General features: G+C 44.9%; 2 protein-coding genes across 3 annotated transcripts in view; one reads left to right on the forward strand and one right to left on the reverse strand.

Moving 5' to 3' along the window:
* The first annotated feature begins 13,888 nt into the window (after nt 1-13,888).
* Nucleotides 13,889-114,244, forward strand: MMP21 (matrix metallopeptidase 21). The gene is made up of 7 exons (XM_078641150.1): nt 13,889-14,044; nt 33,900-34,578; nt 56,123-56,262; nt 60,635-60,776; nt 80,988-81,245; nt 85,478-85,650; nt 112,362-114,244. The coding sequence occupies exons 1-7, from the start codon at nt 13,889-13,891 to the stop codon at nt 112,662-112,664; spliced, it is 1,851 nt and encodes a 616-aa protein (XP_078497276.1). The 3' UTR covers nt 112,665-114,244.
* A 12,560-nt stretch (nt 114,245-126,804) lies between these two features.
* Nucleotides 126,805-144,179, reverse strand: part of EDRF1 (erythroid differentiation regulatory factor 1) — a 411,894-nt gene continuing 394,519 nt past the window's right edge. For both annotated transcript variants that reach the window (XM_078643521.1, XM_078643520.1), the window contains one exon: nt 126,805-129,747. In XM_078643521.1, coding sequence (XP_078499647.1) covers nt 129,585-129,747 — 163 coding nt within the window. In that variant the 3' untranslated portion in view covers nt 126,805-129,584. The remainder of the gene's footprint in view (nt 129,748-144,179) is intronic.

The following is a 144,179-nucleotide window of genomic DNA, read 5'->3' on the forward strand; positions in this document are numbered from 1 at the left end:
ACTAAAAACGCAAAGACATGTTGGCTTGTTTATTCTAAGGAGTACAATGTGAGAACGTGCATGTACCATGGAGTGGGCACAGTGCGGTGGTTATCAGAATCATCATTTTAAACCAACAACAAAGCACTGTATATATCTTTTTCACAAGCAGCACTTCTATGCAAATTGTCACCTTATCACTTGCGCAGTTTTGTTTGTTCAATTCTTGTGACAGCCCGGGAATGTCATTTATACACTACAAATTGTAAAAAGAAAAAAAATGATTTTTTCCTTTAATATAATCCTTTGAATTGTTCATGATTGATTTGTTTGTTTCTTTCTTCTCCATTTATTGCTATGACGCAAATGTTTGAATAATTGTTTATTTACGCAAAATGTTCTTTATTCTGTAAAGAAAAAAGCAATTTTGTACCCGACAGAACCAACATTACTACATATCTTCACACCCAGGTTCTGAGGGGCACTGGGTAACCCCATTATACTAGATGGATATAGAAACCGAGTCAAGGATACAATTTTAAAAATTGCTGACCTACCAGTCGGGGACAAGGGCAGGACTGAGTAAACCTTAACATCCTCCCTCAAGTGAGTCCCTACAGGGTCTAGGTTAAGAGACTATACCAGCGCCTCATCAGGGAACACGAAGACACCTAAGTACTTGGACCCTCCCGTAAGCAATCATTAGCCCTGTCGCCCAGCCAAAGTCCTGCATGCAGCCTACCAAAGGAAACACTATAGTTTCAACCTGTTACTGTAGAGGCCCGGAGTTTCCTTGAAGATTCACCTCATTTGTAGAATTCACAGTCCTGAAATATTTGGGGCAGTCAGAAAGAATAGAATGTTGCCTGAATATAAGGCAATTCTGTTAGGCAGTCCCTTTTTCCACTCAACGCCACATACCTCCGCATCCATCCTCGCCGCCAGGGGCTCCATTGCAAGAGCAAACAATAGGGAGGACGGGGGCAACCCTGCCTCATCCCCTGCTATATTGAAAACGGAGCAGATTGGGCCCCAGCTACTCACACTGTCGCTGTCAAGTCCATGTAAAGGAGCTTAACATAGGATAGAAATTTGGTGCTGAAATTCAACCTGCGGAGTAAAAGGAACAGATATACCCAACTCACCGAGTCAAATGCCTTGTCGATATCCACAAGGAGAATTACCCTAGGTCCCTCCAATCTATCTGCAAGGGATAGGGCATTGTAAATCCCAGATGTTATGGTGAGTGGCTCAGTGAGGCATAAAGACAGCCTGATTAGGATAAACCAGCTCATGGATGAGGCACACCAGTTTATCCGCCAGCGCTTTTGCTAAAATCTTTTTTTTTTACATTTTTTTTTTTTTCATCCAACCAGTAGTTACATTCGCTTCAGAATCATCACATTTCTGTACATAGTAGTCCAAGTACAATTTACATCGAATACTGTACATTTGTCACTGTACACTTCCATTATTTTGGCTGATGGCAAACTGATGCGCTGTAAAAAGAAAAAAATCTTCCCCTCAATCTAGTTTACATACATTGGACCCTATATATGTGCCTGCTGCTTTTTCCCTTTTTGACTGCCACATTTGTGTGTACATAGTGTGTTCGTGCAGATCAATCTGTGGTATCGGGTTCTGCGGTCGTCTGCAGGTATTGGACAAGTGGTTCCCAGAAATCTCTGGGCCTCGAGGCTTGTAGAATGTCTTCTGCATAGGTCTCCAACATTGCTTTGCGGTATATCATGACTTTATGAATGAAACATAACAATCTGCTTTTTGAATTGCACCATTTAATGGTTTATTCAACTTTTTTTGAATTTATACATTTTGCAACTAACATCATTTTTAGTGCAAACAGGTTATTTACAAGTCGACAAACCAACAGTATATACACTAGGTACAAATACAATCAATCCATATATACACGACTAACACATCACACATCTTCACTACTTTGGCCAAGACAAACACTCCTCATTCATACACCATCCCAAAGTCATCCATACACAACACAGGTGTGGATCAAAGGTCCCAATGTCAACACAAAAAGAGAATTAAACTCTTATTTCAGAAAATTTCTTCAGTTTTGTATGTTTCACAAAATACTCAAAATCTATGCTCAAAGGCTCAGTACATCATAATTTGACGTGACATAATGTGTGACGTGGGACCAGGTCGACGCGTTTCGAACCCAAATGAATGAAGGGTTCGCCTCAGGACCAAACAAGACTCTACAATAGAAAAAACAAAATATACAAAGTTTAACCTTTCCCTATCAAAACCAATAAAAGCACCCACCAGCGCCCTTTAATACCACCTTTCCTACCTTAATCTTCACGGTGTGTAACCCTCTTGCGTCACTGTGATGTATCAGTATCTGAAATCATACAGACGACAAAAAAGACACAGGACATATAGATGACATCATTGACGAACCATCATTTCTGTTCAAACAACTACAATACCATAACGTGGAGTCAACTTACCTCCAGCTTAAATGCATCATATCTGGGCAGGCCGCAGCGAATCCTATAAAGAGATGAGTGGGTCAGTCTACGTGCCCCGAGTCCGTGTAAGAACTACCAGTGTTAACCGGCAGAATGGCTTACCTGACTTGATGCTGCCGCATCAAGCGCCTGCAGCCACGCTGTTGGTTGTCTTATTTTCAACCCTCGTAAGCTGTGAGAGGTGTAAAACACAGCTTATGGTCCCCATTCAATTGTCTGCAAGTATTCCGCTGTTAGAGTACATCAGTAGGGGACATCAACCGATACAAGAGGGAAGTGATGCGCCAGCTTAATGACACAAGGTGTTACAGACGGATTGGAAAGAATCCTACGAGTGAACTACAAGGTGAACTATTCAGTATTATCCAGAAAGGTTTTGATTTGGGGATCCTAGGTTCAAAAGAACAAATTTTCCTACAAAATAAGAACCCTAGGATACCGGTCATTTAAGTTTTGCCTAAGATGCATAAAAGCGAAATAGATCCCCCAGGCCGACCGATCGTGTCGGGGTGTGATTCTTTGATTGAACCAGTGGCAAAATATATTGATTTCTTCTTAAAACCATTTATTCAGGAAGTCCCGGCTCATTTAAAGGATACCACAGCTTTTTTGAACAGAATAGCATCGGTACAATTTGATGAGACTAAACAGCTAATGGTGACGATGGACGTCGTCTCTCTATATACACAAATTTCACAAGAACAGGCATTGGAAACGCTATCATTTTTTCTGGAAACAAGGGATCAACCGATGAGAGTACCTACAAATTTCATTATGGAACTAGCAAAATTTGGTTTGCAAAGGAATTATTTTTCATTTGATTCAGAATTTTTCTATCAGGTAAAGGGGGTGGCTATGGGCTGTCCCTTCGCTCCAGAGCTGGCGGTTCTTTTCATGGGTCTATACGAAGACAAATTTGTGTATAATGACAACCCTTATATCAACTGTATCACTAATTACATGCGTTACATCGATGATGTGTTCTTAATTTGGTCAGGGTCAGAAGAACAATTGAAGGAGTGGTTCTGGAAACTTGAGGGACACTGTTAAAAGGTGGTGGGGAGAGAATCCGTGGTGTTGGTGGTCCACCATGGATGGGGGGGATGGGGGCGCCAACAAACATTGTCGCACTCGCACCACCAATGCTAAATCCGGCCCTGATCATGCCAAATCATGAGTGACTGCGTACACTACTAAACTAAAACAATAAAATACATAAATGTCAACGAAGCCATCAGGCGCATGGGCATCCACAGGGGGGCAAGGAGGGGCGCTTGCCCCCTCGGAGCACCCCTCCTTGCCCTCCCTGCAGACACCCATGACCATCACCACGCTGCGTCTTCAATCCCTCGTTCACCCCTCTTTTAAACTTCACGCTAACTCATCTCACTCCTACCTCGTCTTTAAACAGAGGCACAACTAGAGCCACATTTAAAGGGGGGGGCTAATTCATCCAGCCTTATGCAGAGTGGAGATGCAGGGGCTCTAAGAAGGGGTGAAAACACAACAAAGCCTCATTACCAAGTAAATGGTCTTTTAAAGACCTATGTGAAGTACTCGGTGCGGCTGTGTGTGTGCCCGGGAAGCTGTCTCAGCAGGGACGACACACGGGGGGGGCTGCAATGGGCGTTGTGCGCCTGACTTTAAACACTCTAGGTGCTAAAATCTGTGAATTTGTTTGTTGCTACTGTAGTCTCCGATGGCAGCTTTGCTGGTGATAATAATTCAGGCACAAACTCCCTTTTGCACCGGATACAGCATTATTATTTGGGTACCGACAATGCGGTATGTATTTGCACCCAATTACATGTGCCCTGAAATAAGGAATAACATGAGTAAATGTTTCCTGTGGTAAGTTTTGAATGTTATTACTCCTAGCGTACAGATTTGTACATCAAATATTCTCCAGGTAGGACCCTTTGACAATTGCATGAGCAAACACAAGAGAAAACGACATGTATGATCAGCTCATAACAGGAGTAAGAACAAAAAATATAACTTTTTGCCTTTGTTCTCTCCACCCACCTCAGAATTAGGCCTGTAAGGAGCGGGTTCCTCTTTAACCCTCGGCATAAGATCCAGAGCAAACTAATGTAACTGTTTGTATTATTGCGTATTTGTTGGGCAGCCTGTCCTGGCACACATTGTTAATAGAGACTAGAAAGCATTTACCACTTGCTTGTGAGCGTTATTATTTATTTGAGGTAAACCCACGCCCTTCAGAGATTGGTGTATTTTAAAACGTGTGATTTACCACACACCTTTACAGTATATTGAGAATTACCTCATGTGGGGCTTATACATGTGCTCAGTACAGTGCAGAACATGAGGGTGCTCCTGCCAGATCCCGGGTCTGCTGTTAAGCATGGTCCAGGATCCAGGGTGCCCTCTCTGAGGTAATGCTGATTTTAGCCTGGCGTAATTTGCCAACACCATGACACATTCAGCAGCACCCGCCATTGACAGCTCTTTATTCTGAGCATCAACCTGAAGGCGGTGAAGGAGCTTTTTTTATTTTCACTTTTAGGTGGACCCAATACAATGGACTACTTTAAATGTCCATCAGCCCTCCTTTTGTTCGAGTATCACCTGGTAGAACCCCCAAACAAGGGCCTAATTTAAAGGGCCATCAGCACTCCTTTTGTTTGAGTATCACCATGGTGGGAACTACCTGGAGCCTAACACCTAAATGCTAATGCAATAGAGGGAAACTAAGACCCAAAGCTTGTGATCTGTACAAGGAAAATATGAATTAGAGGCAGGTTTTTGACGTTTTTCAACCTATGTGTATAAGAGATGATCACACCCCGTAAATATGTCAGATCTGGGTAATTACAAGAATTATGATTTTAAAAATGTTCTCATTTTTTTAATTTAATTGTTTCATAGCATTTCTCATGCCAGTGTAGGGTGTCAGAGTATGTTACATTACACGCACACGTTAAAAAAAGACAATAAGGGGGCGTGGCCAAGATGGCAGCGGAGTAGGATGTCATTGAGAGTCCCTCCGGCACCGTTACTTACATAGCTTTGTATTCTGCCCTGTGAGTCGCCCTTCTTTGCCCCAGCAGCGGTGTCCGAAGCCCTGAAGACGGTCGGCGGTGGTTTGCAACCCTGGCAAGTGCCTTGGGGCTGACAACGGAGCTCCGGTGCGGGGCAGCCTGGAGGAGAGGTGCGCTGGGGAGGCCTTGTGGCAGACAGGGGAGACATCCTCTGAGGCCTCACGGAGCGAGCGACCCGGCGGTGACAGCGGGACCAGGGAAGACACAGCCAGTGCTCCTGGTGCAGCGGTTGGGCGTCACGAGCCCAGAACGGAGGGGGCAGCACTAGCGCCTACGGGAGGCGAGGAGGCCCTGCTGAGCCGCCGCGGCAGGCGCGGCGGGAAAGAAGAAGTCGGAACCCGCCAGAAATCGAGCCTGGTCGCGGGGGCTGTCTGCTGCACATCGGAGGCCTCACAGGCCGCTTTCTATGAGGTAAGGAGGGGAGCAGAGATCGACGGCCTACACATCGGTCCGCGGACCGATGGACAGCAGCGGACTGGTGGCGGGCCGGCACTGCAGGGTGGGGCGGAGCATCTAGCCCCGAGAGGCGCCACGCGGCCTGATCTGAAGAGTAGGCCCGCGCTTGTATCCGGAGATCCCCGATGGCCCCGCGTCCTGAGGAGCGTTGGGAAGGCCAGAGGGGACGGCGGGCCCCTGTCCTTGACCCCAGCCCTGCACATCACGCAACATAGAGCCGGAGTAGAGGCGGCAGGCCGCCTCCCGATTTGTGATCCCCACTGCGGCCCCCCCACCTAGAACTTTGGTGTCCACCTCTACAGACACAGGGACGAGGGTGCTGGCACAGGGAGAGGACTGCGGCTGAGGGGGCCCGATAGCAAGGTGGTGAGGCCCCACTCAGTGTCCTCCATATCTACAGCGGCCTGGAAGACGGCGGAGAGCTTTGGTTGGGCCTTATTGCCTAGAGGAGCTGACTGCCCCGGTGAACCTCGGCATATCGTCTGCTGGGGACGCACTGCTACTTGGGGCGGTGAGACGGGCCACCCCGGCCTTTCCTTGCGCCTATCACTGTTCACCTTCCACGCCGGCGGATTTGACAGAAGGGGATTGGGCGCTGGCTGGAGCTCCCTCCAGTCTAACTTTGTCTGTGAGCTCCCGTGGGTGACAAAAGGCGGCGAACAGACCCAAGAAAGACAAACTGCCGAAGGAGGGCGCCCAGAAAGCGGCCCTACAGCCTGCCTCACCGGCCGCTACCAAGTCTCCACAGCGGGATGACGCTGATGCCCCGGCGACCAAAGCCTTCATGGTGGACTTATTCAATGCTATTAAGGAGGACACCCCGGAACTGCGCTCCCAGCTGGCATCGGACCTGAGGGAGATGCGGCGAGACATAGGCGGCGTGGGGGAGCGAGTTGCGACGTTGGAGGAGCATGATCTGGAGACGGCGGGAGACATACCTGTGCTCCAGCAGGACGTCTTACGCCTTACGGAGCAGAATCTAGATCTGCAGGCACACACCGAAGATTTAGAGAACAGATCTCGTCGGAATAACATCCGGATCAGGGCAATTCCATGGAAGGGCGAGGGTGCGGACCTGCAGGAATATGTGGAGGCTCTCTTTCTCCACATCCTAAATGAGGAAGACCTGCAAAATCTTCAAATGGACCGGGTGCACCGTGTTGGTTACCGCGAGGTCCCAGGGCCCCTCCACCCGATATTTTGATGTGTGTACACGGTTTCCAGCTTAAGGAGCGGATCCTCAGAAAGGCACGCGACCTTGCTCCACTTCAGTTTCGTGAACACCGCCCATGTTGTTCCAGGACCTTGCGGCCTCTACCCTAATAAAGCGGAGGGATTTTAAGCTTGTCACTAACTTTCTACGAGAACAGGGGGTCCCCTACTCGCGGGGGCACCCTTTCAGGCTTATTTTCAAATGGAAGGCCAAGCTGATCCAAGTCCGGTCCCTAAAGGTGGCCCTTGACATGCTGGGTCTGGAGCGGCCCACTACCCCGGCTGAGCCCACTGGCTCCCCCAACAGACGGCGGAGGAACTCCACTGAGTGGCGAAAGGTCGGCAAGTTCACACCAGCGACGAAACCTGACCCATCACTCAGTCTACGGGAGAGAGGAGCAGCGGTGGCCTCCGTGGCTTTGGTGACTGATTCTCCAGGGGGCACGTGAGAAGCGGTCCATTTCCTCGGCCCTTACAGGGCCTATGGCTGGCGCCGGAGGGGACTGCTCTCAGAATCTGGATAATTAGTGCTTTTTTGTCCTTCTGTAAGGGAGTGTCCTGTATCGGGACTAGGGAGGGAAAATGGATGGAGCCACGTTCCCCTGCTGCTGGGGACTGTTTAATAGACTAACGTTTCTTCTTTTTACTTGCACTGTTGAGTTTTGGGAGTTTGGGGTTTCATTGGTTTGGAGTGGGGGATATGGGGGGCGTAGGGTTGGGGGATGGGGGGGCCTCGCTTCCAGGTGGGGTTTGGGGGCGGGTGGGTGGGTGGGAGGGTGTGGAGTCATGGTGGCGGCTTTTCGATTTAGTGAATTTTTTTTCTGTATGCTTCGGGTTATATTCTAGTTTCACTGTCCATACACGCATAGTGGCTGGACACGGGTCAGTAGGGTCCCTTTTAGCCTTGATGAGATTGTCGCTTCTCCGTTGAGACCATGACACCTATTTCAATAGCCACGTGGAATGTCAAGGGCCTCAACTCGCCGTAGAAGCGGCTCAAAGTGTGGAAGTATATTGTTGACCATCATCTAGACGTGATCGCCCTTCAAGAAACTCATTTAACCAGGGCAGACGAAGCCCGCCTCAAGCACAAAATGTTCCTGCTTATTTATCGGTCCTCAGCAGCCACGAAACACCGGGGGTGGCCCTGCTCTTCCGCGCTGCGCTCCAGTTTCAGCCACTAGGGGTTCAGGGTGATAAGGAAGGCCGCTGGATCATGGTGAAGGGAGTTCTGAGAGGAAGGGTCTGCACATTTGTAGCACTTTATGCTCCCAAAACTGGCCAAACCCCTTTCTATCTGGATTGTTGGGGAAAATAGCGGATTTTGTAGAGGGGCCCCTCCTCCTCCTAGGCGACTTCAATCTCATTTGGCAAAAAGAGCTTGACAGCACACATACACAGAGATCGGATGCGGGAACCTTCATGGGAGAGACACAACAACACTTTCGGTACCTGGGACTTCTGGATACGTGGCGGGCACTTTACCCACAGACACGGGATTTCACATTCTTTTCCCACGTCCACAGGACATACTCCCGCCTAGATTACCTTTTCATTAGCCAATCTCTGCGGGGCACTCTCCAGGAGGCAAAAATGTTTCCTCTCTCAGTTTCTGACCACAGCCTTTACTCAATTTGCCTGCAATGGCGAGGACCTGTGCCGGCTGCCCCTAGATGGTACTTCCCGCCTTCCCTCACCCGTGACAAAGAGTCATGCAATAAGCTTCGCACCGCCATTACTAATTTCTTTGAGAATAACTCCCCAGAGGACACGTCAGAATTCACTGACTGGGATACCCTTAAAGCGGTGATTCGAGGCGAGTGCATTGCCCTTAATTCCGCTCTGAATAAGCAGCGCACCTGTGAACGCGAGGCGCTCGAGGCTGAGCTTGCTGCAGAGGAGCTCTCGCACAAGGAAGGTCCCACTCGACAAAAACAACAACACCTTAAGGCTCTCAGAGGCAAGCTCCGGGCTATCTATTCCAATAGGGCAGAACTTACCCTCCTTAAGCTACGGCAGCTCTCGTACACTCTAGGCAATAAAATAGGCAAACACTTAGCGCGCCAACTAAGAGACAAAAGGGAGAAAGAATATAATGGGGGGATCCTTGACCCATCTGGCCTGATCGTCCACAGAGACGAAGAGAAGGCGGCTCTGTTCGGTTCCTTCTATGAGAACCTTTATGCATGGGACTCCCTAGATGGCGACGCCCAACAAGCGTTCCTCGACTCCCTCACCCTTCCGCAGGTCTCGGAGGCATGGAATGACCTACTTACAGCCCCCATCACTCTTGCTGAGGTCACCCTGGCAATTTCCTCACTGAAATCCAACAAGGCCCCCGGTCCCGACGGTTATATGGCGCTCTTTTATAAAACATTTACTCCTGAGCTTTCTCCACGTTTGGTCTCTCTTTTCAATGCAATGGCCGACGAGAGTAGGACGACTAGCACCATGGCAGAGGCAGTGATCTCAGTCATACCCAAGCCAGGGAAGGACCCCCAGTGCTGCGCCTCTTACAGGCCGATTGCACTGCTCAACTTGGATGCCAAACTTTATTATTCCATCATCGCCAAAAGGCTGAATGATCTCATGCCGCTTCTCATTCACCCGGACCAGTCCGGTTTTATTAAAGGGAGGCAGACACATGACAACACCCGACGTCTTGTACACCTCATAGAAAAAGCTAACAAACTCCGCATTCCAGCGATCCTGGTGGGCCTAGACGCAGAGAAGGCCTTCGACCGGGTCAACTGGTCATTCCTGTTCCGGGCACTGACCCTGTGCGGCAGAATCCGGGTATCAAAGGCATTCCTTTTACCGGCGACCCCCATACAATCTCCCTCTTTGCCGATTACATCATTTTGTCCCTAACAGAGCCGGAGTCCTCCCTTCCTAGCCTCCATGCAGAACTAACCAGTTTCAAGTCCCTGTCAGGCTTTAAGGTGAATTCTGGGAAGTCCTTCATTCTTAACCTCTCCCTCCCTCCTGAGAGAGCGGTTCAGCTCCGCTCCTCGACACTGCTCGCATGGGCCTCCAAAACACTCCAGTATCTCGGGGTGTCCCTGACCCCGACGCTCCAGGGGCTCTTTAAAGCCAATTTCCCCCCCCTACTCGCTCAAATCCAGGCAGATCTTGCGAAATGGAAGCTTCTCTTCCTCTTCTGGCTGGGCCGGATCCACGCAATCAAAATGACTCTTTTGCCTAAACTCCTCTACCTTTTCCAAGCACTACCTATTGGCCTGGACCCTGATTTTTTTCAGAGACTCAAAACCATGATTTTACCATTTATCTGGCAAGGCGGCCGGGCGCGCTTTTCCTTCTCCCTCCTTCGGCGTCCCCGCACGGAGGGTGGGATGGGACTGCCGGACGTTCAGATGTATTATAAGGCGGCCCAATTGCGAGTGCTGGTCGAGTGGTCCCAGAGAGACTCTGAGAAACATTGGCTCCATATGGATTGAAGCGTGACGGGTCGGACCATATGGGATCTGGTCTGGCGTCCCCACAGAGATAGGCCTCCGAACACATACTTGAGCACACCTACACACACTACTCTAAAGGCATGGGACATGGTTTCAGGCGACGATCTGTGGACCACCTTCCCCTCTCCATACACCCCGATCCATCACACGCACTCCTTTCCTCCGGCTCTCCATGAGGGCCCCTTTGACTCATGAAAACGGGGCGGCTGTCTAGCACTGATCCACCTTTTCCGGGATGGCGAACCTCTCACTTTCAAAGAATGCAGGGATGAATTTAATTTACCTGACACAGAATCCTACCATTACACTCAACTCATGCATTGGGCGCTTCACCCCCACGTCGGGGAAGCTGCTACATGGCCTCTGACCAAATTTAAAGCTTCAATGAAGGGAGTAATCTCCTTCATATACACCCTGCTGCTCAAAACTGCCACCTCTCCGAGGCCCAGATATATGGGTATGTGGGAAGACCTACTGCAACGCCCCATCCCAGACGAGGAATGGGCTCACCTTTGGGTGGGCACCCAGCACTTCAACCACTCCATTGCCCTCAGGGAGGCCCACCTCAAAACTATGATGGACTGGTATCTACACCCCTCCAAACTAAGGAAGATCTTCCCCACCACCTCAGACAGATGTTGGAGGGGGTGCGGACAGCTAGGTGATTTCCGACACATATGTTGGGATTGTCCCTCTATTAGACCTTATTGGGAGGAGATCTTAGCGCACATTAAGGAGATGCTAGGTTACCCTATCCCTACGGACATAGCGGGGATTCTACTGGGGTTGCGTGACCCGTCCCTAATACATCAAACGTGGGCGGACAAAATGATCATGTGGTTGTGCATCGGGGCAGCCAAAGTCACCTTGGCGGTGGCTTGGTAGAAGAAGGAGGAGCCAGCTATCTCCCTGTGGCATGCCCGCCTTTGGCAACTCCTGAGCCTGGAACGCATGGCGGATATTTTCAGAGATGATTTTAAAAACTGTGAATTTAAATGGGGTCCGCTGGTTGCTTTCCTTTCCCGAGGCCTCCCGTCAGCGGTTTGCACCCCCACCATTAGGGCTCTACATCTATTCCAAATGTGAGAAGTACCTCAACGCCCGTTCCTATAACCCATGTTAGCTGTGTTTCGCCTTTTTCTATTTTTTCTGTCTCTTGCCTGCTGCCCTTTGTTATAGTCGCTGCCGCCACCATGAGGAGAGGGGGATCGGGGGGGAAGGATATGGGTGGGGTTTCGTTTTCATATTCAGGGTGCAACGCTCGCCTCCTGTTGAGGCTATTTAGTCACTGCCAGTTCCTTCATGCATCGCCTATCAGTCCAGGGGATTTTTCAATTGTTGCTTCCACTGGGATGGCGTCATGCTAGTTTATGAGCAAAGGCTCCTCGTGGAGTGGCCTCCCCCGCTGTTTAAGCTTCTGAGATGCTTCATTAACTAACGTCCTGCGGCGGGGACCCCTCCCTTTAGGATGTCTCATTGCTGCTGCCAACTGTTGCCCCCCCTGCCTGACGTACCATCATCTTGCATGCATATTCCCCTGCGAGGGATCTATGGCTCTGACTATGTTTTTCGATCCATTGTTTGTCCCTGTATACTTCAATAAAAATATTTTTGACAAAAAATAAAAGACAATAAATCATAAGTGTTCAAATCAACCTACTAGTATGTTACATAAAACAATGAGGATTACAAATTGTCAAGAGTGCCTGGTCGGGAGAAACACAAAGTCATGATTTAAAAACCTGTTAGACTTTCTTACTTCTGAATGACCTCTTTTAGCAATCTTGCTAACAGACAGATTTTGAAAATAACAATAAGGTTCTAAACCCATGCCTTGACACTTGCATGTAGCTTCTTGGTGCCAATCCATAGCTCTCTGTGATATATTACAATTATTGCAAGTTATGAACAGCAAGTAACAAGAGGATGTCAAAAGCAGTAACCTGCTTACCTTGATACATAAAATACAAATTTTAAATCTGCATGTTAAACTTTATGATCCTTAACTGGGTGTAGTCAAAACACAGATCTTTGCATTAACCACCAGAGAAATCTTACTTTATTAATCACTTGCGTGCTCGTGAAGGAACATTCCATCAGGAGTCACGGTGGAACTGTGCTGGTGACGGAATGGTTCCGTCACGGTCCGGCCGCCGCGCCTGCGCGGCGCGGGTTCCGCGCCTGCACTGGGCTTTCCATTGAGCGGGCGGGGCAGTAACGGAACCATTCCGTCACAAGCACAGCGCCACCGCGGCTCAGCATGGCGGCGCCGCGCGGCCCCCCCTCCCTCTGCAGCAGAATTACCGCCGTGGCCAAGGCGTTAAAGAAAGACAACCCTATGGTGTATGAGATCATATGCAGCCTGCTTCCTGTCCTCCATGGCTCCTCCTGCGCCCAGTGTTTCTTGTGCCCCACCTGGCACACATCATGTTGGAGGATGGAGAGATGACGTTAACATTTGCCGCCCCCCCCCGGAAGATTTTCTGCGGACGCACATGATCAGGCGGTGCAGTGACTGCGCCACAGTGGCCGAGTATCCGTGTACCAGTGTCTGGGTTTCCGCGTCCAAGTTTCCAGGCCTCCCTGTTGGGGTGTGCATCATGTCTTCTCCTCCCTTTCCCAGCCTGCTCTTGGTGTCTGACGCTCCTGTCTGTGGTGGCAACGCTCTTGGGTATTATTTTCAGCCTCTCAATAAAATGTTAACTTATAACTACTACAGACCTGTAAAAAGCCCGGCGTGGTATACGAACCATTTTGCTACATTTCTGCGGTTTTTGTGGCCATTCTGAGATATTTACAGGGGATGAGTGAATCACATGACATTTATTCAGGCTATTCATTTTAAGTGTCGCTGCAAAGTTACTTTATGAAAAGCCATGATCTTGCTGCGGGGAGATAAAACCCTGTCAGTCTCAGCTGAACTATTTCCATTAAGAGGACACTAGTAAAAGGTTCAAAGGCACACAGCGCGACACCACAACACACTGGATGTTTGTTTGCTCGGGGTTGAAAGACTTCAGGCACACTTTCGTGTTTGTTTATTTGTTTACTCCGTGTCGGAAGCCCTTCGCGAAGAGCTCGTGAGGGAGGGGGTTCTGGAGGCCAGAGGCTGGTGCCGATATAAAGCCGCCCACCTTGCTCACCTTCAAGTGAACATTCAAAGGTTGGCCCGGCCTGACCTGACGCCATGACGCCTGCGCCTGCACTGGGCACGCTGCTGCTCCTGCTCGGGGCTCTTAGACCGGGACACCAAGAGAAGCTCTTCCACAGCCGGGACCACTCGGACCTGCAGCCCTCGCCACAGCACCAGGCGGAACTCGTCACGGACCTCCAGTCGGCCCAGGTAGGAAACAGCACTACATCCCCTCAGCTGGAAGCCCCAACGTCTCTCACTAGCGCCACAAGCGAGGAGAGGGCTGAGCAGAGGGCTGATATCAAATTAATTAAATGAAAGTCAGCGGCTGGCCATCAGTAGTACAGCAGGTGCAATGACAGTCACAGGGCCCAGAGGCGTGGCCCTGCACCCTAATTATAGCTGCTTTTACCACCCAAGAAAAGGGTAAGGGCATTTTCATTACTTGCATTAGGGCCATGGCAACCTTGCTACCCACTCCTCAGGTTGTAAATGCCAGCTGGAGGTATCTGGGAGTGGTTCATGTCCTGTCCATGAATGGGTGGTGGTCTGTGGGCCTCCATGCCTGCCTGCCTGCCTTCGGAAGGATTCGAAAAATGGAATCCTGCCTCATTAAAGGATATGAGACCGGATTCTCTGAATCCTATTGGACGCTCACTTTCCGCTGCAATGGATTTGCACATACATTGCAGCGCAAAACGTAGGGCGGGCCCCCAAAGCATTCAAGTTTAAAAATATTGACAGCTTTGCGAACTGACCAATGGTGCATCAGGCTTATTATTACTTTCAATGTCTTCAGGGCGAGTGCACGATGTGCTTTTACAGTGCATTTTGTGAACTTGCTATTACTCAGAGAAAATGAGACAGATGCTTAAATTGACCAGCGAATGCACATCTTGCCACCATGGATATTTTGCATTCGTGGGTTCCCCAGGAGGTATCAGTACAGCCCTCATTCATAGAGAGCAAGGCTACTGGAATCCTGTTGCAGGGGAGGGCCAAATTATTTAGCAACGTTGACTACATTAGGCGCCAATAAAAGCCAGATTGTGCAGCATATTGTTACATATTTTATAGCAGAATTACTTGATTTGTCACTTTTATTTCTGTTAATACTGTCTGAGCAAAGGTTTCACCTAATTTGCACCAGTTTAACACCCAGATACAGCAATAAGCAACAGCCAACTTTTGGGAACTGCTTTCCACTATGCAGAAACATGTAGTACCACCATTTTAGTTACTTCTGATCTGTTTGATCTACAAAAAATCTTTTCTTAAAATATGCAGATTATGCAGCAGATAATGAATTATATGGTACATGCTGCAGATCTATAAGTATGCAAAAAACACAGCAGCTGCAAAATCACATTATTTCTCTTGCCCTGATTGAGAAATATCTGTTTCTGGTGAATCTCCCCTTCCCCTGGGGCAGTCCTGAACAGTTGCAGAGTTGCTGCAGGCACAGCTGCAATACATGCTGGGCTCAGAAATGTTACTTAATGGTTTGGATATGGTATCCTGCAAACATCTGAAGACCTCTATCCTCATGCCCACGTGGCTCAAGGAATTCAATACAAAACAGCTCATGCTACACTGCTATGCGAGGAGGGCTGTAGCAACGAAGGAGCCTCCAAGCTCAGGGCCCTTCGCTCCTCCATCTTTTAGACTATGTTTGTAATTGCGGACCTACTGGTGCTGAAATTCCAGCTGCTCATTTGTAAATACGATTTAATCATTGTAAATGTGACATTATGGTATCCTGAATTGGGCTATGAGTATTATTGATTAGAAAAAAGCAAACAAATATACTTCACGCCATAGTCCAGATATATGTTTTCCCCACTTCAGTCTCAGAGGAGCTGCAATGGCGCGGCATACATTTTACTCTTTCTCTAGACTGTTTACATTGCCATTATGACTTCACCAACAGCAAAGGTTCTAGAAGTATCACAATAATAATTCTTATTCAGTGATATCAAGTAGGGATTCTAGCTGTTAGTTGATAGTGTAGAAGGCATCACCACAGGGCTGTGGAAGCTGTGGATGGGTCTTTGTGTCGACATGTGATTGACAGAGCAGTGAATCCTTTCTCTACCTATTCTTAGCAACTAAAAATAATATCTTAGACGAGAATAAAAAATATATTTGAGAACATTAAGTTTGTGAATTTTATGACAACAAAAACAGAAACGATTTTATGGGATTATCCTGCTTGTATGTGGATTTTAGAATCAGAATCCATTAGCGTGGTCACATAACAGGCTTAAAGTAAGCACATATATATATATATATATATATATATATATATACATATCTATATAAGCTTCCTCACACAGTCGTCCTTCTCAACTCAATGGTGGCACAGGTACATATCCGTCCACAGCCAAAAAGATGGTGTAAGAAAATTAATATTTATTGGGAAACACAAATTTTTCAGTGTAAAGTGTGAACAAAAATGATTCCAAAACTTTAAACTGCTGACGCGTATCGGCTCAACGCCTTCAACTGGGCCTCGCCTACTGTCATAGTGGACACCATTATATTCCATGATCCCTCTTCAATTTCATTTGCCCTTAAGCACTAGAGGGATCAACATCACATATGCAACTCATTCTGTCCTCAAATTTGGCTCACACTAACAATTCATTTTAGATAGTTTTCTGCATTCAAATGGTACCGTAGTATTGTACTAACATCGCAAAACAATTGTATCAAATTTTCACAGTTAATCCGTTTTTCAAAATACATTGTCTGCAATCAGTTCCCAATTTAAATTAGGTAACTTCCTACAGGTCGATTATGATACATGGTGCACATGTTACAAAATGATGTATATCTTTTGGCTCTGAGTCAACATGTTATTGCACAATCTTAGTAATAAGGATAAGTGTACTTTTCTCATAAGGAATTCTATTGGAAAGTGCTCATGCTTGCGTCTAATATATTGCTTAAAGTGGCAAGTGCGGCTGCTTAAGTCGTTAAATAGACCATCCCTGCCATACAATGGATATAGAGGATTCATGCTGGGTTACAGTGATCGGAGTCAGCTGCCATAGCTCTGGGTAGGAACTTCTACACTATCACATAGGAACTATTCCTGCTCAGATATTACAGGCGGGGACCACAAATATGTCTATGTATATGTGTGTATAAATATATATATATATATATATATATATATATATATATATATATATATTCACTGAAAAAAACCATAGGTTTCAGGCACGTTATAGTTAGAAATTAGCATTTAAAAACCTTAGAAATTCACTGAAAAAACCCAAAGGTTTCAGGGACATTATAGTTAGTTGGACATTTCACTCGTACAAAACCATAGCAATTCCCCCGTTTTAGTTAGTTTGGCTAACTATAACTCGTTCCCTTGCGATGCACTGCTGCTGCTGATGATGCCACATATTACATCATTCATGACATAGACATCTCAAATGACATCACTGATGACATCATCCAGTGAATGTGTGTTTCTATAAAGTTTAAATATGTATTATATATATGCCAAGGTGTATTGAAGAATGAGTGGGTGTATAAGTGTCTAGATAGAGGATTTAGTAGGTGCGTCACTGACTGTTTAAGAGAGTTATTACATGTGTCTTATTGAATGCATGGGTTAGTGACTAAACTATGTGAATGTCTGTATCAGTCTGTCTGCTGTTGTATAAGCTGCTCCATGGGTTGGTTAGTAGCTAGATGCGTGTCTATATGGGTTATTGATTGGTTGCCAGAGTATTTGTATGGGTGCCTGAGTGTGTGTGTGGGTGCGTGGGAGGTATGTGACCGTACATACATGTTTGAGTGATTGATTCACTGGCTGTATGGGTTCAATAGTGCATGTGGAAACAGCTGTATGGATGGGTCAGTCTGTGTATGGGTGTGTTACTGAGTGAATGGATGTCTCAGTGGTACATGTCCAAGTAACTACATATGTAAAAGGCAGTGTATGTGAGAGTTGGATTATATAAATGACGATATGTGAGAGTCAGTGATTGGGAGAGTGGCTGTATAGATGTGTGTGTACTTGTATCAGTGATTGTATAAGAGAGTAATTATGTGTTTTTATTCTGTTTGAATAAGTGATCTGTTCTGTGTATAACTCTATAGGTCAGTAAAGAGAAGTGTGATTGATTCTTTGCATGACTGACTAGGTGTGTGAGTAACTCTGGTTGAGTGCTGGTGTGTGAATGTCTGTGTAGGTGTATGAGTGTACATGATAGTGTTGTATTGATGAGTGACTGCATGTATGAGTGATTGTATGGGTGAATGAGTAGATGTGTGTAGTCTTAGGAACCAGTGAGTAGACATGTAGTAAGTGGTATTGGTGTGTCTATGGTTTCAAAAATGGTATTTTGCGTTTTGGAGTGGGTGTATCAATGGTTATATTAGGGTGTGAGGACGTGCATCAGATTATCACATGGATGAAGTCATCAGTAATGTCATTTGAGATGTCATCAGTGATGTGACTGACCATGTCATGAATGATGTAATATGTGACATCATCAGCAGTGCATTGCGGGCGCGCAAGTTATAGTTAGCCGAACTAACTAACTATAACGGGGGAATTTCTATGGTTTTGTACGAGTGAAATGTCCAACTAACTATAACGTCCCTGAAACCTATGGTTTATTCAGTGAATTTCAATATTTTTTTAAATGCTAATTTCTAACTATAACGTGCCTGAAACCTATGGTTTTTTCGGTGAACTTCAATGGTTTTTTAAATGCTAATTTCTAACTGTAACGTGCTTGAAACTTTTGTTTTTTTCAGTGAATTTCAATGGTTTTTTAAATGCTAATTTCTAACTATGCCTGCAAAGGTAGGACATGTGAAGAAAGAGGAAGAAAAGTGTAGAAAGAAGCAAGACAAATACTGAAAGAGTCAAAAGAAGTCCATAAAGACGAACAAAAGTGCAGGAAGAAGCAAGAGATGTGCAGAAAGAACCAACAGAGGAGCAGAAATTCCTCCTGTGTCCCCAACTTTTTACTGACCGGTACTGGTGGTAACTGACTCTGACTAACCAGTACCGGAGCTAGTGCTATGCTAAAAAACACTTAGAATACATTGAATACATACACTAGGGAACACTATGCGTTGGGGTACCCCTGTGATTAGCATAGCATCCTCTGTATTTGCCATGAGTTAGTGCCTGAGTACATGGGTACTGAGTGGCTGATTAAAGTACTGCAAGGAGAGTGCATGGTGAATGTATAAGTGCTTGGGTTTTGGCGAGTGATTGGTTAAGTACATGGTGCAGGCTGGGTGATTGGAGGAGTGCATGGGTTGTGACAAGGAGATGGCTGGACTGCATCAGTGGTGCTCAGGGGATTGTAGCAGTGAATGTGTTAGTGCCTGGGTCATTGCCTGAGTACATGGGTAGTGACTGGATGATTAGACAGTGCATGGTGATTTTATAACCGCTTGGGTTTTGGTGCAGTGATTGGATAAGTACATGATGCTGAATGGGTGATTTGAGGAGTGCATGGGTAGTGACAGAGGGATTTCTGGACTGCTTGGGTACAACCTGGGTAATTGGAGGAGTGAATCAGTACTGTGTAGGTGGTTAGAGGTCTGCATGGGTGATGCACAGGGGATTGTAGCAGTGCATGTGTTAGTGCCTGGGTCATTCCATGAGAACATGGGTACTGACTGGAAGATTAGAGTACTGCAAGGAGAGTGCATGGTGAATTTATAAGTGCTTGGGTTTTGATGGAGTGATTGGATAAGTATATGGTGCTGGCTGCATGTGAAAGAGTGCATGGGTACTGACAGGGTGATGGCTGGACTGCATGGGTAGTGCTCAGAGGATTATAGCAGTGCATGTGTTAGTACCTGGGTTATTGCATAAGTACATGGGTACTGATTGGATGATTAGAGTACTGCAAGGACAGTGCATGGTGAATTTATAAGTGCCTGGGTTTTGGCAGAGTGATTAGATAAGTACATGGTGCTCACTGGGTGATTGGAGGAGTGCATGGGTAGTGACAGGGCGATGGCTGGACTGCATGGGCACTGCTCAGGGTATTATAGCAGTGCATGAGTTAGTGCATGGGTCATTGCATGAGTACATGGGTAGTGACTGGATGATTAGAGTGCTGCAAGGACAGTGCATGGTGATTTTATAACTGCTTGGGTTTTGCCGGAGTGATTGGATAAGTACATAGTGCTGGCTGGGTGATTGGAGGAGTGCATGGGTAGTGACAGAGGGATTTCTGGAGTGCATGGGTACTACCTGGGTAATTGGAAGAGTGAATCAGTAGTGTGTAGGTGGTTAGAGGTCTACATGGGACGTGGTTAGGGGATTGTAGCAGTGCATGTGTTAGTGCCTGGGCCATTCCATGAGTACATGGGTACTGACTGGAAGATTAGAGTACTGCAAGGAGAGGGCATGGTGAATTTATAAGTGCCTGGGTTTTGGCAGAGTGATTAGATAAGTACATGGTGCTCACTGGGTGATTGGAGGAGTGCATGGGTAGTGACAGGGCGATGGCTGGACTGCATGGGCACTGCTCAGGGTATTATAGCAGTGCATGAGTTAGTGCATGGGTCATTGCATGAGTACATGGGTAGTGACTGGATGATTAGAGTGCTGCAAGGACAGTGCATGGTGATTTTATAACTGCTTGGGTTTTGCCGGAGTGATTGGATAAGTACATAGTGCTGGCTGGGTGATTGGAGGAGTGCATGGGTAGTGACAGAGGGATTTCTGGAGTGCATGGGTACTACCTGGGTAATTGGAAGAGTGAATCAGTAGTGTGTAGGTGGTTAGAGGTCTACATGGGACGTGGTTAGGGGATTGTAGCAGTGCATGTGTTAGTGCCTGGGCCATTCCATGAGTACATGGGTACTGACTGGAAGATTAGAGTACTGCAAGGAGAGGGCATGGTGAATTTATAAGTGCTTGGGTTTTGGTGGCGTGATTGGATAAGTACATGGTGCTGGCTGGGTGATTGAAGGAGTGCATGGGTACTGACAGGACGATGGCTGGACTGCATGGGTAGTGCTCAGGGTATTGTAGCAGTGCATGTGTTAGTGCCTGGGTCATTGCATGAGTGCATGGGTAATGACTGGATGATTAGAGTACTGCAAGGAGAGTGCATGGTGAATTTATAAGTGCTTGGGTTTTTGCTTGCTGCCCAAGAACTCACGCTCGCAGACAAAGAGGATCCCCTGCACATGTTTGGAACATGCATTAAAATCCCTTAGGGTGCGCATTACATGCGCAATTCAAAGCATAACCAATATTAACATAGATGGATCTCTGAAGTTGTTTCTGAAGGGTTCCAACCAACACAAATACGAGAACAGGTGGTTGACCTTGTGCTTACACTGGCCAAAAGACTGCTAGTTCAGACGTGGAAGGCAGTTGATCCCCCTACATGGGAGCTAAGGAATGGGGAGCTACACAGATGGGATTGATGTAGAAGGGTACGCAATTCAAATCAACAGAGACTAAACACCAACCGTTTTCAAGTAACTCGTTGAGATACAATAGTTTGAAACCTATCTAAAAAGAACAGTGATAACCCTCTTAGACCTAAAAACTCCAACAGGCAGACATGTAAAGGGAACTGTCCCTTGCTCCTAACTGATGAAGGTGTTGTGACAATACCACTGACCCAGAAATCGAACAAAGTGTGGCAGGGGGCAGGTGGAACATTAAACCTCAAAAGAGAGAATAGAACCAGAGGCAAAATGGGAAGACAGAGCAGGGTGACTGCCCACAAAAATGAATAATCTGGGTCAGTGGTATTGTCACAACACTCCCATCAGTTAGAAGCAAGGGACAGTTCCCTTTACATGTCTGCCTGTTGGAGTTTTTAGGTCTAAGAGGGTTATCACTGTTCTTTTTAGATTGGCTTCAAGCTATTGTATCTCAACGAGTTACTTGAAAACTGTTGGTTTTTAGTCTCTGTTGATTTGAATTGCGTACCCTTCTACATCAATCCCATCTGTGTAGCTCCCCATTCCTTAGCTCCCATGTAGGGGGATCAACTGCCTTCCACGTCTGAACTAGCAGTCTTTTGGCCAGTGTAAGCACAAGGTCAACCACCTGTTCTCGTATTTGTGTTGGTTGGAACCCTTCAGAAACAACTTCAGAGATCCATCTATGTTAATATTGGTTATGCTTTGAATTGTGCATGTAATGCGCTCCCTAAGGGATTTTAACGCATGTTACAAACACGTGCAGGGGATCCTCTTTGTCTGCGTGTGTGACATCTTGGGCAGCAAGCAAGCATAATGCAAAGAATTCTATTTAATCGGACAGGACCGAGGTATGTGTGGTGGATGATATTGTGTTGGATTCATTTCTTGATACCGTTTTGGTGTAAGCTTAAGCTTGACCCCATTCCTGCTCTGATATGTCAGTGTTTAAAACTAACTCCAAGTTGCAAAACTCTGGTTTGGTCACTGGTGTCAAATGTTGTATGGGCTTCACAATTTTGGGTGAAGTGGGGTTCTACAGCGCACCAGAATTCACAGATCATACACTGGGGGAATGCAGGACAAAGTTTATGCTTCTCTGTGCTATCTCCATGTCAATTAGGCAGCTCTACCTTTTCCCTCTTTTTAAGAAATATGTTAAAGTTTGTATATTTATATAGCGCAGCATTATCATCCCTGAGGGTATCCAGGCACTGTCTCTGGGCAAGGAGACATGAAATGATTTGCCCAGAATCACAGAATGCTGCACTGACAGCGAAACTCGAACCTGGATCCCCAGATCCAGAAACGGCAGCCCTGGCGGCTGCGCCACATCCTCTCCTCTATATCTAGTGGGCTCTTGACACAGCTAATTACCAAAGCCCAGGCACAGTACCTGGTACCCAGACACGTACTCTGTGGGCATGGCCAGCAGCTGTTGCCAATGGACTCCGGACATAAGATGTGGTCTGCATCCATGCTCTACGACAGTACTCATCATTCCTAATGAGCAAATTCCTCCATTAAATCCGCACCTTCCTCATCGTATGGGGCTCTACTTTCTCACCAGCTATCTCTCTGACTTGCAAAGTTCTGTTACACTCCCCTTAATCACACCTACGCCTCTATGACTTATTCGTACTCGAACTAGTGTCCCACTACTCTGAACAAATCATCTCTAGTACCATCTCTGTTGTATGCCGAAATTTGTTAAAAATGCTTTTGTTTACTATCTCTGCTTTGTTTTGCAAATGTTTTACACATACTCTTTTTTTTTTTTGTAAAACGCTCTGATACCCTAATCTGGGTCTTCTTCGCGCTATAGAAAACTCTAGTAAAAAAAAAAGTACTCCTGCTTACAGTACAAACTATGCACTGGGCACATGGCACAACCCGTTGAGGCTGCTCTAAATTTGGGGGGGTGGGGCAATGTGGGGAGTGGGATGTTGGGGAAAATAATAAAGAAAACACTTGACTGCCCCTGCGGCCATTGCCCCAGTGCTCCTCTCCTGACGCTGGTCATGCTGCACAGGCTCCCAGCTGGCAATCACGGCCCTGCTCTCATGTTGGGAATTCTATTTACCAGCATGAGAGCAGCGCCGTACTTCGCCTGAGCAGGCTGATTTTATGCTCGCTAAGGCACAGGGAGTCTATGGCTTTTCTCCGTCTGGCTGTTCAACGCAGCTGGATTGGAGGAACATAAGTGTGCATGTCTGTTTGGCCGGCCTAAGATGGCGGGCCAAACTGACATATGCACTTACAAGTGCCCAACACTCCTCTCTACTGTGATGTGCCGCTCGTCAGGATGGCCCGCCTCCCGCCCTAACCTTGGATAGCAGTAAGAAAAATAAAATGATTACAAAATGGTTTTATTATCATTTTATTTTTCAGTGAGGCGACACTCCTTCGCTATAACGGAGAAGCCACCCCTGGGCATAACTAATGATCCTCTCTATTACACCCATTACTAAGATATGCAACTTCTTGTACATGAAAATTAACAAAATATCAGAGACTGAGACACCAGTTCTTCCACAACGCCCTGCTTCCCACGTATTTTTAAGGCCCAGCCATGATTTTTATGCTCCACCCAGATTCAGAATTCTGGAGCTGGACCTGTGTGCCCTGCCTCTTGGAAAGCATTTCTAAGTATTTTTCTTTAGCCACGCCCATTTAAAGACCCCACCCACACCTTTGGCATTCTTCTTAAAGCACTGAGTTGAATCCCTTACGTTTCCACGTATCCTTTAAATTGTTCAGTACTTCACTAGCCCACATGGCTTCATACAACTTCTAAAACTGCCTCTATGAAGGGTCTTAGAATTGCTCTTTTTAGCTGCACTTTATCTTAGAACCACGTAATTATTTCTTTCGTTCAATACCTTTCAGCAGGAAGCCTGAAATGTTTTTCTTTTATGAATCAAAATCTCCCACTTTTAAATATTTAAATGTGAGGAGGTTATTGTTTGGTGTAGATTTGTATTTCCTTTTTTACTTTTTTCACCAATGCCTTCTACGTATTATTATATTTTTATAGGTTACTTCGAATGATTGCTGATTTGAGCAAACTGTGGTTTATTCACTGGTGAAGATATTTTTTTTTAAAACAGTGGCGCCCAAGGGAGGATTTAGCAGCAACATTTTTCAAATTTTTCAATTTTTTAAAATTGATTAAATTGGCATATCATTGAAACAAAGTATTGTGAGCGATCTAATAAAATATTGAAATACTTCAGTGTCTTTCACTGTACACAACTGTACACTCCACTGTATTCAACTGTGCTGGGGACCCTGACAATGCTTAGACCACCACATCGGGCAACCATGACCTTCATTTTGTAATCTAGGATTGCTTGTGGCTCAGTCCGTGGCTCCAGGGCGCATGCGCCCCATTCCATGGCATTCTTCTTAACAACCACTGTATCCTGGAAATTGGAATTCATTTGTTTACATTATCAGTCATGTGATGGCTTTGTAGAAAGCCTGGCAGAAGAAACATGTTGTCTTGAAAATACTGATTGAGTGAGATGATCCGATCTACATTGAATTATATTGCAACAAAAACCAGAACACAGAATTGTGTATATTATTTTTGTGCTATCAAGAGGTACACGAGGTATAACTGCCCTCCTAATCCGAAATGTGTGTAAAGAACAGGAGCACAACCCATCAACCGCGTTGGGATTGGGGTAAGAATATGTGTTTAAACAAACAGTATCCCAACAGGTATCATTCATTTAGACAATTACAAAGATATGCAAAAACATTATCATTGACAGACAAAAGAGACTCAGTATATCCGTTTATATATGCCGGTGGTATCAAAAAATGAACAAACAATTTAGCAAAGATAGTATTATCAGCACTGGAAGTTAAAATTACACAACCCAAGTTGTACTTGGTGCAAACATGGTGCAAGTGATGTGCACGACAGCGACGCAAGTGACAAACATGCTCGCATTGGAGTTCTGGTTTGCTGTGTTTCTGCCTGCTGTTTGGAGCCCCAGAATTGAAAGCCGTGAGGGAGAGAGACCTGCTGTTGGTCAGGAGGACGGGACTGCGAGGCCCACCAGGCTGTGCATGAGTGATCTAGCACACCTGCCGCCTCTTCCGAGTCTCCGCCCCTAATCCAGGCCCGGTATAAGATCAGGAAGCACTACGCGTTAGCGGGACGCGTGTGCGGGACGCCGGACAAAGCCCGGACAAAGGGCGGACAGTCTAAGACAGTCCAAGACTGGCCACGACTGGACTGGGCAGGGACTCTAACATCTGCTGTGCCGTGAGTTACTTGCCTCCCAGGAAAGTTGTTATTAACTGTTTAAGTGCCTAAATCCTATAATCTTGCCCACGGTAATATTTTTACATCTTGCCATCTTGTATTAGGCTTGAGAGGCCCCTTATGTCGAAACAGAAGACCCCCGTCACTCCTGCCAACACCATGGACAATTATTTAGTCCAAGTGGTGACTAAAATTAACAATGTGCGGAGGTCTTCCTTGGGGCTTAATGACTCTCCTCCATGTGCTCAACTGGAAAACCCTGGCCCAACCCAACTGGACCCTGATGAAATAAATTTCATAGATCTACATGCGGACGAGACGAATGATTGCTTAGTGCTAAATGTTTCTACGACATCAAATGTTGTACAATCAGACTCAAATGTTGACCTATTAATTGGGGATGAGTTAAACATGTCTTGTAATGAATCAGGGATAGATAAGCAGAGTATTTCCCCCCAAGCGCCTGTACCTGCACCAAGAGTAACAAGAGGGTCCACAAAAGTTCCCCCTAAAAGAGAAGGTCTCCGGTCTAGTAGGAACAAAACAACTAATCTCCCTAGAAACAAACACAAGAGTGTCTCAGAAGAAATAAGGGAGGAAGGGATTGGCAATACAGGATGGGATGACATGTTACAAAGTAAGTTTCTGGGCATGTTAGAAGCTAAGATATCCCGGCTAATTAAACCCCTTATATCTAAATTAGATCATCTAACCGACAAAGTTAATAAACTAGAGACCCTTCTAAAAACAACAAATGATAGTGTGGGTGAGATACCGAACCTGGTTATAAGTAAAATTGATGAAAAACAGGTGACGGAAAAGGCAATAGGGGGAAACATTTTAGAGGGAATAGAAAATATTCCAGCACTTATCCACCCAATTGGTACTAGATCTAGTAATGACCTAAGCAACCATATAGTCCCAGATCCTTCGATAATTCAGGAGAATAGTACATCCCCTGACTTTAATTCTGAAACGAGTCCCATGGAGCTAATTGTAGAAGCTTCACCATTGATATTAGTACTCGCCAACGTCCCTCCACTGAAAATAGGCCAGAGTGAGTCGCCAGATTCCCTACTAAATAAAGCCTCGCAGTGGCTGAGTAATAACATGCACATATCTCCTTGGGGAAAAGAAAAGCTACTAGAAGATCTTCAATCAGCGAGACGGGTAAAGTGGATAGGGACTAAACCGAAGAAATTTGCAGGTGACTGTGTGGTATTAAATCTTAAGGGCCCTGAGGTACTACCGGATATTCTGAATAACATTTTTCCCCCACAACGTAGAACGGCAGAAATAATTCCACTTATGTTGGATTTTTTCTACACCAGAAGAGGACTCGTAGCTAAGCCAAGCATTTTGAGAACTAAGTGGGCAGTAGTGGGAAATAGAAGGGCAAGGGGTGGCCCTACCTGCGATTGGGGACTACACTTGGCAAATCGTTACTCGGCTCTATCCGATCTAAACGAGTGCGACTGACTTGGAAGTCGTGAATCTGACTCTCTCAAAAAGAAGTTAATCCAAACTAATGGAAGGGCAGGAAAAAAGACATGCGTACAACTGTGCAATTGGGAGTTAAGCCCTAGGGAACCCCAAATCTCTGTCCAAGGAGTGTTAGAGGCAGATTTAGAGGGTTTAAACAGACCCAGAGAGGTAAAAGAAAGTAAAACAATACTGACGGATGGAGAAGTAATAACTACAGATCGCGAAGTATTCGCAAATAATATTGAGAAGTGCCAGGTGTTGCCATATCAAGTGACTACATTATTGTCTTTTGTTTCATGGAACATAGCAGGGATAGCAAATAAAATATCCATACCAGAGTGGGGGGACTTCATTGATCAATTTGATATAATCATGTTCCAAGAAACCTGGTCAGTGACTCCAACCTTTCGACTGGGGTATCTAAACTTCCATATGTCAGCAATTAGAAACCGCTTGGGACGTCCCTCAGGAGGCTTGCTAATTTGGGTTCGCCAGTCACTGAATTGTTCCATAAAACAAAGACCCGTACCATCTAATGATATCATAGCTCTCGATATCAGTTGGGAAAACGGCCATGAACTTGTCTTGTATAATGCCTATGCCAGGGGAGTTGGCAGTGGCAAATCCTCAGAGGTCGTAACAATCTTGGAGGAGAATATTGAAGCGACAATAGCAAAATCTCATGTAATAGTAGGCGGAGATTTTAATGCCACCTTTGAACCTTTGGGCGAAGAGGACAGGATTTTATCTGAAGAGGAGGATGTTAAGTGGGGTATACCCCAACTAGAGGTGCCTGTTATTAAAAAATGGAGCACAGTGGCAATCCAGCTAAAGAGCCTCTGTCTAGCAAAGGGTTTAAGAGCAGTAAACGGGCGTTCGCCCTCTGACCTAGAAGGGAACAACACGTTTGATAACGGACGAGCAGGTAGTAGAATTGACTATTTACTACTGGATGTAAGGGCCTGGATTAAAATGGTAGACATGGTCGTGGAAAAGAGATTGGAAAGTGACCATAACCCTCTATGCCTGACCCTTCATCCCTACAATGAGAGTATAGAATCTACTAATAAAATCGAAATGGTCACGCAAGATGTTGTGTGTTCAAATAACCAACGACATCTGAAATGGAGAATGTTATTAGAAGATGTAGTTAACCTTGAGACTCTCAAAAAAATTAGTAGCTGATGAAGTAAACAATATCAAGTCCCATTGTGGAAAGCCCAACTTCCAAGATCATATGATGGAGGCTCATAAAAACCTCTTTTGTAACATCCAAAGCTTTTTTGTTAAAACAGTAAATTCTAATAAAACTAAAAAAGAACAATCTAAGCATGGATGGTATGATAAGAGTTGCAGGTTGGCACGATTCAACCTAAGTATAGAATTGAGAACAGGCAATGCCATAGCAGTTAGGAGGGCCAGGGATATTTATAGGCAGACTCAGAAACAGGCTAGGAAACGTTGGGATGAAGAATGCTGGCAGGACCTGAAGGAGGCTTGTGCTGCCAAGGACTCTAAGCGATTTTGGTCCCTGGTAAAATGGGAAAGGGGCGGGATAGCTGCTCAGCCACAAAACCACGTAGCTAAACATAAATGGACTGAGTTTTTCCAACCACAGTATGCTCGAAATCCAGCCTACATCTCCATTGAACCCCCACCACCTGTCTATTTCAAACACCAAATATTTAATGAAATGGATGTTAGTAAAGCATTGGATTGTATAGCGGGGGGAAAAGCCCCTGGTATGGATGGAATTCCGGCTGATATATTTTTATCGGACCGGAAATCCTGGTGTACCTATTTTGAAATGCTGGCCAATGCTGTGGCGATGGGAGGGGAGGTACCTGCATCTTGGAAAGGAGCAGAAATTATCCCCATATTTAAAAAAGGGGATAAAACCCTAGCTAAAAATTATAGACCCATTAGTTTAATCGACACAGCCCAAAAACTAATGGGGCGCCTAGTCCAAAACAAACTGCAGCAATGGATTGAAGAAAAGGACATACTGTCACCCTATCAGGCTGGGTTTCGCCCCCTGACTAGTAGTGTTGACCAAGTACTATACTTCATAACAATCTATTGGTGAAATGTCACACTAAAAAAGGGGTCATTGTATGCCGTTTTTGTGGATCTAAAAGCAGCGTTTGACCTGGTCCCTAGAGAAAAATTATGGCAGACCCTGGCTGACATAGGACTAAGCCAGGAACTCCTTACCCTCCTAGTTCGCCTTCATGAAAATAATTTTGCTAAAATTAGATGCGGCAAGCAGGGAGAAGCAACAGACCCGTTTCCAGTAGAACGAGGGGTGAGACAAGGATGTGTCTTAGCTCCAACACTATTTTCAATTTATATAAATGGCATAGTTGACCACCTAAAGGGATTCTCAAGTGATGCCCCAATCATAGCAGGCTCCCGTGTCCCCGTCGTTATGTTTGCGGACGACACGCTTTTGCTTTCACGTACACCGAGCGGTCTTCAAAAAGTGGTAGATGCCTTTGGAGAATTTTGTGACAATAAGGGCCTTGAATTGAATACCACGAAAACTAAATTTATGTGCCTAAATCAACACTCCACTTTTAAAGGTGTAATAAAATATAAAGGTATTCCCTTAGAGAAAGTGGACGCTTTTTCTTACTTAGGCATCATCTTACAGGGAAACATGAAGTGGAAGTCGCACATAAATACGACAGTTTTGAAGTTTAACCAGCTCGCAGGCGCAGTTGCTCTAAAACATCGAGCCTCGTTAACCAAGCCGGTAAATTGTGCACTTGAAATTTATAATATGAAAGTATTGGGCGCCTGTCTATATGGTTCTGAATTATGGGGGTTCTCAAATTTGGGAGAGCTGGGACGAGCAGAAAACAGATTCTTGCGAGGGCTTGTAATGGTCCCCCAAAGCACACCCACAATTCCATTGAAATTGGACCTTGGCAGGAAAAACATTGAGGATATTGCCAGGCTACGGCCACTCTTATATTGGAGACGACTGATGGTGACTCCAGAGCTGAATCATTATGCTTCAGCTCTGGCAGATGTTGTTGAGTTTGATCGTTTTCATTGCATTGAATGGCTAAAAGAATTACGGGGACTTCTTGCAAAGCTAAAACTGGATTATTTATGGGGCTGTAATGATGTGGCTTGCTTTCCTACAAAAGCAAAATTGAAAGAACTATATTGGGAAATGGTGTATACAACAATGTTCTGTAGTGGATCCCAATCAAAATTGTCATCTTGTTTTTTGGACATAAAAATGTATCCATCATGTGAATTATATTGGGATATAATTGAACGACCATATGACAGGAAGCTGTATTTCCAGTTCCGCATAGGCACACTACCTGTGAATGCGTTCAAGAAACACTGGTCCCCATTGTGGGATGAACACTGTCATTTTTGAAAGAATCAAGTAGAGCACATTTCCCATGTGTTATTCTGTTGCCCATTGTATACCAGCCCTAGTCGCGAATGGTTAAAAACAGTGTGCTTAAACATCGGTACCCGTAGCCAATCGATAGCTCGTAGAATATTAGAAACCGATTGTTCAGCCCCATTTGTAGTTGCCGTAGCAAAATTTCTTGCTTGGGAGTGGGTAATCCGCACCCGTACTCTATGTCAAACGTAGTAAATTGAATCTGGCTGCTACCATTTATCTTTTTTGTTATATGAATTCCCAAGAACTTTTATGAACTATGAAAATGTAATTGTACTTTTATATGTATAGCATTCGACTGTCATTGTTTAATATGTGTTTTAGGAAATATTTTTAGATATAGTATTTATTGTATTAGGGTTAGGAGGATGCTTTTATGACAAATGTCGAATAAAGCTTTGAAATTTGAAATTTGACAAACATGCTCAGCGTGAACGGCGCAAGAGATACAAGTGTACAATATTTACAGTGATACAGTGTGACTAGATCCTAAATAGGAACACATTATTTTTGATATTCGAAGGTGGTCACGTTGTAGGTAGCGCCTTTTGAATGGGCTGGGGAGTCGATGACGTTTCGATCCAATCAAGTTTGGATCATCCTCAGGACAGGGTTGTAGAATGGAACAGTGCTGTCAAATGTAAAGGGGTGTTGCGGGGTGTCGACTCAATCAGAAGATGGAATCCGGTTGTGACCTGTAGGGCGTCTGTAGTCCCGTGTAAAAGTAGAATCACAGACCAGGAATCGGCGGTCAGGGGCAATGCCGAGAGTTGCGATAACCAGGGGTTAAGTCTCTAGTATCTTCAAGGGTACTTCCGGGTCAGTCGGGAAGCCTCGGGACGTAGTGGACTTGAGTCGACACCCCGCAACACCCCTTTACATTTGACAGCAACGTCGTCGACTCCCCAGCCCATTCAAAAGGCGCTACCTACAACGTGACCACCTTCGAATATCAAAAATAATGTGTTCCTATTTAGGGTCTAGTCACACTGTATCACTGTAAATATTGTACACTTGTATCTCTTGCGCCGTTCACGCTGAGCATGTTTGTCACTTGCGTCGCTGTCGTGCACATCACTTGCACCATGTTTGCACCAAGTACAACTTGGGTTGTGTAATTTTAACTTCCAGTGCTGATACTATCTTTGCTAAATTGTTTGTTCATTTTTTTATACCACCGGCATATGTAAACGGATATACTGAGTCTTTTTTGTCTGTCAATGATAATGTTTTTGCATATCTTTGTAATTGTCTAAATGAATGACTCATAATCCGAAAGGCAGCTGGGCAATGGCATTACCATTCAACCATTCATTTATTCTTGAAGTTTTGCTCAATCCCATTCTACTTCCATTTTTTTGTAAAATAAATCTTTGCACATACCAAGTGGTACCCCAACTAGAATCACAAACTTTATCCTGGGAATGGAGCTCATTTTGCCTCAAAATCAGACCCATATTTTACATATGAACGAAGAAGAACTGTATTTAATCTACTTTTTTAAAGGAAGATAGCAAAAAACTGTTTTAAACCAGTTGGCTCCAAATTGTCCCCTTTTGATACCACCATTGGTTCTGTGCACTAGCATTCAAGCCACAAAAACGTTGCAAATAGACGTTCACTTGTTATTTTGAATCAATGTAAGGTTTCTATAATGTGGACCTGGGGGCATATTTATGTGGGATTGCGTCGCGCTTGCATCACGCAATGTGGTGCATGAGCGACACAGGCCCAAAATGGGATTTATGAAGCCACGCAAGGTTATGTTGCGTGGCCCTGAGTGGCTTCATAAATCCAGAATAACTCAACACAGATCCCTTCAGTGCGTCTCACAGCCCTGGGAAGGCAATCCATGGGCGTTGTGTGGGTCTTCCAATACAACTCTCATACAACGCATTCTCAGATTTACCAAAAGTGGTAGACCTGAGAATGCACCAAAATGCTAAAACTTCCCAGGTGAAGCGTAATGTGGAGAAGTATCTTTATTTTTTCTCATTACTTCCTCTTCCTATGTATGCTGCTTTCTGCAGCACACATAGGAAGAAAAATATGCCTCTCAGGATTGTTTTTGTGCAGGAAGGTGTGCCTTCCTGCACAAAAACAATACTCCGTACCACGCAGGCACCCTTGCACCATGGTGCTATAGTGCCTTCTTTGGCACTAGGTAGCCAAAATGGCACCAGTGCAGGGACAAAGGTAAGAATGTGCTGCATTCTTTTACATACGGTGAATTTCTGCCCTTTTCCTGTTAGGCAGCGCAGCAAGGTGACTTGCTACGCTGCGAGACTTTGCCATAAATATGACCCCTGGTGTATTAAGTGGCATTCCACGCCATGAGCGCTCTGCCAAAGAGCATGACTTGTGTCCAACTCTGGGCAACAATGAAGTCAAGGAAGAGAACGATTACGCTTGTGTTGACAATGTTCAGGAAGCAGATACTTATTTAAATTATTGTTAAAACAACCAAGCTCTAAGTCCACCACTATGCAGATGAGAGATGCTAAGTCTGAGGAACGTTTGTGAACCATATTGTCCTTTTTTTTGCCTAAGGGATTTTTGGACTTGGCCCTTTTTGCAGGGTCATCCCAGAATTTTTTGCCTTCTTCCTGATTTTTTCTGACCCGTTGTTGGTGGGTTTAGGACTCTGGGCACTGTATCACTGCTGATCAGTGCTAAAGTGCATGTGCTCTCTATGACGAACTTGGTAAGATTGGACTACACCTGTTTGGCATATTTAATTTACCTATCAGTCCCTTGTACAGTGGTATCCCATATACCCAGGGCAGTAAATTAAATGCTACTGGTGAGTTTGCAGCACTGCTTGCGCCACCCACCAAAAGTAGCCTTTCAAACCTGTCTCAGGCTCTGCCACTGCAGGGCCTGCACATGCAGTTTACTGTCGCTGTGACATGGCACATAAAGTGGTTGCCATGTTTGTAACTACCCTTTTACTACATATCAGTCACCTCTAAGTGTTGCGCAAACGCTTTACACATTGCCTCTGGATAAGCCTGACTGCTCTGCCAAGCTACCAAGAGGGTGAGCAGAGGTTATCTTAGTTGTATCACTCCCTTGCCCTGACTCGAGTGGTGGGTTCTGTCGGGCGTAGGTGCATACCCTTCCCAACCAGAAACCGCAGTGGCATTGTCTGAGAAGCAAATCAACTCAATGTTTTAGTGTAGCCCATTGAGGTCGACTCTAATGACAAATTCGATTGATTTACTGAAAGGTAGATGCCTTTGAAAGACGCATAGGCCTGAGACACTGACAGATGACTGACAGCCTTGCTGCTGTGCTAGCCTGACAGAAAGTCACCAAATGCACCTATTGGCAAAGCATGGTTGCCTCTACAGTGCTACAATTCTGCTGTTTTTAATTGTATAAAATATACATGAGGCACAACCTGTCATAACTCCTTTTTTGTTTATATTCAGCAATTCCTATCAAAATATGGATGGACAGAGCCTGTGAAATGGGAGGGCGCATCATCGAAGAATGCTGCAGAATTGCCCCGCTATGGAGATGCAGGCCTGATGCAGGAGGGCGCATCCATTTCAAGATACGGCCAGGAATTCCCACTTGAACCGACACAGGCCCCAGCTTTTGTAGAGGCGCTTAAAAAGTTTCAAACACTGAATGGCTTACCAATCACAGGAAAACTTGATGATTCCACTATTGCGGCCATGAACAAACCACGTTGCGGTGTCCCTGACAACCAGTTAGACAAGGAATCCGCCACTCTCAAAAATAACCCCAACAATGTGACTGAGCAGGCGAGTGGCACTTCACTGAATACAACAACCAAGCAAAATCCAGAAAATGGAACTTCTACCTCGAAAATACGAAAAAAGCGCTTCTTACAAATGTTAGCCGCACCAGTCAGGTATAAAGACCAGGATAACCAAGGAAGCACAGGAAGAGGAGCATTTTCTAAACAGCTTCTAAAATGGAGACTGATCGGTGAAGGGTACAGCAGCCAGCTATCCATCGATGAGCAGAGGTATGTCTTCAAGACGGCTTTCAGGATGTGGAGCGAGGTCATGCCGCTGGATTTTGAAGAGGATCTCACATCTCCCATGTCACTGATAGATGTGAAGTTGGGCTTTGGAAAAGGTAAGTTGAAAAGATAGTCACAGGTTTTTCTAGAATCTGGGCAACAGAAAAATGTGGTGTCATCCTGTTATCACCTCCACCAGTGTTGTCGGAAGGATGCCAGGGAACAAGCAGCTAACTAGTAATATTACCCCCTATGGCACTATTTTTGAGGAACTGAAATACTGCAATGAATTGAATATGGCTGTATATAGTTAACATGTAACTCTTTCTCCATCTATTAATGTGTGGATTATTGAAATACTCTGCTTCCAGTAGTATTTCCATTTGCCAAGACTGATGGCAGATGTGGGCCATTGTGGAGAAATATAACCTCATATCAGGAGGCGGAGACAAGAACCTCCCATTGACATAATATAAATAAATACATTTTCCTGCAGAGCACAAATTCCCACTTTTTTGCAGATAATAGGAGTAAGGTAAAGTAACATATAGTGAATTGTCCAACATCACAAAATGTAATGATGTGTGGAGGCTGGGATTTAAATCTAGACTCTTTCAGCTCCAAGGGCTATAACTTTCCATTAGACAAAGCGGTTTATCAAATAATCTTACTCAGGAATCTTAAGTACCAACCAATAGTCTTCATCATTTACTGTACCTATTGAGAACTGAACTTTGCCTGAATGATAGCTACAAATCATTTCATTGTAAGTTTTTCTCTTTTGCATTCAACTTGATAACATTTTCAAAACTTCTTCAAATGTTCGCACCAAATGTTCATCTCAAATGCATTTCTTCTAATGTTTATCTGTTGGTAAGTATTACTGCTTCCTTGAAAGGTGAACAACATGTTTTGGGCAAAGCAAAGAAATGTGATAGCGCTGAAGGAATTAGTTTTAGTCAACTCATATGGATTTTTTTTCACACCTAGAGTTTGCTTTATTTGTTCTTTAATAATGATAGTGCTTTTATCATTCTAGTGAATAATGCTACCTGCAGCTTATTTTCAATAGCATTCTTAGCAGGCAATTTCTTATAAGTCCAAGTAACTGACTTTATTCAAACAAGTGTCAGTCAGGAAGAATATAACAAAAAATCACTTGTTAGAATCTTTCAAAAAATGCAAAGCATTCTAGTGTTTGTTTGTTTTTAAAGAATATTGGCATCAGCATGAATCATTGCCCCCCATCCCCCCCGCTTCCCCCCCCCCTCCTTAGCACACACACTTGTAAACATAGCCTACCAGGCTGGGGTGAAATGCAGAGTTTATTTATATGTCATCTTTGTTACTCCTCTTCCCAGGTTTCACCGTCACAGTGCTTATTTACAAGGTGGTCTCACATCTTTGAAAGTAGCTTTCTTGCTGCTAATCGGAGCCCGATAGAGTCAATTTTAGCCAGGCGGCATATCTGCCTTGATAGTGTACAGACTTTGCACTATTTGTCCAAGTTCTGAAGCCAGCCAAAGCCAAGATTACACTGGGAGGATGAATAGTACTGTGATGAAGAAAAGTAGTGCTTAGAGTCATGGCAATTACTGGTAAGTAATCAGGTTATTGCCTAATAGCTCTCTTTTTCATCTAAGGCCTTGTTCATGAGATGCGGTCAAGAAATATCAGACTACGACGGGCTCAACTGCAGTCCCTACCAGACCTTACTATGCTTACCAACAAGACAGTGCGAAATACAGTTCACCTTCTCGCAGTTCTAAGGGCCAGAGTTTCAATCTCGGAGGAGAGAGCTTCTTCCGAAGAACAGAAATCTGCAGTAGGTATCCAGACTCCCCTCGGTTACTGACAGACAGACAACCGACCCTAGAAGGGGCCTCCGACCCCAGCACTGGTTGGCAGCTTTCCTCTCGTGGATTACCCTTAGATACCGTCTGGCAGGGGAGAGCTAGGCCAGAGCCTCACACGTATGACTGCAGACGCCTTTGCCCTAAACTTGAAACCGCAAGCGTAACAAAGTGGCCTTCTGTCTGTCTGAACGAGGGCAGAACGTTCAAGACAGTTAGACAATCCTGAAAAGAGACACACTAGGAAATGAGAAGGTGAGGTAAAATCCCGATGCTTGTGAAAGGATGGCAGCATCTTTGACCTTGAAAACAGAATTTGTTCTATAAATCAAAGGGTTGACCCAGACCATCAAGAAAATGTCCTTACAAAACAGGAAGTGTAACTCTACCAGTCTTCTAGCAAAAGTAATGACTACCAAAACGTTTGCTGTACTAAATAGAACTTCTAATTTCAAACCAGGGAAGAATCATGAGCAAGGACTGCCTGGGAATACAAAAACCACAGAGCAGCTGGCCTACCCCCACCTTTCTGTTTGAGAAGCCTCCTCGGGTAGGCCTTATTATCTGAATAGCTACTCAATTCGGACTCTTAGTCGCCTGGAATAATCCCAGAAAACCCCACCTCGAAAGCATTGCGGGACAGAGCAAGCCAAGAGAGAGATTGGATCCACCTAACTTGAGGAGCACCGCCCGTGAAAGGCATTTCAACACTTACCATAAGAGTTTAAATTGCGAGAGCGCTGGTGCTGCTTCAGAATCAAAGAGAATTTTCTGGTTAATCCATGTCACTGGATAACTTCACTCTCCACCTACTACAGCGGCAGTTTCAACCTGCTCTCAGCCACCGCTATCTCTTAAAACACACCTTTTAACCACTTTCTCCCCTTCCTTCTGACCGCTCCATTTTTACAAACTACTTAGATCCGCATTTTCAACTATTCTTGTAAATCCCGAAAAATTCAAACATTTGACAAGCAGAAAGCAAGAAAACTACAGTGGTTTCCTGAGAAATTGGCCCAGTCCTCTAAAAGAGTGGAACATGGTTAATTTGTTAGGCAATTTGTGGTAATCTGGTGCCCTCTCTCGACAATTTGTGGTGACGTTGGAAATCGAGTCCGCTCCAGTGGCTTTAATGCGGAACTGGCCGTGGTTGCTGGGCCGCTAGGTATAATACTGGAGTGGAGTAGGGGAGTCAGGGTCAAGATTTCATGAGCAACAGAAAGTTTCCTTTATGGGAAGTTGGGCCACTTCATACATAAAGGGCGGGATGAGGCAGAAGGGCATGGACCATGGAACAATTACCCTTCTGTATTTTCTTATAGAGAAATCACAATTTCTGGAGAACCAAACAACATTCTCTGGATACTCCATGTCCCTGAATAACTTCCCCCTCCATCTACACCTCCATGGCCACCGTGACAACCCTCTTTCCTTTATTCCCTTTTCTTCTTCCTCCTCCCTCCTTCCGACCAGCCCATACCCACAAACGACTTAGATCCACATTTTCAGGTGTTCTTGCACGTGTAAATCTCAGAAAATGCAAACATTTGGCAAGCAGAAAACAAGTAAACCAGAACGGTTATCTGAGATTTTGATATTGCCCTCTCAAAGGGTGCGACGAGGTTATGCAAGGCCTTTTGTTCTGATCTAGTGCCCTCTTGTGGCCATTTGTGGTGACGCGGTAAAGCCGCTAGCCAGTGACTTTAGTACAGAACTGGGCCTGGATGTTGGGGAGCTGAGGGCGTTATACAACTGGAGTAGGGTAGTCGAGGTCACGAGTTCATTAGCAACAGCAAGTTCCCGCTCTGAGAAGTTGCGTCACCTCATACATAAGGACTGGAATAAAAAAGAGGAACGTGGACCCCGACCATGGGACAATCCTTGCTGTGGGGTTAAAAGTCCCTGGCGCAGTCTCCTCATTTTCTTATTTTGACTGACTCGGTACATTTTGTGCTGGACATTCATACCACGAGTCCCACGTCAGGCGCTCTACGTGCGTGTGTCTGCTGCTCACCAACGTAGCATTAGGCTCTGTTGGCCAATGTGAGTTTACAAAGAGTAGAACTGTTGCTAACTCAGGTGACCACGAATGCCATGATGTGACTAGTGCGTGGGACACAGGCCTTTTACCTGTACCCCAGTAGGAAGAGTGTTTACCAGTTTTCTCTGTGTAGTGTGGCATCTTGGAACCCCATGATTCCCCCTAATTGTAGTTGGTGTGGGCAGGAGTATTGTTTGGCTACATAATAGATGGGGTAACCATAAGTTGTGACCCTGCATCTTTGTAAGCCCGAGGTTTGTAGGGTACCTACAGGGCTTAGCATTAGTGAGAACTGCTCTCTCCCCTTGCTCTGTCCGCTCTTTGCCTTTCCTTTTCCCCTCGCCGCAGAAACCATTGTAAGCCCCCACGCGCATGCGCCTGGCTCTGCACCAAGTATGCTTTTTGCAGCAGGCCAGTCTATAGAAAAAGAGAAACAACACTCGAGCAAAGAGTGCGACAAAATGCCTGGACGAAGCAAAGAGATGAGCTGCCGCCCATCCTGGGTCCTGTCCTTCTGAGCAAGCGAGGACTCGGCAACAGCACAATGATTGGACAGAGCTGATCTGATGTATAATCCACAACATGACAGCGACAGATCCCTTGCTGGCTGAATACCATGGAGCCGTAGTGGACATGAAGGAAGTGCACTTTTGACTGATTGGCAAGTTTCAAATCTGAATGGCCAATTGGCAATAGCCCAAATGCCACTGTGATGGCCTATGCAACGTATTTGGCGTACATATTTTATTTGGGAGAGCACTGCACACTTGTGAGGGGGGAACTAAGATGAGCAGCGGCCTAGGGCCATTGTCCAGCCAACCTGCAACACTTCTGGAACAATGCCAGCCACAGAGTGACGTCCCTTGAGCGTCAGCACCGTTGCTGCCCCCGTTATCGCTCTGCAAGAGATGCCAAAACCACTGTGATGGCCCATGTGCAGGGCCACTGCAATTATGCGGCAGTGGATGACAAAATTATGAGGCAGGCTTGACTATAAATTATGCAGCAAGATAATGCAAATTATGCGACCTAATGCTGCACATTTTGTAAGAGTATTTCTTCATTTACATAATTTAGCCACTTTGTTCATATATTAATACTGTTTGGGTTACGGTTTAACCTTATTAGTACCGGTTTAGCATCCAAATATAGTAATAAGCAACTGAAAGATGAGCAGTCAAATTTTGACTAGGGCTTTCAACTGTACAGCCACACAGGTTGTTGCGAATTTTGTAACTTTTAACCGGTTTGAGCTAGAAACATTTTTTGGGCTCCTGCTCAACTGGAGGTTTTCTTTGATCCTCAAACCCAAAATGTGACTGTGGCTTCTGCCTGCCACTTACACTCTAACCTAATGCACCAAAGATGAAAGAAGAAAATTAACGTTTGATGTAAAACAGAAGAGGGAAATAGATAACCCATCTAGTAGCTAAATGGCACGGGGTGAAATCCGAAAATCTGACAAGTTACCGGGCTTCCCTGCTTGACCAAACTGTGTTATTTTAGGCAATTATTTTATTTCGCCATGCTTAGTTTTTTTAGGTCGAGCATGGCCAGCGCATGTGCTGCTCTTTGAAGCATGCTGTATTGAGGTAGGGACTTGAAGCTCCGCCCACGTTTTTCATTGGCTTGTGTCACTGTCCATTGTAAACTGGCTGTTCATTGGTCAAAAGGCTTAGCAGTCCCTCCTTCGTACTGCCTTTTCTCATTTTGTAACCTCTCATTCAACACCCCCTGTCATGTGTGTTGTTGCTCAGTAGGCTTTAATTGCAGCCTCCGAGCACTATTTTCTCAAATAGCGTTGTCCTGCCTGCTGTTGCAGGCAGAACACGCTCTCTCCTAACATTTCTTTTTTATAGCACACATTTGCAATGCAATAGGTCTCACATTTGCAAGAGTTTAAGATATTGCCATTGTAAATGACAATGCCTTTTATTTATCTGACGGGACCTGCAGTGGTGGACTAAATTAAGGTGGTCAGGGGTGTGTGACAGATCTCTTCAGTTAATCCACGCCTGTTCAGATGCTCATGGGAGGCTGTGGATAAAAATGGAAATTAGGTGCTTTTTGAGTGATTCTAAATACATTTTGCCTTGACTGCCAGGCCAAGAACTGTGTGGATTGATAGGTAAGGGGGTTAAAAAAGAAAGGAATTTTAGTAAAGAAGCTTAAACAGCAGTAGATATGCACAAGACTGATACTGAAATGTGCATATTTTCATATAAGGGCATTGATTTATTTTCTGCAGGTGTTCATATCACTGAAACCTGGAAGACATTCAAGCATGACTGCAGATTTATTGGTTTAATAAATGCAGAAATATACTAGTTTCAGCTTTATTTTTTTCACAAAGCCCATAATAAGTATGGATAAATACAGATAAAGTTGACAAAAAATAAATATGGATAAATACAGACGGAAATGTCAAATAAAATAAATACCATAAAACCGGGAGCACTAATTATATAGCACTCACTACCACTGACGAGGCATTGTTATGCTTCACCCTAGGCAGCACGCTGCTCCAGGTCAGGGAGAGTGTTTATGTAGTTATTGTTGGTTATTGGGATTAGTCTTGTGCTCGATTAGAGCCAGCCCATGCCTTTAATACAGTTTCTATGTGGTTGATTACATCAGTAGGAATTTAGGTGTGGTATTTAGTAGGAAAGGGGGATAAAGGAATTTCATGAAGGGGTTGGTGATATTAATAAACGAGCTACAGGGGATTAGGTATTGTTAGGGTGCTCAGGTATGACGTTTTAAAGAGGTCCTGATCTTTGAAATAAGGTGTGGGCAATCTGCAGAGGCACAATAACAGGGATGAGGGCTAACATGCATGTGACAAAGAGTAGGCTGTGCTCAAAGAAAAGGGGCAAGCAGAGGATAGCAAGGTTGGAGAGAGTCATTTGAAGAAAAAGGCAGTGTCGACAATCGGAAATTTTAAGTTTAGGTCGGTGTTTCACACAGGGTTTTTAGGAATATTGTGGGGGCGCTCTGAGATAGCATGCAAAAACTGAAACAGGAAACACCATTATTTGCTTGTTTTACAATACCACAGCATGCCATGAGCACCCCAGTGATCACACACTCCATTATCACCCACCGGGTAAATACAGTTAAATAAATATTATTTCATTCATTGCCATGGAGGGGTATGGGCGGACAGGAATATTTTTACGTTTGTGGCTAAAAATGGTCATCTTTAACAAAATGTCTCAGTGGAGTGATATAATTTGATGTACTAAGTTGAAACGATTCTGTACGTTAAAGAAATCATTTTTGGAGAGACTTTATCATATTGGTATATGGCGTTTGTTGCACAATTTACGTCCCAAACAGTTTCAGGGTTAGGACCATGCATGGGCTCTTGGAGCCCGACCCTTGGCTCTCTTTTAATTTTTTTGCTGGTGCTCCTCTCCCGACAGAGACAGTGCACAGGGGAGGACTAAGGGACTACAGAGACAAAAGAAATTACTTGCAGGAGGCAGTCGTCCTAAGAATAGGCAAGAGGTCATCCTAGTAGAAGATAATGCCCACACAGACACAAATCCTCCAGGATGGATTGAGGTAGTCCTAGGAAATCTCAAAAAACATCTAGAATCATTTATAATTGCGCAGTTAAAACCCATCATAAGCAAGGTGGACAAAATAGCATGTGAGTTGTCTAAACAAACTAAGGTAATAGAACACACTTTTAAGAAACCCCCTACTGGCTCTAACCAACCAAATGATGTGGTCACTAATGACAACATTGACACAAATATACCGTCAAACAACAACTGTGTTAGTTGTACCCAACACACAATTGCCCAGATTCATGAGGTGCCGAAAATTCCCCAAGACCCGAGAGGGGGACCCAATAACGAACAGAGAGGGGGACACACTCATAAAACGAGCTCTAAAAATATGGACAAAGCCCCTTTACAACCACTAATGCAATGGAGACAGGAAGATTACTATCAAAGAAATGGGAATCACAGTCCATCCTATATGGATTTTGACCCTTTTTCCATCACAGACAGCCCCCCCACATATAAATCTTCCCCCAGAGGCCAGCCCATTTGTAATAATTTTTGCAGGGGTCCCAGAAACTAGGGCTACAGACAAAGAATCACACTCCCAATTACACGGGAAAATCTCCAAGTGGCTGAACATACATAGACCTTTAAATAAGGGGGACAGAGGAGAGATAGTGCATGTAAGAAGAGTTAATTGGCTTGGCGGGAGGAAAAAGGACATAAGAGGGGACTGCATAGTTGCAATTTTCAGAGACACTAGACTGGTTGATTATATCCTGAAGAACCCCAACAGGAATCAAACTAGCACAATCTGTGCACTCCCACTTGGGTATTTTTACCCAAGGAGTTGGAATACCAATTGTGCTGATGATGGAGGGTGGAACTCTGGGAGATCTCAATGCACACAAAGAGCAAGACCCACATGCTACCCTGACCAGTTTCTATCTCCACGAGGTTATTCTCAGTGGAGAAACAGATTTGCCCCTTTGCAGTCGCTTGAGGATAATGACTGACTCACCCTGACGGAAAATAACCCTGTAACATCCTTAGCTACCAGTGAATGCCCATGTCTTGTAATAGAGAGTAGTCGTCTGAGTGCCGTGAACGAGCAAATCTTGAGGCTAGAAGAATCCCATAAACACCGGGAGGAGATTGAAAATGCCACAGAGCCAATAGAAGCGGGTGAGGGTAGAACAAAGGAACTCAGCACAGAGAGTAGGAAAGAGAACAGGGCCGAGTTGACCGTGTTATCCTGGAATATAGCAGGCCTGGAAGCTAAACTTATGAACAAGGAGTGGAAAGAATTTATAAGGGGCTTTCACATCATAGCTCTCCAAGAAACATGGGCGCGAGATTCTGACTCCTGCCAACTGGAGGGTTATAAATGTTTTTTTAGACCTGCCAAAGAGGCGAAATCTGGAAGAGCAAAAGGAGGCCTAGCGATATATGTAGATTTAGACCTAAAGGGCACCTGGTCACACTCAGAATGGGCTTCTGATACATTACAAGCCGTCTCACTCCAGGGGCAGGGGCAGAGACTATTATTTCTAAACTTTTATAACTCGGGCCCAATTGACGGGAACTTTCCTATATTACTAGAGCTCGAGAGCAGGATAAATGAGGAAATAGATCTAAGGAAGAGAGGGCCTGAACCAACTGTCCTGTTGATGAGGGACTTCAATTGTCATCTATGCCCCAAGCTATTCCCCATCTCTCCTGATTGGTCTACTTGTCCTATAGAAAAGGGTCCCCACTTTGAACACAATAAAGAGGGCACAATGTTGATGAAGCTTCTAGACAACTTTGCGCTCACCCATATATTGGATTTGGTGGCATTGAAAGCAGGGGAGACTCCGATACCCACATTTAAAGGGAGAGGCTGCGGGTCTATAATAGACTTTATAATGATCTCTGCTTATGCTAAAGATCAGATCATAAGAACAAGAACGGAGTGGAGTCCCTTCAGCGATCATAATCCCCTTTCCCTGGAAATTAAATATAATGACCTACCGGGGAATAACCTAGGGGGTGGTACCGAAATTCGACCAACGGAGGCGCATAAGGTGGACAATGATCAACCCGCAAGATTTTTACATCAAGTTAGTGGGTGAAGGGAAAGGGCATATAGAGACTTGTCTAGACCTCACAATAGAGGGCAGAGGAGTGGTTGTGGCTTTTGAATCTCTAACCAAAATAGTGGAAGGGTTATTGAACACTAAGAGGCCTGTTAAGGAACTGCCTTCCCCAAGATGGTTCAACACGAACTGCTCAAGGGCATTAAGAGAATTAAAGCAGAGTCTAAAGAAGGCCCCGAGAGACAAGATTGAAATTGCCCGCTGTAGACAGAACTATAAAATGCAGGTTAAGAGAAGAAAGAGTGCTCTCCAAAAAGAAGTTTGGGCAGACCTCAGAGAGGCAGGAGAAAATAGGGACTATGCCCAGTTTTGGATAATTATAAACAGACCCTGTTACCAAGACTCAAGCTCCCCAGTAATCAGCACCAATATACTACCAGATCAATGGATTAACCATTTTAAATCATTGTATAATCAACAGGAGGTAGATATTGGAGATGGGACCTGGGAGGGACCCAGGGCAGACAAACTAGAATTCTCTCTGGAGGAAGTCCTAAAAGCAATACTAGGTCTGACGCGAAATAAGGCTCCAGGCCCGGATGGTACCCCACCAGACCTATTTTTAAGTAATACTGATCTATGGGCACCAATCATGACTAGAGTACTTAATGCAGCAATTAAATCTGGTCTTCCGCGATCTTGGTCAACTGCAGTGATTGTCCCTATATACAAGAAAGGCTGCAGGGACAATCCACAGTGTTACAGACCAATCTCGCTGATTGATATCTCAGCCAAAGTACTGGGGAGGGCAATTCTTAACCGCTTAATAGAGTGGACTGATACCCATAACATCTTGGTGGATACCCAGTACGGGTTTCGAACTGGCAAGTCAACTAGTGACTAATGTCTCAATTTATACCTTCTTGCGGCTAAATACATCAAGACGGATGATGGGACCATGTATATGGGATTTATGGACCTAGCAGCGGCATTTGATAATGTTAATAGAGCTAAACTCTGGACACTTATGTCTAGATTGGGAATTAATCCAGACCTGATCAATGTACTTAAGGAGTTGCATTGGAACACCACTGCCAAGGTCCGCTACAGCGCGGGGGGGTGAGTACTGATCCCTTCCCGTGTTCTGGCGGGGTGAGGCAGGAGTGTATCCTGGCTCCGTTTTTATTTTCCTTCTACATAAATGATCTAGAGAGTGCCCTTGCTAGCACTGGGGACTGACTGCCCAAGGGTGGGATCGCGCCATATTCCGGTACTTTTGTACGCAGATGACGCGGTCCTCCTCGCTCGAACAGCAGTCAGTCTCCAGCTCCTAATCAGAGGTTTTGCTGAATTCATGAAGAATCTGGACCTTGCTGTAAATTTGACAAAGTCTTTCATCATGGTGGCAGGGAAAAAAACACACAAGAGATTTGTGTTCAAAATAGGGGAACATGTTTTGGACACTGTGACCACTTTCCCTTATCTGGGTCTCCTATTTGATGAAAAGATTAAGTTTGCCCCATTGATCGAGAAAAGGTCCAGGAAACTTGTTTCAGCAAATGGGGCCATATTAAATTTTGCGCGAAGGATGGGTCGTTGGTCTCCCGAGCAGGTGATGACACTGTACAGAGCGGTCAGCACCTCTAAGGCCACTTATGGAGCAGAGGTGTGGGGTTTTAGGGATGCACATCAGATACAAGAAGAGGAAGACACATTTCTAAAAAAAACTGTTAAAACTTCCCCAGAACATCTCAGCAGCAATTACACACAAAGAGCTTGGTACCCCATATATATCTGACCTGATCAGAATGAGACCAATTTTGACCTGGTTTAAAATTTGGCTAAACCCTAACGCTGAATTAACCAGACAGATCATTAGGGATTGTCTTCGGAGAGATAGATGGCTCCAAATCCCCTGGTTAAAATACATCAAAGAAACCCTAGGGTCCATCAACCAGGAAACGTTATTCTCTGACCCCTCAAATGTGGATACCTCCTGCAGACACTATGTACAAAAGCAGCTAATGGAAAAATATGATTGCAGGAGGATGGAACGTAACTCTAATAAATCCTCGGTAGTAGCCCACTCACTTGTATGCAATGAAATGGGCATGGAACCGTATCTCTTTTTAATGTACAGTCAACATGAGAGATTTTTAATGACCCGTTTTAGGCTCAATTTGTTGCATAATATTTTAGCCTATCCGTCCGGTTTAACGCTAACAATTGAGCAGAAGGGTGCCTGCGGCTGTGACAATAGGTCTCCGCAGGACACCCTTCATTTTGTATTACTTTGTCCTTTTTATAAAATTCCGCGTCGAAGATTTCTGGTGAACATTTTAAAGGAATCAAAAATTAACCATGCCAAACCTGCTTTACTATTCTTGCAAAGAGCAACTGAGATGCGTACCTTGTGTGCTATTATGAGTTTTTTTTTAAATTGTGGTCAAATTAAGAAATACAAGGGGTTGATGGAGGATGAAAATGAATTTACTGCTCCCTTTTATGGTTAAAGTCTGTATATAACAATAACAAAAAAATTTTAATTCGAATTTTTTAACTGTTATGTTCAGTATGATTATATGTGGTTATGTAATGATATGCATTTGTATGATGGTTTTTAACCACCGAAATAAATAAAGAACTGAACTGAACAATACCACAGCATGCCATGAGCACCCCAGTGATCACACACTCCATTATCACCCACCGGGTAAATACAGTTAAATAAATATTATTTCATTCATTGCCATGGAGGGGTATGGGCGGACAGGAATATTTTTACGTTTGTGGCTAAAAATGGTCATCTTTAACAAAATGTCTCAGTGGAGTGATATAATTTGATGAACTAAGTTGAAACGATTCTGTACGTGAAAGAAATCATTTTTGGAGAGACTTTATCATATTGGTATATGGCGTTTGTTGCACAATTTACGTCCCAAACAGTTTCAGGGTTAGGACCATGCATGGGCTCTTGGAGCCCGACCCTTGGCTTTCTTAATTTTTTTGCTGGTGCTCCTCTCCCGACAGAGACAGTGCACAGGCAGCCAGATCCCCTCCAGCATTACCCACGAGCACTCAACCCCTAAATGCAGTAATCTAGCGCCGCCCGGTGGCTGCAGTAGGTAGAGTAACTCTTGTCAGTTCGATCCTTGCAGTGAATGTGTGCACGTCCAGGGAGATATATGCACACTTACAGGATAAAAAGGGGCACTTACAAGCATAGTGTGCCGCTCGTGTGAGGAGTTTCCCTTGTCTTCTGGCCTGAGTCACGCTACAGGAGTAGCTCGCCTTGAATTTGTTTCCAGGACCTTTGCCATCGTGAGGAGGGAGGCGTGAGGCCGCAGAGGAGGTGAGAGGCGCGGCCCCGGGACTGCGAGGAACAGCCTTCATCATCTACAGCTGTGTCCTCTTCCCGGGGGAGCCGCGCCCCCTCCCAGTGCCCGCCCCCATCTGAGAGCTCTTTACTCCTCGCGGCCCCCGCTTCGCGGGTGCCGCTCGTGTGAGGAGTTTCCCTTGTCTTCTGGCCTGAGTCACGCTACAGGAGTAGCTCGCCTTGAATTTGTTTCCAGGACCTTTGCCATTGTGAGGAGGGAGGCGTGAGGCCGCAGAGGAGGTGAGAGGCGCGGCCCCGGGACTGCGAGGAACAGCCTTCATCATCTACAGCTGTGTCCTCTTCCCGGGGGAGCCGCGCCCCCTCCCAGTGTCACGCCCCCTTGGAAGCTTTTCCCATATCAGTAGGCCTAGGACCGCGTACCGCGGGACGCACGCGGGACGCAGCCCGGGCAAAGGGCGGGCCCGTTGTTGCCCGTTAGTGCCCAATAGAGACCGGACCGGGCCACCCCCCCTTCACCGTCGAAGCTGCAGCAAGCTAACATCATGCCACCAAAAACTAGGAGCAACACCAAGACTAAATCCAAACACGCGCAGGAGGTAGCTCAAATAACGGGTCCCATTGACCTGTTCATCACCCGGACTCACGAGGCAATAAATCAGAGTATTGCCCTGATGGAAAAGAGAGTGTCGTTAGATCTCATGAACGCGAACGCAAAACGTTCCTCTTTAGGCGCCATTGCAAACGCCACCTCTCCTATTCATCCCAACTCTCGCAATTGTTCCCTCCCCGTGACCTTGTTAACACCAGACATAAACACAGTACCTTCCATAGTAAACCTCTCTGTAACACAGTCCGAGTCGGACCCTTCATTTAACTCGGACGATTTGGAAGCAACCCCTGACCTGGCGATCTGCCAAATCCACGAGGACTCCCAGATAAACACCAACCTGCTCCAGCAAGGCGAAAGGGAAGGAGCCATCCCAAAACGAAATATCCCAGCTGTCGAACAGGCAGTAACCATGACCCAGACTTCTGCCTATGTTATCACCCACCCGAACACCACAATGCCGCAAAGCATCCGACCTCCCAGTGAAACCAATATACCCCACCTGGTAATCTCAAATGAGACCTCTGACAACTTATGCAGAACATGCAAAGTTACTTCGCAAGTCCTCACCACTATTAAGGATCTCTTATTTCAACATTTGAAACCCATTCAACTTAGCATTAGGAACCTAGAAGCACAGCAAAATATAATTTCTGCCACCCTTCTTGACACTAACACGCGCATCGAAACAAGGGGACAACGGAACCCACCGCAGCAACCAAAAAAACAACCCCAAGCTCAATCCCATAAAGTAGTTGACCTTTCTAATACAGTACCTCTAGCCCAAAAAAACCTCAAACAAAATGTTTCAATCCAGAAGCCACCAACCAAAATGCCCCAAACCCAGCAGAATAAAAACTCTGTTGCACCTAATCAACAACCAGATAACACCGCAACGACCATTGTAGTCACCCCAGGTCCAGTGGTAAATAAAGACACCAGCAGAGCCCACCCGGACAAAAAGCTAATATCTTCTCCACCCAAACCTGCGGCATCACAGCCTACTCCTAAGAACACTATTAAAAAAGCATCAGCAAACAGACGCCCTGCTCATCTGCCGCCTGAGGCTACTCCCTACACGATAGTTCTCACTGGTGTACCAGAACTTACTGATGATACTTCTGAAACGGCATGGTCACTTAAAAACAAGGTCATGCAGTGGCTAAGCATCAACAGACCCCTCGAATCCCATCTTTCTGGAGGGATCTCCACAGCTCGTAGGGTAGCCTGGGTAGGTAAAACAACAAAACTAATTTGCGGTGATTGCATCGTAGTAACATGCAAAGATCCCTCTGCAGTGGACTTTATCTGCGCCTGGCCCTCACTGGAAAAGAAAGGGGGGATTGATGCCCGACATCTTTCTTATTTCTATCCCCCAATGAGACAGAATCGCAATACTGCACCTTGGTCATGGCACCAGTTTCCCGCAGAATCATGGAATCAAGACCCATGGAACCATACGGAGTATTCACATGACTACTCAGGTAGGAATGCGCCGAGAGAACGGCCGAGGCACCACTGGCAAGAAAGACCCTGTCAAATCTACGAAGGCTGGCAGGGACTTTCATTGCAAAACCGTTTTGATTGTCTTGAGATGGTCGATTGACCACTCAGGGACGAACCCGGTCATATAAGATCTGTCAGTATACTCCAACCTGTCAACCTCATACAACGTCTGGTACCCCCAGACCCCTCTCCTGACAGCCATAAAAACCTATTCCAGCAACTGTCCACCGCTCCCTTCAACACTCCGAAAAAAGTCATTTACACCACTCTTCAACCTGAAGGCGAGAGCGCTTCTGGACTGTATTGCAAACCAACTGCAGCCATCAAAAACTCAGTTGGACCCCTGCGGGTTAGTTCACGACAACTACCAGTAGTAGCTGAAGTAGACAACAATCAGTCTAATCCTTCCCATGTCTTGAAAGAATCCACAAACCTGAGCGTTTCGGTCGCATTCTGGAACATTGCAGGTTTAACCACAAAAATAACATCCTCCACGTGGCTTGACGCAGCAAAGCAACAACAAATTCTGTGCCTGCAAGAAACCTGGTGCACAACTCCACTGCATCTGGTGGGTTATAAAACCTTTTTCACCAAAGCAATACCAGGAAACATGGGTAGACCAAAGGGGGGGCTCACGACCTATATTGCCAACACCCTCCCTTTCAGAGCAAAACTATTAAAAGAGTCACCCACTTTCCAAATCATTCAAATTACGCAACTAATAGCATTCAAAGGGAACAACCACATAATTATCAATTACTACAATAACTCAGGCACCCTGGAATGCTGTCGTTATCTAGAAGAAATAGTCGCATTCCTGACTGCGCCAGAATATGTCAATAACAAAACTCCATCTTACTTTATCTGGGGTGGCGACTTCAATCTTACACTGTGCTCAAAACATAAAAATGGGATCTGCGGGCTCCTAAATGATCTAGGGAATCCAATACCACATTTTGCACATTCGCCATGCGGCAATAAACTAAATGAAATCCTGTTTTCCCTAGACTTGGACTTCGTCAACGAATTAGTTGATCCGCAGCAGGATTATTCACCCACTTTTCACGGGCGAGGCTGTTCCACAATCATTGACTATATAATGGCCTCGAATTCTTACAAAGTGCAACTAACCAACTACGAGATTGGGACAAACCCAATAAGCGATCACTATCCGCTCAGTGTGGTAATTAACATGAAACAAGCTGGGCCACACCCTGCCAAGTCCGCATCCCTTGATCAACACTTGATCTCTATGAATAAACTGAATGGGTATTCAATTAAATGGGCAAAAATAGACCCAGAAGAGTTGACAGAGAGGATTCTCGAGAAAACACACCACTGGCTATCGCAATGTATGTCTCCGGAGACTCCACCCGAAATAATTGTTACCTCCTTCCAAAGCATACAAAAAGCCGTCAGGGATGAGCTATTTGTCAAATTAAAAAACAAGCCCAAGCTCCCCGCTGAGAGATGGTTTGACACCTCCTGCCGGAAGGCTCTCACATCTCTTAAAGAAGCCTTACGCAAGCAGCCGAGAGATCCCCAGGAAGTTTCCCAGCTGAGGAAATATTACAACACCGTCCGACAAGACCGCAAGAAACAGATCAAACGAGACCTCTGGCTACGCCTTCATGATAGTGCCCAAAGGAAAGATAGCACCGCTTTTTGGCAGACAATAAGATCACCTTTCTTGGCCAATAACAACGATCCAGACCATCTTGATGTGGCAATAACTGAGGAGGACTGGGTTTCCCATTTTTCAAAAATCTTTGGAACACCAGCAGATGCCACACCAAACAATCATATCCAAAAAGCTGAATTGGAGGAAAACACCATCTATCCTATTAATATACATTTCTCCCTTAATGAAACCTTAAAGGCAATTAAGGCCTCAAAAATCGGCAAGGCTCCCGGCCCAGACGGAGTTCCAATGGATCTGTTCTTACATGACGTAGACTTCTGGTCAAAAATAATTACACGGGTCATGTCAGCTGCAGCATCCTCAGGCCTTTTCCACTCATGGTCAACCTCAACATTACTACCTATTTTCAAAAAAGGTGACCGCAACGATCCCACCTGTTATAGACCTATCTCCCTTCTGGACTCCACGGGAAAAATTGCAGGCCGCTTACTCCTGGACCGACTACAATCTTGGGCCCAGGTGAACAACATCATAACTGACCTGCAATATGGCTTCCAGAAGGGGCTTGGGACCGTGGAACAGGCCCTCAATCTTGCCCTCCTGGTTGACAAATATGTCCGTGCAAAAGGAGGTAACATCTTCCTAGTCTACGTAGACTTAAGCGCGGCGTTTGACTGTGTCCAGCACGCGAAGCTTTGGCAAATCCTAGCGGATCTTGGCGTGGATCCCCCATTACTAACTTTCTTAAGAGAACTCTACACCAACGCAGAAGGCCGCATACGATTTGGCACTAGTGGCGAACTGTCGCGCCCTTTCCAGATAACGAGAGGAGTCAGACAAGGTTGTGTACTGGCTCCCTTCCTGTTCAACCTCTACACAAATGGGCTTGAACAGGCGTTGCTGGGAGGGAGCCAGGACCTACCACAGATTAACCATCGATCGATACCAACCCTCTTATATGCTGATGACTCAGTTATCCTAGCACGGACCTCAAACGAACTTCAGCTGCAGCTTAACAAATATGTAACATTCATGGACTCTCTTGGCCTAAAAATTAATATCAAAAAGACATTCACAATGAATATTGGCCCCAGGACAAAAGTTTCTAAACCCATTCTGATTAACAAAAACAGACTAGATAAAACTGCGGTGTATCCATATCTGGGCATCTTAGTGGATGACAAAATGAACTGGCACAAGGCAGTGGAAGCCAGAAACCTCCACTTCCGCCGAGCAACCTCAGCACTAACATCTTTTTCGAGGAAACTGGGCAAACCTGCTCCATCTGAATTGTTAGCCATATATTACGCTAAATGCCACAGTGTGGCCACCTATGGAGCTGGAATTTGGGGGCATGGTCGCATTGACCAGCTCCAGACCACCGAAAACGCCTTTATCAAGTACATTCTTGCACTTCCCCAAAGTTCTCCGATACTAGCCTCACACCGGGAGCTTGGTATGGAATACATCGTCGATACCATCCGATGCCAGCCCATCTTACTGTGGCATCGAATATGGTGTAACCCTAATAGTCACCTAACTCGCTCCCTTATTACTGATTGTTTAGGCTTAACAAATTGGCGGAAGATCCCGTGGCTAAAGTACATACACAACTTCTTGAAAGATCTGGATTGTGAGCAATACTTCCTCGAACCACCTTCAGTCGAAGATATCTCAAGAAAGCAACTAAAGCAAATGGCTATGGCCCATCTGAGAGACCTTCGAAACCAGGCAGAGATTATTAAACCAAAAAACGAAAAGATCTGCTTACTACAGGCAGGAAAAGTAATCCAGCCTTACTTGACATATTTTTTATCGAACTATGAAAAGTTTTTACTCACGAGACTACGTTTCGACGTTTTCTTTCGTTTGGTCACATTTCCGGAAACAAAGAACTGGTCCTGTAACCTGATGAGATGCCCCTGTGACGGAGTTTCTTTACAATCCACGATTCACGTTATCCTATTCTGTAAATATTATAAATCAGCAAGGAAAACGTGGATCATTCCTACTCTCAGGTCCAGTGGTCTCAGACAATCCTACCCAGCTCTTTCCTATCTACAATCTCCGAAATCTCCTCATGAAGCCAAACTTACAGTGACTTTTCTTAAGGCAGTTATTATTGCACGCCGTAATATCCTTAGTTAAACAAATATTTTTGCAAAAAGCAAATTGACTTTACTGTCTCAAAAAGTTCCTTTGTACAGTGATTTCATTCTCTTTGACTTTACTTATTTAAATTTCTTCTGTGTGTAATACTCTTTTAAATGTACTTTTTATGATTATTCAAATTCTATAATCGAATAAAAGTTGATGAAACTGAGCATAGTGATTTATGCCACAAGAGTTCCTGAAATGACCCTCTATAGAGCTCAAGATCATGGCTCTTCGACCAAGGACGTCAGGACCTAGTACCAGGAGCCCTCCCCGAGTGAAAATTCGCGCATTACAAGAACTCCTTGATTGATTGATTGATATTTCCATAATGTAAATAATGCCTTCTCTCTTTTTCAAGAAGAACATTGCTTGGACAGTGTATTTATTGCGAGGGAAATATTTGCTGGATGAACGAGGCGCTCTACCCCCAACACTCTCCCAGAGCACTTGTTCACTATTTGCCCTCCCTACCTAGTGGACGTCGAAGTCCAAAGAGGATGTATTTAGCAATTATTGTAGGTGGTAGTAATACCGGGCTCCTGTAGTGCTAACGACAGCAAAATTCTCTACATTATTGTATATACAGTTTTACTTTTTCTGTCATAATTGCAGTTACGTTTCTTTGCTGGCAAGAGGCCCGTGTCATGGTAGTGAATTTCAGTCAGTCTTCACTTTTCAGCCAAAAGAAATTGGACTGCTAGAAACTGTCATTCCCTTTTCACGTAAACAGGTGCCTACAAATACCAGCATGCTTAGCGTTATTGGCTGGAAAGCCAGGAATGCGTGAGCGTCACCCCTGACGTCAGCCCAGTTGATAGCTATGATAAGAGTCATAGAACAGGACTGGATGAATGGCTCAGGTCTGACATGAGAGCCGCACATGCGACCTCTGGCGTGCCACCCGGGCCCCGGAGCGTTTTCACACACTGCGGCACATCAGTCTAATCGTGCCCTGTCGTGCCATCACTCAGCCTGCCACACAAACATCTGCGCCACAGAAAGGCACAGATGGCAGCACAATCGCTGCTAAAATCAAGCCCGGCTCCGAGACAGGTGAAGACTGTTTACAGCACCTGCGCGATGAGCAATTACCGTCATAAAGGAGTTGCGGCCTCCGACGGCATGCAAAGCACACCTCGGCAGGCGAGGCGGCCTCGCGATGATGGAACGAGCGGCCTCCTAATGACATCAAATCAGGCAGACCGAGGGAACAGGTGGCACGTTCAAACGAGATTATCGCCCGCGCATGAAATGGCCTCGCGCGCCACCGTGCGTAGAGCGCCAAGACAATCCAAAGCAGGCAGAGGCGCGTGCGTCGGTAAACACCGCAGCGGGGGGGGGGCGCATAGTGCACAAACCATTTCCATCTCTGTCTTAGTTGGTTTATGCGCCTTTTGATTAAATGTGCATTTTAAATTCTTCCCAGCGATCCATCGTCCTTATTAAAAACCTATAGAAACAATATATGCGTATAGTATTGTGGTCTGAAATACAATTGGCTAGATTCCTTGTGTCAGAATGTCAGAGCAGGTACAATTTTAAAATACATGGAATACATACCGCGAGAACCACAAGGCACAGTTAAAATTACGAATGCATGTGTTACCCATACCTTACTTGGCCTCTTAATAGCACGGTGCTACGTCATGGGAGATTTGCGTACATCAAATAACTGGCAACTGGTCCATTGTGTGAAGGTGATTTTCAGCCCGTACTGTGTTTTCAACCAGCAGCATTAACTATTGGGGACTTGTATTTTTCCTTTCCCTTGTAAACATGGGCCTACAGGCCCCGGAATGCACACGGGGGTTCTGCCTTAAAAATAAGGATTGGCTGAAACCTATCCTTACACGAGGAATAATTGACAGCATCAAGACACCGCCCTACTACTTCCAATCTTCCACACTCGAGCAAGATCTTCAAAAATGTGACATTTCTGAATACATGAATGGGTGCTCTAGATAACTTCTTTCGCCCACAGAAAGTCCATACATTCAGGAAGTAAATTCGTACTCGATAACATAAGGCAAGCATTGCGCAGTCATTAAAACAATATGAAAACGAATCAACGCTTTATATTCCGATTATGGTTGATTAGGATATTTATCGCGGCCAATATATTCTGACACCGCAGGGAGTGGAACTTATCGAGTGGGTGGGATAATAGCACACAATAGCACCCAACACATGATTATTGCCCGAAAAATGGGGCAGGTGCCTGGCTCTGCCTCAGATCATCTTGAAACTTCGAGCTCAAAGCAAGCCGACCTTGTGTGTGGCTTCTGGTTTCACCAATGCTCGAACCTTCATGCTCCAAGAATACCGGACAAAGCAGTATGAAGACCGTAAGACTAGTGAAAGAGGCTCGCTGCTGGTGACTGTATAGCTTTTAAAATAATAATAGGAGATCCTCCTTTATCAGTTTGGATTGAGTGAATGCTTCAATCCAGCAGGCATAACTTATTTCCCACACATTGCCACACCATGGAAGGAGTACTATTGTTAGCTCAGTCAGTGTCGGTCCTCAGAATACTGGCATTAACTGCTGCCCTTTTCTTTTATTCTACGTGCAGCGAGTGTGTGAATGACGGACACGCAGCTGACAGTCAGCAGACGTCTGTCTGTGGTAGATAACATTAAGGAGGCAGTTTCCTAAAAGCCTTATTGCAAACATGCTGTTGGGCATCAGAAGCTCTTAATGACCCTTTCCTTTCAGCATTCTCTCAGTACTATAAGTGCAGGGCAGGCCATTAACAATGGTTAATGCCGCTGACAGAGTCCAGTAACAAATAAAGATTTTTCTGTATTAGAACAGATCTCGTAAGCATAAGAATGGCAATGCATTCTCTTCATTGTGAAATAGAGTGTGAAGATGGCTCGTCTTCACCATGTTTGACTGCGCTACCTTGTCTTTCCTTCATCAGGTCGCCACTTGGGCTGCACGCGCTCCTTCGATGGCTCGGGCCAGGAGTTTGCACACGCCTGGTTTCTTGGAGACATTCACTTCGATGATGATGAACATTTTACAGCTCCTAGCAGTGACAGCGGGATCAGTCTTCTGAAAGTAAGTAATATGGTATTAATTACATGGCAATGGTCATATTTAAGACGTATCTCTTGTCCTCAGACATAGGAATCTGTTCTCAGTGGAGCAGGACACTTTGTGAGAGTCGCCCATCCCATTATGTATTGCACTTTATACTGTGTAGCTCCCTGTGAAACACAGAGACCATCCTGGAGTAAGGTTTCTCAAACTTCCCAAAAGAATGACTTAGTTTGTCTTCAGCACTATGTATAAATCTCCTTGACTACTTTTTTTGTGTCCAGTTCTTTACAAAAAAGCACTTTGTATCTCATAGGGAAGGGCTAATTCATCCGCAAAATGTATCTTCTGTTGAAATTTGTACCACTGTCCTTAATTACATTGTTGCTGCACTCAAATCAAGAAAAAAGTATGCACTTTAACCTCTGGGTAGACAATAACTATTCATTCAAGTATTACTGTCGCTAGTTAATTGCAGTCATATTAAACGCTTTAATGCATTTTTTATCTTATTGGATTGGTTCATGGTGATGATGGTTTGTCTTTAAAGGAATTTTGAAATAACTTATTCATTTGATATGTTTTTGTTTTATTGCATGAACTGTATAAATGCGGAATGGTTTTACTTTGTGCTTTTATGCTCATAAGTATTTGCCGAATGAAGATATTCAGACTTAGTTTGCCTTCAGTGACCTCAATATCGTAACACTCGTCATGGTTTATAATTGATTGACTTCGCCCTATAAGTAGCCCCACTATAGCCGTCTGCTAACCACACTCCAGTCCTTACCATTAGGTTTGAGACACCTCCCACTAGAGCACATAGGCAGGTATGGGCAGCATAAAGGGAGCAATTTTCCCCAGCCTCGTGCTCTTCGAGGCTCCACACTTCTGATGCAAAATCTGATTTTTGAAGCAAGGTCTTTTATTAACCATGAGTCTGTTATTGACTAAGACCTACCTGGCACCTCATTTTGGATTCAGCCAAGAGCAAATCATTATTGACCCTGCTCCTATGGGAGCAGTTTATCCGAACTGCCATCCATGCCCACTCTGAACCGGAAAATAAGCAACCCAGGACCGGTTTCGCCCTTTTTATGACTCATCAGCAAGGTATAGTTTGGTTCCAGTGGCACAGTGTTCACGTGACCCAAATCTAGGAATACTAATCCCACTTGGATGGAATGCTTAAATTAATCTCAGCCACTAAGGATTACTCGGGCCGCATCCCAGTGGCCATATGTGAGCGTTTGAAAAGTAGTGAAGAGGTGACTAGCTCTGAGTGGGTGATATGGTAATTTATTTATTAACAATATTTTTCAGCAATTATGTCATCACAAGGGCACTTTGGATCAATCAAGGGCTTATGTAGAGTTCGGTAGATTTGTGGCAACAGCCAAAAAGTGGTGTATGTCCTGTTTTGTGCACTGAGTGCTATTGACGTTGATGCACTCTTAGTACAGGAATGGGACTTCCGCCATGTCCCTCATTCGCCTAACTATAAATAAGCAAACACGGCTCTGCATGTGAAAACCCGTAACTGCACAATAGGACAGGTAACTGTTCTGCAGGTCTAGTAAGAAGAGGAATGATATAGGTTGGGCAGGATAGAACGTAATGGGATCATTAAACAGGTAGAAGCCTGTTGAGTCTTAACAAATTTACAGAACCTTTAAAGTTTGGGAACTAGGTGGATTTACTTAGGAATGAGATCTCATGTTCTCTGGATGAAGCCTGTGAGAATCGGTTTGAGAATGATGGTCCTGATGTTGTGTAGAATTTCCAGGGCGAGTCAACACGTGTTCCTTATATTGCAGGCTCCACCAGAGATGGTGGGAATTTCCCTAAGGTAGTATAGCCGTTTGAGGTACAAAGCATTGTAGGCAGCAGATCTTAACGGTTATCCGAGCATGAAGTGGGAATGGACATGACTCAACAGAACGGTGCTGTGATCTGATTTCTTTATACAAGTGTCTACATGGGCAGTTATGAGTCATGATTGTATTGGAAATATATTGTGACATTACCTCTGCGTCTGTATGACACAACTGCACCAGGAATAACCCTGCTAACGTTCATGTCAGTTGGCTGGTTTATGCAATACAAAATGGTAGAGCTGCTTTTAAATGGTTGTTATGAAAAGATAGCTTGAAGTCTGAGCATGCTGTCGGATCCGTGACACTTAAATCCTCAGGCAAACACTAGAATGTACTGTGTGGGACAAATGCTCCACATCGATAATACTATTGCCACATTAAAAATGTATGATAATACCCCTATATTTAACGATCTGCACGAGAGCAGTGCTAGTATAACCGTGTATCTACTGACTAGTATAGGAAACTCTGGCCAGTCAAACTGTGAACGCCCCTGCTGATCCTTTGAAAACACAGCACTTTGAAACTTCAGCAGTTCTTCCATTAAGAGATCATCCAAGCCCAAGATAATCTCACAGATTAACTAAAATTGGGTCCGTCCAAAGGTTGCACTTAATATAAAGGAACTTGCCTACTCCAGACCCATCATGAACCTCTTCTTCCAAACAAAATTCCTGAAACATATGTAGCTATCACAAAAGCTTTCTAGGCACAAACTTGCTTGCCTCGGTTTGTTTGATTTCCTCTGCATTCCTGGCTCCCTTGTTACTCCTTCCACAATGGAACCCCAGGTAAAATAACTTTGTAACCTAAACATTACACTTCAAATGCACTTCAGCTTCTCCCTAGACGATGCCCAACTGTACTAAAATCCGGTCTGTGCTGCTTCCCACTCATGGCTGACCGCCACCTAGTCTTCTGCGGCCTCGGACCCTGAATTCCCAACCAACACTCTTTATAAACAGCCTCCTGTTGTGCACATGAAACACCAAGTATGTTAATTCTTGCTGCCTTTGCTGAATTTTCAAGTTCACATCATTTTGAAGGTTGTCGGCATGAAAGCACAGTCCTTAGATGTGCCATGCTTTCGAGTTTCTTCATCCTCTTTCTTCTATGCGTTTCCTCATTATCCACCTTCTGATCGAATAGGTAGACCTCTATTTACTCCGCTTTAAAAAGGTACCTTTTCTATTTGGCTTTCTGCAGCTGAAATATTATAATTAATGCAATTTCTCATGTTTAGGAATAGGAGCTCACTCTGGTTTAAGCAGGCCAGGCTAGGATAGTCCCGCTGTCCAATTTAGTTGCCCAGTTGTGATTCTACGCCTGTGGAGAATGATTTGACCCCCCCATTACCGTTTATGCTTGTTTTCGCTATGAGGCATGGTGTAGATGTTCCTCATTGGCGTAATGTGGTACCTCCTTCAGAGACCTCTCTTTCCATGTACTAGAGAAAATAAATGTAAGGCTTTGAGGCGCCAACCCATGAAGTCTGCAATTATGGCAGCTGATCCTGCTGAAGATTCATAAAGTCCTTACACACCTGATGAGAGAACCAGGGTTGTAATCCTTAGGTGTTGGCAGTATACTTGTCAGTTTGGGGGACCCTCAGTTCGAGATGCTCTCGTTCACACAGAAACAAGGAGTTGATACTTGACATTGCAACCCTCTTGGACCTTGACTTTTCTTGCCCTGGGTAAATAAAATTAAAAATAATAATAATAAAAATATGATAAATCTGTATGTACCAGTAACAAAGACGTTTTGGTTTTTGCACATATTGTAGCATATACCCTCCCCGGCACCCACTGAGTTGCATTAAGTCAGTGCTTTATGACCGAATATTGTCCAAAAGTAGTGCAGTCACGTGCAATCTGCAATCACCGCTCACGTCATTATTTGAAGATTAAAAATGCCCTGAGGCTGTACGAGCGACATTAGTCGTTGCTGACAACAGCACAGCTCAAGTGTTTTGAGCCTGGACTGGTGGTTTTTATTTTGAGTCGCAAGTTTTTAACCCCTGTTTTTCGGTGGTGTTAATTGTGTTATTTCTGGCAGTTTCAGGTGTTATTAATCAACCTTAAACATGGTGGAATTATCACAGCGCATACCACTCACTGGGGGGATGCTACTCAGGCCTAACTATACCGATGCTGGGTTACTATTGCTCATCATAACTATACCGAGGCAGTCATTTTCACCTTGTAATTTCGATTCTGCTGAATTTTAGAAGTTACCATCCTATTTTAAGTAAAGGCCAAAGGCTTCAGCCTAGCTGCTACACAACATTGCAGACAAGGAAACAAACCAGGGCCGGGGTTAGGAAGATTTCCTATTTACAACCTGATCACCCTTTCGTAGTTTGAGGAAAGGTCCCTCGTGAGTGCAGGTACAGATGGAGCCATACACTGTTTTTTACAAGTTATTGACGCCTAGATGTTTCTGGTGAGTGAAAAAAGTCAACTTAAATTCTTGATCACTAAAAATCAATTATTGTGTTGTCTGTCTCTTCGCAGGTGGCGGTCCATGAAATTGGGCATGTGCTTGGCCTGTCCCACATCTACCAGACAGGATCAATAATGCAGCCCAACTACATCCCCCAAGAAGCCAGCTTTGAACTGGACTGGACCGACAGAAAAGCAATTCAGACTCTATACGGTAAGGAGAGTGCTGAAGGGCCAGGTCAGAATAGCTCGTTCAAAGGTCTTCAATTCTCACAGGATTTACAGTCAAGCATGGACATGCCATCCTTCAGGGCCCATAAGGGGAATTGCAAGATGGCTCAGTGCCAGGGCCGGCTCTAGGGTGGTGCGACCATTGACCTTGTGAGACACAGTGTTTAGAAATAACCTGCATGGGTTTGTAAGTACTCGCTGCAGAGTTCCTTGATTATCAGACAGTTTTCAGGCAACAATAAAAATGTCAAGGTAACGCCTGTGATTAATGTTCCTGCTGGAGAGAGATCGAGTTATGTCTAGTGGCAGTTTGACCAATCATAAAGTACCACAGACACTAAATATGCTTGCTGCAAAGAATGTGTACCATGCAAATCACAGAACTGTATTTTATGTGGATAGCTCAGTGAGTTACTGCTTTTGTCACAGAGATCCTTTTGTTACTTGCAGTTCATAAACTACAATCTTTATATAGCATAGTAACCTAGGAACACTCATTAAAGAGCTCCATGCTAACTACAAGGAATAGTGTTGGAACCTTATGTTTTGCCCAGTCTTTCATTATCCTAATGTTGCTAAAAAGGGTTAGTTTGGGTAGAAATACATTCATTTTAGTAAAACTAACCCCCAACCACTGTGGTACGTTTTAAATCCTGGATTCTGTGCTTCTACAGACAAAACACTCTTTAAAATGTACTGCCTGCTCCTATGGATGACATGATTACTACACGTTTTAACCCTCATTGTCTTATGTAACAATTCCTGTAGACAGATTTACACACATATGATTCGTTGTCTCTATATAATGTGTGTGTGTGATGTTAAGTGCTCTGACACCCAACACTGGTGTGAGTAGCACTATAAAATAATTGAAATGCATGCGAGAGTGGGGTTATGGAAAGATGAGGGGCTCTGTTGGAGGGTGATAGTGAGGGAATCAGTGGAGAAAGTCATTGGGGGTTTCTAGAGGAAGTTATTCGAACTCTATAAAATCGCCATTTTGGATAACAGAAATAACTCATCTGTCTTATATTAGATACTTCCTTCCATTACATGGAGAAGTTCATAATCCTTCCCCCAAACTCCAAACACTCATCGTCTTGCTTTTTGAGGCTGCAGTGGAACTGGGATTTTGTGGTCAGCCAGCACACCACCACCAGTCTCGGGTTTGGCCTTCAAAGGAACATGCTTGCTGTACTCCCTGCAATTCATGTTTTTGTATAAATATTTATTTCAGAGATGTTCATCTGCATAGTTGGTGATTTTTTCACCTTTGCTGATTCCTGCACCAGTTCATTTAATTCCGACCCAAAAAATGTTAGGTAATGAATGCAAGCCCTTTGACCTTCATCAATCTTCTATAGCTTTTGTCACTTCAATCTTGATTCTGCTATTGAAGCTCCAGCAGTCATAGCAGAGGGTACTCAAAGGTTGTATGTGACAGGATGTTTGGCTAGCAATTCATATTTCTCGCAAAAGAACTGAAATCACCACCTTACTAGTGATATTCGTAAAAAGCCTGGACATTTTTTAGTAAGGTTCCAGCCTCCAATGCTTATATAAGACCCTGTTATAATGGTCAAATTAGATGAAGCATAAGAACTCTTTAGAGAACTTTTATTTCATTTTATGTTTGTCAACAGGGTCTAATGATAATGCTTCTACTGAGGCTAAAGAAGAAGCAGATGCCATGCTGGATGGTAAAGAATTCACTTTTGGAATTTGCTGAAATTCCTCTTCAAATATCTCTAATGAGTATCTTTTATCCAAATATACCGGAAATGTAGACTTGTCAATGTCTTGGAATTCTTTTAACAATATATTTTTTCGAAACCTCATGGAATGACAACTGTGTTAGTTGCATATTATATTTTACATAAAATCCTCCATCTGAAACGTGAAGCATTGATTCAAGCCAATTGACTTCTGTTATGTGCTTAAGCATGTCTTGAAATTGTTCACCTTGCTCATAAGTATATATGGTTGCCATAGAAACTGAATCTCATCGCGTGAGATTGAGAAACAGATTACAGCAGCCCCGGCGTGTCTACCTTTGTTCCCTGTACACCCTCTAACAAGAGCACTGAGAGAGACTCGTCCTACCCCGCAGAAGACGAGTTACTGTCCTACGCACTTCCGGTTACCCTGCCATCCTGCTCTCCACCCACGCCTGCACCTGAGCAGGAAGAACAAAACTTGCCACAGCTGTACCAAAATCTCACTCTTGCTGAAGTGCTTTTGAGTTGACTAAGTACAAATACAATATTATATATTTTAAATAAAACAAAAGAACCTTACCTCATGCAAGAGAGCGAATGGAAATGCTCGCGTGCTTCCATTCATATATGGGAGATCGGGTAGAAAAGACCTTCTGATGGCGTCCCAAACTGTACTCTGAATGGTACAGGGAAAGAAAAGAGTCCGGTGAAAAGCAAAGATCATAAAAAAACTCCACTGTGGAGTGGGAGTTACTGTAAGAACTAGGGGCCCGATGTAGGTAATCTCGATTTACCTACTCTTAAATACCGAATCATACCGATTCGGTATTTAAGAGTAGGTAAATTTGAAGTAGGCAGATGTAGGTAATTTTTCTTTTTCAATTACCGAATCTGTAAGATTCGGTATTTACCGATTCAGTAAATACCGAATCGGTATTTGCCATTGATTCCAATGGGCCTTGAAGCCCATAGGAATCAATGGCAAATACCGATTCGGTAATTACCGAATCGGTAAATACCGAATCCTGCCGGGGGAACGGGGTGTCACTTTGACACCCTGTAGCACCCCAATGTCAGGCTTGTGTGCCATGTGGCACACAGACATGCCCTAAGGGCATGTCTGTGTGCCACATGGCACAGGTGTACATGCACAGATGTGCATGTACACCTGAATTCGTTATTTACCATGGAATAGTATACATGGTAAATAACAAATTCTTAGGGGCCTGTGGCACTGTTTAAAGCGCCACCTACATCTGCATTTACAGATTCGGTATTTTTACCGAGTCTGTATTTACCAATTCGGTAATTTTACCGATTCGGTAAATACAGATTCGGTAAAAATACCGAATCTGTAAATACATGCCCCCTACATTGGAAAAGGCATTTACCGACCGGGAAATGCCTACCTACATCGGGCCCTAGGTGCTGTCAACATTGGGATCTTTTCGGAATATCCAAGGTGGGCCACTTACTTGATAGAGACGGGATCAAACCATTCTCATAGTTTCAAGAAGGATTCGAATGACCACAAACTAAATTATACAAATACATGTAACTCCGGGGCTGGAAGGACATAGCAGACCATGTTGAGAAGTAGGATATTATTCCAGGAACTAAATAGAAAAAACAATATTGCTAATATACAAAACTATAATTAAGAACAAATTGGACTGCCTCGAGAAGTTAAAGACTGGGAGAGGGACTTAGGCCGATGGAAGACATAGAGTGGGAGGTGGCGCTTATGCATCATGGAGATATGGCCATAAAAGTGAGATTGAGACTAATTTAATGTAAAATTCTGCATACAGTCTATTGTATCGAGGGCAGGTTACACAAAATGGGAGGGACCAAACCCCCTTATGTCTAAAATGTGACTTAAAAGAGTGCACATACTTACACACAATATGGGGATGTGACAAGATCCAAAGTAACTAGAGAGAAATGACTTCTAAATTAGCAATGATCCTAGATTATGAAATTCCATACACCCCACAATTTGCCCTACTGTAAATCCCTAATGCCGTAGATTTTCCTAAGGCTAAACTGACGTTCTGTGTGTTAGGTTTTGTTGTAGCCAAGAGAGATATTGCCAGGGAATGGGTAGCCAAGCAAGTACTGATAAAATAAAAATGGCTGATGGGCATGGATATGTGATATGGAAGTTGAGAGAGTGGTGTATGAAGGGAAAGGGTGCCCAAGAAAATTCGAAAAAACCTGGGGTAGCTGGAAGAATGACTATGAGTTGGGAGAGATAGAAGGGGCCTCCCTTGGAAATGGAGAGAGTTGGGATTATATAGTGAAGGTCTGGGTTTTGTGATAAAAATAAAAGAAATACTCTGTGTTTTACTTTTACCTATCTTTGAAAGGGTTGCTTTTTCTGGGCAGGGCTACTTCATGTTGTTAGGAGTGGGACGGGGAAGTCGAGCGAAGGGGTACTGTGGTCCTGTGCTTAGATGTTTTTAGAAAAACTTGCCAGCAGCATGTAAAACTGCTCTGAGTGAGATGGGTCTATTTTTTGGTAGGCCCTTGAAGAGGGAAAGTTACCTTGACCTCTAGTACCAGTTTCAAATTATGGGAGAAGACAATATGTTTTAAGTATTGAGTTTGTGGAAGTGAAATCTGGCAGACTTAGCCATAGATGGAATGTAACCTTTGAATTTAGGATCTGGTCTAAGGAGGTGAGGTGTGGTTACCGTCCACACAAGATAGCGGCTCACTGCTCAAGCACAAGCCGAGCCCACTGCTACACAAGCTGTTATTTTCAGCCCTGTGCAACTTCCTGACCATCTGTGGCAGGAATCGGGGCTGAATTATGTTGGGGCAACCCTACTGAGGAGCATTGTGCAGCCGGGACCTAATAGGGTCCACTAACCCGACTCGCCTTACAACACTGACATGCCCGCTAAAATGGCAGGGTTGACCTCACAGGTGCTCCAATTCGACTGATAAAGGATAACAGATACTCAATGTAGACGGACCTTCAACAATTACCCGATTTCATGTGGCCTGGCATTTCCAGTGGACACTTCGAAGGCTTCCACAGACACAACTCATGCACCTTCATCCTGCACCTGCTTGATGAGCCCCTCTCCCTGCACTGTGTCTCAGCACACTCCTGATTGGCCAATCTACCTGGCGGCCTTGCAGCCCATGCGGACTAACTTACAGTCCATCTGCATGTGAACCTCAGCAGACCGAAGCCTCAATGAGCATATTGTGCACACCAGAATACTGAACTGATCCAGTGAGCCTTTCTCACTTCATACCTCAACTATCTCTTCCTCCGGTCCCTGCGGCCCATTCCTGAGACTGGCCCTCGTGCCCCATCCCAAGTGGCATAGTCGTCTCTCTAACACGCTTGAGGTGCATGAGGATCTGCAAAATTCCACTTGCTTACAGTGCCTGAGGTAGTGGAAGATATCTTTGATGCGGACATTAACAGTATTATTCTAAGCATGTTTTAAACACTCTGCTTCTGAGGCTGGATCTGAGGTCCCCACCTGGCACTCTCTGGCCCCGCAACCTTCTGTGGGTTTCCTCCACTGATTAGATTTGGCCTCTGACCCCATTTTTTCAGTAATCTGCCTCTGAAGTTAGGGTTGCTTCTGAGATCCCCACCTGGCGCGATCTAACCCCTCATTTTGCTGGGAGCTTATTTGTGACTGATTCTTTGCACCCCAACTTCATACAGCCTTTCACCAGCAGGTACAAATCACACCACCGAAGGGCCTTAACCACTTCCTCTTTCCCCAACGAGAATCGACAAACGCTCTGTAAGCATAGCGGTTCACAGATCACTCTAAGACAAGAAACCTAAACCCGGACTTATGCAGTCAAACCAAGAAGCTCTGAACCCTGACTCTCCCATCAAAGAGGAACACAAGATCCAGTCCACCCTCGAAATGATACTCAAGAAACTGAACAACGTCCAGGACATTGCCCAGACCACAAAGCCCAACACTGATATGTTGCAAACTGAAGCCGCTGCATTTAGGAGGGACCCTGAAGGATTTAACTTGGGAGTATCGAGCTCTGAAAATCATATAAGCATGGCCAAATACCGCCTGACAGCCCATACTAACCATCTCCTCAAGAACGACTATTTCATCCCTGCACTGAAGTGCAAACTAACCAAATTGGGGGATCGCAATAGGAGGGGTAACCTCAGAATCTTTGGCCTTACAGATGATCTGGTAGACAAAGCACCCTCAGCGATCGCCTTTCTTGAAACATGGAATCTGTCGACCAGGCTATTACTTTCAGCAAAGATCTTGAAATTGAATGTGCCCATAGAGTGCCCTCCCAAACACCTAAAAACATGTCCACCCAATGAGCTCTGATTTTTCGACCCTTGCACTACCAGCAGACAGAACTCATCCTGTCACATATGCAAAAGACCAAGTCAATCCTTTGGTACGGCGCAAAGATTAACATTTCTCAGGATTATTCCAGAGATACGGTTATCAGGAGGAAAGGGTTTCTAGCCCTCAAACAACCACTTTTAGACAGAGCGATCCAATGTTCCTTCATTGGCCCACCCAAGTTCAAGATAGTTTATCAAGGCAAGACCCACATGTTCTCTGGCCCCATCAATCTACGGGCATTCCTGGACAGCACTATAGAGACTCACATGGAAGGCACTCTTAAGTGGCCCTGGGTGAGGCCATTTGATGCTCTTTCCATTTGCTCAATCCTTTGCAGTTTTTCTACGATATTTTGTGTCTCCACATACTATTCTATGTGATCACATAATCTGACCTATCGCCCTAAAACACCTTAATGTTTATATCGCCTATAATGCTTTGACTGTTTTGCCTTGCAGGTTTCACCTTTCTCACAGACCCCTAACATACTACACATGACCCACACTTGACCCATATACAATTCATACATGACCCACGCAGTACAACCACTGCATACCACGGTCTGCGGTACCATGTTCTTATTGACCTTTATGCAGCACGTACACACTACCGATCACCCCGGTTCCCATCCCACCAGCACAACAAAGTGCCCATGATGGGTATCGGTAGCTTTCACGTGATCTATATCTTTGCCGGCTATCCGGTCTGGACCTGTTCCATGCTCCTATGATCATCCCCCTGCAACAGGTTCTGCTATTATCATATCCCCTACATTTCGAAGCGTATCCCACTCCTCCCTAATTTGCTTCCCTACACCCAATCTGTCAAAATAAGTCAGGCATGCAACTCCACATAATTTTACCCCATCACCTATGCTGGGCCTCACTATGCCAGGTGCGCTCCCTCATGACGCATCACTATGCCTCAAGCTCCCAATACGTCTGTTCGCTACAACACATTTGCATTCTAATGCTCCTTGACACCTCACAAAGTCTCCACTTACTCCTCCATATTTCTATGCATGATCGTACCCATGTACTACCATACTTGTTGATGGTTTAAAACACACATAAGATAAGTTAGTCTAGGATCTTTATGTTCCTCGCTCACATTTATTGTTCACATTTTTTTTCTTTGTCTCACTCACATTCACGGCCTATCGGGGCCCAACTGTTTGTATCTGTATGCATCTTGTTGTTCTACAATTGTAGCAGCGGGCTTGTGCCCTCCTTTTGCTTCTCGTAGTTATAGCTTACTGCTTGTATTTGCAGGTGACACCTACAACCCTACACCTCGTCTTCTTAGTCTTTCGTCTCCCATATGGAGAGCGACTTCTCTTCCCATGACCCTTTAATCTATCTCCACCACTCGCTGTCCCTTGCTGTCCCTTCCCTACGCCGAGTCATCTGAAATCCTTCTGGTAGCAACTTTAGTTTTTTCTCACCTTCTCATAACACTTTCTCAAAAATTCATTACCTACTGGTTGACTCTTCTCTCCACCCTCACTCCGCCTGTACCTCTATAGAACCGATCATCATTTCGGACTTTGTAGCTATCTCATTACAACTCCATCTCCTCCCCAACCCCCAAAATCAAAAGCCTGGTGCATGATTTTAGAGATCCTGGAAGAATCACAAGCGGTCAAGGAACTCCAAGATGAATTTCCCAATTCCTTCAGATAAATCAGAATTCTGTATCCTCTCCGGTTACCCTCTAGGACTCCCTGAAATGCTATTGTAGAGGCCAAATCTTATGTTGTATGTCATATAAAAACAAAATCACTAAGTCATCTCTAGAATAATTTACCTCAGAAATTAAAACTAAAAAACTCTGTTACCCACAAAATAATTGCCCAGCTACCCTGATACTCTTAAAACAACTTAAATACGAATTCAATCCCATTCTCAGTAAACATACACACCTTTGGGTCCATGCCCAAAAGGTAAACAATTGTTCTACCTTACAAGGATTCTGGGACTGGTTTTGTGGTAACACCCCCTAATCAGCCAGGCTAGCTTGAATCCAGTGGCACAGGGTCGAAACTAATTGGCATATAGCTTGGTCTGAACTGGGGTGGCGAAGTGAGATAAAAAACGATGATGGATTCAACCCAGATCTATGAAGGGGGCTCAGTGTCTGAAAAGTTACAGCGCTCCGTCCATCATCTCCTTGTGTTTGCTCTGTTTGCCGTAAGTTGGCAGGGTATGCTCAGACATGGGTCCCTTGCTCACTTTGCCACTGGATTCAAGTTAGCCTCGCTGATGAGGGGGTGTTACCCCAAAACCGGTCCCAGGATGCTTGTTTCCGGGCCATGGAAGACCTGGCTTGGCAGTTCGGGCTGGACTGTTCCCATGAGGCACAGGGTCAAGACTGATTTGCATATAGCTGGGTCGGGATGGGGAAGTGAGCTAAGGAACAATGATGGATTCAACCCAGATCTGTGACTGGGGGTGAGTGTCTGAAAAGTTTCAACGCTCCGTCCATCATCTGCTTGTGTTTGATCATAAGAAACCACAAAGTTAAAAAAAAAAAAAAAAAAGGTTTCCCTTTGGCAATGACCTGTTACATACCATTCATGCCTTCAAGACACTCGATCAACCAACACGTCTCAAATTTCACTCTGAACGCATTAAAGCACTTATAAAAAGCAGATTTATATAAAATATATATGTTTATTAATAGATAAAAATCTGTCTAATCATACATACATACATACATGAGCTAGTGGTTAACGTAGGGAAGACAAAGTTTATGGTGCTCCATAAATCCAAGACCATCAAAGCCAGTGTCTACATGGATGGGGCTCTGTTGGAGCAGACCGACGTGTTTACCTACTTGGGTGTGATATTTAGTAGTAAACTAAGCTGGAAGCCCCAAGTCGAGTTGCTGGCATTAAAACATGCGCAGCTAGCCGGGGCCCTGATTAAGGAACACAGGCTTTCCCAAACCGAGCCCATTGCCCCCATACTAAAAATCTATACAACCAAAATTAGCCCAGCTATATTATATGGAGCCGAATTATGGGGGTTTAGCAATTTATTCCCACTTACTTCAGCCCAAAATAAGTTTGTAAGATCGATAGTCGGCCTTCCGCAATCTTCGCCCCTTTTACCACTTTTTCTTGACTTGGGTTGTCCCACCATTGAAGATGTAGCGCGCTATAGACCCTTGGCATTCTGGAGGCGTCTCTGGACCACACCGGAACTTTCCCTTTATGCCAAGGCATTACTGGAAGTGAGGAGTTTGAACCGATCACATAGATCCCATGGCTGGAATACATCAGGTTCTCACTGTCTGAAATGGGTATGAGTAATTTAAGGGACCATCCTGAGGTCATGGAATTTCCACCTAAAAAGACCTTTAGCGCAGCATATTGGGAAATGGTCAAAACCAAGAGATACTCTTCCCACATAAGGCAGTCACTGTCTAGGGATTTCCTTGATATTAAGGACGAGACCGTTATGGAAGCCTACTGGGATCTTATCACTAAGCCTCAAGATCGGAAGCTCTACCACCAGTTAAGAATAGGCACGCTGCCATTAAGATGCTTTACATGTAAATGGAACCCTGATAGATGTGACAAGTGTATATTCTGTCAGGATCACATTGAGAACATAGATCACTTTCTATTTGCTTGTCCTGCTTACCACCTGCCTAGGTTAAAATGGCTTAAACCAGTATGCATGTCCATGAATACAAGGTCGGCGATGGTTGCGAGCAGAATCTTAAAATCAGACACCACCGCCCTCGTTGTGATTGGCGTGACAAAGTTTCTGAGCTGGGCATGGGCCATTTGCACCAAACATGGGGGTAAAGCAGTGCATAGAGTCAAGATGGGCCCCACTTTCTAGGAGTCTGAGCTATGATCTGTATTGCCCTATCACTGTAACGCAGACAACCTGTTTCCTCTTTAGCACGTGTTGTTGAAACTAAGTCTGCACAAAATTTTATTTATCCAAATATCTTTTTAAGATGCCTTTTTATTATGCACATTTATCTATTTAATAATCTATGATGATAGGAGTAGTAATTTTGTATAATATTTATATGATGCATTTTAAGTGTGGAAGTACTTGTTTCAATAGTGGATGAACTTGTCTTTTATGATGAATAATCGAAATAAAGACTTTATTGAATTGAAAAATGTTAACAACACTTTTTAAAAAAACATACATCAAAAGACACAATTCTCAATGACTATAATGTTCCTAAAATGCATCCATTTTAAGGCTCTTTTTTAATGGTCTCTACTGAGCTTCAAGCACAATCTGGCACCCTGATTTTATAGGTAGCCATTGCTTTGTGTCATTCATTTCATTTTTCATTTCATAAAGCTTTATTCAGAACAAGAAACAAGTCCATAAAAGCACAACATACAAAAATACAGTTAAGAAAAGCGGTGGCCATACTAACGCAAACTATACAGATCAGTTAATAATGGTTAAAACTGCATACTTTTCCTAGCATTAATTGATTTTAAAAGGAAGGTAGCTGTGTAAAAACACACATCAGGGTGTTGAAGGTTAAAAAGCAGTCTCATGGAGTCTTTTACAGTCCTAACTCCAAACTTTACAAACACTGGTTTAAGATAAGCAATCCGCAAGTATTTATACAGTTGACAAAACAAAAGAAAGTGCTTAGTGCTTTGTAAACAAATGTTATCACATGGGCATGGGCCAATAGGGGGAAGGCCACAAGATTGTGGACTATCCCAGTTCTCAATCTAGTCAACACATACCGTTGGGCCTTCCAAGTCACCTGCGATAAGTTGCTTTGTGTCAGTTTCTTTGGGAGCCATGTGTAGATGATGTTGTATTAATCAAAGTGGACCATACTCATAGTTCTGCTGGTTGGGTGGTTTGGGGTTTTGGTAGGATTCTCTAGAGTGGTAAGAGCGGCACGTCTACATCCCTGATCACTGCACTGACTTGAGAAGCTTATGAAAGCTCAGAGTGGAAAAGTACCCGCAGGTTCCTTGTTGCCAGTGAGGCTAATGGAGAGGATCCATGGTATGAGGCCACATGAAAGGCAGCAAACCTGGATCTGCTTCACGCATCATAACACTTTAGGTCTGTTCATGCCGAAGGGATTCTCCTTCGTTAAATGAAACACACAGTCCAGGCATGTAGAGATGGTGGTCTGTTTTCCAGCTGTAAGTGGAATTTCATTTCATTTTGAAGATTATTCTAAACTGTTCAATGTGCAACATCCGTGGGCACGTACATGTTGAGCAGGAGTCATGAGCAGGAGGAGTGATGGGATATGGCTCATGGCACTATGTGAGAGGATAACTTCACTGACCCAGTCTGTATTGTTTTAATTTTAGTTAGTGAGAAAAAATTGAATTGACACTAAAGCAGACTTGACAAACCCAGACACTTGTCAAACCTTTGTAGTGGTGGCTCGCGGTCCTGTATTGTTGGGGACTGACAGGTTGAAAAGTACAATTTCTTGTCCTCGTTCAGAAAAAAGGGAACAATTCTCTGATGGTGACCAGGGTAGATTTGCTCCACCTGCGGCCCCTCATCCGAGACTTAACCCTGACTTGTGATTGTAGAGAACATGGTTAAATTTGACATACTCTTGAAGATGTCTCATGGCGCCCTTTTTCAAGGTTTTTCTGGGGTAGAGTAGACTAAAAATAAAATCAGTAGTTCACCAGGAACCTTGGATCCTCTGATTATTTTTAAGGGGTAGATGCTGGAGATGATTTTATATTTCAGAAGGCCGAGGATGGCTCAATTCAGAGGAGTGGCATGTATAATATTTATGATGATATCCACAGCGAGTAAAGGCAAAAATGATGGTATGTGAGCGAGCTCGTTTGAACCAGCCAATTAGGTGCTCTTATCCTGATAAGGATTCTGAGCATCTCTTTGGTCTCTATGGGGCAGATTTATGAAGGCCTTGCGCCGCCGGTGCGTCACTTTTTCCCATGTTAAAAATGACGCACCGGCGGCGCAAGGCCTTCATAAATCTGCCCCTAAAGGCTTAAATGTGGTGAAAGAGGATTGCAGCAAAAGTGAAGGGATGGGAAAGTAGCGAGAGTTCTCGATTGTTGGAGATGGCGTCCCTAACTTTGTAACGCATTACATTCACAAGTGATTTGACTACTACCGTATGCTAAAGAAATGGTTCAGTATTTCGCTCAACACCAGTCAGGACTAGTAGGAAAAGATCATATACTTCACTAGTTATTCATAAACCCACACTGTGATTCAATCAAAAACCTTCAGGAAGCTCTGAGCAGAGGAAAGGAGGAGTTTTTTCTTACTTTATCTTGAGAAGGGGAAGGATGTGGCAGGCCTGACTTCACAGGATGCCCACATTTGGTGGGTGTGAGGGTGAGGTGGTCTCACTCGGAAGTCAGCACAGAGGGTGACAGAACTGTGGTTCTAAAGATGTAAGTGGGCGAATCTTGGCTTACTCACCGAATAAGCGTACAAGGGGCGGGGGGGGGGGGGGTGCACCATGACCCTTACTCCTGTGTGATTCACTCCTCGCTTCCTGCCTCGAGTGTTCGCTCCCCTGCCTGCGCTCCCTCTGAAAGTGGTATCGTTATTCTTATGCTGCTCTGACTCCAAGATCTGCGTATTTAGAGCGTGTGAATTCAGTATTTAGCTTTTCATTACCTGCTTATTACTCTCGCTGCACTGTGTCCGAGTTTGGCGATTTAAAAGCGCATGCAGTTAAGTTTTTCATATCGTGCTTATCTCTAAGTTGCATTGTAACTAGTTTGCCATATTTAAAGCGTCTGCATTCCGTTTTCATTCATTGACCATTCCTGCGCATTGTTTGTAAGAGCCCCCGGCGCCCTGCCCTCCCCTCCATTTTGTGCTTGTTGTTATTGTGCTCCGTCCCTTGAGCCCGCCACGCCTCCCAGCTGAGCCGCCCTCCCACTAACATTAAAACGCGTCCTCTGTCCTCACGGCGCTGTGATTCACTCCTCGCTTCCTGCCTCGAGTGTTCGCTCCCCTGCCTGCGCTCCCTCTGAAAGTGGTATCGTTATTCTTATGCTGCTCTGACTCCAAGATCTGCGTATTTAGAGCGTGTGAATTCAGTATTTAGCTTTTCATTACCTGCTTATTACTCTCGCTGCACTGTGTCCGAGTTTGGCGATTTAAAAGCGCATGCAGTTAAGTTTTTCATATCGTGCTTATCTCTAAGTTGCATTGTAACTAGTTTGCCATATTTAAAGCGTCTGCATTCTGTTTTCATTCATTGACCATTCCTGCGCATTGTTTGTAAGAGCCCCCGGCGCCCTGCCCTCCCCTCCATTTTGTGCTTGTTGTTATTGTGCTCCGTCCCTTGAGCCCGCCACGCCTCCCAGCTGAGCCGCCCTCGCCCCTCCCCTTCCACTATCCATATATGACAGTAGTTCCCGCGCGCAGCGTTTACGCGCAGCGTCCGCGCCCAATCCGCGCCGAAGGTGCGCCAAAGGTAAGCCCGTCTACGCCCGTCCGCGCCTGGACCGCGCCCAGCGCCATACCCCCTGCCCCTCGCGCTGCCCAGCCCCACCGCATTACCTACGATGCTGCCACCCTCCTAGCCCTTAACCCCGGTCGCCCCCCCAACTGCGTCCAAGCCGCTCCGGGACGCACCCATGGACCGTTCTCCTGCATCTCCTGCAATTTCATCGGCACCGCCAACATCCCCGCTACGACCACAACACAGACTCCCAACCCCAACCACCTAGAATGTATCCTTCTCAACACCCGCTCGGTCCACAGGCACGCCATTGACCTCTGGAACCTACTAGACACCATCTCTCCTGACGTCGCCTTCCTAACGGAAACATGGATGAACGCTTCCTCCGCCCCTGACATCGCCATTGCCATCCCTGAAGACTATAAGATCACACGCAAGGACCGCACCGACCATACAGGAGGAGGAATCGCTATCGTCCATAAGAAATCAATCCGCATCTCAACCAGCTCTGACGCCAACCTCGTGAACTCCGAACACCTTCACTTCCAGATCCACATCGACCCCAAGACCACACTCAGAGGCACCCTCCTCTACAGACCACCAGGACCCCGCGCAAAATTCAGTGAAGACATCACGGACTTCATCACCCCACACGCGCTCCCCTCCAAAGACTACATCCTTCTGGGAGACCTCAACTTCCACCTTGAAAAGATCAACGACCGCAACACCACCACCCTCTTAGACAACCTCGCCAACCTCGGACTTAAACAACTGGTCACTTCCCCCACCCACATCGCAGGTCACACACTCGACCCCATCTTCACCTCCAGCAACCATGTCTCATTCAGCCACACTACGGATCTCCTCTGGACTGACCACAGCTGCGTTCACTTCACCTACAACAAGCCGAAACCCACCAACCACCTCCAACCAACCCTACAAAGAAACTGGAACAAAATCACCACGGAGCAGATCTCCACATCGCTCCTTCAAACCTCCCCAGCCCTCTCTTCCAACGCCAACGAAGCCGCCTCCAACCTCACCCTTTGGCTATCCAACACCGCCGACACCTTAGCACCACTGAAGAAACGTCAAAGCAAACCTGGCAGCAAAAAGGCTTCATGGTTCAACGATGATCTTAAGAAATCCAAGAAAATGTGCCGCTCCCTTGAAAAAGCCTGGAAAAAAGACCCATCCACCAGCAACAAAGACGCCTTCAAAAGCGCCATCCGTACTCACCACCAACTGATCCGTAAAGCCAAGAAAACAGCATTCAAGGATCGACTTGACAACAACGCCCACAACAGTAAGGAACTTTTCAACATCGTCAAGGAATTTTCCAACCCCTCGGCCAACTCCAACGACATCACCCCCTCTCAAACCCTCTGCGATTCCCTAGCCTCTTTTTTCCACAACAAGATTGCTGACATCCACAACAGCTTTGACAACCAACCCGGAAGCCAACCCACCCTACCATCAGCTGTCCATCTTCCCCCCATTAACACCCTTAACGCCTGGAACCCTATCTCCACTGAGGACACCATCCGCCTGATGAATTCCATCCACTCTGGATCCCCCACAGACCCTTGCCCTCACCACATCTTCAACAAAGCAGACTCCGTCATAGCTCCGCACCTCCGAGACGTCATCAACTGCTCCTTCAACTCCGCTACCTTCCCAGAACATTGGAAACACGCTGAACTCACCACCCTTCTGAAAAAACCAACAGCAGATCCCACCGAACTCAAAAACTACCGCCCCATCTCGCTTCTTCCATTCCCGGCCAAAGTCATCGAGAAAGCTGTCAACAACCAGCTCGCCGCCTTCCTCGAAGCCAACAAATCACTCGACCCCTCACAATCTGGCTTCCGAGCCAAACACAGCACTGAGACCGCCCTCATCGCAGCAACAGACGACATTCGAACTCTACTGGACAATGGAGACACAGTCGCCCTCATCCTCCTCGACCTTTCTGCAGCCTTCGACACTGTCTGCCACAGCACCCTTTTACAACGCCTCAGAAACATCGGAATCCAAGGAAAGGCACTGGAATGGATCACCTCGTTCCTCACCGGAAGAACCCAGAGAGTCCGCCTCCCACCATTCAAGTCCAAGGCCTCTGAAATCATCTGCGGCGTACCACAAGGATCCTCACTCAGTCCCACCCTCTTCAACGTATACATGAGCCCCCTCGCGGCCATCGCCCGCCAACACAACCTCAACATCATCTCTTACGCAGATGACACTCAACTGATCCTATCTCTCACCAAGGACCCCAGCACCGCCAAAACTAACCTTCACGAAGGAATGAAAGAAGTCGCCGAATGGATGAAACAAAGCCGTCTGAAACTGAACTCAGACAAAACAGAGGTCCTCATCTTAGGTAATTCCCCCTCTGCATGGGACAACTCCTGGTGGCCAGAAGCCCTCGGAAATGCTCCCACCCCGACAGACCACGCACGGAACCTTGGCGTCATCCTGGATTCTTCACTCTCAATGAACAGACAAGTCAGCGCCGTATCGTCTTCCTGCTTTAACATTCTTCGCATGCTCAGAAAAACATTTCGCTGGATCCCCACCGAAACAAGGAAAACAGTCACCCATGCTCTGGTCACGAGCCGACTGGACTACGGAAACACCCTCTACGCAGGTACCACCGCTAAACTCCAGAATAAACTACAACGAATCCAAAACGCCTCAGCCAGGCTCATATTAGACATCCCACGCAACGAACACATCTCTGGTCACCTTAAAGATCTCCACTGGCTACCCGTCAATAAGAGGATTACTTTCCGACTGCTCACCCACGCACACAAATCACTCTACGACATCGGACCAGACTGCCTCAACTCTCGACTGTCCTTCTACACCCCCTCCCGCCAACTCCGCTCTTCCAGCCAAGCCTTCGCCACTGTACCTCGCATCAACAAGACCACCATGGGAGGCAGATCCTTCTCTTACCTGGCTGCCAAAACCTGGAACTCACTCCCCGCTTACCTTCGCCTCACCCAGAATCACCTAGCGTTCAGAAAGCAGCTTAAAACGTGGATATTTGACAAATAATCACCCCCCCCTTCCTAAGCGCCTTGAAACCCTCTGGGTATGTAGTGCGCTATATAAATTTTATGACTTGACTTGACTTGACTATGCGTGGAAGAGATGTGCTTGATGGATAACTGTCTACTGATTGAGTAACCTTTATATGGGTACCTTGACCCCAGCATAATGAACTTGTTCAAACGTGTAAATATATTTTGTGTCATCAACGCCGAGGCCAGGGATACGTGGTTGTCATATGGATATGTTTTATAGACTTGAAATAAAGCATGTCCTTGCTTTTCTCCCACACAGACAATCCTTTCTCTATGTACTGTGTACATGCTGGTGATGTCACGGTGACCTATTCCTCTGTTATTTTCCCTTTCTCTTCGCAGTGAGTTAATCGCGTGCTTTCAGTTCTATGTGAACTGCTGCTCTGTGACTTCCCCCGCCAGCCATTTAGATCTGGTGTTCACGGGAGCCATTGAATGTAAAGTAGCGCAGGGCACAGTGGGCATTCGCCTCTGAGCACACTAAATTGCGACGAACACCAATATGAAAATTCTTAGTAAGCGCACAACGTGACATTCCCTCCTTCCTCAATTACATCACCTTACCGCCCGCTACGCCCAAGAACTCTCAGAATCAAGGTATGTGGTTACGGCGTAGCCTTTTATTCACATCAAACCAAGTAATTCAGCACTTGCCATTACCAGACAAAAGTATTCTTCTTGGGTATAACATTCCTTTGTAAAAGTGGAACGGATTAGATAATAATTAATTGATTAATGCTTTTTTTAAAAACCACTTTCTTTCCTTCAACCTTCACACCAACCCTGGAAACAATAAATGGCAGCATTACCTATGCCTTGCGTTTAGTTTCGTTTTAATGGAGCATGAAATACACCGTTACATTGTCGTTAGGACTGGTGGAAATATTCGAAATTGTTAGGAATGCCTGTATAACTCTTAATAAGAGAAACATTGGCGCGTGGCAGGCCTCAATCTTAGTACAATGGTAGTACTGCAGGCAACGCGTGCTGGAGGCCGTGAGGGAGGTATTCTAGACTGACTCTTCCGTTAAGCACACTGCGCGTTTACAGGGCTTTGCCTTTGACCTAGCGGGTGGACCATGGTGCTGTTTTTTTGGGAGTGAGGGGTTGACTGCACACTGTTCAGCCCAACACATCCTGGGGTAAATTTACAAGGAAAGCGACGGAGCGCGTCGCTAGCTTTCTTGGCTTAACGCAGCGCTCGTCACTTTGGAAATGTGTGGCTGCACTGTATTTACAACAATATGGTGCAGCCCTGCATTTCCCCCTGCGCTGGTGCTAATTGCATTTGCCTAAAGCCAACGCAGGCACCCTTGCACAATAATGCAAGGGTGCCTGCGTTGTAGTAATGTTTGATTATGTGCAGAAATGCGTCCCTTCCTAGACATAAACAATCTTAAATGGCGATTTGTAACTGCTATGTGTGCTGTTTTGTGCAGCAAACATAGAAACAGCAAAAATGAGGCTAAATAAAGCATTTCTCCTCGTTTTGCCATGTTAAGACCAGGTTTTTTTTGTCTTAATTTTGGTGCTGCCCCATATTTATGCCACACTTGTAAATATGAGGCAGCGTCAAAATCAATGAGTGTTGCAGCGGAATGCCCACCGCAACACCGTGTCAACACCCATTGCCCTCCCCTTCCACACTAAGATAGTGTGAAAGGGTGACTATTTACAAGGCAGCGTTAAGCCACGGTAAGGGGCATTTTTACAAGCTCCTATCGCCAAAGGAACGTCACTTTTTTGACGTTCCTGTAGCAATACGGGCTTCGCCTTATTTACAAGGCAGTGTGGCTTAACACTGCCTTGAAAATAAGGCACCCTTGCAGCTATACTTAGCATTAAAGGGGAGGGCAATGGGTGTTGCGGTGGGCGTTCCGCCGCAACACCCATTGATTTTGATGCTGTCCCATATTTACGAGGGTGGCATAAATATGGTGCAGCACCAAATTTAAGACAAGAAAAAAACATGGCAAAACGAGGAGAAATGCTTCATTTCTCCTTGTTTTTCTTGTTTCTGTGTGCTTCATTGTGCAGCACACATAGAAACAGCAAAACGCCATGCATAATTGTTTATGTGCAGGAGGGTGTCCCTTCCTGCACATAAACGATCATTTAAAAAAAAATGACGAATTGCAACTTCTCTGTGTGCTGCAGAAAGCAGCACACATAGCAGTTACACATTGTCATTTAAGATTGTTTATGTGCAGGATGAGACACCATCATGCACATAAACAAACATTCCCACCACGCAGGCACCCTTGCACAACACCCTTGCACTCTGGTGCAAGGGTGCCTGGGTTGGCGGTAGGCAGCTCAAATTAGCGCCAGCGCAGGGGTAAACGCAGGGCTGCGCCGTATTATTGTAAATACGGTGCAGCCCTGAGTTTCCAAAGTGGAGGAGTATGACGTTAAGCCAAGAAGGCTAACGCCGCGCTCCGTCAATTTCCTTGAAAAATATACCCCTAAGTGGCTTAACAGTGCCTTGTAAATAAATCAAAACCCGTATCGCCACAGGAACGTTAAAAAAAGTGATGTGGCGATGGGGGCTAGTAAATATGCCCCCCTGTTTCATGTGCACAGACAGGAAGACACTTTCTTATGCGCCTGTGAGTCCCAGTTACAATAATACTAACAACTTGTTTTATATGGCACTTCAAACTGTACTTCTACTGTTTCAAAGTGCTGTCAATAGCAGTACCAATTATCCTACTCAATTTAGTGGGACCCAAATTGTCAAAGATCGTGCGCAAACTCCCGTGTAGGACCGAATCAAAGTACTTCTAGGTTGGAATGTGGTGCTTAGTGCTTTCTGCCCCCTAGGGGCCGATTCACAAGTATTTTTAGTAAGTAATGCGAACGCTTCCCAAAAGTTAAAGGCATGCACCTAAGTGTATTTTTATATCGTTAACACATGCAACATGCACATTCGTATCTTTCACGTGTTTTAAACATGTGTGTGCAAACGTGAATCCTGTCTAGGGAAGGGCTAAGGACAAGCAGTGGAAAATAAGATGCCAATCTGGAACATGCGCTTATCTTGGCACGCAACATACATTGAAATCAATCTAACCTGAATATGTTATGACATCTGTATGATGCATATTTGAGCTTCGTAGACGAGTGCTTTCAGCGTTCTCGAAAGTGTAGGGGAGTGCACCTATCTGCCGAGTTTATTCAGGAAGTGAGGAAGGGGTGATACTTGTAATTTTTTCTACATGAAAAAGTGCCTGGTGAAATTTAAATAAATTCCACGTGTTTCCTTAGTCAATGCTTATGCAGGATGTGCATTGTTTACTTTATGCAGACAAAGAGTTAGAAAAGTAAGTGTATGTGAATACTGTTCAATTATGCATGATATTGTAACATGCACTTCCATTAGCTGAAAATGTGGCATTATTTAGTTAAGTTAACGCACCTAATTAAAGATCTTTGTGAATTTGCCCAATATATCAATATTACTATGATTTTTTGGGGGAGGTTTACAAGAATTCAAGATCCTAAAAGCATAGTGAAATGCCAATAAAATGGCAAGTGGATTTTACAAATTGCAAAGTAAAACTTTTAAAAAAACTCATGCTTTTTGTAGGGACATGTGAAGGATCTTTTGATGCGGTGTTTGACTGGATTTGGAAAGAGAGGAATCAGTATGGAGAACTCGTTTTGAGATACAACACCTACTTCTTCCGCAACGCTTGGTACTGGCTCTACGAGAATCGCAAAAACCGAACACGCTATGGAGATCCAATCACAGTCAGCCTAGGATGGCATGGCATCCCAGCAGGAGGCATTGATGCTTTTGTGCATGTCTGGACGTGGACAGAAGATGCCACATACTTTTTTAAAGGTAAGCAGAGGATGTGCATTGTCTCATGTCGCTTCTTTGTATAGCGCATGTAATGCTTCAGGCCACTTCACAGCACTGACAGACAAAGAAGAGGGAGGGGGCAAGGACATGAAAGGTACATATTTATTAACAGCCATGGCAAAGTCAATAGGTCTAGGTTTAAAGTATTAACACTTGGAGGGTTGATACCTAAGATAACGAGGCAGCCAGTAGGAGCAGACAGAGAGGACTGTATTTGTCAAGTAATTCCTCATAAAGGTCAATGCAAGCATTAAAACTGGACCAGAAGTATGTTATCTTCCACTGTTGGTACCTCCCTCACCCTCAATGTTCTGGTAAGGTGTTCTTATTCTAGTCTAAAATTCCATGCATGATAAGTAGTTGTGTTCAGTACATTTGAATTAGTCTGAGTGTTGCAGACTGTGGCTGATGTGTCTTTGGAATAAAGTTAACTGATTTTCATCAAGTGTGCGCTCAGCTTATTTCACACCACCGGCGAGTACAGCATACGAAACCCCTGCTTTGCCAGGGGCTAAGATGTTCAGCTTATTAGATTTGGCATCAGCTTATCATTAGGTTACATGAAGATTCATAGTAACTGACCTCTGAACACCCATGGGTGCATTTAAATTTAAAATAATTCCTTTTGGTTTGAGCTTTGCAGCATCTTTTTTGCAGAGGGTGGTGGTGTCCAGGTTGAAGGACTTTAATGTAGTTCTGTATTATCAGGGGGATGCTTTAGGTTATGGGAATTCAAAGGAAGAGCTCAATGATAGGGTAAGAATGGTTCTTGCTAAATTCAGAAAACATGCGTTGCCATTGAGAGCAGAGAACGTTTGTTTTGATTGTGTAGAAATCAGCTACATTTGTAATTTAGTTTCTGCCTCAGGAGAAAGGCCTAAAAAGGAGCTGGTGGAAACCATTTTGAAACTCACTCTACCGAAGAGTAAAAGAAGAAAGTAATTCCTTTTTGGATGTGATGGAATTCTATAGCAAATTTTTTGTGGGGTTGTCTCAAAAGACGGAACGCATTAGTAACTTATTGAAAGAGAATTCTGTTTGTGAGATGGAGGAAGGATGTGAAGAGGAGTTTGTGAAAGTAAAAAGGAGTTTGGCAAAAGCTTCTAATCTCAAATCCTTTGAGCCAGGACTTGTAGTGATTGTAGCGACAGATGCCAATACAAAAGAATTAGGTGCTGTTCTCATACATCTCATCCAAAAAAACACTGTCGGTGAAGTGACAAGTGCTTTTGCTTCAAGGTCCCTTCATGGTGCTGTGCTCAATTATGCCGCACTTCCGAAAGAAGCTCTTTCTGTTCATTTTGGCCATCAAAAAGTTTAGAAGATTTTTGTGGGAAGAAGCTTTGTCAACGGAATGGATCACAAGCTGTTAAAGGAAGGTTTTATGAAGAAAGGGAGGAGGTAGACTTGAGTGGAATTATGCGATGGATGATCAGTCTTCAAGAGCATACCTTTAGGATGGAGTAAATTCCTGAGGCCACCTACAAGGCAGCAGACTGTCTTTCAAGACTGGTAGAGCCAGGATGCTTAGTAGGTGCAGAGGGAGATTAGTGTGGTATGGAAAAGGTTTGCTTGACCACAGAAGGATGTATGAAATACACTCTAAACCATCTGGAGTTGAATGGTATATTTAAAAGGCTTTCTAAAACTCTAAATGAAAACCTTCAGCTGACCTTACCCCAGAGAGATGAATTCAATAAGCAAATTGTGGTGTATATGTTGACCCTTCACCAGGTGACAGGGAGGTCTCCTTTCAAACTTTTAAAAGGAAGGTTACCTGACGCTAAAGTCCCGGGTTGGATGAAGTGTAGTAATGCTCAAGTCGATGAATCAATGAACGAGGAGATGAAGTTGAGAGAGCTAGAGCTACAAAATAAGAGGAAAGAGTACTATGATGAGAGGAACAGTGTGCTCCCTTTGGAGGTCAAATGTGGTGATTGGTTGACTAGAAAGCTCCCACTACGACGGAAAAGGGGCAACGTTCACAAGACCACTTAAAGTGGTGAAACTCTTCTACAATGCAAAGATGACTGATTAAAAATATGGAATCTAGGGAGAGTATCTGTTTTGAAGGCAGGTAAGTCAACTGGCGACATACATCATGTGAAAACTGTGGGTTCAGGAGTGCGTCTTGAGTAGAAGTCTCCAACAGAGGATGTAAAAGAGTTGCACGATACATACTATCCCAAAGTAGAGGTAACATTTCACAGTGCAAGGTTCTTGATACTCCTTCCACGTCCCTTTTAAGTCAATTTGTCTTGTAGCTCATAGTTGCATAAATATACACATTGGCCTCCATCTCTTTTTTTACTATTAAACGTAGGACACATTTAGGAAGGTCACAGTCTAGTTGAAGTCTCGTGAATGCCTGATTTTTATTCACAGACCTTCCCTAGAAATCATCAATGTAAGGAAATCCTCTTGTCAAGTGTACATGTAATCCGTCAGTAATAACCCGTACTGCCCCTTTATTATTTAACATAAAACTTTTAAAGCACAGATGGAGTTAAAACCATTCTTTGTAGGATATCATTTTGTGAATTTGTATTTTTATGTACTGTGAAATGTTTCTTTTCACCTTCACAGCATCTTGCCCACTGCACATCAATTTATGTCATAATCCCAAACAGTGTACTTTCATGTACCGGGGGTCAGTGTGGCTGATTGTATGGTGCCATGAGGAATAGTAACTGCACTTGGTCCCCTAAAGGATTGCACTTATTTGGTGGCTTGTTTGGGAAGTTTCTTAAGGTAGTGAATAGGACATGTGTGACTTGCAGGCACTTATACGCATATCTGATATTGAAACCCCATCTCTGTCGCTGGCCCTGTTAATGGTTGTAAGGTGATTTGATGGGTTCCTAGAGGTGCACTGGTGGATGTTTATCATTTTTTGTTTGCAGTCATTGGACTGATCGGTGAGGATATCTGCTCTTGGTATTTGGGGACAGGAGAGTTGAGTGTTGTTTTCTACCTTTGGAACAAGATTGGAAAAAATTTGCAAAGGGTTTTGAATACTTTATCAGTTTAATTAGATATTTTCCCATCAGTGGTAGCAGGTTCAGCTTGTAGTACCGTATGTTTTGTTTTTTCTTTCAAATGAACAAACTGTGTTCATCACTGAAATAGCCAATCACCAAAAAAGGGAAATTGGTCAAAGCTGAAGCTTACTCGGTTTGTGTACACAATGAGGCTGAAAACAGTCATGATTATCAGTGGATGACCACGTCAGAGTGATAGTGGTGATATCAGACCAGCTTTGTAAGATCACCACTGGTGACTCTAGGATCAAATGTAAAGCGTTCTAGTGCACATTAGGCCTGCTGTGGTAAAGGAACCGAGGTCCTTCAGAAATGGGCACCCCACTACACTGTCAGAACCCTGTAATCTACCTCCCTTAACATCTTTCTCCAACAAGGCTTCACACGAGAAGCCTGAGAGTTCAGGGCCCCAGGCTGTAGTATTCTTTTAACCCATGACCCAGAGCAAAACCAGACTACTTTCGCTGTAGGAGATTTCTAGAAACTGAACTCTTACGACTGGCATCACTTTGAGGTCCCATCACAAGGAGGGTATCGACTGATCATATCAAAGGAAGAGTTGATAGCCTGTGTCCAGAGACCTGAAAGAAAAACCTGATAAAACATCCATGGGTCTAAAACTTGGATGTCTGGGGTGTCTTCAGATGACCTAAATGGACCGTACTTTGGCTTCTCACGATAGTCTTCTTCTGGGTTCTATTTAAATGGATTTGCTTCATATTTCTGAGCAAGCAGGGCATTCCTCTTGGATATTAAACAAAAGCAATTCAACAGTGTGAAACAGTTAGGTTCTTGTGATACTAACTAAAACTTGGGCATGCACACTTTCTTTATGACTTTCTTCATCTACGAACAAGCTTTCTTCAAATTTAAGAGGAGCCATGTCTCTGGTTGGATTGAGATCATCCCTCTGACGTCCTGTAATGTGTGTTATGAGTTTGTTGGTGGCAAATGTAAGATCATTCTCTAGTTACTCCTTGACTGCAGAGTGGGTTATGTCAGACATCTTACTTACTCGCCAATGTTATTTTGGGAGTTGTTTCAGCATTGCACAAAGAGATGGCCAAAAGGTGACACGTGGCACTGAACACAATCCATACGTAAAGAAGAGTTTTATATTTTAGACATAGATAAAAGGTTGCAATATGCGTTTTGTTTTTCTTCTGCTAGGCACTCAGTACTGGAGATATGACAGCGAAAATGATCAGGCATACATCAAAGACGGTCAAGGAAACCAGTATCCCAAGCTTATTTCAGATGGATTTCCTAAAATTCCCAGCCCCATCGACACTGCATTCTTTGACAGGAGGGATCAGTTTATCTACTTCTTCAAAGATGCTCATGTAAGTAAAGTTCTTTTCTGTTGTCCATAGTCTAAGTTTAAAAAGGTGATTCATAAAAACCTGTGCAAAGTAATAAAGCATCACTCAAGCCAAGTCTTTTTCCTGTCATGTGAATGTAGAACATGGTGACATCTAGGAGTGTACAACGTTTATATTACATGAGCGTTGTGTTGCGCAGCTCCAGAACATTGGCCTACCTGTAGTTTGATGACTTTCCTATGTATTTCTGATTATTAGCCTATGCGTGGTTTAAAGACTTTCCCACTTTTCATATGTGTTATCAGTTATTGGTCTACCTGTAGATTGCAGAGTTTCACACTTTTCATACGTTACTGATTATTGGCCTTACACAGTTTGTGGAGTATCCCGCTTTTCACAAATGTGACTTATTAATGCTATACCCATAGTTTGCAGAATTTCACTTTTCCTACATCTAATCAGTCACAACGCTTTTCTTCCCAAACCTTACGAATGGTGGTAGGCTGTCAATTGGATGTGACGATATCTTTCGAGCTATCTTTAAAACTGTTTCCTTGAAATTTTGAAATTATAAGAAGGTTGATCTATGTTCTCACAACTTGGAATCAGTGTGAAAGTCATGACTTCAACGTGAAAACCAACATGCAAAAATCTGTGTGAAGTAGGACATATAGTACAAGCGAGAATTGTGGAAAATGTGTGAGTAACCTCGTGCTTCCCTAGCCAAACCATACATATTTGAAAAAAGGAATCCCCCTAACAATCTTGATTGAGACCGTCTGAATTATGTGGCCAACATGTTTTATAGTGTCTTCGAAATATGCAGTTGAATTAGCTCCCAATGCATTACAACACCCAGCCACCCGAAGTAGGGGACATTTATGTATACATTGACATCTAGTTACCTAGGTCATCTGCTGGGCTCCTGTTCACATGGGGAGGATTTTGATTAGTGAGGTAAAATTACCTATGTTGTGAGCTGGTGTGAACAAATCAGAAACAATTTCTATACAGGACCCACTGGTCTCTCAGTGCACCGTGGGAGGTCAAAGAGTCCCAGCACATTTGGTGGTGCTGAAGTACCAAGAAGCAAGTTTGGATTAGTAAAGAAGCTGGCATGTTCTTTGCTGTTCCCAGCTGTGAGTGCCTACCTTTGAGTCAAAGCAAAGCTGTCAAACAGACCTATTGCTAACATCATATATAGATTGGACTTTGGTGCTGCCCATTGCAACGATTGGCTATCTTTGACCACCTTCTTTCAGGCATTGGCTTGAGACTTTTTCAAACACATTTTGACTCAGCCCATGGCATACACCTCTAACCTAACGCTATTGGCTGTGTGAGTGTATCGTTCTGCCTCCATTCCAGTACTTACATTAAATGGCTTGAGGGACTTAGGTACATTTTGGCTTCTTTTGCTGATGCCCTCCTGTTTTTCTTGAAACAGTGTGCTAAAGATGCATGCATTCGCTTTATCAATGCTTGTTTATAGTAGCCATAGACTTTTTAGGTTTATCCTATAGTGTACACGCGCTGTCAGTGAAAGCTATTGTAATAAAAAAGCTTTAAAAAGGGCTTAGAGCCCGTCCATTATTTACCAATACCTACCATTGATCGCTTCCACTTCACTCTGGTTCCCTTGCTTCTTACTAGTCACACCTCCTACTTCCTGTCAGCTGTTCGCCGCCCGCTACAGTCTTTTCTGGGCTTGTGTCCATGCCATGGAGCATGAACCCAGCACAGCTTCCTGTTTGCGGCCAGTGTCCTTGTATTGCCGTGTGCTGCCCAGGTACTTTTTTTTGTTATTTTTGGCTATGCACTCTTATAAAGTGCATGGCACTGTACGGTCTCCACCCACCCTGCCATCCATTTTTCTCCCAACACCCCGCCGTCCATTCCCACCACCCCTATTTCCGTTTTACCCCACCCCTGTCTGTTATGCCTCCCCCTAATGTTTGCTTGGCCCCTCATCCTTCTGCTGTCAATTTTGTTACCACCCGCCCTCCTCCCTCATGTTGCTTTAGCCTCCGCCACTCGACAGTGCTTGCATTCCCATTGGGCACAGGGTCAAGACTGATTTGCACATGGCTGGGTCCAAACTGGACCAAACTGGGGGGCAGTTGACAGGACCGTTGAATTGGACACTGGCCCTAGAGACCAGGTAACTGCAAACTCCATAAAGACCATTCCAACCTCCAAACACAATAATCGTCCAACTACTCAAGCATTAAATTTAGAGAGACAACAACCATTAGCCCCTTTCAGACCCCCCCGGTTATTATTTTTCCACCGGCATCAACCCCATATGTCCTCATCCTGGCAGGTATCCCTGAGCTTGGAAAGGGACAATATGAATCACTCCAAGAATTAAAAAACAAATGCATGCACCGGCTAGCGAATCATAGGTACTTCCGGTATGACAAAGCTGAAGAGATTTTAACCACACATAGAGTTGGATGGTTAGGTTGGAGGCCCAAGGGCAAGAAAGGTGATTGCATAGTGATTAAGTTTAGAAACCCCCGAGTTGTGTAAGAAATTCCAAATAGAGAGGATGGGAGAAAAATGGGTTCATTTCTAATCCTCCCATTGGGCTATTTTTATCTCCCTGAGAGTTTCTACAAAGACACAAGGCAATGTGGGTGGGACTGGAGACACGAAAACTATAGTTACAACAAAGTTGCTGTAGAACATTATTGGCCTAGGCAACAAATCTACAATATTCCTACAGTAAACAGATTTAGTAGCCTTGAAGGAGTGGATTGACTTGAGGCCCAAGCCAGTTGGGTGAAACTCCATTCGTAACTGAGTCCCGTGAGAATGATGCAGGGAACCGTACGTTGTTAGGGGAAGGGTAACCTGTGGGAGCATGAGCGGCTCACCAGGGAATACCCATGAAGGCCCAAACAAGACCTTGACTTATAACCAACCATTTTCATCATTCCTCGCATCTCCCCCACAGTCCTCCCTACCAGTTGCCAAAAAAAACAACTCTCTTGACCGCCCAAGGCTACGAGTTTTATCCTGGAACTTAGCAGGCCTGAACAACAAGATTGATGACCCCAAATGAGGTGGACCTGGCCTGGCAGTTCGGGCTGGACTGTTCCATTTGGGCACAGGGTCAAGACTGATTTGCATATGGCTGGGTCTAAACTGGAATGGCATGGTGAGCAAAAAAACGATGGATTTAGGCCCAGATCTCTGTACTGGAGTGAATGTATGACATTGTTCTTCATTCTGTCAATCAATTGTTCTTTTTGCACTTTTAGAAAGTGGGCATTTTCTTGCTTTACCATTCTGTGTGCCTCTACCTATTTGTGTATTCATCATCTGGTTTTTGAGTGACAGGTGCTGGGGGTGTGCATTCAATACTAGACAGTCACAAGAGGAGTTGAGGTGTGACCTGCCTTTCATGGGTGACTCATCGCCAGGTTGAATAGACCTTTCTGCATTTAGAGTAGTTACAAGAGTTTTAACAAGCACCCGAATAGACTGTGTCTGCTCTGCACAATGCTGTCTCCACCCCCTGTGGTCAAGCTGGACCAGGGAGCACAGAACTGGTTTGTACTGAACTTAGGAACTCTGAAACAAAGACTACAATGAGAAATTTGGGTATAAGTATTGAACCTAGAACCCCAGAAGTTTAGATCACATTTGGAAACAAGAGGACCCTGCCATGAAAAAGAGCTGTGTGAACAGCGCTGCCCTTTTATGTGTGAGGGGTGGGTTGGCCTGCAGTTGCTGCTTCTATATGTGGCAGAGGAAATGGGCTGACTGTTTTTGCCCTGCTGTGGTATTCTGCTTGAGAAAATCTCCAAGGGCTTGATGTAGAGCTTGCCTCCTGTTGGAAGTCTCAGGGAAAACAAAGACTTCAAAAGATCCTTGCTGGGTTAAAAAGGAACCTGCCTGGAAGTGCTGGGAGAGGTGATCAAGGTGCACTGCCCCTGGATGTGTGTGGGGTGGGTCGGCCTGCAGTTGCTGCTTCTGTCTGGAGCAGAAGAAGGACTGGACTGTTCTTCACCTTTTGACAAATGGAGCACGTGTTGAGCGTTTTGTTTCCTTTGATGCTTGGCCGTGAGCTAAGCATGCTGAGCACTTCATTGGGCAGTTAATAGAATGTTCCCCTTACTCCAACCCTGGCTTGTGGAGGATGCTTCTTTGAAGTGGGCAGCACTGGGCCTTCTGCCCGATCCGTCAGCTGTCGTGTATTGCAACCGGAAGCTGTTACTGTATGCTCCCTGCTGTGTAAACAGTGCTTGAGGAAAGCTGTTAGGTGCTCCATGTGCTGGTGTTATTCACTAAGCCAGAGCATCTTAGATGCTTCTTAGGTCCACCGATTGCGCTGTTCAGAGTCCTGGTGTGCCACCTGGACTGAGTACCCTTCTCACGAGTGACAAGGAGGGACTTGCTAGTCCAGCCCCGCCCCTTGCTGTTGTAACAAGAGGCATAGCTGCAGTGCAACGGCTTACTGGCTCACCACATCCAACTGGCATAAAAAAAGGAGGCTAGAGAAGAAGAGATAGAGACCATGAATACCCTAGTGGAGTTTGAGATACCAACTGTGGAGGAATTCGGTAATGTGGCCTTAGGTTTTTCCTCGGGATCACCTCTGGACCCTTTGCCACATAAAATTTGGAAGGAGTTGGGAGCAGAATTGTTCCCTATAGTCCGCCTTATTTGCAATCAATCCCTTCTTAGTGGAGTGGTACCGACCAGCTGGAAACAGGCACTGGTGACACCTCTTTTAAAAAAGGCAACACTGGATCCAGACTGCCCTAAAATTTATAGGCCGATCTCTCTGCTGCCTTATCCATCCTATGCTTCCCTCAAACTTTTGGCCATTAGCCACAGCAAGCCCACTGATGCCTGTCGAGAAGATTTGGAATCTGGGTATCATGTTTAATAATAAGCGGATGCTTGAATCACAGGGTAATAAAACAGTGGGGAGCTGTTTTGCTATTGTTAGAGTCCTTCGAAAAATTCTCCCGCTCTTGCCAACTCATGCTCGAGCTTTGGTAGTTCAAACACCATCTTAAGTAGCTTGGACTATTGCAATGCTTTGTTGCTGGCATCTCCAAGATATCTAATAGATAGGCTCCAGAGGATCCAAACAATAGCAGCTAAACTAGCCTAGGGGAAGTCAAGACGCTTCTCTACTTCTTTGGCTCTGTCGGAGCTGCATTGGCTCCCGATACTGCAGAGAGTCCAGTTTAAATCCCTCTCCATAGTCTTTAAGGCCCTGCACGGGTCTGGACAGGAACTTATGCAGAGGAAATTTGCTTGTTATGTACCTGAGAGAAGTCTCCGCTCCTCGTCAGCCAGAATGGTGAAGGTGCCAAGATTCAAAAAAATAAAATCAGGAGCTAGATCTTTAGGAACCTGTGCTGCCAGATTATGGAATAAGCTTCCGTTGGAACTGAAACAACTGGTGGATCTCCTCCCATTTAGGAAGAGACTAAAATCTTGGCTCTTTCCCAGTTCATAATATGGTTATTCTGACATTTCTCCGGAACATTAGTCTCACTGTGCACTTATATGTTAGCGCCAGGATGCCTGATAGGTGACAGTGCGCTTTATAAATGCTAAAAATAAATAAATAAAACATGGCGAGACCGATTGCCAGGGTCCAACCCCCGCAGCTCTGAGGAAGGAATTGCGTTGCTGCTTCGCCTAGATGCCAGGATGGTCCCCATTTTAGTGGGCTGCCTTAAGTCCAAAAGTGAATCAGTCCCGTCTCTACACAGCACGACTGCAGGCGGTTGGGTTTCGGTATTGAGAACAAGGTTGATGCATGCCTACAAGCGGGTGGCCTCTCACCCTGAAGTCCTACCTAAAAGGGTGCTTCAGTGTGTGTTCAGCAGTTGCGGTGGAGCTACTGTGGTGAGGTAAGCATGGGGAGAACTGGGTGAGACCTCCACGCGTTTGCCCTGCAATTTGTTTCCCTCTCCTCTTGTGGGATGTTCCTAAAAGGGGTAAACACATATCTTGGCAACACTTATTCCTTGATGGAGGCATTAGAAGGGGTGTCCTCAATGGAGGCCCCCGATTGGAAACTTGCTGCATATTAGGAAAACAACCTACATTACTGCATTCCCGGTAGTAGGCGCGCAGGTACTCCTGCAGCCTACGTGTCACATCAGCAAGCTGTCTGTTCTATGGTAGCCAGACTCAATAGGATTACTGTAACCCAGTTAATAGGAGGGCAGGGGTTCCGCCCTGTATGAGGTTATCATTACTGCTTCTGTGGTTATGGTGTAACATGTACTGAGGGTGATACCTGGTGACAAGTGAGGATTCATATGATTTATAACATTCACCTGCATTTTATGCCCTGATATGATTTATACCATTTTAAGCCCTGTATTGACAGGATAATGAGCATCATTTCAGGATCTGCATATTATGTACAGTGGTAATGTATTTACTTTAGTGCACTAACTGTGACGATTATGACAATTGCCTAGTTGGCAACGTGATTTATGATCTATGTGATTGTGGTCTATGTGATATATACAATATATGAGATATTTTTATATTATACTGTGTGGAGTCTCTTTCATGGTGTATTTATTATGTCACTGGTTTGTGTCTGTTGTGTAAACGCTTTACACATTGCCTCTGGGATAAGCCTGCCTGCTTGTGCCAAGGGGGTGAGCAGGGTTATCTTGGGTGTGTAACTTCCTTACACTACTAGAGTGGTGGGTCTGCCTAGCTTGAGTGCATACACTAGCCAACCATAAACCCCATTTCTAACAATACTGCACTGTGTCACTCCATAACCCAGGACCTCCTACTTTTAAGCTCACATGCTAAAAAGCAGGTGTAGGCTGCCTGTGTGCATCTCACACATTTACAAAGCAGCACCCGAGCCTGCTGAACACACTCAGTAGTTAAATACTGATCTTCTTGTATACACGTTTTCTACAACCTAAGCAAAGAATAAGAATCCACTTGGCCTCCTCTGTGCACCTTTAACTATCAATAGGTATCCACTGAATCTGCTTTATACATATTTCACTTACAACAAGACATTCTGGGCCCTATTTAATACTTTCAGCAACCGCTGTCTGTGTACACCTTACTTTATCATCAGACATTGCTGTGGGTTTCTGTATATGACTTACTGTCTCAATGTTCACTTCCATACCAGCCTATGAACACATTACACCTTAACAGGCCTTCGCTAGACAGCAGAGGTAGGTATCCCCCTTGGCATTCCTGTATTCACTGTCAATACGTCGTCTGTATGCCTATCCTTTACACTTTACTCTCAGTCAGCAGCTCCATGGTCTTCTCTATATACATTTCACTACCGGTAGACAGACATTGGGCTCCCTTTATACTTATAACACTATCACTACACCACACCTGGTTCTCCTGTGTATTTCTTTTTACTTTCACTAGGCAGCAGCTAGAGCCCTATGTACATGTTACATTGTCACTAGCCAATCCTGGGCAGTGGCGGCTGCCAGCTATCGGGAGTGGTGGGCGGGCAAACCGCTGCTGTGAACATAAAACATACATTACACACAAAATATACATAACAAAATTAAAATAAAGAATAAAAAGTCACTTACATGACCGCTGCTCCTCACTCCGGACCCGATCTTCCTCTTTCCTGCAGCACGTGGTAATTTGACTTTAGCGCCAGGATTGGATAGAGCATCCTGGCTTGACATCCCTTCAGGTCCTTTGGGCCTGTGCTTTGTCTCCACCCAGGAGTCAATGACAGACCTATGTGGAGACCTTCAATGTGCGCATGTCACTTTGGAAGGCACAAGACAGCTGTGCAAAGTGACATGCACACTTTGGAGCATCCAGCCTGCCAATGCTACTGTCCACTGCTACTGTCCTCTGCTGCCAATCGGCAGTAGAGGACACCCCCCATATGTATCGTGGCTTGTGGCAGGCTGGCTGCTATAGTGCGCACCATGGTAAAAAATAAAATGGCAATGAAATCTTTTCATTGCCATTTTATTTTTTTCTGTGCAGCTCGAAATGAGAGGTGGTGGGGGGCGACGCTCCCCACTCAAGTGAAGAAACCGCCGCTGGTCCTCGGTCCTCTGCGAGTAGTTTTACCAGGGCCACCTAAATACACAGTACTCTCTCAGGTAGCATCAAAACATCCCCGGTACACCTTGCACTATGATTAAACAGCTGCTAGTTCTGGCCTTTACAAATTCTGTATGCCTTGCACTACTACTATTAAGTTAATGGGCCTATTTTATGCATCATACACTGCCACTAGGTAGTTCCCTAGTCTCCTGTGAACAAATAATGCTGTAACTAGGATGCCCCTATGCCACCAGTGCCTTCCTCTAAGAAGCTCTTTGGCATCCACTGTATACTTCAGGGCTTCCACTTCTCACACTTTTAATAGTTAGTCCCTACTCCCCATTATCTAACACTTAACTGTCTCTGTGTTGTCCCTTCCTCTTTTTACATTTTCTATTTTCAGTAGGCAACCCTAGCTTCTTGTATATACCATACCTTATCAGGAGGTAGGCTCTGGCCCCCCTTTATGTGTCAGTAGGGAGAATTTAAACCTCCTTCGTATTCGTATGTCAGTGGACAGGCCCTAGCCCCACTATATTCCAATGCAATTCAAGATTTGGACACAAGGACACCCTTAGTCATCGGTTTGCATTCATCCTCTCCCTGATGGACAAGACAGCCACTACGAGAACCAACTGCATGACCATGGTAGTAGACTGAATGCAAACCCACTACCTGAAGCTCAACTCTGACAAGATGTAAGTGCTGATTTTTAGCAACAAGACCTCCCAATGGGACTCCACCTAGTGGCCATCGGAGCGAGGGCCAGCACCCTCAGCTCACGCAAGAAATCTAGACATCATCCTAGACGACAAGCTCTGACGGGTCAAGAAAGCTCAACATGACGGGTCAAGTCAACACAGTGAGCCCCTCATGCTTCCACATCCTGTGCCTGCTGCAAAAGATCTTCAAATGGTTGCCTCAGAACACCAGACGGACAGTCATGCAAGCACTCACCACCAGCAGACTGGACTATGGTCAATACTCTCTACACCGGAATCTCCAAACCACTCCTACCAGACTCCAGACCATTCTGAACACGGACGCAAGACTCATACATGACCTCCCACGCCGCACCCACATCACACTACACCACAGGAAGCTTCACTGGTACCCCATTGTAAATAGCCCTACACCACACAGGACCAGAATACCTGAATAGCCACATACACTTTCCCCACCCCACCAGACACCTATGCTCTGCCTCACTGTCACTTGCACACACACCCCTCAAAAGCAAAGCAGGAGGTCGCTCATTCTCCTACATCGCGCCGAAGACACAGAACAACCTCCCTCAACACATCAAAGCCTCCTCTTCACTCCATGAGTTCAGGATGAAGCTGAAGACCTAGTTCTTCGTATTAGCACCTTGGGGACCACACGCCTACACACCTGCCCAAGCGCCTTGATAACCTCTTGGGTGATTAGTGTGCTATACAAATCAAAATAACATAACCTAACATTTAACAGTATCAATAGGCAGCCCTAGAGCTTTTCTGTACATTCCCCTTAGAATGTTTTGCCTTGGATCTTCTTGATGCAGCTTATGCTTCCAGTCATTACCAGGGCATCTCTGTGCGTGTTGTTATTTATTGCCAACATCCCATCTCTTTCTTACTGATTTGGATTTCAGATCCTTCAAAAACGTAATCAGGAAGAAGCATGGAAACCCTCAATATGTGAGACAGAGGACTCCCCCACAATAGCATGTCATAGAAAATAAAGAAAGGACCACGCACTACAGTGCATGTAAAAACAGAAATAGGACTACACTCCAAGAAGACCAAACAATTGCAAGTGAAAAAAAACTTCCTCACAGGATCAGAACTAGATAGTAAACACAGCGGCCATCTTGGACTGATTCATTCTTAACAGGATGGATCCCCTAGTTTTCCTGCAACTTCCCCGAGATTTCCTGCAACATCCTCGGGGCCCCCACCCAACAACCTGAATGGTAAAACTTCACCTCGTTGAACTTACACTTCATAGTGCACACTGCCCCATGTTCCCACCCTATCCTGCCCCATCCCATTCACAACCTACATTGCCACTATGGAGCGCACGGGTCTTCACACTTATTCCATTATTTACCCCCCAACCTTTCGAAAAAAGCAGCCTGAAGCTTTAAACACAATCTCTTAAAATCTCACCCCGAAATCCCCATCTCCGACCCCTACTTCTCAACCAACAAAGGACACATAACAAATGACATCATCATTTACACCAAAAGATGAGCACAATGTAGGAAAGCCTTTCTAGCCCTATTCTCAATCACCGCCACGAGGAAAACCGAACATGGCCTCTTGTTATCTGTCACCCACTCTACAAAGCAGCAGCAACAATCACCATCTATCATAATGGAATCATCCTCATGCAGCCCTCGGACCGCAACCTAAACCTTCTTTATAACATCTTTCCTCTCATCAAGGATAAAGTTACTAGACCCCACCTCACCCTCCTAGCAGACAGCATCTCTGACCTCTGCCAACTTACCGACTCCCTATCAGATTCTCCTTTAAGTCCGATCCCTCTGACACCCCATCCTGCATATACACACACTCCAGACCTATCAGGCACTTCTAACGATGACACTCATTTCCCCATGTCATATGAGGCCCCCATCACCCTCAATACTCCCATTGTCCCAATCACACCCCACACCCTTACCAGCCTGTATCACGCCTTACCATCCCCACCCTCTCCACTCTCCAATACCCCCACTCACATCTCACATCTATACGTCCTCACAAATATGGATCCCCCCCCCCCCCAATATGACACTCATGGCTTAACCGCACCTCCCTCACACACAATTCATACATCAAATAGGCTACATCTTACTCCTGACCACAAACTAGATGAGATACTATTATCTCTATTACAAGTCAAAGAGGACATCCATACGCTTCACAAACTGATTCTATAACAGCCCAATTTCTCACATCCAGAACTAGCACCCAGAACGTTCCTCCATAGCAAACACCAGAAACTCATCCAACAACCAGTCGCGAGATCACTGAAACACTTAATAGTGAACATCCAGTTAACTTGCTAAAATATTCCCTAATCCCACTTAAAAGTGAACATCCAGTTAACTTGCTAAAACATTGCCAAATCCATTCCATCTCCTCGCATATACATGGATCTACGAGACACAACTCCAGAGGTATAGTTGTAAACAACCTCATGAGAGTCCCCCTCATGCCTGAAACCCAACAGACATACATCAAGTCCCAAATAAAATGCATACTTCTAAACTGCAGCTCGACATCAAGACATGCAACTGATATAGCTGACCTCATTCTCACCAATGAACCAGACCTACTAATTCTGACCGAAACATGGCTAAATGAATCATCTACGTCCATTCTAGACATACTGGTACCACCAAACTACGGCATCACAAGACTAGATAGAACGGACAGGCCAGGTGGTGGTATTGCGTGCATACATCGAAGCAATCTAATAGTGAACCGATCCCACTCCCCATTATTATCTTCCTGAGAATGCCTCTTCCTAGTTATCACTAGTAATAACAAGCCAATATGTTCACTACATACATTCTACCACCCTCCAGGAGATAACCTCACCTTCATCAAAGACCTAATGGATATCCTAGCTATTAATGTCGAACTTCATAAGACCCAAATATTCCTAGGGGACTTCAATCTCCAGTGAGATGACCAGAATGATCCAGGTGTCAACAGCCTCAAAGCTTTCCTCACAGACCTTAACCATACCCAAATCTGCAACAGTCCCACACATGATAAAGGTCCAACCCTCGATCTGGTAATTTCCAAACCTGACTTCACTTTGCTAGAATCAATCCTCCCATGTGACTGGTCTGACTACCACATCATTACATTCATAATCAATGAATCAGCTGAAGTACCCACTGCACAACCCACGAGAACGAAAATTTGGAAGCGTGATATGAAAAATTTCAGTTACAACGTATTCTCAACTTCCATCCCTAACAGCTTAAGCCCCCCTGAAGGATCATCCGATGTTCATAGTCTGACCAACCACTAATTCCACTCCGTGAACACTTTACTAGACAACCTAGTTCCCCTGCAGCTGAAAAGAGTCACCACAAAAGACTCAAAACCATGGAATGATGGCAGGTTAAATGAAGACAAAAGATCCTTCTAATTAATCTAACGACGGTGGGGATCTGTCCCATCCTCTGACCACCTCAAGTTACAAAGAACCACGAGAAACGCCTATTTCAGGAAGATCAGACGATCTGAAGCGAACTTCTTCAGCACTCAATTAAACCTAGCCAAGAACCGACCCAAAAAACATTGAATTAATAAAGGTGCAAACTAAGGTTGCACCCCTCACCACCGAGATAAACCAGACATAATACCCAATTGCGAGGAATTTGCTGCATTCTTTACTAGGAAGACGGAAAACATAAAGACGGACCTGCTCAACGACCTAATGACTCTCACCGACACTCAGACGGTCTCTCCAACTCCCACATCACTAGCCCCATCCTTCGGCACCTCAAAGTTTGACCTCAAAAACAACGCGTCATGGTCCTCCTTCAACTTTTACAGTGAAGAATCTACACTAAAAATTCTGACGGGCCTGAATCCTTCCAACCACTTCACAGACCCTCTCTCCGCAAACTACCTAAAAGACTTTATACCACTGGTACTACCTCTGTGGAGCAAGATCATAAACACATCTCTCCTTCAAGGAACCATCCCAGATATCCTTAAAGCAGGACAGGTATCCCCTATCTTAAAGAAGCCAGCGGCGGATCCATCGGACTTAAACAACTATCGCCCAATATCCAACATCCCCACTCTGGCCAAACTCCTAGAAAAATGTGTTCATACACAGTTGGGCAACCACATAGACCATTTCAACCTCCTCAACCAATACCATTTCAACCTCCTCAACCAATACCATTTCAACCTCCTCAACCAATACCAATCTGGCTTCCAAGTAGGTCACAGTATGGAATCAGTCATGACACTCCTAATAGATGATTCGCTAAAAATCCTTGACCAAAACGGAACCTGTTTACTAACCTTGCTTGACCTATCATCGGCCTTTGACACAGTCAAACATGACAACTTGCTAGTCCTCCTGAAACACAGAATGGATTTATCCGGATCTGTGCTTACTTGGTTCACCTCCTTCCTCCAAAACAGATTACAAAGATTCAATGTCAATAATTCCTTATCCAAACGAGTCCCAGTCACTCTAGGAGTACCTCAAGGACCATGTCTCTCACCCACTCTTTTCAACCTCTTTATGGAACCATTCACCAAACTTCTCAGCGCATCTAAGGTCCACTATCACATGTACGCAGATGATATGCTACTCTACATAAAGATCCATTCACTTGAGGACATCAAATCTCTCAACAGAATGCTGAAAAATCTCCGTCCTGGCTGGCCGAAAACCATTTGAAACTAAATACCCTCAAAACCGAATTCCTCCTAATCGCTCCCCCTAACCATTCTACCATCATTCACAACTGGCTGAATCACCTAACAGCACTCAAAGGTCAACCACTCATTGTTGATTCAGCTAAATCACTGGGAATAATGCTAGACAGAAACCTTAACATGCAGAAACACATCAGTGCCTCTACAAAAGAATCAAACTTTCAAATAACCACCTTGGGAAAACGGAAATCCTTTGTGCCCGCATATAACTTCAAGCAGGCAGTGCAAGCCTTAGTAATCCCAAGAGTAGAATATGGGTGTGTCGCCCTTTGCGGCCTTCCCAGACCAACGACGGCCCCGCTAAGAACCACAATCAACACATCAGCTGGACTGATCACAGGTTCCAAAAGAAACTGTCATATCTCCCCGGACCGTAGAGCTCTCAACTGGCTACCCTTCGAAACGAGAATTCATCTGAAAATCGCATGTTTAATGCACAAGGCCCTACACCACAATACCCCCAGTTATTTAACACAAAAAATGACACTCTTGTGTGGTAACAGATCCACCAAGAGCTCCAGGAATCTTCTTCTGAAACTGCAAAGATTTGCCAAGAAAAATCATATAACCGATCCTTCTCAGGAAAATGCCCCCAGGATCTGAAATGCCTTTACCACCAGAAACAAGACCGAACCCCTCTACTGCCTTTTTCAAAAAAGAAGTGAAAGCGATCCTCATGTCTAAGTTTACGTGAACTTTTTTTATACCTGCACTATTAGCTACTACCCTGTATTGGACCTCTCTCAACATGATTTGAACTATATTCTCAGGGACAATATGTTGTCTAAAAAATTAGGTATGTAAACTTGTAATGTATAGGTTATCTATTGTTAGCTATTTCTGTGTACTAGACTCAATCCTATATTTGTCTACTATATTTGTATCTGCTCCCTACATCTTTCTTGTAAAGCGCTCTGATACCCACGAGGTTCTTGTTTGCGCTATATAAAACTCTCAAAATAAAATAAAATAAAAGTGAATGGCATAGAATCTGATCCCACTGTAGTGCGTAGACGTCCAAGCCGAGTCTCCTACAGGCTTTACTTTCAATTTAATTTTAATAATAGTTAAATAAGTGTAAACAATTATTTTCATTCACCCAGTTATATGTGTTATTGTTATAGGCCTTTAATAACCCTAATGCCACCCACAGACACTTCTGGGGCTTTGGGTATAAACAGTTGGTAATATCCAGGCACACTTTTTCAGGAGGAAGCAAGGAAACTCATTACATTCTTTATTGCTCTGACCTCTAAAATCTTTTTAGGTTTTGCCTACGCTGCGCATTTGCTGTCTCTGTGAGACATTCTGTTTATATATAAAGTGGACTTACAACCCACTCATAGCTTACCATTGGTTAGCTTCAGCATTGCTCACATTTGTTTCATTCCGTTTGTTATTGCATATGTGTATCATGTCCTCTTGTGTTTGTCCCTCCCCTGGAGCTTGGACCAAGTACTTTTGTCCTTCCACTGCTCCCTTTTATGGAGCTACTTTTTGTGTGTTCAAGCACTCCATGTGAATGCTTGTGTTTTCAGTCAGTCTCCCATATCTATGTAGCTTCTATACCCTCCCACATGCCCCCTTCCATGTTGCTCCTTTTCCCTCCCAGCCCACCTTGCCCAACAATTTAAGCAAATCAGCCCATCTATGACAGTGAATATGTCCATTGCTGTGTCACAAAATATGCTTATCCTTGCACTCCAAAGCGTGCCTTCCAAATAAAGATGCTTCATCATTATTTTTTGTCCCCCAAATAAATTTCATGGGTTAACTCATTGTTACTGTTGCAAACTTCTAGTTTGTTCAAAATACTGTGCTCACCAGTGCAGTGCCTCTGTGAAACCTGACAAAACACATGAGTGACTTCTCTTCAGAAATTAAGGGGCCGGAAGAACTTGAACTTGGGTTCTGACATAGGCTGTGACTGTATTCCTTCAGGCCACTGTATTCTACAACTCTAAGCACTGCACTCTACTTTGCGCCACTCTACTCTATACCACCCCACTGCACTCTTTGCCACTCTATGCATTGTACTCTGCACCGCTCTACTCTGCGCCACTGCATTCTACACTTCTGTACACCACTGCAGTTTACGCCACTCTACTCTTCTCTGCACCACTCTACACCATTGCACCCTATGCCATTGCACTCTATGCCACTCTACACTGCACCACTCTACTCCATTGCACTCTATGCCATTCTACTCCACAGCACTCAACTCTACGCCACTTTACTCTCCTCCACTCTACCCCACTCTGCACCACTGCACTCAATGCCACTCTACACCACTCTACCCTACACCACTCTACACAACTGCACTTCACGCCACTGCACCCTCGTCACTCTTTTCTGTGTCACTCTACGTCACTGCACTCTATGCCACTATCCTCTACACCACTCTTCTCAACACCACTCTACGCCATTGCTCTCCACACCACTCTGCTCTGCTACACTCTACTCTACGGCAATCCAACTCTACTCTACGCCTCTCCACTCGACTCTGTGCCACTCTACTCTGCTATACCAGTCCACTCTACTATGTCAATCCACACCACTCCATGCCATACCACTCCACTCTATGCCATGCTACTCCATTCCAAGCTGCTGTACAACATGGCTTAAAACCATTGGCAGAACCAATAACTCTCTCATAGGAGAACCCTATTGGCTTTGCCAATGCTTGTTTTCTACTTTGGCATACCATCCAGGTTCTAAATCAGTCAATTGGTAGTATTTAGCACTAGAAACATGGCTGCTTGTAATCACGGGACATTACCACTTGTCTATCAGCTCATCTTAAGTTAGCTTCATGTATGTAATACTGATATTGGCTCAGACTCCCAGAATGCTTAGTGAGAAGTAGGGACCAACAGTAGGCAGGGACAGTTGGCTAGTTTGTCTACCCGTGCTGTCTGGGATTAGGTGGCTGGTGCTAATAGACTATTGGTCACCTGCTGCTAGCCATTAATAGCTGCTAATTGTGATTCCTTTCATTATTCTCCCTTGGTTTCAGACGATGACTGTGTGACTCTGCAGAGAGAGTTCATCATTTTTAATCTCTGAGCCGTAGGTAACAAAGCTTCATTCTCGCTTCACTGCCCTTGTGGGGTGCTCCCCACACCAGCCATTGGCCTACATATTCCATGACCAAGCAGTTTGAGGCTTTTTGGAATAGGTGTTGAATGAGCACAAATACATTTATTACAATAGATATGTACACTTCAATGCCTCGTACGGGGTAGTAAGCACTATATAAATACAATTACCGTAACAGATAGATATATGCCTCCCGATTCACAAAGGTAAATTCAGTTGTAAATGTGTGTTTGTGACCAAATTTACCTTTGAGCCTGGGCAGTGCATACGTTGCTCTGTGAGGCATGCTGTATTAATTTAGGGACTTGACGCTCCGCCCACTCCCGGCCCATATTTTCCATTGACTTGTGTCATTATCCACTGTAAACTGTGACTGTTCATTAATCAATAGGCTTAGTAGTCCCCCCTTAGCACGCCATGTTTCTTTTTGTAACCTCCCATGGCGACATCCCCTTTTATGTGTGTTGTTACTTGGTAGGCTTTAATTACAGCCTTTGAGCACTATTTTCTCAAATTGGTTTGTCCTGCCTGCAACACGCTCTCTCCTAACGCTTTAAAAAAAAAATTATAGCATGGGCACTGGCAGTTGCAATGTAATAGGTTTCACATTTGCAAGAGTTTAAGCTATTGGCATTGTAAATGACAATGCCTTTTACTTATCTGTTTTAAAAACATATGAATAAAAGGCATGGTCATTTGCAGTGCCAATAGCTCAAACTCTCGTAAATGCGAGACCTATTGCATTGCAAATGCTTTTTATTGTCTGCCAGGAAATCGCAAAGGGATTTAGGAGGGAGGAGATCTCTGCCTCGAGGGCAGAGGTCTCCACGGTTATATATACCACTCAAGGCGTGGGAAGTGAGCATTTACAGGCGAGGTCTGGCTAGGAAGGTTGGGAAACCTGTATGTATGTATCTATGTATGGCATATTTATATAGCGCAAAAACTGTCACCCAAGGGGTATCCTGGCGCTTTTGACTTTTGACCAACCATACGCGATGTTATACTACGACAGTCTTTACACTATCCTAGGAAAGAGGTATGTTTTTAATCCTTTTTTAAAGGTGAAAAGATCCCCCATATTTCTCAGAGGCAGGGGTAAGGAATTCCACAGTTTAGCTGCGGCAAATCTAAAGGAGCGTCCGCCCATCCGAGTCCGCAAAATTTTAGGGATTACCACCAGACAGGCTGACGAGGAACAAAGAGATCTGGTAGGCGTATACCAGGAAAACATCGCCTGCAGCGAAGACGGCCCCTGACCATGAAGGGCCCTAAATACTAGACATAATGCTTTAAAATCAATGCGCTGGAGGATTGGCAACCAGTGAAGGTCCATGAGCACCATGGAAGAGGAATCAGAACGCCGTCGAGAAAGAGCCAGCTTAGCAGCCATGTTCTTTACTCGCTGCAGTGTACCCACCAGGGTAGCTGGCGCACCCAGAAGTAGCGCGTTGCAGTAATCAAGCCTGCTTAAGATGATACTACGCACTACCTCTGGACGGGCATGAGCCGGGAGCAAGGGAAGGATCTTCCGCAATGTGCGGAGCAACATCATACAAGTAGCCACAATTTTGTTCACAAACGTGTCTAACTGTAGATTAGATCCAAACATCCCACCCAGATTTCGAACAGAGTCTGCCGCCAAATCAGTGCCCTGGGAGGAAGAAGGCCAGAAATCCAGCGGCAAAGGCCGAGGGGTGCGATCCATCGAACAGTGCAGGACCTCAGTTTTTGAGCTGTTAAATTGCAAGGAGTTTTGACTCTACCAATACGCGGTAGCTGTCATACAGCGGTGGAAGGTCTCCTGAGACACAGCATCCCTACCCTCAAAAGAGAAGATAAGTTGCGTGTCATCGGCGTAGTTGATGACCGCAATGACAAAGGACTTAATCAGCCTGACCAGGGGACGGAGGTATAGATTAAATAGAATGGGGCTAATGGCCGACCCTTGGGGTACGCCCTGCCCCACTTTTTTTTAGGTCAGATCGATAGGGCGGCAAGGCTACCACCTGGTGTCTATTACCGAGATAAGAGACCAACCAGTCCAGAGCCAGGCCAGACACCCCAATTTCCTCCAGTCTCCTGACCAGAATGGCATGGCTGACCGTATCGAACGCGGCCAACATGTCAAGCAGCACTAGAAAGGCTGCTCGGACAAGGTCGACACGCGAACGAAGGTCATCCAAAACGGTCACCAATGCGGACTCAGTACCGTCGGCTGGCCTAAAGCCAAATTGGGCCACATCCAGGCAGATGTTGGTCTCTATGAAGCTGGACAGATGTTTAGTGACCAGCTTCTCCAAGATCTTAATTGGGAAAGTAAGCAATGAGATGGGACTGTAGTTCGCTGAACAAGTAGGATCCAGCGTATCCTTCTTCAAAAGCGGCGATACCACGGCCAGCTTCCAACAGTCCGGAACCCGAGCGGTACTGAGGGACTGACAGCAGACGGCATGAAGGGGGGGGGAGAGCTCCTCATGGAAAAGTTTCCCAAATTTATGTGGTAACGGGTCAAAGGGAGAGCCCGATGAGACCCCGTTGGCCAATGAGCAAAAATCCTCAAAGGACGGGAGGGGGAAACTGTTCAGCCGAGCTTGCCTTCCATCCACCTCCAGGGTCCTGGGGGTGGTTACCAGCACAGAATTAGGCGTAGACTGGGGATCAGAGATGGACGAAGTGCCCAGATTGCTCAAGATGGAAGCAATCTTGTCCTCGAAGGCCTTAGCCAGAGAGTCACATAATGATTGAGAAGCCGGAATGTCATTAGTAGCGCAGGCAGGACGAGAAAGATCCTTAACGATCCTGAACAAGGCCTGAGATTTGTTCACTGCCTGCAATAACGTCTCCTCGAGAAATCTGGCCTTGGCACATTTAATCTGCGCTTTATAGACCGACAATGCCTGTTTAAAGAGAGCTTTATCTGACTCAAGATACTGTTTCCTCCAGGCACGCTCCGCCCGTTTACACTGGAGTTTCAGCTGGAGAAGCTCCTTAGAAAACCAAGGCATGGCATGTTTGGCCCTGTCCCTGGTTTTCCGCACAAAGGCTAGTTCAGCCAATGAGTCAGAAATTTGCTGGCTAAGGATCTCGTAACTCTCCTCCACACTGCCTCCTAAGGTAAAACCCTCTGAAAGCAGAGTTGGCAGGCTCGACTGTTTCAGGAGCCTTGACCATTGCCTACCAAACTTGGTAGTAGCTCCTGTACTGCCACTCTTCGATATATCGACAGGGAGTAGAAGAGAGAAGTGGACAAGAGCATGGTCCGTCCAGCATTGAGGAATGATGTTCCATACAGTCACCTGGCTAGCATCTGCAAAGATCAAGTCCAGGGCGTGACCCTTTGAATGAGTCTGGGCGAGTACCAGCTGCTGCAGATGGATATTGCCTGGACCAGATCTTAATAAGCTGGGTCTGTAGGCCCATCCGGCCACAGATTAAAGTCTCCCAGAACCATAGTCCTGGCATGGGTGTTGGAAAGATCGTAAATCAGATCTACCAGCTCAGGCACGGCTGAAAGAGCATTGGCCGGGGGTCTATAACTCAGCAGCCCGGAATACAGGACGCCTCCTTGTCCTTTTAGGGAGAAGCCCATTAGTTCACAACCCGGGATTTCCTTAGTCTCCAGCTGGGAGATATCCAATGCTTCCCTAAAAATGAAACCTACGCCACCACCTCTAGTCCCTACACGAGGGTTGTGTCTGATTTTATAGCCAGGGGGACAGGCAAGGCCCAATTCCACCGCACTATCCGCTCTGGTCCATGTCTCTGTCATGAAGAGCACATCTAACTCATAAGACTCAATGAGTAGTGCAATTTCCACTTGATGCTTGCTGAGAGATCTGACGTTAAGCAAGCCACAGGACAGGGGCTCCCGACGTCTAGCAATGGTGTGAGGCAGGCGCTTGGTATGGAACGGGGGTCCAAACTTATGAGGTCATCTCTCGAATAAGTAAAATGAGTAAGAGACAGAGAGGCAGCATGCCCGGCGCAACCTGTGCGCTAACGGGCGCAACCGGTCTTACCTCTGGCGCACCTCCGGCGCGCCTACGTCGCGCCCGCTGCGCGCCTACGCTGCGCGCTTGGGAGGTGTCCATCTTAAGTACCGTAGATCGCGGAAGTCCTGTGAGGGCAAGCCGCTGGCCCCTCAGCCAAGATGGCGCCTAGGAATTGTCACCTCCTGGAAACCCACACCCAATATGGCGGCCAAAACGGCACGAAGCGGATCCAGCACGCCCTAAATATCCCTCTGCCCCGCAAAGTGCGGGTGCCAACCATTTATAGTGCAGGTAAGCTCTACCTAAGATTCCCAATGTATCTACAAGGTCAAAGGCGCCTGCGTCCTGTACTCGCGCAGCACGGATGTAGCGAATGCAAATTTATATTTTAAAAAGTTAAAATCAGAAAAGCAATCAAAAAGGCAATAGCGAGTCAACGCAAGCGGGCAGCAGGCCAGTAAGTCTACCTGACTCGAAGAGGAACCCAACTTATATAGACTCCACCTCCGAACGCGGAAGTCCTGTGAGGGCAAGCCGCTGGCCGCTCAGCCAAGATGGCGCCTAGGAATTGTCACCTCCTGGAAACCCACACCCAATATGGCGGCCAAAACGGCGCAAAGCGGATCCAGCACGCCCTAAATATCCCTCTGTCCCGCAAAGTGCGGGTGCCCAACCATTTATAGTGCAGGTAAGCTCTACCTAAGATTCCCAATGTATCTACAAGGTCAAAGGCGCCTGCGTCCTGTACTCGCGCAGCGCGGATGAAGCGAATGCAAATTTATATTTTAAAAAGTTAAAATCAGAAAAGCAATCAAAAAGGCAATAGCGAGTCAACGCAAGCGCGCAGCAGGCCAGTAAGTCTGTGAGCATTCCCAAATTTTGAGGTGAACCTTTCCTACCCTGGAAGTGGTCAGAGATTTACTTCAGAACGGGACTGGAATAGCTCTTTCCGGAGAAGGAAGAAAATCCGGTCAACCCCCAGATTTGCTGGGGGAGTAAAGAAATGACTTTCTCAGTAGGAAAAAACATTCCCCCCTTGGAAAAAAATGTGCATTTCCACCAAGGAGCCTAATCTCCCTGTGCAGGTCTCAGCTATTGCGAATCCCTGACTTTGGAAAAAGGAGCCTGGCGGGTCGTCCCGGAGAACACCTGTAAAAGCGCACATGGTGCCGCTTTCCATGTGTAGTAGTGAGAATAGTGGTGAAGAGCAAAAGTTGGAAAAGTAAGGTCAGGTGCAGAGCTCTGCCTTTACTTTTCCAACCTTTTTAGGTCAAGCCTGGGCAGCGCATGCGCTGCTCTGCAAGGCATGCCGTGTTGAGGTAGGGACTTGAAGCTCAGCCCGCTCTCCGCCCATATTTTTCATTGGCTTGTGTCATTGTCCACAGTAAAATGTAGCGGTTCATTGGTCAAAAGGCTTAGTAGTCCCTCCTTAGTACCACCCTGTCTGATTTTGTGACATCCCCTTTTATGTGTGTTGTTACTTGGTAGGCTTTAATTAAAACCTCCGAGCACTATTTTCTCAAATAGCTTTGTCCTGCCTGCTGTTGCCAGCAGGACACACTCTCTCCTAACACTTTTTTAGGTCGAGCCTAGAGCAGCACATGCGCTGCTTGCTAGATCTTTAGTAAAGGGCAAAAAAAAGTGCTACCTACCAGAGTTTAGCTGGCCTGAAGCATGAGTGCATGTGTGCGTGCACGCGCAGCCACCATCTGTCTCCTCCGTCACGGGTCATTAAGTTGCTTCCCCCTCTGCCTCCGTCCGATCACTTTATCTTTCACTTTCGTCGCTTGGCTGGCTTGTTTTATTTATTTGAGAGATTTTTATATAGCGCTGGCTAGACCCGGAGGTGTCAGAGCGCTTTACATGAGGTTCCACAAAATTACAAGATTACATCAGTTCCAATTTACATAAGTTGCTAGACAAACAATAACAAGAGCATAGAAAACGAGATGAGTGAAGTGTAGAGGGAAAGGGGCTAAGGGTAAAGGGGAGGGAGGGAGATACGGCAGAAAACTAACTGCAGGCCTACGCAAATTTGCCCTTTAAAATTAACAGCACAAATGCACAGTCAACAATGGCCCCTGCAGCGTCTCCCGCCGCACCTTAGGTTTTAGCTAGGCACCCTCTTTCACTTTAACACAGGCTCACAGTCAACAATGCTCCCCCCCCCCCCCCCCCCCCCCCAAGGCGCCACGCTGTAAACATCTTAACTATCAATAAAATGAGTTCCCGGTCTCGCATGGATTGATTCCTATGTAAACATCGCAGGCGTTGTTTTCTTCTCTTTTCATTTGAGGTATTTGACCGTTATAAACGAGTCTCTTTAAATGTACTAGTGAAAATAATCATGCTAACAAAAGTGTCAACTGATTAGGAGTCGCTCGGATTTGAGCAGACCAAACAGGGTGTGCCAGGCATGTCCTGCTGTTTTCTTCCACCTATACTGGCATTTCCGGCTGAGATTTTATTGCATAGAACTATTTAATCCCTCAATTTAGCAGTCTGTAGAGTGCCAGAGAGCGCAAAGGAACACTTGGGACCCACAAGGGGTGAGAGTGCGAGCGTGTAGAGGCAGGCTGTGGGGAGCTGGTGGAATACACTTCAAGACTACTTCAAGCTCTTGAGTTTAATGGTCTTTTGAAATGCCCTGATGGATCTCCTAGTATGCTGAAAAATGGTGCAGAAATGCCAATTTATTTTCTGCACTGCTATTTCTGGTATCCTCCAGGTGCAAAACAGCATGTTCGTCCAGGGGCATAAGAATGTGATGAGGGGCCTTGAGGCTTCCTTTTCTCACAGATATTCAGTGACCTAGGCCTGAATTAGAGGACCTCCTCTGGGGGTTGGGGTAGCCTACAGTAGGCCCCCTCCCCACCCCCCGTCCGATGGGAGCCTGTGTTTTGCCACTGAGTGCCAATAGCATTTATTATTCCTAAGTGCTGTCTGCTTTTCAGGACTATTTTGTTTGCAAAACTTGTTTTAGGCGAGAGGTGATGATTTCAGAGGAAAGACAAAGACCTTGATACTGGAGTAAGTGAAAGCATTAGCTTTTAAGTCATTGAGATTGATGGCTCTGAGCCAATCTCACTGTTGAACCCTTGAGCAGAAATGGCAGAGAACTGTGAAATCCTGAGCTTTCTATGTCTTCCTTTGCTGATCTAGGCCTCACAAAGTTTGACTTCATAAGTAATTGCCGATGTACTACCCCTCCTCAGCCTGGCCCATTATTGAGCAGCCTCAAGTCCAACTAGGTCCGTGTGAGGAAGCTTCCTACTTAACCTCACACACAACCACACACAAACACATAACCACACACAACCACACAAGCACACACACGCAACCACACACACAGCTACACACAACCACACACACATAACCACACACACATCCCCACACAAACAGATAACACAAACAACCACCCACACAACCACCCAACCACAACCACACACACTACCACATGCACAACCACACACAAACCACACACACACAACCACAAACACCACAACCACACGCACAACCACACACCCCTCCAACCACTACCACACACACACCCAACCACACCCACACCCAACCACACCCACACCCAACCCCAACCACACACAATCACACGCAACCACACACACACAACTACCCACACACAACTATCCACACACAACCACCCACACACACACGCAACCACACGCACACCCACAACCAGACACAACCACAAGCAACCACACACACACAACCACAATCACAAGCACACACACCACACACACAACCACACCCACCCCCACAACCACACACACACAACCACACATACAACCACAACCACACACAACCACACACACGCAACCACACACACGCAACCACAACCACACACACACAACCACACACAACCACACACACACACGCAGCTACACACACAACCACACATACAACCACACACACACACACACACACACACACACAACCACAACCACACCGTCAGTGCACACTTTCACCAGACACAAACACCATCAGTCGTCAGTGCACGCTTTCACCGGGCAAAAACACCACCAGCCGTCAGTGCACGCTTTCACAGGGCACAAACACCACCAGCCGTCAGTGCACGCTTCCACCAGGCACACACATACACCACCAGCCGTCAGTGCACACTATCACCAGGCGCACACACACACACACACACACACCACCAGCTGTCAGTGCACGTTTTCACCAGGCACACACACCACCAGCCATCAGTGCACAATTTCTACAGGCACACACACCACCAGCCATCAGTGCACACATCAATTGTTAACGCATCCACAATTAACTATTGTAGCAATCGCAGTATAGCGCACTTTACTTTTAAACATATTCATCTAAAGCGCAGCATGCCACCATTGCTACAAAAATAAATAAACTTTTTTTGGCCTACAATTTATAGACTTTTGTTGCAATTGAGCAGCCTCAAGTTCACCAAGGTCAGTGTGAGGAAGCCTCCTACTTAACCACACACACAACCACATAACCACACAAACAACCACACACACACTCGCAACCTCACACACATAGCCACACACAACCACACACAAAACCACACACACAACCATACACACAACCACACACAAACACATAACACTAACAACCACACACACAGCCACCCACACAACCATCCACAAACAACCACCCACAAACAACCACACACACCACAACCACACACACTACCACATGCACAACCACACACACAACCACACCCACCACAACCACATGCACAATCACACACACAACCACACAAACATAACCACACAAACACATAACCACCCACAAACAACCAGACACACACAACCACACCCACAAACACACACAACCACACACACCCAACCACAAGCACACACACCACACCCACAAGCGCACACACAACCACACCCACCCACACAACCACAACACACGCAACCACACACACACGCAACCACACACACACAACCACAAACACACACACAACCACCCACAACCACAACACGCAACCACACACACAACCACAAGCACACACCCAGGCGCACCCACCCACACAACCACACACACACGCAGCCACACACACATAACCACACATACAACCACACATACAACCACTACCACACACACAACCACACATACAACCACACACATAACCACACACAACCAAAAATACAACCACACACATAACCACACACACAACCACACCGTCAGTGCACACATTCACCAGACACAGACACCATCAGTCGTCAGTGCACGCTTCCACCGGGCACAAACACCACCAGCCGTCAGTGCACGCTTTCACCGGTCACAAACACCACCAGCCATCAGTGCACGCTTCCACCAGGCACACACCACCAGACGTCAGTGCACGCTTTCACCAGGCACACACACACCACCAGCCGTCAGTGCACGCTTTCACCAGGCACACACACACCACCAGCCGTCAGTGCACATTTTCACCAGGCACACACCACCAGCCGTCAGTGCACGCTTCCACTAGGCACACACACCACCAGACGTCAGTGAACACTTTCACCAGGCACACACACACCACCAGCCATCAGGGCACGCTTCCACTAGGCACACACACCACCAGCCGTCAGTGCACGCTTCCACCAGGCACATACACCACCAGCCATCACTGCACAATTTCTATAGGCACACACACCACCAGTGCACACATCAATTGTTAACGAATCACATTTAACTATTGTAGCAATCGCAGTATGGCGCACTTTACTTTTAAACATATTCATCTAAAGCGCAGCATGCCACCATTGCTACAAAAATAAATACACTTTTATTGGCCTACAATTTATAAACTTTTGTTGCAATTGTTGCAAATGCTTGTTTTGTTTTGCATTTGCAAGAATTTAAGCTATTGGTATTGTAAATTACAATGCCTTTTAGTTATCTCTTTTAAAAACAACACATAAATAAAGGCATTGTCATTTACAATGCCAATAGCTCAAACTCTCGTAAATTCAATACCATTGCAAATGCTTGTTCTTGAATAGCGCCCATGATGTTAGCTCTTGTCTTAACACGTGTGATGCATTCATTAAACAATTCATGAATTACAGATGCTATCAAAGAAAGTTACATGAAAACAATACCATGTGTTTTCTTTTGTTTACAGGTGTATGCCTTTGACGTCAAAAGGAACAGGGTGGCCAATCACTATCCAAAGAGGATCGTTGACGTATTCCCAGCAGTCGTGCGGAACAACCACCCTTTTGGCAACATTGACGCTGCGTACTATTCCTATACCCACAATTCCCTTTTCCTATTCAAGGGGACGGAGTACTGGAAAGTGGTCAGTGACAAGGACAGGCAGCAGAATCCGAAACTTCCCCGCAACGGATTGTTTCCGAAGAAGAACATATCCGAGCAGTGGACGGATATCTGCAATGTCCACGGCTCCATGCTGAAAATGCGATGAGGGCCCGGAAAGGCTTCCTTGTGGTGGCACGAACGTCTGGAGCTTTTCGCAATCCGGATTCCCAAGTGACTCCGTTTGCCAAGCGCCTGTCACAACGGAGCTCTGCTGCTAGACATGCCCCGCTCGAGCGCACTCAAGGGCATCCTGTTCCTTCCGCCTCTGCCTGATCCTATGGGGAATATTTCGGCGCGCGCATACACTCTGGGCTCGGGTCGGCTCCATCCGTCTGGAAGAGAAAACATCTGGCAAACTCCACCGCTGACGTCTTGATTAGTTCTTCAACAGTTTCCGCTCGCGCCATGTCTCTGTTCTCCACGCTGATTGGACACTGATCCACGGAGCGTCGGTTGTTTCAGACCAGCCTGACTGTTGTGTGTGTGTGTTTTTATAGTGCCATGATGACGCCACGGGTCTAGGATTGCTTAAAGATGGCGTCAACGAGACTTGTGATTTTATTCTGAATGACAACAGATGGGATGCAGAAAAGTCCCATCTGGCATGAGTAAAACTGTATTTCTTTGTTATTATTTATTCTGTTATCAATGTAAGAATGTTTTTTATTAGACCTTAGGGGTCGCGAGGATGCACTCTATGAAACCTAACGATAAGCCAAGGGTTATCAGGTTTATTGACGCACTACAGCTCAAACCCCTCAGCATAGCTCTGGATACCTGCCATGAGTAAGGTTTGACTAGACACGTACCCATCGAGGTCTTTATTTCCACCATGTGCAGCAGGCCTGCGAACCATCCAGGTCCCTCTGAGAAGAAAGCCCTGGGAACAGTGAACTTTAGGGCATTTTATCAAGTAGGGCGTTAAAATTTATCGCTGTTTTCGCGGCAGAAAATTAAAGCGGCAATAATGGGCTTGATAATATGGCCTTGTGAATTCCAATAGAAACCCATGTTCTGGTGTGAACGTGGGCTTCTATTGGAATTCACAAGAAACCCATGTTCTGGTGTGAACATGGGCTTCTATTGGAATTCACAAGGGCATATTATCAAGCCCATTATCGCCGCTTTAGCGGCAGTTTTCTGCCGCTAAAACTGCAATAATTTTAACGCCCTGCTTGATAATATGCCCCTTTATTTTTTATCTCATCCTCAAGAAGGCACAGAGTGAGAACTGGGGGTTTTGGCAGTCGCACAGAACAATGGGACAGTCTGGTGCACGCTATAGTTTTGCATCTGCACCTTACACATACTCTGGAAGGCATACTCAGTCGACAGCCATCTTGGTACTGAGGGACCTTTGTAGTCCAGGGCGGGCCGGCTGCTGAGATATGTTGAGCTAAGCAACTGACGGAGGATATGAGCTGAGGTGCCAAGAGGCCCAGGTTATTAGCCAGTGCTAACACCAGGCCACATACAAAGATACTTGGTCCAAAATATAAGGATACAGGAAATTAGCCATATCTGATTTTCTTTGTTGATCACTTTTCTATGTATGAACGCACATTGTTATGAACGAAGCATTTTTTTGTGGAGTTTTTCTTTGAAGGAAGTTACAATACTGTAATCTCTAATGAGAGGCACTTAACGCGAGATATTGTTGAAAGCACACAATTACCAAGTGTGATATTTAATCTGTTTTTATTAAATGTTTACTTTTGCACTTTTAGCTCATTTTTTGCAAGTGTCCAATTATTCATTTCATTTTGAAAAGAACATAGATGTAACAAAAATAGAAAATATTCTTGCAGTTAAGGGTAAACAGGCTTCTCTGGTTTGGCGTTGTCCCATCGTTTTTTTAAATTGCATACTATGTTTGCCTTATTTGTTTCCTACTTCCATTGTAGGCATTTTTCTACCGCATTGGTTTCTTTTTTAATTACATTTTTATTTCACTTTCGACACGAACAACAGAAAACTTTCCGTCTAGACATTTTTCACCACGTCAATATATGTCGCATTAGCTTTTTTTCCAATCTTTCTGCAGCTTTACACTGGTGACACATTATCTAATGGATACAGTTTAGAAGCTACGAACCAAATGATGTAGGTCTTCTTGGTTAACCACGTGCCCATAGATCAATTTCTCAACAGCCCACTTCCAGAATGCCTTTGCTGGTCCTCACATGATGGTGGTGGTTTGTCGCCTCCATTTCATGTATGCCAGTCTCACTCAATGGTGTTGCAAAGAAGCCGTGGACTCCAACGCTCTGGTAGAAACATATTGCCCTAATTTAGGTTCATTGGCCCGCCCATCCCTGGATCTCAGTGCCACTGCATCTGTGCACTATAGATAGCGGTGACTCTGCTCTCTTTGCACCCAATACCCAAAGACAATAATTTTGTGAGACTTCCTGCATTGTTCAGTTTTCACCTTAAGTGGTTTTGGCCTAGACGAGGGATCAGGTGAATAAAACAGTGTTATTATTTTGTATCTATCAACAGCATATCAAATAGGAATGGGAACAGAGATTCATAAAGGGGTAGGTTGACTCACCAATTTATTAATATAATGCAGCATTTGGGCCCACACTGTGTTGCTTTTGCACCCATTTTTCTTGTATTTTCCACCCAGTCTTTGCAAATGAGTGTACAGCATGCACGTACAATGTTGTACATGCATGCTTGGGTCATATGGTCCAAGCATGCATAGTCAGGCGTTTGCACATTTTTGAAAATTAGACATACTTTAAAATGCACGCAGGGCATTGAACTTTTGCCTTACATCTTCCAACCGGATGAGTGGATTTTCACCAAATCAAGAAAAAGCACCAAAAGATGGATTGACCGCTGTACCATAAAATGTGGTGACCCTTCAGTCAGCGGTTTCAGAGTTTTCACACTCCCAAAAAATCGTCCTGAAAATTCCATTATACTGGCAACCGTAATACGTTTTTGGAAAGTCCCTTGTACCTTTTGAACAGCCTGTTGGATTTGCACTAAGTAAGTATCGCACTAAATATTTTCTTCTCCACATTTGCTGCTGATTGGTTACAACCGGGCAAAGTTAAGAAGGGGCCACAACTTCACGAAGTGAGCTCTTAGTCTTCACCACAGAGGTGCATTAGATGCATGTTGAGTGCTCCGATAAATGTGCTCCGATTGTTGTTGAAGGTGCCTTAATCTGCACAGCATCTAGATACAGACATCATTTGCACGGCGCTGCTTTTATTTGTAGCCCTGTGCAGTATGCACTGTTGTGTGTTATCACATATATTGTAGTGAGTTTGTTGAACCTCAGCTATGCACACTATCTAATCTACATAGCGTGCACTCTGATCTCTAATGTTTAGTATTGACTGATCTGTGTTCCTGCTTGTTGGGAGTGCTGTTATGGCTCTGTTGATGCACAATGACGGCTGTCACTCCGTACTGTGCAGGACTGCTGATGCAGTAATACTCCACCTGGAAACCTGATACTGCTGGGTGCTGTAATTCCTGGCTGCAGTATTACCACATCGTTACAAGTACATAATAAAGAATTACATGCAGATATCACTTTTTCTTTAGCGATCTTCATATGTAATTCCCACATTTTAGCCCATTTTGCAATGACACATTCCACCAGCTTTTACTTGGCAACAAACTAAGCTCCAAGGAAAACCCCATGTGCGGTAATGCTGCATGTGGAAATGCGGCAGCTCTCTAAATACTAGCAAGGTAACTCGCATTCCCTTCCAAAGTAGACCACCATCCTTCCATTGTCCTAAACAAGCAAGTCAGAGGTGTCTGCAGTCACTGAACATATTACCCGATCCAGCTGTACCAGGTTGTTATTAGCTTTCCTTCTCTTTCGGTTGCTGACAGCTTGCAAGATTGTTTGATTCTTTTTTTTTTCTTCTCAAAGCAGGGTTAATTTAGAAGAGAGGGGGTAGATTACGTGTGATGTTTTCCACAGAAGCCTGCCTCTTTTTGCTTGCTGGTCTGTGTGCTTACCTTGTTTCCAGATGCAGATAATACCTCACTTAGACGATGTACCCCTGGAATGTTGAGCAGGGATTCTGAATGGAGCCAGATATCTTGGACACAATTTCGAAGGACAATATATTGAAAGGTAAGTAAGTGTGGATTTTCTATACCTAAATCCACATACGTGTACATTGACAATATATTTCTTCAAGGTGCATATATGTGGCGTTAAGAATAAATCTTTACTCCTCCATATGCACTTGCCTTTCAATATTAGTGTATCTTGATATTCCTAGCCTCTGTATTCTGTAGCACATACAGGGTGAGATTTACCAAATCTCCACGCAGTGCAGCGCAGCCCACGCAAGGCTGTGCTGCATGGCGTGACAGAGATGGAGCAGGAGTGCGCCATATTATCAAAGATATGGCGCTCTCCTCCCTTTTCCCTTGCGCCATCGCTGAATACAGCTGCCGTGCGCCAATGCACCTGTTAGCGCAAGGGTGTGTGTGTGTGTGAGTCCAGCATAGGTTTTGTACAGGAAGGATACCCTTCCTGTACAAAATACTATGCCTAGATGCATGGGAAAGCTTTTCCCACTTTGTATGCTTGCTGCACAGTGGACAAATTGTAAGGAAGAAACTGATATCTTCCTGATTATCCGCAGGCTGAAGGAGGAGGTAAAGATTACCTTGTTAACCTGTCCCTTGTAGGTACGTTTAACATCAACCAGAATACCCAGATTTTTCACCTTGTTCACGGGTACCGGGAGAGAACCAAATTCGTCTCGCCACCACAAGGGATTTCAAAAGGAAGTGTTATTACCAAAAAGAATAACTTCAGTTTTTGTGGAATTCAGCTTGAGGCAATTCACATCCATCCAGATACCAACCTCTTGCATGCATGCCCAGAATGATTCACTCAAGTCCGGGCCACTTGTGGCAAGAGACACAACAATCTGGGTGTCATCTGCATATAAGACAGTGGAAAACCCAAATGACTTCACCAAAGGCAGCAAACTGTGTACCATAGATGTTAAAAAGAGTTGGATTCAACGCAGAGCTTTGAGGAACCCTGCAGGGCAGAGAAACGGACTTTGAGGTGAAGTCATCCATCCAGGGCCACTGGTGGTATGGGCTCGGAGGGTACAGGGCCTATCTGTAAAAGTTCAGTAAGCAAATAAGCTTTGGTTGCCTCTGTTGACAACTGCAATTCTAAAACCTCCACTGTCCTGTGTACTACAGCAGTGTACTACAGCAGCAAAGGCAGCACTTTCTCCAGTGAGTGACCCAACTGCATTTTGAAGATATTAGTATATATGTATATATATATATATATATATATATATATATATATATATATATATATATATATATATATATATATATATATATATAGTCCTTCATCAGTATAGTGAGATGATTACACATTATCTGCCTCATCATCAGGTAGAACATTGTAAGGGTCCTGTAAGGCACAGAAGTCTGAGCCATGTAAGCCTTAAGCCACCACAGATACCAACTCCGAGGCAAAGGCATTGCTGCAGTCCCAAATGCCTCAGTTTTAGTAATCCGATAGCGAAACACTGGCTGAGATCTAGCTGAACTCAGATGGGGTTCTGTGATTGGGACCACTGGAAATTGGCCCATTGCCATCCCTGCCGGAACCAGCGTGGCTTCTGGCAAAGCAGTGGAGGTATGGCACAGTGCCGGTCGAGGGGCTAGTGGAAGTCTAATGGGTCAGTTGGTCCCAGGCAGACCAAGCAACAGAAGTCTGAAAGGGGTTTCCCAGGTCATCTTTGGGTTGAAGGCACTCCAGAGGTACCCAAAACCAACCAAAAAAGTACCACCATTACCTCTGTGGAGCTTCTAACTGCTACAGAGTCAAGTACAGCCAAGGAAAAAATACAAGTTACTTACCTGTACACTGTGGTTCTCTAGTATTGATATCTTTTATAGATTCACATGCTTGCTTGAACCTCCTCGTCATGATGGTTGGAGTCCCAAGGTAACAGTACAAATAGCAGTATTAAAGACATTACCACAGACCTCCATAGAAAAGAAAAGCACAATTTAGCAACCTTTCAACCTCATTTTATAACATCCAAAGTTCAGCCAATCACAGCAGAGACCTCAGAGTAACATTCCCCTACAGAGCCACCGTACCTCAGATTTTGAGGACAAGTGCACACATAGATTACTCAGCAGTAAAAAGGTGAGCCTGATCGGGGAGCAGGGAGGGTTGCATGTGAATCTATAAAAGATATCAACAGTGAAGACCCACAGTGTCCAGATAAGTAACTTGTTTTTTCTCCAGTATTGTATCTTTTATAGATTCACATGCTTGAATCCGACTAGATAGCAGTAAAGCAGCAATAAAATAAAACAATAGCGGTGGGAAGGCGATAGATCCCACCATGACGTAAAAGAGAAATACAATAAGGCAAGAATTAGGAACATGAAATCATTTGCATAAATACCTATACATATAGTACATATAGTGCAAATAATAACATACATACACATATATATATATAATCTATATAAAGAAAAAGGAGGCTAATAGCCGCATACCTTAGGCAAAGATGCGACGAAGAGCAGCTTGTCCAACAGCTATATCTGCCTTCTTCCAATCCAACCATAGATGCAGTAATCCTTCGTGAATGTGTGAACATTTGCCCACGTCGCTGCCCTGCATATGTCAGGTGGTAGAGATGCTCCCGCAAACAGGGCTCAAGAAGTTGCGACCTTCCTCATTGAATGAGCCTGCATGTTTGCAGGTAGTGGATGACTAGCCTTTTCATGGCTGAAGACAATCGCTGAGGTGACCCAACGAGAAATGCTGGCCCTAGTCAAGGCCAGTCCTTTTCTAGGTGCAGAGGAGATCAGTAATTGAGAGGATTTACAGAAAATCGTTGTTCTTTGCAGATAAAACTTCAAACAGCATTTAATGTCCAATGAATGGAGAGCTCTCTCCGCTGCAGAAGATGGATTAGGAAAGAACGTAGGTAAGATTATAGGATCATTGAGATGGTAAGCTGAAGGCACTTTAGGTATCAAAGAAGGATTAGTACGCAGTATGACCCTGTCTGGCAGGAACTGGAGATATGGTTCTTTTATGGTAAATGCCTGGATTTCGCGGATACGTCTTGCTGACGTAATGGTCAAGAGAAAAGCCACCTTCCAAGAAAGAAACTTTAACTCACATGTGTGCCCTGGTTCAAATGGAGGTCGCATAAGTTGCGACAGAACTGTATTCAGCTGCCACAGTGCTGGAGGAGGTCTAACCGGTGGATAGACCCTAAAGATTCTTTCATACATTCTTTGATAAGTCTATTGGACCACAAGACAGATTGATACGAGCATCTTCTATATCTGGATATTGTAGCAAGGTGAACGTTTACGTAAGAGTTCGAAATCCCTGCTTTGGCATGGTGTAAGAAATAAGGCAATACTTGCTCCGGTGAAGATGCAAGCGTATGCAATGAATGGGTACTACACCATGCACAGAATCTCTTCCTTTTTGCAGTGTAGCATTTAAGCGTGGAAGGAGCATGATAGTTCTGCAGTATTGCTTTGCAGTCTTCGGGTAGGCTCAAATTCCCAAATTCAGCAAGGTGAGGAGACAAGCCGACAAATGAAGAGAGGGAATTTGATGATGAACTACTTGGCCATGGTTGATGTAGAGAAGGTCCTCCTTTGGAGGGAAGAGAATTGGAGCACACTCAGATAGGCAATGCAGCTTGGTGTACCAGTATTGTCTTGCCCACCCGGGAGCAATGAGAATCAGCAGACACAGCTCCTGCTTAATTTTCTGAAGGACTCTAGGGATGAGAGAAAACGGAGGGAAGGCATATGAGAACATCCCTGCCCAACAAAACAGAAAGGTGTCCCCCTATGACTCTGGCTGAGGATTCCTGCTTACAAAGAAGGTGCAATTTGTGTTGAGGTATGTAGCAAACCAGTCTAATATTGGATAACCCCAGGACTGGAAGACCACCTGCAGCTGCTAGTCGTTCAGGCCCAATTTGTGGCATTGCTTGGTCACCATGCTGAGAGAGTCGGCCCACTCACTGTGGACTCTCGGCATGTGTTCCACCCGCAAGGAGATGTGGTTGGCAAGAAGCCATTCCCAAATCTTTTGAGGTTGGCGGGGAAGCGCTCAAAATCTTGTGCTGCCTTGCTTTCGAAGGTAGAACATGGTGGTAGTATTGTACGTCCGGACAAGTACTGAAGAGCCCTGGATTCAAGTTAGAAGGCTTTCAGGCCCATGAATACCGCCCTGAGCTCTAGAAGCTTTATATGGCATTCAGACTCCTGCTGGGACCATTTGCAGTGAACTTGTAAGTCCCGGAGGAAAGCCCCCCAATCCCTCCATTGATGCATCCAAGTTCATCACCAACTATGGCACAGTGCGAATGAAAGAGAGGCACTCTGTAAGATTTTGCTTGGTACACCACCAAATCATCGCAGTTTTCATAAGAGCTGAAATGTGAATCATGTCGCTGAACGACGGTTGAGAATGAATCTATAACGCATTCCGCTGCTCTTGCAGCGGTCACGTGCGGAGACGGTAATTGGCGATCTGCGTGATGCACGAGGACATTATCTCCAGCATGGACTTGAATATTCTCACAGAAACTGACCTTTTTGATGAGAGAAGCAGTGTTATTTTTTGAATACGTAATACTCTTTCTTGAGTGGGAAAGGCTTTGCTGAGATCTGTTTAGAGGCATGCCCCCAGAAAAATCTGAGATGTGGAAGGAATGAGGGACGATTTTTCCAAATTGATCCAACACTCTAGAGACTGTAAGAGATTCCGGCGGGCTTGAGAGGAAGATTCGGCTGCTTGGAACATAGGAGCCTTTATTAGCCAGTCATCCAGGTAGGTAAACATCTGGTGTCCTGAATGTCTGAGAAAAGCTGCTATTGGGGGTCATGCATTTTGTGAAAACCATGGGAGCTGATTTTAAACCAAAAGGAAGCACCATGAACTAATAATTGCACCCTGCCACTTCAAACCTTAGAAAATTCCGATGCTTGGGGTGAATGGGAATGTGGAAATAAGCATTGAGGAGATTGAGCGAAGACAGATAATCCCCTTTTTCCACGAGAGAAGGATCTCCTGTAGAGAGAGCATCCTGTAAGATTGTTTTTTGATGAACTTGTTCAGCAACCGGAGGTCCATGACCTGTCTCCATTATCTTGTTTTCTTCTTGATGAGGAAGAAGTGAAAATAAAACCCCTGATTGCGTTGATTGAGGGGTACTTCTTCTATGGCAGGTTTGGAAAGGAGTGATTTTATTTCCTTCTTGGGATCTGGAAGATGACGAAGCTGAACTTTCTGCGGAGGGGCTTTTGGAGGGTGTTGAATGAATTCCAGGCTGTTACCGTGGGGGAAGATGTCTAACACCCATTTGTCCGATGAGATGCACTTTCACTTTTGCAAGAATTTTGAGAAGGTGGGTCCAAATTGCTGTGGGGCTGTAATGGCAGGGGCCTGGTGATACTCATTGTCTCCTGTTAAGAGTCCCGGGGCCTTCTGGCAGTTTGCTGCCTCTTAAGTCCTGTTGGTCTTGAGTAGAACAATGCAGCATTGGATCCAAAGTATTGATTGTATGGTTGGTTGGTCTGGAAGTGGTGTTGCTGGAGAGTGGCTAATGATTTAGCAGTGTCCGGGTCCGCTTTTACGGACTGTAGCACCTTATCAAAGGGCTTGCTGAAAGAGCACTCCCCATCGAAGGGAATATCAAATACTCTGACTTGCACCGCAGGACGGAAGGTGGTCGCTCTCAACCAACCCCGACGACGCAGCACTGCTGCTCCTGCCATCTGGCGAAAGGGGTAGATGACACATCAATGGAAATCTCAAGTAGCTCTAAAATTGCTCTTTCCTCTTCCGACAAAATGTCCTTCGACCTCCTCTTTTTTTTCCTCCGGAAGATACTCCCAACAATGAGGAAATATCCGACCACATCTGCCGGTCATATCGTACTAAGATAACCATGGCATTGGAGGCCTTAATGGAGGTTGCCACCAGAACAGAAAACGTTTTCTCTATGTTGTTGAGCGGGCAACCCTCCTTATCAGGGGGAGAACAGCACGGGGACGATGGATTTTGGCCCTTCGCTGTGCTGCCTGCATAATGACAAGAGTCTGGTCTAGAATTACCAATAAGGCCTGTGGGCGAGATGTCTGGGTCCTTGTACTTTTTATCCAGCTTTGGAATCACCACTGGAATAGAAGCCGGTGTTTTCATTAGCTTGAGGACCTCCTGCCACAAAAAATCCACTATGAGGATAGCCCTGATGGAATGACGAATGCCTAGCTTGAAATCGTACAAAAAACATTGCCTTCTTAGCCGGCTTGGGCAGATCGAAGCGCTTGGAGGCACGGTCCAACAGATCCTAAAAGCCACCAATGTCTGCAGGTGGAGAATCCGCAGGAGGCGGGATAGGAGATGGTGGCATTGGAGCTATATAGTCATCCTATTCATCATGTGTATCCACGTCAGTATGGATTTCACCTTCCTCTATTTGCTGCTGATCTACATCCTGGGTTTCCTCCACCATGATAATCGGTGGAGGTAATCCTCTTTCCTTGGTGGATTTAGGAGTGCCTTCGCCCGCTAAATGAACAGGAGCCTCTTGAGGAGGAAGAGGACGTTGAGGAGCATTAGCTTCTGGAAAGCATCTAAGTGTCACAAGTATCAGGGCAGACGATTCCTTAGAAGTCATGAGCAGGTCAGGAGCCAGCCGTGTGTTCAGCCGTTAATAACAAGAATCCACAAAATAATATATTGCCACTTTAGGGACACTGCCTTATCAATTAGACTGGCCTGTGACGTTACAGTCTTCCAGACAGAGGAGCATGCTTATTTAGCATGAGGAGCTGGACACAGTTGTATCTTATGACTTATAAGGAATCGCCTGCCCTGATACGTATGACACTTCGACACAGTGTCACTTCTGCCGCCTGCGACTTGCAATCGATTGACATGTGCCGATGTGAATGAAGATTCTTATCTTCTTACAATAAGATAACCCCTGCCCGATTTTCTTTAATTGCTTCTTACCAAGTGTGGTCCTGATGAAGTTGGTTGTAATGCCTATCCACCGAAACGTACGCTGACCGACCATATGGGGGAAATCTTCTAAAGACAACACATTAAGTAACATTTTTGAGATTAAATTAATACTAAGAATCTCCGACAGTGTATGCCATATGAAGAAACAGAAGTTTCCCCAGGGTTGTTATCTGTGTGCGAGTGTGCAGCACGTGTGAGAGTATTTTGATTGGTGACAGTGACTGCTGGATGGTTGTTTGTGGGGTTATATGTATGAGGTTATGTGTTCTTACTTTTTTTGTAATGTCTTTATAATATTTTATTATGTAAATAATATCACTGTTGCTGTCAAATATGATAATTTTTCTAACAATTGATTTTTGATACTACCTGTACATGTCTGCACAGATATATTTCCTAATAAAAGCAAATAATATTACCCAAAAATGTTTTTTGCACATACCTTTAAAAAAAAAAAAAAAAGAAGTAATGAATTTTGCCGTATCCCTGTTGGAAAGATTCTATGTTGCGGAACTGCTCAGGTGAAGAACCTTTTCAGGCCACTAGAAAAACAACATAGGTCTGACATGAGTATCTCTATAGTTATTTTTGTTTTCTCCCCCTTACTCTTGGACCTAAAAGCACACTTAGGGGGTACCTTTTCTGATATGAAACTGTGTGGCTCGCTGCAGCTGTAAAAAAGGCACTCCGTGGCAGCCAATTAATGTGCAAGTCAGTTAAAAGTTGTCTTTCTTCATTTTTACAGTGGATAAAAATACTTGGCACCGACAGTATCCTGCACTTAACACTCAAGTACATAACAGCATGATGTTAAAGAGCAAATACTCCTGTGGGCTCATCCAAAATGTGAATGACACTTGTTTATCCCAGTAGTGAAAGGAGGTGGACCCAGAGCAACCAATGGCTGAAATAGGCTGAACCAAAGCCCTCATCTGTATACTTTTTTCATCAAATGAGCCCACAGCCAAGAGCTACAGATGGCAAACACAACCGTACAAGTTGGCCGAGCGTTCTGCATAGTGTGGAGCCTTTTCTCCATAACCCTACTCCCATTTCTCCTTAGGTTCAGTAGAAGTTCATAGGTCCTTCCAGCTTCTTTAGCCTATTTGTTATAGCACTATTGCGCTTCCTCATCCTTACAATTTTTTTCTATGAGGCACAGTTTTTCTTTTTTTGTTGAAAAGCCTTTAATTTTCGTAAATGAAAGAACACGTTTTAGATACTGCGATTTGGTCGTATTAAATTTCTTTCCTCTGACGATACAAAACAAGAGATTACTCTAACTGCAGTTCTCGGCTGCTCATATCATAGACTAACTTGCCTTGAATATGTACTTTTGTTTTCTTTATTTGGGGTTTTTGTCAAGCTTCCTAAGCATACTCAGAGGGGTTTAGGTGTGCCTACCTGTACAAGGATCAAGTAAATATAATGCAAATATAATGTAAGCTACTGAAGCGGGTGGCGGGCAACATGTCAAACAGCTATAAACAGGGCCTGGAGATCACCCACCATGGAGTATGGCCTCAACTAGAGGCAATCAGTGGAGAGGAAGAGTCTGCCTTAGGGGTCTGATGCACAAGAATTTGTACACATCTCAGGAGAACTGTCACGGAGCGAGGATGAATCTGAGACCGTCATTTTCCAGCCACAATTGAAAAGGTAGGAATTCCCCTAGGAGAAGCTTTGGACTTAAAAACATTGACCACTGGAACCCCGTATCTGAACGGTCGGGTTGACAGTACGCACCAGTTGCCAGACCTGAGGCTTCTGGTTGGTTAGTAAGATATAAACGAACAGGCAATTTAGTGCGCTGAGCAGCAGTTAAGCATCTTGCGTAAAAGGAAAAGTTTTTTTTAAAGATGCTCCTAATTTTAGTGGTAGACAGGAAGAGGGAGATGAGGGCCAGGAATGCATATGTGTTGTTTTATGCCAAACTGCAGTCAAGCTGCGTGGTTTTGAACTCTGCAGTATTGAGAGAAGCATTGTAGGAAAACCAGTGGATAAACTGTTAATTAGTTCAGTCATGGCATGACCACGTTGGGAATTAAGATGATTTTCTGAGAGCAGTGGCAGAGCCCCTTTCACGTTGCTTTACTATTCTGGTTAAAAACAAACATATTCATAAAACTTTCTCCTCTTCTTTCGAAAACTGGTCTGTCGAATTCATATGCAATTAACCTAGACCGTGATGCATCAAAACACTGAATAACCAATGATAAATGGATCAGTGGCCGTGGCCGCCCCCTATCTTAAGTGGTATGTCGGCCGCAGGGATGAGAGGGGTGTTGGGTGGGGGAAGAATTAATATAAAAATAAAAAAGACTTACCTGGCGCTCCGCTCCCGCTGCTGACCGCCTTGCTGCTCCTCTCGCCAGGCCAGAAGCGGATGGGTCTTCAAGGCGCAGGTTCCCCACCCAATCCAGACGCTGCTTTCATGTTACGAGAGCAAAGCCAGGTTTGGTCAGAGCGGTCTCGTTTGCCACTCAGACAGTGCATTGGAGCCTGTGGCTTTTTTCCAACCCGGCTATGCAACACAGCTTGGTTGGAGAAACGCAAGTGCGCTTGTCTGTATGTGCACTTATACATGTACACTACTTACTCCTCCTCCCTGCCACGCTCGGCCCAATTCTCATTGCGTGGCTCAAACAACATACATAAAATGAGAATAACATTGTCTTATTATCATTTTATTTATCATCTGCTGGCGCTGGGCTGTGACGCGACACTCCTGAAATGGATTGAAGTGCTCACTTCTAGGAATTTTTATACATTATCTATCAAGCAGGGTTTGGCAAGTGGTGGCGTGGGTCATTCTGAACCCTTGACTACAACAATTTTCATCGATTCATGTGGTAAATGTGTGTTGCGTGCTTCCATGTATCTAGGGCGTTAATTAACATGTGGCAGTATCAAGGAGCTACATGCAGAAGCACTCAGGGTTAATAAACCATTAAATGTCTCAATACTGATATTTTCTCTAAATTTTCATAAGCTCAAACTGGTCTATAAAATGACTTCGTCAGATTTACTGGTATCAATCACTCTTCTAAACAAGAGGGCAAACTAAAATTAGTGCACGTCCTTTCGTACTAACAGGTGCATTGTTTCATGTGCAAACTGTCGACTATGACCAGGTCCATTGTCAGCCTCATGCGCCATGATTTTCGATAACATTTAAGAAGTCTTAACACAGAAACACGTATCAAATCAAAACTTTATTTTAAATAAATACAATTCTTAAAAATATGTTTTGTAAGTGTTATTCACAGTTTTAGGTTCAAAACCAAAAAATACAAATAATCTGCAATGCAATTCTTTAACAGTTACAAACATCAGGTTTTTGTTGAAGTTTGGCTTTCTGGCCCATATTTCTAACAAGTGCTTGCTTTTTAAAACATTTTATTAAACTCCAGTACACTTTTTTTTGCATAAAAAAGTAATGCACCTAACATTCCAACCTTGAAAAAACATTATATGGCAAAAGTCTTTGTATAACCAAAGAAAAGAAAAACCTGTGGACCCTGCATATAAAGCAATTTCCACAGAGGCGGTAACCAAATTTATCAAAATATATAACAAATTCCTCCTTCTTTACACATTGACGTATATTTTTCTCACACAAAAAATATCTGTCCACATTGCCTTCTCTCAGAGGTGAGAAAAAAATCACATTTGCTAAATGCAACATTATATTTACAAACATATTATACACAACTGTGCTTTATAAACATCAACAACCAATAAATCAATATATATACTAAGCACGAGCACTCCAGTATACAGAATAAATGTTCTAATTTTTGACACCACGAGATGGTGCTTGGGTGAAATGGGGCCATTTACAGACCAGTGTATTTCAACATCTCTATGGGAGGGTGCAATTATTATTTTTTTGCTCGCCAACACCAAATTTCATAAGTTGTGTTTACAGTGTAAAAAAAAGTGCATAGGTCTGTGACGGTCCTTCATTCCCCCCCATTGTCTATACTGAATGTGCATTAACACACTTTACTGTGTTCTTTTCTGAACTAAAGCCCTTGAGTCCCCAAGGAGGGTTGCTATAAAACTAGCCAAATAAGCACTTTCAGCACCAAACGAGTACAATGAGGAATAATTTCCTGGACGTTTTGTACCTTTTAGTAACCGCTTTTTGCAGTTGCATACTCAAAGGCTTGAGATACCTTCAAATGTACAATGTGTATCATCAGTCTTCTAACCTGTTGTTGTCTAAAATGAGGTTGTTAATCCGGAAAGGAAGACAGCCAGTGACATTTGTTTCTACATAGATACTTTGCACAGGTGCATGACCCTGCCCACACAGAAGGAACAAAGTACATGTTCCAAGGCTGATTATTTCAATGGATTTGGAAAGGAATGCCTTACATGTTCTTCTCCTTATCCTGCTCGAATGCTTCTTCTCTATCTGTGCTCCCCCACTCTTGCAAGTCTAAAGATGTTCTTTCTGAAAGGAATACCTCGGCCTCTCTTCTTGATTTCAAATGTGACCTTGAAATCAGTTTTCTAAAATCTATTCGTCTCAACCAGTCCCCATTTGCCTTCCGTGCAACCCCCTCCTTCAGCATGTAAGATCAGCCTACACCGGTCACAATCTCCTCTGCCACACTCGCCAGTGCTGGCGACCTCTCGATCTTTAAGATGCTCCAAATTAGCCACTCCCCAAGCCCACGCCCCACTTCTGTCTCTTGCGGGTTCAGCCACCCCTAAAGCCGAATGGGCATAAATACCACCCCAGGATCAGCTTTTCCCATTCCATGAATCCTACACCTCATTATCAACTCTTTCGCTTTCAGATACCAACATTTGTGCCCCCTTTCCTCATTTGGCTCTTATTTCCCAGCTTAAGTTCTTACACTCCACAAATCAGATCCATGTTTCTCTATATGTTTCCGGCACGAGAAACTCATCTGTCTAGTACATTCCCAAGAGGCTCTCCTTCATCAAGAACTTCTATACAAGCCATCTCAGAAGAGATCACTTGATATTTGCTGATGTTTTTCCTTGTCATCTCATGGGTTTCCGGAATCTTTGAAAAATGAAACCGACTTGCTCCAGTTGCATATATCCCCAGATGTTACTTCCATGACAGTGACGCGAGGTTTGGGCTCTGCGTTTTAGCCCTAGATTTCGACAAGATCTCAGCAGCTATGTTGCCTTGCTGGTATGACCACTCTGGCCCCATCAGTGACTGGAAGAGTTATATATAAATGTAATAAAAGAAGGGGCTTAGATTTTAAAGTAATACACAGATAGCTGATTATGCATCTCCGATTAACCATGAATAACAACTGATGTAAGCAATTGCAAACGGAGTCAGATGCATCAGATGCAACCCCAGCACAGATACAGCAGCAGTAGTAGCTCATTTTCCCAAAACAGTTCTAAATGAAATTTTCTTGTTGACAAAAGAAAATGCAACACTCAAACCCAGAGAAGTTTTTCCAAAAACATTAATTAGAATTAAAAGAATTAGAAAAAGTAAAACATAGGGCTAAAAACAATGCTGACAAACTTTTTAGGCAACAAAGTTGGTGGACTTCTAAAATTAGTAAATGCAGGATGAGATTTTAAATCTATGTACAAATGATAACATACAGTATAGAATACAACATGCATGCAAAACATGCGTGGACACATGTTGAAGGTGAGGAATTATGTCCATTATTCTGCACCTCAATGGATATAGTCAGTTAATCTAGGAAGTAACTAGGCAATATATATATATTAACTGAACCACATACCTTAGTTGTGTGTATGTATGAATTGTATAATTATATACACACCCCCATCTTCACAAGTCATATGTAATGTTTGCCATTTTATTGCCATCTGCTCAATTAACATTGAAGCAGTAGGAGTCTTACAGTTAATAAAAATGTCAAAAACTAGTGAGCCAATGAGGGTCTACCAGAGGTAACAAGGCACTAATCAAACGTCATTCCAATGTCACTGTAGGATTCACTTAATGCCAGGGGTGTTGCCCTCGTTCCGAGACGTCATCTGCGCCAATAAGTTGATCACAATGTCTATTCTTTCTGGAAGAGTTACAGCGCTGTTTGCAGTGGCCCGCAAAAGATTGGAATAGAGTAGTTTGTTGGTTTTCAAAGCAGCCTCTTCTTCACTAAAAATAAAAATCCAAAAAAACAACAACAAATTAAAATCGATCCAACATTAACCATGCGAAATAATGCAATATCACACTGTACAATTACAGCGGCCTTCAATATTCATGTATGTCTTGCAATCAAAACAGCGATGTAGATGAAATGATTGTCATGCATTTTTCTGATGGATAGAGGCTTAGCAAAGAAGTTAACATTTAAATTTCTTTATGGACATACCATTTATGGTTGCCTGTTCATGGCCTTTTTAGGGCATGCAATTTTTTGGCAGTTCTTGCTTTTGCTTGGTGGTTTTAGTCTTGGTGGTGAAGAGCAGACTTAGGCAGAACAATTCACAGGCCAGTTGTCATGAGAACTTGCCTAACCAAGAGCCGGACTACAGCTATAACTTCAATCATGATGAACGGCCAGGGCCGAACTGGGAACAAAAACCGGCCCTGGCAAACTGCTCGGCTGGCCCCCCAGGTGGGGATAGGGGAGTGCGGATGAGCTGTTTGAAAAGGCCGCTTTCGGCCGATTTTGTTACAGGGGGCTGATATTGCCCGCCCTGATAAAAAAACGGCCCCAAGGTCCAAAACCGGCCCCACCCTGGCGGCCCACCAGGGAAACGCCCCGTGCCCACTACGGCCAGTCCGGCCCTGTGAACGGCAAAGACAGACTAGTTCATTCGCTGAGCCACCAGAATGAGTGTGATATGCGTGCACTTTCAGAATGAAGGCAATGCGAATGAGTGCCGGATGCAACAAGTCACTGTTCAGCAGCACCTTTAAACATTGTGTTCACATCAGCCCCACGAGGTAAATGCATTGCTTTAAAGTGGTGGTGCTTTGGGAGTGATTCTGCAGTTGCAGAGCGGATGCTGCCATGTCAACGAATCAGAAAAGGGGGTGGTGATGAACAGAGTGTCTGAATTAAGCAGACCACTCTTACCCAGTCCAAAGATCAGGGCTTGATCCATCACCGTTATTTAGCTCACTGCCCCATCCCAGCTCAGAACCTGGCTATATGCAAATTAGTCTGTCCCTGGCCCAGTGCATCATGGGAACAGGGCAGACCAAACTACCAAGCCAATTCTTCACCAGAAAGGATACAAGCTACCGGGGACCGGTTTCTGGCATTTCAGCCTCGTCGGCCCGGCTTGCTTGAATCCTGATGGAGCAGTGAGCAAGGGACTCATGTCTGAGTATACCCTGCCACACCTATAGTGGCCAAAAACGATTCAGAAAAGGGGGTGGTGATGAACAGAGTGTCTGAATTAAGCAGACCATTTACCCAGTCCAAAGATCAGGGCTTGATCCATCACCGTTATTTAGCTCACTGCCCCATCCCAGCTCAGAACCTGGCTATATGCAAATTAGTCTGTCCCTGGCCCAGTGCATCATGGGAACAGGGCAGACCAAACTACCAAGCCAATTCTTCACCAGAAAGGATACAAGCTACCGGGGACCGGTTTCTGGCATTTCAGCCTCGTCGGCCCGGCTTGCTTGAATCCTGATGGAGCAGTGAGCAAGGGACTCATGTCTGAGTATACCCTGCCACACCTATAGTGGCCAAAAACGATTCAGAAAAGGGGGTGGTGATGAACAGAGTGTCTGAATTAAGCAGACCACTCTTACCCAGTCCAAAGATCAGGGCAAACCAAACTACCAGACCGAGTCAAGGTTTAGTACACACAACCATACTTCAGCAGTCATCAGTAATGACGAAGCCCAAGTGAAGACAGGAAAGAGGACTCACTCAGCCACTGTGCTATGACATCGGGCGTAGTTTAGGCAATGTGATCCGGGGTTGTGAAACTTACATTTTACAACTAAAAAGCAATGTGCCACAGGGTGAATGTGAGAGAAGGCCAAGGTTCGGGATGGAGGAGCAAGGTCAATATTGCCTTGCATTAGGGAGGCCTCTAGAGATGATTTAGTGTTTGGCAACAGATATTCTATTGCAATGGCAACAGAGTACCCTGTCAGCCAGACTCAAGGTCCACCCACCCGATTTTTGAGGTGGTACGGATGCCCATGTACCAGTCTGACCAAATATTCAGGATAGGTATTCCGTGTACCAGTGCAGTGCCAGGAGCCTAAGGCCTGGTGAAATGGGCCTGTAATTCTTCAGGAGGCTACTTCGTGGCCCACACATAGAACATCTTAATGCAGAAGACTAGCAACCTAGATAAAGTCTTCTTCTGCACTGCTTAGCCTTTCTTTGTCCCAGAGAACCCCGGCCCGCAAAGAGCTGATCGTACACCTGATAGTCTTTGGCATGATCGAAGTAAAAGCTCAGCAGTTTTCTGGGATCCAAACCTTGTAGTAAGGTGGAGCAAACAACAACAGTAGTGTGATGGACTGCCCAATATGAAATGGAGTAATAACTTTAGGTAAAAGGCTGCTCTTTACATCAGCATCAGTTTGTTTGGAAAGATGGTGGTATCGGGTGACTGGACTGACAGAGCCTGAAGCTCACTCATGTGAGGAGCTAAAGTTATTGTGATGAGAAAGACCATTGTTAGGGTCACACAGACAGCTGTACAACAGCTCAAAAGAGGCACACATGAGAAAGGTAAAGACGAAATTAAGGTCTCACTGTGGCAACTCCGCCATGGCTGGTTCCAAGCCCAGCTGTGAAAGTAAGAGGGTTATGAGCGGGGCTAGCTACCTCATCACATAAAAACAAATCTTAGATACAGAAACATCAACCAACAGACCAAGAGACATCCCTGCCTTGGGGAAAGAGGAGTCTCCTTCAAGGAGAGACATGATGCCTTGTGGAGAAAGTCAAAGATCTCTGGAAGCCACAAAGCTGATCCACCTGCTTTCAACCAAGACCATCAGCACCGGGACATGGAACGTGAGGAACAAGTAGGAGATAGGCAAGACATCAGACTGGCAGGAGGGATATCTCATAAAGATACCCAAGAAAGGTGACCTCAGTAACTGCGCAAGCTACAGAGGGGTAACTCTTCTATCACCCCCAGACAAAGTGTTCAACAGAGTCATCCTGAACAGAATGAAGGAACAAGTTGACGTTCAGTTGCGAGACCAGCAAGGGGGCTTCCGCAAAGATATATCCTGCACACACCAGATTGCGACACTGCGCATCATTATTGATAAGTCGATGAAATGGAACTCCCCCTCTTTGTCAACTTCATCGACTATAAGGCATTCATCAGCGTAGACAAAGAGACCCTTTGGAAACTCCTTAGCCACTACAGTTTTCCAGATGAACTTGTAAGAAACATCAGGAACTCTTACAAGGGAATTACCTGCATGTAGTCCATGGAGGACATATTACAGAAGCCTTCCAAGTGAGTATCGGAGTCTGTCAGGGTTGTATTCTCTTGCCTTTTCTCTTCCTGCTGGCCATAGACTGGTTCATGAAGACAACCACAGCACGGTGAAGAAATGGGATCCAGTGGACACCTTGGACGCAGCTCATCGATATGGACATTGCAGATGACCTGGGGCTACTCTCCCACACCTATCTGCAGATGCAAGTGAAGCCCTTACCTGGAACCCTCAAGGAAAAAGGAAAAGAGGAAGGCCAAGAAACACCAGGTGCAGAGGCCTCAAGGCTGACTGCAAGGGTATTGGTTACACCTGGAGTCCGATTAAAAGAAATGCCCAGAACAGAGATAGCTGGAGAGTCCTGGTTGATCGCTTATACCACAGGAGGGGTAGTAGGCATAAGTAAGTACTGAACATCACGAAGAGTTTAGGAAAAATATGTGGATTAAACTTTGGAGAAAGGGCATCACAATAGGTGATTCTAACAGGGACACTTTGTTCAGTAAACACAAAAAGGCGGTGAAGGCCGACACATAACCTTTAACCGTGCCCTCTGGTAGTCCTGGCTGAGCCAAAGAGAAAATAAACAACAAAACATCGAACAGTTTGGCTGGCAAGGGGTCTACAGGACAGTTGCCATACAAAGCCACAAACCTGTCCCAGAATCCTGCGTGAACGGATTTTGTAGAAGGATGCCTGCACGCAACGATGACATCCACTACTTCAGGCGGATGACTGAATGCAGTCAACAGTTGCCGCTCAATTTCCAAGCATGTCGGTGTATATTGCACGAGGCCGAGGTGCCAGACCCTGCCCTGTACCTGCAACAGAAGATTTCCCTGATCGGCGGACAGATGCTCATGCCCAGAAGTTTCGGATACCACACTCTCCTGGGCCAATTTGATGTCACTAGAATTACTTAGGGCCTCTTTTTCAGGACAGGTAGCAGCAGAAAGCATACATCAGTCCCCTGCTTCACTCTTTGCAGAATGTGTCTCTGAAAGAGGCTCCCTAGGAATTCCAGGAAACAAAAGTGTTGACATTGCGTTTTATCAGCAGTGACAAAGAAATAAAGTCAGAGTTTTCTCTAATGGTGTAAGAATCCCCTGCACAACCTCCAGGTGCAACAGCCATTCTTGACCCACTAGGTGCCATTGACGGAGATATCTGCCCCAGAATTTTAAGATCCTGTCACGTGATGTAGGGTAAAAAAAAATATTATGACAGGGCCCAGAAACCTGCATCACACTGCTTGCTGTAACAGCACAGGGCGGTGGTGTCCAAAAAGACTCAAACCAGCCTTCCCCTTTTGGGCAGAAGGAAGGCTTTCAATGGCAAGCGAATGGGCCACAACTCCAACAATTGGATGAGGAGACGGCTCTCTACCGGAGACCAGAGTACTCTGATCTAAACTTCTCCCTGATGACATCTCCAACTAAGCAGTGATGCATCTGTCACCACGGTCAGCTCTTGGTGAGTTTGGAAGACGGGGCCTGCCACTGGTCCATTTGAAGTCAAGCAGACACCACTGCAGATCCTTCTCTGAAATCTGGATGGAATTGTACAGGTTCCCCTAGTGCTGGGCCCACTGAGCCTTCAGATTGCACTGCGGAGCCCGTAAATGCCAACTGGCATAGTTGACAAGCACAAAGTCAGTAGTCCAAGAAGATTCAGAGCCACCCTCACCGAGACCAGAATTGAGGATGAAACATCAGGGACACACCCAAAATGTCTTAAAGTCTCCCACCTGGAGGGAAGGCTAGGATGGCTCCTTTAAAAAAAGAAAGCCTCTGCCAAGGAGTCAGGTTTAACTATAATAGTGAATCCCAAAAATGTCAGGAGGTTCGCTGTCAACTGGAGGAGGCCCACAACTGTGGTGAGCCCACAGTCAATAGCCAGTTGTCTAGGCAGGGGAAAGACTGATACACCGACCTCTAACAGTATGCTGTGACCAATGCCATCACCTTCTTGAACAATCGCGGGTCCTGGTGAGGCCAAAGGGGACCATGGCAAACTGATAATTATTGAAACACAAGTAGAGCCAGTGGGCCGGCTACGCAGGAACATGAAATTGGCATCTTGCAGGTCCTTCGCTGTCATCTAGTCTCCAGGACAGAAATAACCTGGGCCAGCTTAAGCATTTTGAATTAGTCTTTCCGCAAGAGGAAATTGAGAGGTTGAAGGTCTGAAATAGGACAAAGGCCTCTGTAGTTTTTCAGCACCAGAAAATAACGTGCTTTACAACCAATTCAGATTTGTCCATGGGTCATTTTGCCAAAAGAGCTTGAACTTCTTGTAGTAAAATAGACAAATGTTCCCCTGAAAGCTGCTATGATGAAGGCAGAAGTGACAGGCCTGCAAGGAATAGTAGGGCATAGCCCCACTGAATTATCTTCAGGACTCACCTGTTATATGTTATGGCCTGCAACCCAGGGAGAAAATGACAGATTATGCCTCTCACAAGGCGTTCATATGATGCTAAGGGCAAAGTAAAGTAAAATGTAAAGCAGCTTGTTTAATTTATTTATTAAAGGTTACTTGGACAACCATGACAGACAATAGTCCAACCAAATTACATTATGCAACAGTCCATCTGGGTATAAGCTTAAGTTATTCACAGTATGCATTATAGACTTATGACCACTTCCCAGAATCCCAGTCACCACACAGTGCCCCGAAGTCCGCACAGATTGTCTATTAGGCTGTGTTGAGGTTCGATCTCATCTCTCAATCATTATAGAAATTGGATCTCAAGTTAGCAGAGGTTTGCATCCTGTCCAAGTAGGGAGCACAATCCTAGGTAGGGTAAGTTAGCTACAGAACCTAAATTGACCTGTGCTCACTCTCTGGTAGCTTGGCACAGAGCAGTCAGGCTTAACTTAAGAGGCAAAGTGTAAAGTATTTGTGCAACACAACATTTATAGTAATGCAGTGAAAACACCACAAAAAAACTCCACACAAGGTTAGAAAACTAGAGAGTATATATTTGAGTAAAACAAGACCCAAACGACAAACATCCAATTAGTAGAATTTGAGATATGAATTAGTAAACATTAAGTCCAAAAACAGTGCCTAAAGTCAATAGCTCTTAACGGTTACTTGAGTTAGCGCTAGACAGGTACAAATCCAAAGTTCAGGCCGACCATGATGGAGGCCATGCCGGCTGCAAAACCCATGTAGGAACCGCGGAAAAAGTACATTGTATGGATCAAAGGGTTGCTGCCGAGAACATGATGCATCGAATTTTCCCCCGCAGTCGGGCTGACATGTCATAGTCGAGTCTAGCAGTCCGTGTCGAAGGATCGCGTTGTGTCATCGTCATTGAGCCTTGCAGTCAGTGTCGAAGGAGCGGCACTGTGCTGTCATCGAACGTCGCAGTCGGGTATCGCACCACAGGGTCTGAGAGCATGTATAAGTGGTGGAGTAATTTGATCTTTGAATTCGTATGGCCACCCCTCTTGAGTAAGTTTAATAGGAGGTAAAATACCAGTGATCCTCTCAAGCCTGGTCTAGGGGTGGGTTCAGTGCGGGAGTCATGTGCGTTTCTTGGAGAAAGGCCACACAGATGACGAGTTAGATATGCCAAAACCTGGTGGCATTTTTGTGTGTTGCCGAGCCCCCTAATAATCCAAGTGATGCATTTTAGAGCCATGTAAAGGAATGTGCGTGAAGGGTCCTGGTCTCATCAGTGATCCCATATGGGAGAGCTACACCAAACAAGCAGTCGCAAATGGGTTGTATTGTGAGCTGTTAGTTCGGCAAGCATGATAATAACTAGAAACATTCCCCATCCCATTCCCCATCCGAACCCTCACACGCAGGTCCCCAACTGCCCTGTGAATTCCTTCCAAATGCCCCCCTTATACATCCTATGCAGAAACAAACAACATAAGCCTCATATTTCAATGAGGTCTAATGGCACTTAGCATAGAAGGGCCAGAGAACCTACAAACATGTATCTGGACTCTTTTCTTGGATAAACAGGGGCATCTGTACTGCCAAGGACTAGAACAGCCAAAAAGGATATTGCGCAGTGGGCCTCAGTTCACTTGAGGCCAAAGACTGGTAGTTCTCATCACTTACAACTAGAATATGCCGCAGTTAGTGCACATCAAGGTTTTATCGCATTGTCTACCGCCACCTTGGTTCACTCTGTATCATGAAGGTACTGCGCTCTTGGGCTCATGTCGCCAAGAGTCTTGCGATGTTTCTTGAGAAGCGAGGACACTTCTTTTGGAACTGTGATGATCAGTGTTTTGCCCTTCGTGTGAAAAATGTAGTCGCGCCGTGTATAGCAGGACATACAGAATGTCTAACTCTTGTCATTTTTTCTTAACTGGAGAGAATTCGCGTCACTCGTCTTGTACACTCAAAGTAAAGTCTGGCAAGAACGAGGTCATGTCTTCATTAATAATAGTGAATTTCTATCTCAGAAATCCTAGAATGGTGTTGCGGTCTCTGAAGTTGAAAAGTTTTGCAATAATGAGCTGCGGCAGGGCCGCCTGGGACTGGTCTGGGGGTTAGCTAGCGGTGTGCACTCTCCCACCACTACCATGCAGGAGTTGGGAATCCACCCCAAAGATTTTGTGGAATAATTTTTATACATAGTCCTCCGTTCTACCCATCGCCATGTTTTCTGCAATTCCAAGGAACCTGATATTGCTTCATCTTCATTTTCAGTTTAATCTTTTCCATTGCCATCTCTTTTAGGAGCATGTTGCGCTGTGCCCCAACATCCTCTACGTCTGAAATTCGGCGTTCTGCCCTATCAATGTATACCTGCTGTCTATCCAGACGTTCCTTCAAATCGTCTAGCTGGAGAGTCAGTAAGTAAGTCGATTTTTTAATCAATGGTGGAGAAGCTAGACCTCACTCCCCATAGAAGAGAAGCAACCTCATGACAGACCAAGGATTCTGCTTCCGCCACCTCACCGCCATCTGCCACTGGGCATTCCACATCTTGTGGCTGTCTCTGATTTTTCTGGGATTCAAAATTAAGCCAGGATTGCCTGTCAGGTTTGTTCATGGTATAAGCAGTCACGCTGTGCCTCAGTTCCAAGCAGGGGCCCTACGTCACTATTGCATTACCAGAGTGTAGTTTGGAACAGGCTTTTGTCAATGCAGTGCTAGGACTCCAGGGCCCATCGACTCACCGTGTGATAGCGCCCTGGCCAGTAGCCGCTGTACAGTACGTTATAGGGCCCCAGGTTTGCTGGGCTGGGGAGAGCGGCCATCAAGCAGCTAGCGTATTAATGGAGATGTAGCGTGGAGGCCTCTGGAGGCATCGAAAAGCCTATGATGACACGAGAATGCTGCGGCCAACAGATCCACATCCCCCAGTTCTCCAGTGTTCTAGACCGTGGGAAGGTAGCCTCAGACGCCCGCTTTAGCAGTAGTAGTAGTAGTGTGGCACAGGGATTCTCTGTAGACGTCTTCTGACTCACCCCTATGCGTGACCGCTCATGTTCTCCCTCTAAACGGCATCAAACATTTAGGAAGGCCGATCTCCTAGGGAGGAGGGGGTGGGTACACCCTCTCCGCCCGGAAGCCAAGCAGGCCGTGGCTTAGCTTTGCTTTCTCCGGCTCATCATCACTTGCTTGGCACCGAGAGCCAGCAGTCACTTCAGGCGTTGCCCTTCAGGTTCTCCTCCTCGGACCTGGGTGAGTGAGCGGTTCAGGTTAGCAGGATGTTGTTGCAGGATATTCGCTCAAGCCCACAGAACCAATACACACAGCCGCCATCTTTGTTCAGGCTCTCTAGAGCCCAAAAAAGTAAAGCAGGCTTGGGCTGGAGGGACGTTGAACTGGGAGGTTCGCTATCCCTGCGGGCCTGGACGTTGTGTACTGTATCCCTTACCCTGATTGCACTAAGAGACTTTTATTGGGGTGGTGAGCTTTGGTGTTGTCAACAAGCAAAACACCAGCCACCCTTTAAAGAGGCCTAACTGCGGGGGATACTACTATGCGGTGTGGAGAGACAGAGTTGGCACGATGTGGCTCTACTTTCTTTAAAGCTGTAGGAAACTGGTGTATTTGTTGGGATGGGTGAGTACCCACCTCAAAAAATTGTCAGGGAGAACCACTAAATTAACTTGAGCTCAACCCTCCGGTAGCTTAAGCACAGAGCAGGCAGGTTTAACGTAGAGGCAATATACAAAGTATTTATGCAGTAATCAAACAGTACTATAGTCAAAGCACATGTATGAAAAAAAACAATTAGGAAAATAGAGTACTTTTAACAAATAAAATGACAACAGAATGACAAAATTCAAACTAGTGGAACAGGAGTTGGGAATTTTTAAAGTTTGTCTACGTTAAAAACAACTGGGAATATTCTACAAGTGACGAATCTGTGGTTACAAGTATCCATTAGGAAAAAATTACATATTCTTCAAATCACTACAGTTAGAAAATGATCTACTTAAAGTAATGGTTTTCAGTTATTATATATTTAGATGTAATGCAGAACTCAAGTTGCCAGGAGACGGCTTCAGTGTGCTTTTGTGGCAAAGAACAGGAGGGGAGGGCGTGATCAAAGTTACACCAGAGAGTTATCTGAAGCCCACGCCATATCTTTGCTAAGATGGGATTTCGGTACTTGGTATTTATGTCAGAGAGCAACAGGAATGAGTGCAATGACTTCAGAGTTAGTGCAATGTTGTTATGAATTAACTTCAGGCTGAGGAATATGCAGATGCTATTGTTCTGAAATCTCAAGAAGTTTGCTCTCTCTCTCTCACTCTCTCTCACTCACACACACACACACATTATCCTATTACAAAGGAAACAAGCTATTCAGAGATCTTCCCGAAAAACCATTTCCTTTCTGGTTATAAAACAATAGCCTAGCCAGTCTTTGATGGTTCACATCACTAAGGCTAGCTTGTATAAATCGGGCAGGAGTAGGCCACACCCTGCCCATGCCAATCTGGCCTAACCAGAAAAGGCCCATGCATGTAATGGACCAAAGCCAGCATGCTATCCTCTAGGATTTGGAGGCCCTGGAGTTGTTGAAGCTTGGATACAGCACATATAAATAGTTACATTTTCACACACTTCTATCAGGCCCACAAAAAACACGCACAAGCCTCTTAAAGCCAAGGCATGGGGCAATGTTCCATTGGATAAGGAGCAATATAACCACAGGCAGTGCACACCGTTGGTAGAGGTCTATATTCGTGCAGGGAGGCTTCTTAGATGCGTGAGATACAGAGCAAAAACTATGAAAATATACATTCTAGTCTCAAATCAGCTTCCTCAAAGAAGCTGAAAATGCTACATTCTGACAGAAAACAAATCTTTGTACCAACTTTCTGGAGGTCCTTGACCCCTATCCAGTGATATCAACCGCTAAGTAAGTACTCGTTGTGAAGTCTTTCCAAACAACAGTCACAGGTTAAATCCAGAAAGGAACTGTCATCCTCTGATCCCTCTGGGGTCCATAAAATGAGATCTGTGAGGACATCAATCGGACAGACGCATACGCGCTGCACTATGAGCAGCAGAATGCCGCATTATTATTGTTTGCTTATTATCTGCATAGTCATGAGAGGATCTCTAAACAGTGTCCCCGCAGTGCCCAGAATATGCCTGTGTCAACAGAGGCCTTTCACGAAACAGATGTCGAGTCTGTGGCACCAGCTGCTTGCTATGTTCTGAAGGGCACACTGCGATGTTTTGACGCTCAGAGATTGCTTTTTTCTACATCGCTTGAAATGCTGCACTGTCAATAATAGGATCCATGTAGGCTCCAGGAAATTGTTCACTTTCTTCCCACAGGGTGGGTTACCTGGCCGCTAACACAAGTTTTCTTACTGCAAATACCGGGTTGTACTTTGTAAGAAGCCCTCCGTGCAGTGCCAAGGCAAGGGGGATTTGGGGGATTCAGTTCTGCATCTCAGGCTCGCAGTGGAGAGCAGCTGTAACTTAAATCTGGTGCCCACCATACACAAGCGATTCTGAAGAACTTCCAACCAGAGATGTTTTAAGGCATGGACAACCAGGGTTCTGGCCCTGATAGAGCCAGCTCTGTTCTACAGAGGGTCTTGCCCTGTTGACATTGACTAATTCTTAAACAGATTGTTTTAAAAACCTTTTCCCTAATGTATTTTAATGGGGTGGTGTATGAGAGTTTATTGCAAACATTTTGTGGAGAAATGTGTTTATGTTTCTTGCAACATCCATAAAAAGGTTCTTTTAGATCAAACCAGGCCCTCATATATGAGAAATGGGAGGGTGTCACAGAGATTATTTGCAGTCATATTAGTGAGCTGCAGTTGGGTTACAATATTGAAATCACGCTGCCACTATCCCTGAATATTAGATGTAAAAGCATCTAGAAGTTAGACGAGTGTGCCTGTGCATTCACAGTGACCTGGCCAGAGAGAGCTTGAAAGAGCTCAAACTGGATTATAAATGCAAAGCTGTTCCGAACAGGGGTCCCCAAAATACGTTTGGCCCAGGGCCCCCCAAACCCTTCAGATGTCCTTGCTTCCCACTAACCTGAAGCCCACCATAAATAAATAAGCTAAGCGTGTCGGGTCACATGAGCGAGGAATAGTACTTGGCTATGTGAATCTATAGGAGCGAAGAGTGCGTGCAAGACACTATGATGTAAACATGTACATTTGACATCTTAAGAAGGATTCCAAATATTAGTTCAACATACTTCAAAATCTCAAAAATATCAGATCATTCTAAACACCTTTTTGATGAGCCAAAGAACCACTAAAATCCGCAAGGAAAGGCAGCTTCACACTTCAGCATGTCAGTTTCACTCCCAGCATATTGTGTTGATAATGAGGCACCTATAACACATTTTAGGACTACAAATCACACTCGTGTTGGTATTTAATCACACTGGGAGGGACAGAAGGTTATGACACCGGCACGCTGGATTTCTATTTTGCTGGTGAAAAAAAATTAAAACGCTAAAACATGATTAAAATAGAATGTATGCGCTGCAGGCTGAGCCTTCAATATATTACTAAATTAAATAGCAGATGAACGATCAGAACAGTTGATAAGGTAGCGCAAATAAAGAATGAAGATCTCCAGGTTAGACTACATTGCACAATATCACCCTCTACGCCTGTGATGCATGGTGACAGTGCCGAGAAAAAATGAACTGTCTACTGTTAGCCAATTACTTCACACATTATTTATGTAAATGGGTTCCGTGTCGTGTATGTGGATTTCATGTATTGGTACTGCCACCTAGTGGATACCTCAGGAAAGTTAAACAGCTAAAAATATAAACCCAGACTAAGGCGATTCAATCTATTATTTATCACTTTGTAGCCCTTGGCCGAGCGCTTGGGCCGAAACCGCACATTTGTGAGTATCTGAAAGAACCTACGAGCGCAAAAATACAATTACGTTTTTAAATTCCTCAGGTTGAAAAAGACTATAGCCCAGTTGCATAAAGTACGGCAGTAGAAAACCCCTACATCTAGGGTAGATTTTTGTATTAAGTAAAGTTACGGAGAAAAGTGCGTAGCCTTGCAAAAGGTATGGAACATCCACAAACTTTCAAGTTGGAATTTTAGATTTAATCACAGTGCAGAGAATGAACTTCTACGCAGGGAAAACAATGTCAACGGTGTTGAACAAGAAAAAAGTAAAATGTGCAAATTCCCATTTCCACAGAATATAGGTGGATTTACTGCCTCGTGAACAATTGCCTTACGTACGGAGGAGGGTGGATCCTGCAAATCTACGGTCACGGTTTTCCACGAGTGCGCACTGGGCAGCGGTAAATTCCTTGTTAGAAATCTACTTCAATCACAGGAGACAAGATCAGGCGCTGGCTGTCCGATTTTTGGCTTTGTCAATGCCTGTTTTGTGTTGTAAAACTTTATTTTTCAATAGATGCTGGGATTTATATATATACCAGCATCTATATCTATATGTATATCTATATCTCTCTCTCTCTCTCTCTCTATATATATATATATATATATATATATATATATTTCACTGAAATAAAAACAAAGGTTAAAGTAATGTAATAGGGAAATTTGTCAGTTACAACATTAACATTTTTAACTAAAAAACACAAAGAAACTCATCAGCTATAGTTAAAGCTAACTATATAACTTGCAAACCCGCCATGCACTGCTTATGACCTCACACATGCAAACACTCATGCCATGTTCTATGACATCACTGATGATATCATCGAATGATTGTATTAGTTTGTTTTATAGTTTACATAGTGGCAGGTTTCTACCATGTTACTTTCATACCTAATTTTGTACAACCTGTATCCATCTAATTGGTATAAGTGTTTACAAACCGCATGTGCTTCTAATGCACCATAGGTTGGTAGAGGTATTGAGCATGTTATAAATCTTTGTATTGAAGAGTAACTCTGTGTGCAGGTGGCAGTTGACTTGTGCTCATTATGTTCCACACATTTTTTTTTGGTACTGCAGAACATGTTTCCATCAGGGCAAAGATTCTACAAACGACATACTAAGTATTGTAGCAGCCTTGAGTAATTAGATAATCGTCTCAGAATGACAGTTTTTACTTAACATAGAAGTCTGTATGCACCAGGTGCTCACCTATGTACACATGCTTCTTTTGGTTCAGAAGATGGGCTACCTGTAAAGTTTTCACTATAGTATGAAGGCTACAAGCAGTATAATTTTCTAGCACCTTCAGAACTTGGCTATTTTAAGTGACTAGTGTCTTTTTGACAAGTTTTGCATAGAGTGTACACAGTTCTTAGTAGATACTTTTTAATACTCTGTGGTGTATTTCTCATGAAAGTTTTACTGTCTGCAAACAGTGTGGCACAGAGTAAACTATTTTCATAGAGTAAACACAATTAACAGTACCCACTTTTCTAAAAATATCCACTTCATTTCTCAATGTAGGTTTAGTAACGGTCAGATGTTTGATACAGGTAAAGAGTGTCTGTAGTAGAGCATTAGTTATGTAACAGGGATGGACTATCTGGTAGAACTTGGTTTTCCTTGAACATTTGTACACAGATTGAACAACGTGTGCAGGATAGGTTAACCTTTCATATGTGGAGCACAGCCAACATGAACTCTGCTACCCATAAAGTTTATGGTATCGGGTCAATGTTTTAAATAACACAAGCTTGCTTTACCCATGGGGAGTTGTATGTATGATAGCAG

The sequence above is a fragment of the Lissotriton helveticus genome, chromosome 5_1 (genome assembly GCF_964261635.1).
Source record: "Lissotriton helveticus chromosome 5_1, aLisHel1.1, whole genome shotgun sequence".
Lineage (NCBI taxonomy): Eukaryota > Metazoa > Chordata > Amphibia > Caudata > Salamandridae > Lissotriton > Lissotriton helveticus.

Excerpts from the sequence above, each read along its gene's own strand:
- MMP21 (XM_078641150.1), top strand. The coding sequence starts at position 13,889 with ATGACGCCTGCGCCTGCACTGGGCACGCTGCTGCTCCTGCTCGGGGCT. Across the intron at positions 34,579-56,122 it reads GAAGTTGGGCTTTGGAAAAG|GTCGCCACTTGGGCTGCACG; the intron begins GTAAGTTGAAAA and ends TTCCTTCATCAG. Across the intron at positions 60,777-80,987 it reads AGCAATTCAGACTCTATACG|GGACATGTGAAGGATCTTTT; the intron begins GTAAGGAGAGTG and ends TGCTTTTTGTAG.